Source organism: Anser brachyrhynchus (assembly GCF_964034855.1).
Source record: "Anser brachyrhynchus genome assembly, chromosome: 4".
In the NCBI taxonomy this organism is placed as follows: domain Eukaryota; kingdom Metazoa; phylum Chordata; class Aves; order Anseriformes; family Anatidae; genus Anser; species Anser brachyrhynchus.
Window position 1 is genome coordinate 77215930 of NC_137698.1, and position 143271 is coordinate 77359200.

General features: G+C 47.5%; 3 protein-coding genes and 1 long non-coding RNA gene across 6 annotated transcripts in view; 1 reads left to right on the plus strand and 3 right to left on the minus strand.

Annotated features, from left to right (window-relative positions):
- Window positions 1-15317: 15317 nt before the first annotated feature.
- ADAM33 (ADAM metallopeptidase domain 33) lies at window positions 15318-45782 on the minus strand. 3 transcript variants are annotated; one of them, XM_080592088.1, is made up of 24 exons: window positions 45434-45782; window positions 38354-38436; window positions 32398-32474; window positions 30156-30231; window positions 29445-29521; window positions 29071-29257; window positions 28672-28737; window positions 28486-28557; window positions 27834-28000; window positions 27637-27721; window positions 26914-27056; window positions 25584-25761; window positions 25292-25381; window positions 24738-24933; window positions 23562-23670; window positions 22853-23057; window positions 21890-21967; window positions 20892-21000; window positions 20319-20469; window positions 19573-19663; window positions 18566-18811; window positions 18065-18228; window positions 17506-17523; window positions 15318-16458 (listed from the first exon to the last, which is right to left on the minus strand). In XM_080592088.1, exons 3-24 carry the CDS (start codon window positions 32439-32441, stop codon window positions 16407-16409), a joined length of 2604 nt encoding a protein of 867 aa, XP_080448214.1. In that variant the 5' UTR covers window positions 32442-32474; window positions 38354-38436; window positions 45434-45782; the 3' UTR covers window positions 15318-16406. The 3 variants fall into 3 exon arrangements, with proteins under 3 accessions (XP_080448214.1, XP_080448212.1, XP_080448213.1); XM_080592086.1 differs by lacking the exon at window positions 45434-45782 and adding an exon at window positions 40992-43287; XM_080592087.1 differs by lacking the exons at window positions 17506-17523; window positions 45434-45782 and adding an exon at window positions 40992-43291.
- A 1770-nt stretch (window positions 45783-47552) lies between these two features.
- Window positions 47553-119958, minus strand: ALMS1 (ALMS1 centrosome and basal body associated protein). The gene is made up of 19 exons (XM_080592084.1): window positions 119838-119958; window positions 107960-108094; window positions 105416-105611; window positions 94307-94424; window positions 90755-92981; window positions 86499-86655; window positions 83304-84869; window positions 82488-82618; window positions 74546-75653; window positions 72688-72813; window positions 70746-70916; window positions 65876-67071; window positions 62370-62484; window positions 61078-61332; window positions 59632-59870; window positions 58328-58511; window positions 58057-58120; window positions 53863-53962; window positions 47553-48444 (listed from the first exon to the last, which is right to left on the minus strand). Exons 1-19 carry the CDS (start codon window positions 119919-119921, stop codon window positions 48400-48402), a joined length of 8217 nt encoding a protein of 2738 aa, XP_080448210.1. The 5' UTR covers window positions 119922-119958; the 3' UTR covers window positions 47553-48399.
- Window positions 119959-137044: 17086 nt separating this feature from the next.
- On the minus strand, window positions 137045-142761 carry LOC308195150. The gene is made up of 2 exons (XR_013951290.1): window positions 139465-142761; window positions 137045-139370 (listed from the first exon to the last, which is right to left on the minus strand). It is a non-coding gene; the product is annotated as an uncharacterized lncRNA (long non-coding RNA).
- Window positions 142762-143151: 390 nt separating this feature from the next.
- Window positions 143152-143271, plus strand: part of EGR4 (early growth response 4) — a 3317-nt gene continuing 3197 nt past the window's right edge. Inside the window, exon 1 of the mRNA XM_080592099.1 lies at window positions 143152-143271. This exon is cut by the window's right edge and continues 921 nt beyond it. The gene's annotated coding sequence lies outside the window, so the exon portion shown is untranslated.

Genomic DNA, 143271 nt, shown 5'->3' on the forward strand with positions numbered 1-143271 from the left:
CAGTTTGTTTTCTAGAGAAAGCTTTCCTACTTCATCTTTCCTTATTCTCATGCTGGGAATTAATGAAATATCCAGGAAAACTCCTGTGTTTTAAATATGAGTCTTATGCCTTCCACTTTCCAAAAAAAAAAACTTTTCAACAAGTTAAATCAAGAATTCAACTCAAGACAAACTGAGGAGCACATCTTGTCTTGTTTCTAAATTTCTTGGCAAGAAATCAAGTCCTTCTATATAAAGTTTAAGTCTACTTAAGTCTATCAGTATTATTCGGGGGGGGGGGAGGGGAGAGTGTTTGGAAGCCAGAATTTTGTTAACCAGCCCATGCTACTGGGAAATCATTCCTCTGCACAGCTAGAGCAGCGCACTGACACGGGGAAAACATCCTACGTTAGATATTAGAAAATGAACCTCATGCGTGCACCAGATATCTGGTTAATGTGCATCATTTCACCTCTTTTCTTGAATTTTTCAACTCCTCAATCAGAGATGCCATTCACCTTTCAGCTAAATATTTCATTCAGCAGCAATTGATTCTTTTTTTGGATAAATATCTGTCACTGCCTCCTATCAGCAGTAATTAAAGTCATATGATGCAGCCCTCGGCATCACAGGTGACGAGCAGTTCGTGGCTGTTGTTGATGGGTAACAAATTCTTTTGGGGAAGGAGCTGACAGTCACAGTGCTGACAGAAACCTTCGCTGGCTCCTGGGTCCTTCCCGGACAGGGAGGCCACCGGGCCCCTCCATCAGCAGGAGGCATCACTGCTGGAGCTGGCAAGGCAGCCTGGCTTAGTAAGTCACCCTCACCCTCAGGGCAGTCTTTCCCCATCCCTAAACTCCTTCATTCAGCACTGAGCTTGTAAAATCTCCATTTTTTTCTTGTTCAAAGGTCCTCTGGCCTTCCTGCTCCACCTTGCTGACCTCACTCAGTGACCACCTCGTGCATCCCCACCCAACCCAACCCACCTTCTCATGCCCGTGTTCCTTAACCCACAGCTCTGTTTCTGTATTCGTCAGGTATTTTTCCTGCCCTGACCAGTAAAGGAGCTCATTTCCCTTAGATATTCATGCAGAGAGAAGTTGGCTGGGACACCCAGCCATTTCAACTCAGAGCAGCCCACCTCTTTTCCAACAAGTCCCAAACCACAATGTCCCAGGGATGCCCTAGTGCCCAAAGCAAAATTAGGCCCCAAAAGTTCCCCCAACTTCTAGTGAAAGGAAAACATGAATGCAGCTCAGAAATGCTGATAACTTGCTCCATCCCTGTTTCTGAGACCAAGATGCCTTCCTCTCTCCTCTCGCTGCTGCCAAGCTCCTCCAGCACTCAGGACTGGATAGACTTTACCCTTCCCCATAAAATACTCCTGTTTGAAGTGTAGACCTGCCTTAGTATGCCCTCAGTTCTGAAGGTGATGTGGCACAGGGTGCCCAGAGAGGTTGTGGAGTCTCCTTCCCTGGAGATATTCAAAAGCTGTCTGGACACAGCTCTGGGTAATCCTGGTGATCCTGTGACCTTCCCAGGTCACCCCACAAACCAGGATGTGTTCAGCTTAGCCATGGTACAGCCAAGAAAGGAGCTGAAGGAGACTCTAAATGTCCAGAGCTGCCTTCTCTTCACTGTGCACCATATATCCACATGCCAGCACACGCACCAGATGCCCTTCCACCCCCAGGCACACACGCACAAGCCTCGCACCACAAACCACACATGCACTCCTGCCCTCTGCCCACTGCCACAGACCTCAGACCTGCCTCCAGAGCTAAATCGTAAGTCAGAGCACCAAGCAGCAGACGTGATGGGTCTCATTTTCATTCCAATTTAGTTCAGCGTCCTCAAGAAGCAAAGCCACGCACAGGCAGTGATAGCGGATTTCATACAAAGCAATCAGAATGCAATAATATTCTCCCCAGTAAACGTCCTGGCAAAAGCCTGGGAGATGTTGACATTATTTGCATCTTTATTGTTCCTGAGCAGTAGAGCAATGATGTTGCCGTGTTTTGACTAAATAGACGAAGAGAGATGTTTTGTTGCTTCCTTGAGTGTGGAAAGATTAAGCCCAATTACACATTCGCTCCATCTCCCCCCGTTCACACATACAGATTCCTCCTTTGCCGAAATTGCAGAACCGCCCTGCGAGTTATTTAAGGCAGGCATCAATGGAGAACAAGTGTCATCTGCCTGAAACGGAGGGGATGCCACCCATCAAGCTGGGTTATAATGACTTCTTACAGATGGGTTGAGCATGGTGGTGGTGCACGGGAGGTTCACAGCTTCCCAGGAGGCCCCACGTTCCCAGTCCCAGCCCCAGACTGGTCCAGCACACCAGCATTTGTGCCCCGAGCCTGCAGGCAGCCTGGGTATAAAGGGAGCTTGTGTGCCTCATGGCATCCCTTTTTGCACTCTTTGAGAAGAGAGGACACCCTCCAGCTGTTCAGGAGCATGGAAAACATGTCCCTTTTATTGAAATATATTAGGGATTCACAAAGACAAATGGCTGGAAACTGCAGGTGTGATTTATTTTTTCTTGTCTTTTTTTCAAGTGCCTCAAAAAGGCCAGGACTTTGGTAAAATCCTTTAAATCAAATGCATCCCACATGTCCATAAATGGGTTTACCTTCTCCTCATCCCTCAGGCAGCAGCTTGGCCTCTCTCCCTTCTTCTGCCATGGTGGTACCTGAGGGAGGTAGGAACTAAAAGGAAACTCGAAAATATTTCCCAGGATACTTCCTCCAGAACTTGGTCCTCTCTAAGCTGCATCCCACCCCTTTTCATATATCCTGCAGAATGAGAAGAAACTTCATTTTTTCAGGGTGAGAGCCAGCTTTATCTGCTGTGGGCAGAAGAAAAATGCACCAGGAGGCTGAATGTCCCTTAGCAAGGAGGCACAGGGGCAAGAAGCAGCTTTAGTTCCCTCCCATATCAACCTCTTCATAATGAAAAATAACTGTAGGGTGATGTTTATGGGATGGCCTTGCCCTTGGTCCTCTGAGGGTCTCCATCCATCGAGCAGCGTGTTCCCATGTCGGGAGGAGCCGGCACCAGGCACAAAGCTGGCGTGGAGCCTGGAAGTGCCGTGGTGATGGCTTGAGACAGCCCAGCTGGGATGAGGGCGAATAAATCCTCCCACGGCGGAAGGGTGAGCCTGGGAGAGGGATGCACTGCCCTGTGATAACTCACCCTGCCGGGCTGAAAGATTTAAAGAACGGATGGGTGATGAAAAATCCATTTTTTTTGAGCTAGGAGCAAATGGGAATTGCAGCAGAGATAGCCCCAGTGTGGTGGCTTTGGCCACGGGATGCAGAATCTCTGGGGTTAATGATACCTGGAAGTCTTCCTCCTCCAATTCGGTCCCTGAAGAATTATCGCTGCCTTCTGTGGGCAGGAGATCAGCCCCAAGCAATGAGCACCGCATTGTCTGCTCCCACCACCACCTCCTCCTCCTCCTCCAAGGATCCGGGAAGGCTTTCAAACAGCACATTTTTGTCATTAGCCACCAAAAAAACAGGGAGGTTAGCTGCTTCTCGCCCCGGGTTGCCACTGCTTGAGGGCTGCACACGGAGGCAGCAGGCACAAAGCCGCGGGCGACGGCAGCTGCTTTCAAGTGCAGCCAAAGCTCAGTAGAAAATGGGGAATGAGACCCACTGATTAGACTGACAGTTAACTCAAAGCCTGTCTGCGGCCCCGCTTTGCCAGGATGTTTTTGTGCCTCTTCTTGAGCGAAGCTCATGGCCAGGGTAAGAGTTTATATCAGACCTGGGCACAATTCAACCTGATTTTGAAGACGACAAGCCCAGCAGCCCGTGTTGGGGTGCATTTCCCCCTGTTACCTCCGTTCTCCCACTTTTCCAGCCCTCTTCCACCTCAGCAGGACGTCCCACCTCTGCTGAACCACTTCACTCCACACAAGAGTCTATTGTTAAATATCTGTCCCTTTTGACCCAGGGCTAACACAGCTTTTGCTGATCCTTAGCACCTGTAAAGACTGAGAGGTGCCAGTACCTTCATGAAGCAAGAAAAATAACTTCATCCCCATCACCATTCCCTCAGCAGAGAAACTGAGTCATGGGCAGGGAAAAGGACGTTCCTAAATTCACCCAGAAAGGGCAGGGGTAGTGCTGGCAGATCATTATTTAACCTAAAGACACTTGGGACCTTAAGACGTATATCTCTTCATTTAATATGAGGGCTTGCAATAGTTTCCCAGCTCCAGACACTTGGTTTGAGAAATGCATTTGGATTCACACCTCCTGAGCTTGGATCCTCTCCTTTTGGAGGCATTTCTTATCAGTAACAACAGCAAGGAGACCAGGGACATCTGCCTCGAGGTCCCAGCCATCTCCAAACCTGTAACCTTAGCTGCTGTGACAACCCCCATGGGATGCAGCATGGATATCTGCCCAACCATCCTCCTGCTGGCAGGGGTTCAGCCCCAAATGTCCCCTGCTTTAGGCTACTGGTTTCACAGCCATTGCTGTACCTACAGCCCAGACAAACCTGCCGTGCCCATTTAAAAGGTCTCAGAGCTCCTTGACCCACTTGGGAAAAAGGAACTATTCACACATGGTTTTGGGTGAAAACACCTTAAAAGAAAGCCCTCTCCATGCATTATATATCATCTCCATCTGGAATGTGGCACATGCACATCAGTGCCCACCAGACCCATCTGTATCTCAGTAGGATCCAACAGGTGCATTAGCAAATTCACATCCCTCTTCTTTCCATTCAAAGTCAGGGCTTTTACAAACGATTTTCTTCTAATTGGCTTTCAATACAATGTCATCCAAAACCCATTGGGTACCTTGGGAAAAGGAGCCTGAAAATCTGAGCTCTTGCTGAATTTGCACATTGCCCTGGGGGACTGACCCTGCTCATGTCTCGAACAGCTGGTTAACACCAGAAAGATGAAAAAATCCTTCCCTGCCAAAACAGGGTTTAAATGGCAGTGTTTCTGCTCATCCCCATGGCATCAGGGATGGTGACTGTGGGGCGGGGGGGGCATGAAAAGCTCTACGATTAAGTGATTGAGCTGAAGAAATACGTTTTTTGGACCTATCTGAAAGGTATACTTTTCAATTTCTCTCTGGTAAATCATTTGAACAAAATAAGTCCATTTTGTTTACCTGGGAACTTTTTTCCGTTTAAAATAAATACTTCTGTGTTTTAAGTCGAAGTGAAGCAAGTGAAATATTGTTTCAAAGGGAGATGTTAAACTGTTTGGAGAGAAGAAAAAAAAAATAGTTAAATAGAAGCTTTTCTTTTCAAAATGGTCTGTTCTGGTTATTCGGACCCAAACAATGAACCAAGATTGATATGAAACCTCAGCATGTTGCAGGTGACCTGAAAGTATACCTTTCAGTGTAAAAAGTTCCATGTGAAAATGTTTCCCTGGCTCCAGCAAAGATTGTTTCAGGAGCAGAATCAGGATTCAAAGCTTGGGCCACACAGTTTAATCCACTCCCCCCAAACCCAGCCAAATCCTCTTTGAGCACGACCAGGGTGGAGGAGAAGGGGGGGCAGAGGCATCTGCAAGGGAAACACAAGAGCAGCCTTAGAAGGCTCTGGCATCCACTTAACTTGAAAATGAGAAAGAAAGCAATGAAAGACCAGGACAATTAGATCCTGAGTTGCACAGACCTTTCCAAAAATGAAAGACAGCAAGGGGAATTAATGGGCATAAATGCAACCCAGTAATTAATTGATAAATGGCATTAGAGAGTTTTCTAAAGAGGAAGAGTCCAACGTGACTTATCTTCCCGGAGGCAGAAGACAATTTCGCCCTCCTTTCACCTTGTAGATAAGGACAGAGAGCAGGAATCTTTGCTTTCAGAGGCTTCAGAGGAATCTGGAAGTTGAAGACAAAAGAGAAAGGAAGGAGCCCCATGTGATGGGAGGGAGGAACACGGCGGGCTGTTGTTATTGACTGAGCTCCCGAAGCCGGAGAAGAGGGGTATGCAACTATTCACCACCAAATAATTCCCCTTGCAAGGGTGGGGGACCACTTCTGTTGGCTCACCCAAGGCCAAGTTCTGCTGCGGGATCTCCGTCTCCTTGCCTTGCTGTCCCCACATCACCTGTAAGGTCACATCTGTGCTTCACCCCAGCCACGATGCCCAGCCAGCCCCCTCCCAGCTAACCCGAAGCACCCAGTTATCCCGAGACACCCTGCAAGCAGCTACGCCACTGCCGTTCCCCAGAAATGCACCAACGGTATTTTCAAGGCTGAATAAGCCTGAAAATTGAAACTCCTCCCCTGCTAGACACATTATTAACAATATATTGAATCCCTAGGCAGGATTAGCTGATGGATGGAAACACACAGATCTCAGTACCTGAGTGTAGGTGTCTGTGCTCCTACAGTCAAGGCAATGGAGACCAAAGACCCTCTCCAGTTGCCTGAACGTAGGCATCTTGAGATGCTGAAGGGTGTGGAAGACATCTGCAGAGCCTCCTGGAGCAGCACACAGAAGACACATCAGTGATGCCGTACGTGTAAAACCCAGATGAGCGGTCCCAGGAGAGACCAGGAGGCCAACAGGGACCAGACAAGGGCCACGTTACCCTGAGCTGGTGTTGGAACCAGGGTCCAGCTTCGTGATTTGCACAGAGTCCCTTGATTCTCACACAGCAGTGGCTCTGCCCTGGTTCATAAACCACCCACCCAGACTGGTCCTGGAGCACATCCATGTGCTGCCCGGTACCACTCCAGGTACGGGGATCTCAGCAGAGCACCAGGGAGAGGACCCAAAGACCAGGAATTTCAGAGTGACCGTGACAAACCCTGTCATTTTCCCTGACCTCTTAGGAGGTAGACACAAGCATGAGAGGAGCTGTGAGCCTGCAGGGTCCGTTCTGCTGGAGCTGCCTGGTTGCCCCTGCCCCTAACTGGGGCCTTCCCCTGCTCCTCCTGCGGCTGTATTTGTGCAGGGTTCCCCTCTGAAACCATTCAGAATTCACCTCTGAACCATGCACGAGGCTTTTCTCTGCTTGGAAAGAAAGGTGTCACAGTGCATGCTCAGGTCTTGTTCCTATGTGGACAACAGGGATCAGCTACGACGTATTTCTGCTCCTGGGGACGCAGACCTTGGCTCCCCCAACCCAGGAACCATCTCTGATCCCACTGGTGATGGTGATGGATTAAGGCCTACAACTGGGAAGCCCTGAAGTATTTATCTGACACCCTAACCCTTCCCGGAGCAGTTCTTCATCTCTCAGTCCCGCTGGGAGGCAGGCAGAGAGAGCAGCACAGCAGCTATTCGCTCCTGTCGGGAAAATAGGTGCAATCTCCGGCCAAGGTGCCGAGCCAATTCAGCGAAAACCTGCACAATCGCCCTGAGCCGAATCAATAGCCCCCCGGCTTCATCGCTGGAACAGGTCACCAGCTTATCAAGGGAGAGCCAAAATAATTCACGGGGTGCTTGCGGTTTCTCCGTCCTTGCAGACGTGTCATTGAGATCCCATTAAAACAAAGCCTGCCATTAAAGGTGCACGGACGCGCGCGCGGGGAGCGAAGGAAGGCAGAGGAAAGAAGGAGGGAGCTGGGTGTCCTTTGGGGTCATGCAATCTAGCAGAGAAGCCATTAATGCCACGAGATGACAGCAAGGCAAAACAAGGCAGCACGTTAAGCGCCCGGCGCTGCCGAGCCCATCAGCTGCCCCCCTCGTTCTGATGCTGTGTCGGCGCAGCGTATAATCATCGAAATTGGTATTCTGCTGCAAATCATCCCTCTCCTGCTTTCACGCCGGGCTGAGTTTTTCTGGTCATTAGGGATCAAGGAGAAAGGACAGAGTCCACCTAGCATCAGTGCTTGCACAAAGCCTGCTCGGCCCTCCTCTTTGCAAGCGGGGCCCTAGATGCAAGAACTCCCCTTGTAGCTGTAAGGAGGGGAAGGGTGATCTTATTTTGGAGGTGGATGGGGCACAGCTAGCAGTGGGCTAGATCTTCAAGGTATTGGGGTTCGGTCAAAGCAGATCTGTGATGGTAAAAATGTGAATCACCACCAGCAGAGCTGGAACAGCCCCATTTTAGCATGTGGCACTGAGGTTAGAGCTGACCTAGAGGGGCTGACTAAGTGCAGTCAGCCCCTGAATTTTCCTGGTAATAAAAAAGTTTCTGAGCCCTTCGGAGCTCAGTGGAGGTCCTTTCCAACCAGCCCCTCTGGGATTTTTGGGAGTGGATGAGATTCTTCTTCTGCAAACCCAGAGAGGGCCTTGTCCCACCCTGAGGTCAGCAGCCCCCCAGGATCCCCATCAGGGGCAGCTTTCACCCTGGGGTGGTTTTCAGCAACCCCGGGGCCATTCCTGGGCTCTCAGGGGGAGGCCAACATCGCAGTCACTGCCTGGAACCCCTCCAAGGAGCTCTCTGCACGTTATCAAGGTCCAGGTGGCAGTGTCTGGACTGAATGTGATGCTGCTGAGACCACTCCACGGCCAAGGGGCCAGCAGGTCACAAAGCTCTTCTTACCCCAGCTTTTGTCTGAATGATGGTGGAGACGCAGCACAGGGCTGGTGGGCGCCCAAAAGGGCAGTAACGCCACATTTAGTTGCGTTCTCCCATCCTCAAGGCCAACCACAGGATATTCCCAGTGCACTGCAGGACATCGGAAAGGGACAGCATCATCTGGATGCTGGGGATGGCCTGGTGTCAGCTCTGCAAGCCCCACGGAGGGTCCTGACCTCCTGCTGAAAATACAGCAGGGCTCGATTTGGCTATGTTCAGGGGCCTGTTCTCTAACAAGACACATGAGAAAAGCTATTTCCCATACCAGAAAACAATGTGTTTTCTGAAGTTTAATGGAGAATTTTCTCCAGCCAATTGTTTTGTGTGTTTTTTTGTTGTTTTTTTTTTTTTTTTAAACTGTTGTGCATGTCACTCAATGCCAAGTATTTCAAAGTGTGTCATCGCTGATTTCCTTTTGTCATTAGCTGCCAGGTTTGGGGGGTGGTTCAGAGCTGAGCCAGATGAAGATCGGAGGCAAAGCTGACTTGATTAAGACTGTGTTTTGAAACCTTTCTGCATCTTGTTTAAATTGATTTTCTTCTGCTTCTTCTCTAAAGGAGAAGAAATAAAAATAATAATAAAAAAAATAAAAAAGAGCTCCATCAAAGAGAACTGAGTTATTTTCACTGCTGGTATAAAACCGAAAAACATGCAAAGACCAAGCTGCATGACTGCTGCTAATGAAGTGCCCAACTGCAGAGCTCCACAGAGGCAGGCCACGGGAACGGACACTAAAACCTCGACTCGGTCCTGAGATGCTTGCCAGACAAAAGCCTCACGCGCAAAACCCTCCTAGGAAAACCTCTGCTGAGAAGACAGCACGGTGAAAAAATCATGCCAAGAATGGTTTGAAACTGAAAGAACGACTAAAGTCGGTCTTGCAGTCATGGAAAGGGCAGGCAGGGGGACCAAGCCCAACAAAATGAAGAAGGAAAATGGTTGAAAAAACCTAGCTGTTGCTTTTATGCCAAGGGGAAAATCAAGCTGTTTATCCAAGCCATGGCTCAGTTTGGATTCACTAAGCACAGCCAGCAGAGCAGCTCGTCAGGCTGGACCCTGTCCCTTGGGCACCTCTAGGATTATTTGGTGTTTGGGTGCTGCTTTAGCCCAGCAGAAGCCAGGTGCCTCGTGTTGCAGTTTCCCTGGATAACGCCTGTACCTGGGGTCCTGCATGGGTTCCTGGCGCACAGCCACAGCTTAGGTCCTGCCCCAACGCTCACATTTTGGGGTTGAAGGCTTTAGGATAGCAGGAGCAGTTTTAATGGGATCACCATGGGGGAGCAGCTGCCGGGTGCTGGAGACCCTCTGTGCCATCCATGGGGCTACACGGCCACAGCACTTGCAGCAGGACGACTGGTGTTAGCAGGATTTTGCTGTGAAACCAGAGGGTAAATTCACACCTTTCTAGAAAATCAGTCTGAAGGCTGCATGGAGTCGATCCAGTTGGGAATGGGAAGGTGGCTGCTCTTAAATGAAAGGGGTCTTGCAAGGGTGGGAGCACTTTCTTGTTCCTCATACAGCAGTGATTGCAGGAATAGCTGGCTTTTCACGGAGAAAGTGGGTGTTGGTGCCTAACTCCTCATCTAGACATTTAAAGGTACCTCTAGGGCAGTCCTTTTGCATCAGTGTTATCCAAGACGTCCTAAAGCCTTCTGTCTTTACTCCTTCTCTACCAACCACAGCCAGAAGCAGGGTGAGCAAGAAAGGAGCATCCTTGGTTGCGGTGAGCTGCAGAGATGGTTCCTTTCCAGCTCAGTCCCAAAAGCTGTGTCTGTACCAGTGAAATGAATTCTGGATTGAACTCACACTGCTGAATTGTTGGTGCCTTCTGGCACAAATTTGGCCTCATCATGGTCCCATAAAATTCATGCATGGGTCATCCCATCAGCCCAGCAGAGAGTTTGCTGATGGCCACTTGGTTTTGCAGGTAGGGGAATTTAACGACACGATGAAGACTGCTGTGTCCTTTAATGACACGACGAAGACACTGGCCTCGGGACCTTGGGGAATGAAAGAAGCAGCAGAAATAGCAATAAGGCGCCCTCTGTCCCCGGACAAGTGTCCCACCAGCTCTCCCTGTTCACCACCCAGTGCTCTGTGGCTGTGGGATGGCCACAAGCCCACCCGTCCTCCTGGGCACCGTCAGCATGATTCAGCCCCTGGTCGGTCATTGCTGTCTTCTGCAAGCATCTCATAGCATGTCATCTCTGGTCACGTTGTGAAGCGGGCTGTGAAAGCACCCTGAGGTGCATTTCTCAAGGCAGCAATGTGGGGAGCTTTCGTTAACCAGCTCCTTTGTTTATGGACCTCATCTGGTGGCAGGAGCAGGACACCCGGCTCTCGTGCGGTGGGTTTGAGGCCACGTGGTGTTGTTTTCCCCTCCAATTCCACAACTTCCAAATTCCTGATTTTATTTCTTTGAAACACTTTGGTCACCTCAGCTGAGCATCTGGGACTAAAGAAAGCTCCTTGAACACATTTTCTGGTATCCAGGTACAGCACCCCCTCGCTCACCTAAATTCTTCAAACCCCAGGGGACGGCAGGAGCAGTTTCTTTGCATCCAGATGCCACATCACTGGGAAGCCACAGGACAGGGTTCCTCCTCAGCTCCAAACGCTGCCTAAACATGCACCGATTTCTTCATTTATTTCCCTGAGAAATGATTTAAAACAGAAAGGAAAGTTGGCACGGGGGAGCCGCATCCTGCTTTGACGCTGCTGACACAGAAGTGCTCCATCTCCGAGCTGGCTTTGTACTTCTTAGTGCCGGGACTTGAAAGACGCTTCTTTAAAAAAATCCTTGGAAATTAGAGTGATACGGCATCAGCTTTAGGCAACACTTCAGTGACAGCACTCAACAGGACCCCAGCCTTCAGCGTGTGTGTGTGTAACGTTATAAATTTATTTCCCCCTGCATATATAGAAATGTTGACGCAGGGAATTAAAATCAAGCTGTGCTTCGTACTTTCATTTTTAATGGGACCATTCTTGGCTCCAAGGAGAGATCTATCAGCCCCGCGAACGGCAGGAGCGGGCGGGGAGAGCGATCGCCTTCTGCCAAAGACAAAAAAAGTAAAAGGAAAGAAAAGGTGCTGGAAAATGATGAATGGTTCAACGTCCTTGGCTGCAGGAGCCTCTTCATTAACCGCCTCACTGCCTTTTTTCTTCACTTTTTCCTTTTTTTTTTTTTTTTAGGGGGGGTGGGGGGGATGTTTTTCCCAAATCAAGGGAAAACAAAAGGCTCTTGCAGCTCTGTGAGTTGCCTGCTGGTGGCTGCCTGGTCCCAGCTCGGTCCCTGTCCCCCCTCATCTCTCCCCTCCAGGACGCAGCATTGCATGAGAAAAACAAAAGGAAACTGTTTTCACGTTGGCGATGTCACTGTGCTGTGCCCCAGGGGATGGGGACAGGGACGGGGCACACCCAGAGGTACCTACGAGCGTGGTGCATGCTGAAATTCAGGCTCCGGGGAGCCAAGGACACTTCTTGTCCCGCGGTGGCTTCTCAGTGCACTCCAGAAAAGTCGCCCAGTTTCTGCAGCTCGCTGGAAACCTTTCAGCCACGGGGACTCTCTGCTGCTCCCCTGTTGCTTTGACCTTCTCCCATGTCCACCTGCATCCCTTGGAGAGCCCAAGAAGGCCAGAAGCCCCTGGAGCTGCTGTGGGTCCAGATCTGGTCTCCTCTTTGTGTGGGTCCCATACCACAGGGCAAACGGGGAAGCCAAGGCGTGGGTGGGACAGCAGAAGGCGGCTGCTTTCCACCAAACCAAGGGGAATTGAGGCATGGGGAGATGCCAAGACTTGCTCCAGGGCAAGGAGCCCGTGTCAGCTTCACCACAAGCACGGTGGGTGACAGCGAGCCCCGAAGTGGGCAGGGGGGCACAGTGCTGAGTCCCTCTGCGACCTGAGCTCGGTTCGGCTCTGCAGGGAAAGCAGCACGTCCCACTGAGCCTGCAGCTATCCTGCAGTGAGGCATCCACGGAGCCATGGTGCCCACCTCCCAGCAAGCCACAACCATCCCGCCTCAAAGACGGGACCTAAAGCAGCCCTGGTGTCCTGGCCGGGTCTGCCTGGAGTTGTCACAGGGGATAAGAAGCCAGCTGTAGCCCCCTGAGCTGTTTTCCTACAATGTCACATCTCCTCGGTCACCCCCGGGAGCAGAACGGGGCCAGAGGAGCCCCATCGGCTCAGCAGGACCTGTCCCCAGGCTCAGGCTGCGCCTGTCGTGCCACCTGGATCTTTAGTTCGAAGGAGGACACGGCGTTAGATGGAAGCCTGGGAGATGTTTAAACACCCCCACGCACACTCCTACACCCCCTAATCAGCCCCGCTAGGAGTGAAAGCATCCAGAAAGCCCAGAGGCCCCTACTAATTTCGTAGCAGGCTGGATCACGAGCTCTCGGTTTCACTGTTTGCAAAGTGCTTGACGTGCAGGGACCCCAGGAGCCTTGACGAGAATGTTAATGGAGAGGAGATGCAGCAGGAGAAGAGCAGCAGTGCAGAGAAGGATGGAGACACCCCTGGGGATGGCCCACCCAAGGTATTTCAGATCAGCTTCTCCCCCATTTCATTTGCACAGGACCTGGAGCATCTCAGTGCAGGAGGAAGAGGGAGAGCCAAAAATCAGATGGAAACTGGGGAAAACATTTGCATCACCGGGAAGAAGATGCAGAAGGATACTCCCCAGGCTCTCCGTCACTGGCAGGCTGAAGAATGTAAGGGCGGCTATACCAGGTCAGAGCAAAGAGCTCCCTGGAGGTGGTGGGTTTCAGCACACGTTTCCAAAACCACAGCCCCAGGTTCTTCCAGACCGGCGGGGAAAGAGTGAGGCTCAGCCTCCCAGCAAGGGCAGCGGTTTGTGGACACCCCCAAGAGATATCCAGGCCAATGCAGGATGGATTGGCAGGCCACCAAAAGATGCTAAAGCAGGTTGTTCTCTGCGGTGCTGGGCTCCACCTCGAAGTGCACACAGGGACAGACATCACATATTAGTTGGATAATCCAGCAGCAAACCTGGGATGAGCCTCCAGCCCCCCAAGGTGATACAGGTCTGATCCCCTGCCCCAGACTGAGCCCTCCAGAGCTTAGAGAGGCCAAAAGACATTTATGGAGCAGATGGGACCGTGGTGCTGGTCTCATCGCCTCGGTTTTCAATGAAATGGCTGAGCCAGGACCACCGTTGCGGGACCCTTCCCCTTCCCAGGCAGATGAAGAGCTTCATCAGGAAGTGGCACAGAGAAGGGCTGTGGTTTTTCAGCTCTCGTTTTGCTGTCGCTTTCTGAATGTACCCAAACTTGTAGCGAAAATTAAGGGGAAAGCCCCCATTTGGATGGACTTCGGGCTCAGCAAGCCACCAGAGGCCCAGCACATGCTTTCAATGGGATCGCAGAGGATGGCTGGGGAGGGAAGATGCAAGGAGAAAAGCTGCTCTCCAGGCTCTGGTCCCTGGAACATCCCGCAGAGCCCCAGGGGAAGGCTGAGCACGGATTTCTGGTCATCTGCTGCCATCTGGTGTCGGCTCAGCACCCCAAACCCCCCCTGCAGGAGCGACTCCCACCAGGACTCAAGCCACAAAGTGCCCACCCCGAAGTAAGGTGGGTTTTGACAGCAGCATTGGCATCCCTCACTTCGCATTAAGCTAAATGCCCGAGTCTTCAGGAAATGTTTTCCAGCCCCTCCCCAAACCTTCTCCAAGTGTTTAACCCTCTGCTGACACCTACACCAGGCAGGAGGACAGGCAGAGACGAGGGTCTCCCCTCTCCAGCACTTCTGTAGGGTCTCCTGCCAGTCTGACCATGCCAGAAGTGCTTGGGATTTCACAGAAAAGAACGGGACCCTGGGCATGTTTAGGGACCTGGTCATTTAACCTCTGGAGGAGGGCTGAGAATGACCCCAAGAGGTCCCTTTCAGACTAAACAACCCTGTGATGTTGTGACTTGTTATCGGTTACGGGAGCTGCTGGAGCCTACAGCCTGCCTGGGTATCTACCCACCAAGAAAGATGTGGAGGTACTGGAGATGCCTCAGGGCAGAGCCATGAGCAAGAGCAAATACTTCAAAAATAAAAATAAAAATAAAAATAATAAAAATAATAAAAACAATAAAATAAAATAAAATAAAATAAAATAAAATAAAATAAAATAAAATAAAATAAAATAAAATAAAATAAAATAAAATAATAAAAACAATAAAATAAAATAAAATAAAATAAAATAAATAAAATGAAATAAAATAATGAAATAAAATAAAATAATTTAAAAATAAAATAAAACAATAAAATATAAATAAAATAATAAAATATAAATAAAATAAATTTAAATAAAATAAAAATAATATAAAATAAATAAATAATGAAATAAGATAAAATAATTTTAAAATAAAACAATAAAATAAAAATAAAATAAAATAACATAAATAAATAAAATAAATTTAAATAAAATAAAATAAAATAAAATAAAATAAAATAATAAAAAACACAAACATGAGCATGGACAGCTTAGGTTAAAGTGGACTTAACCACAGCCTGCAATTAGCAGCCCGTTTTGTAGTATTGGGGTTAATGAAACACCAGAAGGGTTTCCTGAGGGTTGCCCCTGAGCCTACACCCCAAGTAACCTTGACATTGGTCAGACACATCTCAGAAAGCCTTGTCCTGGGTCTGACGGGATCTAAGCCCGGGTAGCTGATGTGTCACACACGGCTGGACCCCCTGATCCCGGGTTTAAGGACGGACAGAGGGGCTCCAGGGGTGCCCGTTTGTGCCGGCTGGGGGCAGACCCCGAGCTCGGGGAAGGTCTGAGGCAGAAACCAGGCGGAGGAGCCGGGGCGCTGTACAAAGGCATCGTTCTCGTTTCACACCCTGACAGCCGCGCGTCAAGTCACGGGGAAGCGGCACGGAGCAGTCCTGTGCGGGTCAACAGCACCTTTCGTATGAGGATTGTAAAGCCCTGTCGAGACACCAGTTTGCTAAACCTCACAACACCCCTGTGAGGTAGGTACATTACCCCCCCATTTTACCGACGGGGGGAACTGAGGCACAGAGAAATGCAACGGCTCGGCCGAGGCCTTTGGGCAAGCCTTTGGGCAAGCGACATGGGCAGGAGGCCTTCCTGCTCTCGTTCCTGGCTCGTGGCTCCATCCCCGTGGGGACAGCAGTGATAGCAGCTCACAAAGCCACTTCTGGGCCTGCAACGTTTTTGAAGGGCTCCTGAGCCCCTCGAAAGCACCATGGTAGCCAGCTGCCACCAGCGCCGCAGGCACGAAAACCATTTCTCCTTCCAGGTACGGCCCCGGGATCGTCACTGGGTTTTCTTGGAGGGGGCCTGGAGGAGCCGGAGAACGTGGAGCCTTCGTGGCCATGCCCCAGCACTGTATGGCACGGTCCGAACTGGAAACCATTCTTCTCTGAAGGCAAAAGTCTCCCCGGAGACAATGCCCAGCATTGAACTCTGGTGGCAGCGGGTGGCAGGGGATGTCACCAGGCCCAGAGGAGAAGGAGGAGGTAGCTAGGAAGATATTACACAGCTTTTGCTGCCACCGTCGTCAGCATCTTGCTTCGGTGTTGGATGGACCTCAGGGCACCCCGACCAGCCCATGTGCAATGTCAGGAAGAATTAAAGCTGGGGGGGAACCTGGCAAGGAGGCGATCCCCAGAGCTGTGGTGGAGGTCCCACCAGCCCACCGCAACCCTTAGTTGTATCACGGTGCCAATTTTCCCCTCTCCTCCCCCTGCCACCACAGTTTGTGTGCTGAGTACTTGTTCTGTCTTATAAAAATAGTCCTCTGGTATCAAAAAAAAAACAAACAAAAAAAAAACAAATGAAACAAGAGAGGAATAAAAGTCCCCTGTCACCAGCAGCAGTGCAAATCAGGAGAGCCAGCTCAGGGAGGATGGGCTTAAGGTGTCCTTGGTTTGTCACTTCTTCGAGTGGAAGGAGGTGGATTGGACTTTGATGGCTGGGACAGGCCTAGAGCAAGAAAAAAAAGGGAAAGGAGACGACTCATTAGGGTGCAGAGAGACCACACATCCGCCACCCCCATCACAGCCAGCCTTCCTCAGCTCAGGAACGCAGAGCTGCTGCTGTCTGCGAGATCAGAGGGACCTGCAACTGCCACGGTCACCCCACATCCTCCCTCACAAATATCATCCCAGCCTGGGTCACTGGGTGCTCTCTTTTGGTGTATACTTAAAACACTGACAGGAGACAGAGTCCACCAAAGCACGTGGTGGCACCAGGCGGTAACCAGTGGTGAGAACTGGGCGCCCACCTGTGTGGGAGAGATATCCTCCAGGGGCTGCTGCTCTCCCATTCCTGAGAACAACCGGAGTGGTTTGTTCACTACCAGAGACGGCCCCGAACCAGCCATCCCAGTATGAACCCTCATCAACTCATTAAATTTGTCGCCTCACCCAACCAGGAAGGAGAGTGTTTCCCTCCCTTACATATTGGTGGTGACCAGTACTGAATCAGGACCAGGACGTGGGTACATCCAGCTCCCCAGCACATCTGGTCCTCACAGTCAACACTTTCTGACACCATTTAAGAATAGTACGGCCGGGGACTGCTCCCAGTGGGCAGCAAGGCCAGAGCCACCTTATCTGGGGAGGGAGCCAGGTCTGGTTGCAGGGATGTGCCAAATTTTTCTTGTTTCAGACCAGAGAATGGGCAGAAGGGACAAATTGCAGGGACTGAGTTACACCAAGAAATTTTGGGGCATACTCAGCCTCCTTGTGGTGGCAACTACAAAGGCATAGGAATCTAAAATAGCTTAAGAAAGGCAGAGCTGTAATTAGACCATCTGGGGATGAGGGTTAGCTTCAGTTCAGCGTGGTGCCTTCCCTCCATGGTTGGATAAGGCCCACGAGCCTGGCTAGCAGGAGGGGATGCAAAAACATCCACTGACCCATTTTCCTGAGAATTTAGCATGAGCTGAAAGAATTTCTTTAGCTATGATACTGTAAAGGACCGAGACTGAATCTCCCAGCTCCAAACTGGGAGGTGTCTGTGACTCACCTTTGAGGTGGCATCGGCCTGTAGGGAAGAAAGTTGAAAGAGAGCATCACTGTCCGTCCCTGTACTCCCCTGTCTCCCAGCAGCAAACCAGCAGCCCCCTCTGTGCTTGAGGACGAGGAGCCACACGCACTCATATATCACAGAATGGGTTGGGTTGGAAGGGACCTTAAAGATCATCTAATTCCAACCCCCCTGACATGGGCAGGGACATCTCAGGTTGCTCAAAGCCCCATTCAGCCTGGCCTTGAACACTTCCAGGGATGGGGCACCCACTAAAGGCTGGCATCTCCCTTAATTAATCCAAACCCTACAAAAACCCAACGGCGTAAGGACCCAAAATCCCAACCTTGGTCACCATTGGCCGCCATTGACCAGACCCTGCAGGTTCGGGCCAGGCATAGAGCCGCACACCCTAGGTCATACTACAGATGAGGGCACAAGGAGAAGCCCATAGCACACCATGCTGACATTTGGGGTGTCCCACGGGACCCCTGCTGTGGCTGCCTGCAGGACCCCAGCTGTGGAGGGAGGTAGCTCAGCTCCTCTTCTCTCAACTTACTTGAACGGCCTCGTAGGGTGGCTCGTGGTGCTTGTACCCGATGCCTTGAAGTTGGTAGGAGGGACCATGACCAGCAGGGTCTGTCCGTGTGCAGGAGGCAGCTCTTTGGCCAGAAGAGGACTTCCAGGCAGCGGCCGACGAGGCGGCTGGTGCTTTGGGCCGACCTGGGATCACAGAGAAGACCCTTAGAGGAGCCTACACTGGCATCCTACAACCCTCCAAAGCACAAGGGGAGAGACAAGATCCTTAGAGGAGCTTCCAGTGGCATCCTACAACCCGCTCTGTCTTGCTGTAGAGCTGAGAGGCTTCAAGGCATACAACAACCGTACCCAAACTACCCTAAAATATTCCCATCATCTGCTGAGCTTTCTTCACCATTGCAACAGATTCGTTTCTTAGGGTGGCATGACAGCTCCTTAATAGTTCCCAACCCGACAGAGCCCCAGGCAGCCAAAAATGAGGAATTTCTATGAATACAACAGGAAACTCAGCCACACTCACCAGCGGGGTCCTCACGGGGCTGCAGGGAAGAGGTTTCTTCGGAGGAGGCAGTTTAGCTTGGGAGACGACCGTTTTGGTGGGGATCATGGGCGATTTGCTGGCTGGCAGAGGTGGCCTGGCAGGCTTGGGGTCCCTCGGGCGCGGGGGGATGGAGTGAGGCGGGGGACGAAGCGGGTGGACGATGTTGACGGGCTGGGGGCCGGGATGGTGAGCGCTGGGTTTGGGAGGGAACGTAGCACGCGATGCCTGCGGGGATGAGAAAAGGTCATGGAGGAAACCCTCAGGTGCATTTTTCTGGGTGCTGAAAAGCAGATGCTCCCGCAAGGTCTGGGTGCTAGGGAGTCACAGCACTCCCTGTCTATACCCTATACAAATATATTACCTATATATACCCTATTTGCCCTATACCCTATATAAATACCCTTGACAAGAATAGAGTTTTTATTCCACTCTCTGGCACAAACCTTTCACCATCCCACACAAAAGCTGAGCACATTTGCTCCTCGCTAACCACAAGAGAGCACGCAGGGAGAAGAAAGGTACTCAGGAGACCTGGAGCGGGGCCAGATCTGGGGAATTAATCTCAGGTTTCTACCAGAACGAATTAGAGATGAGAGATATCAACCATTCTGCCCTGCTTTCACGTCCTGTGGCCAGGCTCAAAACCACCACCACTCTTTCTTTGTAAATTCTGCCTCAGGCTTACCCACCCCGAGGACACTAGAGATGCAAAAGCCACCAGCAGGACTGCAGAGCCCCTGCCAGGCTTTGCCATGGGGATAGGGCAAATTCCCTGCAGAGACTCCTAGCAGTCACCAAAGGTTTTTTAGGTAAGCAGAGCTCAAAAGACTCACTTTTAGCAGGGATGCTTACTACTGCCCTAGGGCTCACCCCAAAATAACATGCAAAACCAGCATGGAGCTGGCCCTGTTACTAGAGGGAGATGTGGTCAGCCACAAGTAACAGGACCGGGGAGGAAAAGAAATGGAAGTTGAGTCATTACTTACTTTGTTAGTGTAGCTGGAGGTGGAAATGTCCCGCAAGGTGAAAGCAGCTTTGGAGTGGCCACTGGTTGCCTTCCGACCAAAGGCTTTGTTCCTGCCCGGGATCAAAAAAGTAAATCACAGAGGGCAAAATAAAGCAACCATCCTTGCAACAGCTGCCTCCCAAAATGCTGCACGTCAGCGAGGTCCTGTCTCCACAAACAGACAGGGAAATATCCTGCAGGTCTGGGCGAGCAGGGACAAAAGTCAGTCCTGAAATAATGAGGGGATGGTGGCATTTCTGAAGTCACTAGCAATATAAAAGAAGGTGCTCGTCTGGCTCTGGGTTTTTTATCTCAAATGCTTGCAGGAACTCTAGGGTAGGGGGGTGTGCCTAGGCTGGGAGAGGAAATAATGAATATTTAAATTCTGTGCTCATTTAGAGCCCTTCCAGCTCTTGCAGCCTGCTAGGAGCAGATGGCACGGAGGCTGCTCGGTACCAGGCCACCTTCATCATCGCTATCTAGGGTCACACTGTCCAAGGGATCATTCCTGCCTCTGCTCAGGAGAGATCTGAAAGCCTCGGGTTGTCCCCAGGAGGAGCTCTTTGTATTGCAAAGCAGGTTTCATACCACTCTGAAGCAGGTCCTGTGCTCCCCCTGCTCCCCCACAACTGTTCCTACCAGGCTGGCTGCTGCCAGGGGCAAGAAAATAAGGTTTCAGGGCCCCACTGGGTCCTCAAGAGAGAGATGTTAGGACGTATCACCCACCGGTACGTCTCCTGGCCCCTCCTCCTCATCTCCTTGATCCATTTATTCAGGAGCGAGTTCTCCCGCCGGTACCAGAAGTAGATGCCCATCACCAGGGCCGGGAGGATGAGCAGGAAGATGAGCAGAAGAGTTATTAAGATGGCTTCATGATCTGTTAGGGAAAGCACAAGGATGAGAACGGGGCTGGGACGGCTGGCAGCCTCCAGGTTTGCTTTGGCTGGGGCTAAATCCAGAGCATGGCTCTGCTCGATGCAAACACTGAACCCTTCTGCCCACTCCCAGCCACCCAGGCTCGAGACACCATTGCTGCATCACCACACCTCCAGAAAATGGAGCAGTACATCTGCTGGCCTCTGATAAAACTGGAAGGCCACCAAGCAGCCACGGAGCCTGCCTGAACAATCCCAAGGCAGCACACATTTGGGAACTGAGCCGTCGCCAGCTTCATCGCCCCGTCTCCCCGTCGTGTGGCATCGCCCCAGCCCCAGCAGCACCACGAGGTGCCAGGACCAGATGATTTGAAGGTCTCTTCCAACCTTAATGGCTCTGTGATTTTATATCTCTAGGACTCACTGTCGTGCTGCACGGGGCCGCTGTCCACGCTGCCGCCCAAGCCTGGCTTCTCGCAGTAGGGGGGAGCCCAGCCGGCGTTGCAGTGGCAGTTCTTGTTGCTGTTGCAGACCTGCAGGGAGAGAAGGAGGGCTGGAGACCACCAGGGACACATGGAAATGATGGTCCAACGGGGGTGAGATCAGATGGCAGGAGTCTGGGCTGAAGGAGCTTAGCCCCTGTTAATATTCCCCCCTGGGACATCACTTGGATCGTGGCTATGTTGGACTCAAATCTGCGATTGCAATGTACGGAGATGTTTTCTTGCTGGCATGTTTTTATCCCTGCTCTTTGCAGAAACCTTGCAGACAGGCATCTTACAGCTTCAGTTTTCGCACCAATGGCCTTAATACTTTGTGTTAGGGCTAGAAGTTTGCTAAACATCTTCCCCTTGGGGTATGTCCCACTAACCCACAGCGTTTCTGAAGCCGAGACTCCAAGCCTTAACAATGCTGAGCGCTGGGTGTCGTACCTATCACCTTTTTCTGCATAACCCAGCAGCGCTGTTTGTTGTCTCCTTATCTGACAAAGCCATGGCCTAGGGAGTCCTCATCTGCAGGGATCAAATCTTTGTAGCCTTTAAGCATTGGACAATAGTGGCTTTTGCTATTCGCTGAACCACTTCCCTGCATTTCTGCAGTCCCAGTTGTGTTTCTGTCCATTGCTTTGTTCTCAGAGGGAACAGGCACCTGCTCTGAGCTCTGAACGCTCTCCAGTTCAAGCCGGACCCTGATCCAAATTTTGCAGATGGTCGTTACATCAAGAATGCTCTTCTCCCTCTAACTTGGACACAGATAAGCAAAGACCTCAGCTCAGTCTCACCTGCAGCTAGCGTGAATGTGAGCATTACGAAAAGCAGATGCCCCGCTGTGTTGCAAGGCTCATCCCTGGGGGACATAGCTTGGTTTTGCTTAAGGATCTGAGCTCATCTCGGCAGCCTGCTGTAGGTCTTAGAAACTCACCCCATGGCCATTGCATTGGGAAACACACTTCTCCAGCTCAAAAAGGGAGGCATTTTGGCACCGGCGGTCTTTGCAAACCTAAAAGAGAGACGAGAAGAAAAGGTTAGGAAGGGCCTGAGAGACAGGACAGCGATGTTTGGCTTCACAGATAGGATTCTGGAAGGGCACTGAACGTTGGAAAAAGCAAGTTGGATAAGTCACATTGTCCCAGGGCAATGCATTTCTCCCTGGTTTTCAGCACAGCCCAGAAATCCTCTGCCCTCTTCTGTCCCGTACTGCTCAGTGGGGACCATCCACCTGCCACCCACCTCCCTCCCCTGACACCCACCTTCTGGAGAAGGCATTTCCCATCCACCCCAAAAAGCAGGTTTTCAAAAACGTCCATCTTTTCTCATGAAAACATCAACATTTTGGCTTCCAACCCAACCTGGGAAGAAAATTTCGCTAGGAAAATGCCAAACAGCAGAGGCTGTATCTGCCCGGCCAGCCCGGTCTGGCACGCATCCCTGCTCCCAGCCCATCCCCAGCTGAACTGACCCTCTGAGAAGCACTTGGAGATGCAGGGGCTGTGAAGGAGACACGCTCAGTTAGCAGCATCTGTTTGTATCTATCCAAATAGATACCTCCATTCCTAACAGCTTTCCTGGGGGAAAATGTATGTTCATAGGAGGAAGCCTCTGCCATCAAGTCCTGGGGCAGGCAGCCCCTGCTGTGGTTGCTCTACTTTTCATTAATGGGTAAATTAAGATGGAAACCAAACTGAGGAGGGCTTGGTTGCCTATGCACAAGCATCAGGCAATGCCTACAAATGCCACAGCTAAGATGTCATCAGGGAAATATCTGGAAATGTGGGGGAAATCAGGTACAGTGGCCTGGCTACCACGTGGAGAGCATCCACAATGGGACAAGAGCCAAGGAGCTGATCCCCTTTAGGAGACCCCAGCCCTAGGAAGAGGTACTCACCATCCCATCCCCACATTTCGTCCCCGTCATCACCAGCCCGGGGTCAGAGAGGTCTTCCTCGTCGTCCTTCGTGGTGTACACGTAGGTGCCCCGGCACTTCACCTCCCGCCCGTTGAAGCGGATGGTGGTGTCGATGGAGACGGTGTTGGTCCCCTGGGGCTTCTTCGCCGAGCTCTGGCACTGGATCTTGCCGCACATGGCATCCCTAGGAGCAGGGCACAGCCGAGATGAAGGCAGGAGGAGTGGGGACCGGCTGCCCTATCCTTGCTGCCCCATTGCCCTCCTGCCTGCTAGCTCACCTCCCTCCGAATTCATGGTCATGGGAGAGGCTCAGCAGGCTCAGAAAGGGCTTAGATAAATCATGGACAGCAGAGATGGCGGGGAGAGAGATGGACAGAGAGGTGCTGGAGGGAACAGGCAGTTCCCCTCTAAGATCACTGCTCTAACAGGGGATACTGGAGCGCACACACTCCTTAAATGAACTCTCCTGCAGATGCTGCCCTTGGTTTTGCCCTCAGGCTGGGCAGGAAGGTGGCACACGGTGTGACGACCTCCCAGCAGAGATGGGGACCAAGCCCAGCAAGGACCTGGTGGCTTCTGAGGCCCAAACCAGAGACATTGGAGGTGATGTTGGAGGTGGGGATGCAGCCCTGCCAGCCCCACTTCGGGGTGGGCGATGGGACCTGCGGGTGATGGATGGGGCACCCACCTCTTGTCACACTTGACGTAGCGCCCTTGGCTGTCCTTGCCGCAGTTGCCATAGGTGTTGCCAGCCATGTTCACGTCCTGGAAACAGGCGTCCGGGGCTGGCCAGGCACCTGTGGTAGGGGGAAGGTCTTGTAGGCAACAGGATGGGGAAAGCAGCCAACAGGGAGAAACCCCAGGACTGGGACCAGCTGGATGTTTGCGGAGAAAACGCACTGGGGAATTCTCCTAGAGAGACTGCTGGGGGTGCTGGGTGAGGGACAGCACAGGAGGGATGAACCCCCCTTTGTGCTGGGGTCCTGCAGAGGATGGTGGCCCTGGGGGGGTATTTTGTCCCCTCTGTTCCTGCTGCAGCTCTCCTGGCCCTGGGGGTGGCAGCGCCACTGTGCAAACGGGGACAGGGAGCTGGGAGCTGCCTGGGCTGGGAGTTGGGGGGTGTGGGTGTAAATGGGGTGTCTGGGGTGGGCACCGCAGTGTGCACAGGGTCAGGGTGCAGTTGTATGTGGCATGGGGCCATATGCAGCATGGGGACCGTGCACAGGGTATGTCTATATGAGCTATAAGCAGCCTGAGGGCTGTATGCAGCCTGTGGCCACATGGAGCGAGCGAAATCCCAAAGCATCTGGCCACGAGCAGTGTGGAGGCGATGCACATCCTGCCAGACACAGCACCTATGGGCCATAGGGTCTGTAGTGGGGGCCATACACAACATATAGGCTAAAACTAAAGCACAGGGGGCCATACACAGCACCACACGCAGCACTGAAGCTGGAGGCAGTCCTGAAGCTCTAGCATGGGCTGCAGTGCACCGTGGAGGTGACTTTGCAGCGTACGGAGATGTGCAGCATGGGGACCAAACCCAGGATGAGGGCTGTATGAAATGTATGGGCTGAATGCAGTGTGGGGACCACCCGCAATGGCCTGATGGGCTGTGCACAGCGCAGGAGCAGGCACCTACGAGTGTGCATGCACAGCACCCCCAACCCCACATGTCTGCCCCGTGGATGCTGCCCCCAACCCTAATGGAGACAGCAAACACCCTCTGCTCGCTACACTCCGGCCCCACAGGAGGGCAGGGGGCTCGGGCACCCCTCGTACAGATACAACGCTGACCCCCAGCGGGGCTCCTGCTCCATCAAGGGGCCATGAGGATGCCCGTGGAGGTAGGACTGGGGCTCACCTGGCCCCCAGAGCTGGACACACTGCTGGTGGTGGGTCATGCACATGCCGTTGTTGCAGTACGCCTCGCCGTAGGCGCAGGACGAGCCGTCCAGCAGGTACACGTTGGCCGGGCAGTAGGGTGAGGCACCCGTGCAGTATTCGGGGAGGTCACAGGATCCCGCTGCTTCCCTGCAGGTCGTCCCAGCCACCTTCAGCTGCCGCGGGAGGAGAGAGAAACATCAGCACCCACAAGAAGTAAATAGGACTAACTGGGACAGACGCTGCCTCCTGGCACAGCGTGGGGCCAGAAACCATCTGTAATGTCCCCTCTGGGACTGTGAGGGGCTATCAAGATACAAAGACAGATTTTGTGGCTGGAACCCAGCCACAAAGCAGCCATCAGAGACTCCCCTGAGGACAGGAGTTTATGCACATTTAGGCACAACCCTCCCCGTTTGGCACCAGGAGGGTTGATCCTGGGGACACGCAGAGCATGGGTCCCACGGGGGCCACATCTCACTGCGTGGTCCGGCGAGGGGGGGGATCAAGGGGGTGATGAAACGAGGGGGTTACCCTGCAGTTCTGGCAGCAGTCACCGTGGGCACACTGGGCCCCCATCTTCAGCGTGCAGTTGTGCGCGTTGCAGCAGGGGTTGGTGCACTCCTGCGCGGGGAGACGGAGACAGCATCACCACGGGCAGCGAGTCCACCCCTTCCCTCCCCCATCGCTGCTCTCAGCCCCTTCTCCACCCCTCACAGCACCACCCCAGGGACGCAGCCCCTTTGGGACCAGCAAACCCAACCCCCTTGGGAAGACCCCTCTCCGTGCCACGCGGAGAAAAGCGGTGCGGCACCCGTCCCCGTACCTCCACCTCCCCGCAGTCGCAGTCCTCTCCGTCCTCCAGAAAGCCGTTGCCACACTTGCGGCCCACCACCAGGTCCTTGGTGTCGGGCAGGTTGAAGAGACACATGCCGCCTCCCTTCTGGAAGTAGTTCTCCAGCTGCCTCTTGCTGCAGGAGCTGAAGACGCGCGGGAAGGGGTGGCTGCGCAGGGGACAGATGGGGAGGGGTGGGAACCGGGGCGGTCGGGGCCAGGAGAAGGTGGAAAACCACAGTCAGAGCTGGGAAATAAGGACACGGGCGAACTGGCACAAACCCTTCCAGGAGCAGCAGCAGCAGCACCACCGCCAGCCAGGTGCACCAACACCTCCATCTCCCACCCCAACCCGCACCGCTGAGCGCCCCAAAAGCAGAGCACCGGACACTGACAGCCCAGGACCCAAATATTTGGACAGCCGGACCCAAATATTTTCCGGAGTGGGTTGGACTGGGCAAGCAGAGCTGCTCGATGCTGCCCCTGGAGCAATGGATCTCCAGCAAGAAACCTCCTAGAGATAGGAGGCCCTGGGTCCTCTGCACGGGGCACACCGCGGACCCCCTGACCCTAACCACAAGGTGGGTCTCTGCGTGCAGTGCCCATGTGCCCAGGAAAAAATAAATTTAAAAAAAAAGAGAAAAAAAAAAAGGAATGAAAAGGAATCATTCGCAAGGCCTGAGCAGCAAAAATAAATAGAATAAAACCAGAAGCTACTACTTGTATGGTCAGTTCTCTAACACCCAGCTGGCCCTTCCCTTAAGGAGCTGGACAGGAACCGGTGGTTTCCTACAGAAGCTCTGAGAACAGCTCTTCCAGAATTTTGCACGTGTTTTGAGGGTGGTTTTTTTTGGGTGATGCCCTGAGAAGGAGGAAGCAGAGGAGCACAGCTCCAGCTCTCTCTTTCGGTGCTGTTTTCATTTCCTCATATTGCTGAAAAACAATTTCTTTCCTATGAGCATATCTCATTTCTGACATGAACCGTGGCCTTTTCTGAAGAGATTCTGAAGTCTGGGGAAAATCTCTAGAGCTGCAGGAAAAAAACAATAAGTCCCTGCAAGTTACGGTAGGGCGAGCAAGTAAATATACCCATAAACTGGTACATGAACATGCAAATAGGGACAGGCAAAGATGTACTTCCTGCACGTGTGGGGGAAAAAATATTTCAGAAAAAAAAAAAAAAGAAGTAAAAAACGTGAAAGGGAGATGCGGTCAGGTTGCCCATCTGCAAATATCATCCGCAGCTTGCTGGGGGGCTCGTGGCTGTGTCCTGTCCCCGTCCCTGTCCCCGTGTCCCTGTCCCCATCCCTGCCACCTCTTACCCGGTGGCCGCTGCCATGACGCAGCCGCCCTGCTCCGGGGTGGCCTCCACGCAGCAGTCCTGGCTGTCGTGGCTCATGCCGAAGTTGTGGCCGATCTCGTGGGCCATGGTGGCGGCGGCTCCGATGGGGTGCTCCGAGTGGTCCTGCGCGGGGACAGGGGCTGTGTCGGTTTGTAGGGGTGGCCCGCAAGGTCCCTGCGAGGGACCACGGCAGCCCTGGGCCTGCAGCTGGGTGCCACGCAAGGAGGGTCCATGGAAGAGGTGGGGTTTGGTCTCCTGAAAGCCCCCCGAGGGAAAGATTTTGGGCTGGAGCCGACTGCTGAAAAGCTGGGGCCTTGGAGGGCATGTCCCAAAAGACAGAAACCTCATGCACCACGCTGCCGGCCTTAACCGGGGACCACAGGCTCACCAGGGCCACCGTCACCCCACAGGGAGAGGCATGAGAGGTCTATGGGGTGGGAGATGACCCTGCAAAACCAGAACAAGCAGGGGGTACTCGAGGTGAGGAGCCAAAGCAACACAGGAGAACCCAAGGCTGCTGCCCACTGCAGTTGGGGCAGGAGGGCTTGGCCAACATCTGAGAGGGGGGAACGGGCCACCAGCATCGTCGGTAGCCCTCAGGCTGCATCCCAGGACCAACCCCGCTCCTCCAACCCCAAAAAGATGGGGTGGGGATGGGGTCCCCAAGGCAGGAGGAGCAGGAGGTCACCCCGTGCCCCCTTACCATGCTGACGCCCCCGGAGTTGTCCGCGCTGCACATCCCCTCCAGCGGGGCCATGCCGATGGTCGTCCCCCTGAACGTCTTCCCGCTGCTCGGACGCCCACCGGAAAGGAGAGCGGAAGGGTAATTAGTTCCTCCAGGCAGAGCAATTAGCAATTAGCCCTTTCGGAGGGCTCGGGCCGGGCTGGGAGGGCGCTCACGTCAGCAGCTGGGCGTTGTCATGCTTCTTGCGTGCCCTCAGCGCCTTCTTCCACTGCAGGAAGGACCAGAGCGTGGCGTTGGCGTCGCTGGTCACGGCGCACTGGTCCCGCTCCGTCCACACCTCCAGGCCGATCAGGGCCACCTTGATGTTCAGCGACCTGTAAAACTGCAGGGGGACGGGGCTGCAGGGGACCAACTCTCACCACGTGTCTCCCATCGCCGTCACCTCCCTGCTTTCCATCCGCTGGGCGACTCGGGGACACGCTTGTCCCAAACCCAGCTGCAAACACGAGCTCCGCCAGCAACAGCGTGGGCACAGGAGCAAGTTGGGGTGGCACGATCCCACCCACCAGCTGCCAAAATTGACCAGCTTGGAGAACCACGGCACCAATCCTGCCCCAGCTCAAGGATGCCAGCTGAGATCCTGACTCTGAGGCTGCAGCGGGGCGACCCTCCCTCAGCTGCCACCATCACGGCATGTCCCACCATGGGGACAATGCATTTTCCACCGTGTGCTCACGACTGCCACCTAAATTCCCAGCACCAGTGACACGGGGACAGTCCCTGAGGGTCTCCGACAGGCTGGCCCTGAGCCCAGGTGCTTCCCACGCGCTGGGAACAGCAGAGGTGGTGACAAGGGACCGGCGTTACCTTGTCCACGTAGTTTGCGATCTCCACGATTCGCTGCTTGGTGAGGCCCAGGTTGAGGTTCTGGTTCCTGAACTGCGAAGAGGTGGGGATGGAGGAAGGTCAGCAGAGCAAGAGCAGGGAACAGAGAGGGTTCCTGGCTTTTCCCCCCCCTGCAGGGGACCACGTTTTGGCCCCCGTGGCACTCACCAGCGTGTTGTCAGCAACGATGAAGAGCTCCATGTACTTCATGGTCCTCCAGGCATCTCTCTTCGCCTGTAAATCAGACAGCAAGGCTTGGAGGAGCAAAGGGGTGGGCAGCCCGGGGGCCTCGTGCGCTCCCCAGACACCGCAGAGCCGCCCAGGACGGACAGCTGGGAGGGGAAACTGAGGCCAATTTGGGCTGTTACAGCGCAACTTCCCCGTGTCCCCCCATATCCCATCCCACCCAACGCAACACCAGCCCCAACCCACGTCCTAGACTCCCTCTGGGGTTCTCCTCCCCAGGCTGAGACCCCGTGAGCCGCCCGCCCGGGGGGGCAGCAGCAGACATTTAGGGAGGGCGCAGGCAGCCCCAGCGGTGCACGAAGGACCCGGGGCTGGCTTTACCCGGCGCTCCGCCGGCCTGAAGAGCCGGGCGATGGCACCCACGGTGCTCCCGAAGTCGTCGCCGTGGGCGCAGGTGCCCCCCGCGATGGGCAGGTGCTCCGCTCGGAGGATGACGTGCTGGCCCGGCTCGGGGGTCCCCAGGGGGTGCAGGTAGTAGCTGTCGTTGCTGCTCACCACGATCAGGCCCCTGGATATGGAGAGCAGCAGAATGGGGGGGGTGATGGAAAATCAGCCCCGCAGAGCACCGAGCTGGGCTCGCGGGAGCATCCGTGATGCTCGGAGGGGTCATCAGAGCGGGGTCTCCGCGGAGAAGGAGGTGGCAGCACATCCATCGCCCCTCTGGCAGCCCCAAAACCCCGCTGCAGGCTCCGTACCGTATTCCCGAGCAGGTACTGAGGACGACCCAGGAGCTCCTGTAGCCCCGCACGTGCCCGTGGTAGTAGCAGTGGTCCTGGGAGAGAGGCAATGGAGACCTCAGTTAGAAACCACCACGCAGAGCCGACCGGCCATAAATCCCACGTATTCATCCCAAAACAAGCTGCCTGCTTTGAATTTCACAAGTGGGCCAGCAGCATCCTTGTGGACATGGGGATGGATGGAGCCAGGATGCCGACAGCTCTGTTTCCAGCCTGGGACATGGACGGTCCCCCCACGTGGGGGACACATCGCTGGAAGGGGACACTGGGGACAGCGGGCGCTGCCCGTGCCTGTGTTCCAAGAGCTCCAGGAGCCGTGTGCTGTCCCAATCCTCCTGCACCGGGGATGCTGCCAGCCAGAACACTGTGCCCCATCCCCATAGGGATTTGGCTTCAGCCCAAGCAGTTTCCCAGAGCAGGCTGGACACGTGGATGTCCCTGAACACTGCCATGAGGACAGGGGACCTGCACGGGGAGGGGACAGGAACATTTTGGGTGGCTTTGCTGCTGCTTGAGCTCTCTGCGTGACTTGAAAGAGGCACAGAGGGTGCAGGTCCGGAGCACTTGGGGATGCTCGGGGCTCTTCATGGGGAAGCTGAGGCTCTGGGACACCCCAAAACCATCGTCCCCCTTCTTCCGAGATGAGTGACACCCATCCCTGGCACCCACCGTGTGGTTGGGAGCCACCGTCACCGGCCGCCCGTCCGTGGTGTAGTGTGTCTCGGTGTAACCCGGTGCCAGCAGCCTGCGGGGAGAGAGGAGTGATGAGGAAACCCGCGATGCTCCGGGGATGTGCCGGCCCTTTTGGGGCCCACAGCCAGCAAGGACACAGCCTGGCACAGGGGGACCAAAGGGACGGGGAGGTCCCACCGCTGCCCAGCCCCAGGAGATGTGCAGGGGGACGAATCACAGCCTCTGGCCCCTTTCTGAAGTCCCCAGGTTCAGCAAGGATGGGGCTGCCCATCCTGCTCGGGGTCCTGGGCATGGAGGGAGCCCGGCTGCCCACCCCCACTGTCAGGGGGCTTGCCACCCTGAGGATGAGCAGCTGGGGGGGGGTGACAGCTTCCCCACAAGGACCAAGCCCCTCGTGGGACTTCAACAGAGCCCCTTGGCCCTGCTAAGTCTCCCTTCGCCCCCCACCCCAGTGGAAAAGCAGCATCCAAAGTCCCCACCAAGCCAAAGTCCCCAAGGGGCCTGGAAAAGATGGGGTCAGCCCGAAACTTGGGGTCCAGCCCCAGAGCATGTCAGGTTTGGGGTCTCCAACACAGCCTCGGGCACATCACTCATGGCACGACGAGGGTGCTGCTCCCGACACGCCACCGCGCCAGCACCTCGCCAAAACCAAAAATGCTGGTGAAAAAAAAACCTCAGGCTGCTGCCGCAGGGCCCTGCCTTCGCCCCGCTCCCCGCGGCCGCCAACCGTCTCTCACCCCGGCCCCGCGCTGACAAATTGCTTCCTGCCGCCAGGCGAGAAGAGCCAGAGCTCAGCCCGCGTCCCACGCGCCTGCGCACGGGAAGACCGATGGCAGAGAAGCAAAACCCGGCCCAGACGCCGGGGTGATGGGCACCCTGCCGCTCGCAGGAGGACCACGAGGGGCTGGGTTCACCTGCTGACCCTTTGGGGCTGGGTTTCCTGGTCCCTTCCCCGTGGTTTTGCTCTTGCAGGAGGAGAAAACGCAGCCAGCAGCCAGCCCCAGAGCAGCATCGGGCCCCCCCCTTCCCTGTCTCTTGGATTCTTTTTTGTATCCGCTCTGGTTCCAAAAATGCTGCTGCGGGCACGCTCCTGGCACCCACGTCCCCGCGAGCAGGCGCCTGGCACCAGTAGCTCCAGTCTAGCAGGGGAACCAGACGGGAACTCGGACTGGGTCCTGGAACGGGTGCGACGGGGACAGGGACGGGGACAGGGACGGGTCAGCTGAGGACGCTGGAGATGCGAAAGCCTCCGTGAGGTGTCTGGGGACAGGGGGAGCCGGGAGGGTTGAGCAGACACCCAGCAGGAGCACAGCAAGTCCCAGCATGGGTCTTATCCCCCAGGATGTCCTCTGCAAGGTGGGAGCCCTGGGGAAGGGAAGGCAGGGAGATGCGGCTCCTCCTCCTGCTCAAGGGAAGGTCTTGTTGAAAGAGATCGCGAGGGATGGGTTTGGAGGCCGACCACCTCTCCCAGCACCGCAGGAAAAAAGATTTGGGGACTAGCAAAGCCTGGCTGGCCCACGGGCTGGCAGGGCTGAGGCAGCCCAGTTGGTTGGCAGAAGACAGCAAACTTGGTGCCACCTCCATCTGATGGGACTCAGCTCTCCCTGCTCTCTTCCAGAGCTAGAATTAGGGTCGTGAAAATAAATAAAAGCATTTCTGGGCCCACTGCAGCAGCTAGGAACCAGGCTAGGCGTTGCAAGCTAGTTTGCAACCCCAGCTGGCAAAAAGCAGAAGCAGAAGCCGGACACCTCACAGCCACCGAGCACCAGGAGAGACCCGAAAACACAACAGCACAAACGACACGAGGTCCCCAGGGACCGCCCTGAGGTTCTCCGTGCTTGGCTGATCCGAGGCAGGAGCAGCAGAAGAGCAGCAGGGCTTCCCAAACGCCCTCGATGCCAGCAGCCACCGAGCTACCACCAAAGCCCCCGCAGCCCCCCCCAGGCAGGGCTGTAGGACCGTCTCCATCCTTCGCCCACCCTGCGCCCTGCACCGTGCCACTGCCCAGCCCATTTCTGCCATGACACGGGTGTGAGTCACAGGAAAAAAGCATTTCAGCCCCAACCCAGCATCCTGCAGCGCCGCGTTGGCCGTGGCCGGCAGGAAACCACCGTGACCTGTCCCTTCCCATGAAGCAGAAAAGCCACGGGTAATCCCAAACCGGGTGGTCCCATGGCAGGGATGCCCACCACCCCTTCCCCACAGCCCCGGCACTTACTCGTTCCTCTCCAGCACCAGGACGAGCTCTCTGCCCTCGGCCATCACGGCCACCTCTGCCCGCGCCGGCGCCGGCTCCTGCAGGGAAAGCGAAGGAGGGACGGGGTTAGGAAGGGGTTAGGTGCTGCCAGGAGGGTGTGCACCTGCCTGTGTTATTGTAGGACCTACTGCAAAATGGAGCAGGGAGCAGCAGGACTGGGGTGGGCATCAGCGGGGACGCAGGGATGAGAGGTCCTCGAGCTGGGACCCAGGGGTGCTGGCAGCTGCACCGCCGCGGTGCCAAGGAGATGAATAGGAACAGCCCGGGGAACGGGGACCCGCGGCCCTACAGACACCCGGGGGCGGCGGGAGGAAGCGTCTGACTCAGCTTCCCCAGGATGCCGGAGGTTTTACTCAATCCCTCACTTTGAAAACGGGAACTGGTTTCATCACCGTGCGCACGGACCCACGCCAGCGGGGCTGGTTCGCACGTGCCGGGACGCGCTGCAGCCCAGCTCTGCGCCCCTGTCCCCAAATCCCTGCTCCAGCTCCAGGGAGGTGAAAATCATCCCTGGTGCCACTTGGCAGAGCTCGAAGTCTCTGTGTCCTGTTTTTTTTGGGTGGCCGTGGGGCTGGGATGTCACACCACCGGGGGGGTGGCAGCGGGTGACACCGGTTGCGGGTGGCACTTGGTTATGGGGAAACCGGAGAGAGGGCAAAGCTGCGGCGCAGGTGAAGGATGGCATCAAGATGCGCCTCCCCAAATCACAGACATCCCCTAAAAGCATCCAAACCCAGCACCCCCAGGGTCTGTCCCCGACCCCTGGGTCCCTCCCGACCCGTGCGGGTCCCTCCCGACCCATGCCAGTCCCTCCCGCTCCCCAAGCAGGGCCGCTGCTGAGGTTTTCCCAGCTCGGGAGACAAATGGGCGAGGACGGAGCCGTCCCGGCAGTGCCTGGGCTGCTCGCAGCATCACGGGTTTGTCACCAGGAATGCGAAGGGGTGGGGGTGAAGTTGGGTGATTCCCAAACTGGGATGAACCGGAGCCCAAAAGCTCCTGCTGGCCTGTCCCTAAATCCAGCGGTGCATCGCTCCTCATGCACCCCATTCCCCAGGCACCAGGGGGACACCTCCAGCCCTGCAGCCCTGGGGATGCTCTTAGGGGACAGCACCGAGCATTTCGGGGTGCAGGGATGTGGTTTTTTTCCCTGCAGGCCCACCCCAAGCTGAGCACCCCGAATAAGCAGCTCGCATCGGGTGCTCCTGTCCCCAAACAGGGCTGAGCCCGTGTCACCAAACTGAGCGAGGACGACGAGGGGCTGGTCGCCCCATCCCATCCCACGGCAGCACGGGGACGCGTAGACGGATCCACGACGGCCAAGCCCCAACCCCGACGCCTCGCACGGTGTCTTCCCAGCTCCAAAAAAGGAGACCAGACGCAGGGCTTCCAGGAAAAAAAAAAAGGCACAAAACCAGCGAGGAGCGGCGAGGCCAGGCCTGGTGGGCGAGGGGCCCTGTGCGGCGCGGGAGGAGGAGGAGGAGGAGGAGGAGGAGGAGGAAGCCGGGGCCGAAGGCTCCTCTCTCCGCTCCGCCGCTGGTGGGAACGGGCTGTATTTTTAGAACATGATCTTATACAAACATCGCTCCCTGGCCAAACATGGTCTGTACATTTTTCTTGCAATTTCCCTGCTTTCCCCCCCGCCTCCCCGGCCCTCCCGTATTTCAAGCTCCCACCCCGATCCCTCTCCCCGCACCCATCTCTTCCTCCTCCTCCTCCTCCTCCTCCTCCTCCCCAGGCCCTGCTCCTTCCTCCCCGGTTTGAATTCCCCAGCAATTACTCCCAGCATCGACTTCGGGGCCCTGCTGGCAAAATGCTCGCTCCCAGACAGTCTTAAAGGGACACGAGGGCGAGCAGGCTCGCACCGATGCTCGCAGCCCCCCGTACACGCTTTGTTGCACCACTGAAGGCTGGAAAATAAATTGCTCCTAACGGGGTCGGTGCTCGGACCCTACACGGGGCTGCATCCCAAGGTCTTCCCCTCCCCGTGCCTCAGTTTCCCCCGGGGTTGGGGATTACGTGGGGAGGCAGCAGGAGCTGAATCTGGGGGGGCCCAAAACCCTGCAGAAATAAAACGGCAGGATGGAAAGGATGGAAGAGGAGCGAGCGCGCAACTCCCATGGCAGGCAGGAGCCAGATAGCCCAGCTCTGAGGCCAGGAATGGTTATGATGTTAATTGCATTAATTAAGCGTTGATAACTTTGCCCTGAGCATAAGTGACAGAAGTTGGGTCCCTGAGACCTGCTGGCTGTGGCTGGCAAGGGGCAGGATCAGCGCCGCCCTGGGCTCCAGCACCATCCTGGCTCCAGCACCATCCTGGCTCCAGTACCGTCCCAATCTCCATCACCATCCCAGCTCCATCCTGACCCAAACGCCGCTGCCTTTCTCCACTAGCCCCAAAGGACGCCCCGGACCCTCCAGGGGCTGCAGGAGCCGTGGCAGCCGTGGCCCCTCTCCAGCACATCGCAGCAAAGCCGGTCCCAGCGGGGGCTGCGCAGAGCAGCCGGGATGAATCTGCCCTGGCGAGGAGCCCGCGGGGCAGAGCTCGGCTCCGGTTTTCCTTTCCAATCTGCTGATCAGAACAAACCGCAGTCGTGTTTGGAGAGGGGCTGAGGCCAAGCAGATTGCATTGTTGTTCAAGGGGAAAGAAGATCTTTGTCTCCCCGGGGCTCCTGGACGCGTCCTCGGCCGGGCGCCCTCCTCCAGCGCTGCTGGAAACATCAGACCTCAGCCCGGCCGCCAGCTCGGGCAGGTCCCACGAGCCCCGAGGTCCCATGCAAGCCTGGACGTAAGGAGGGGGGAAGGAAGATGGGTTTCCCACCCCGCCACAGGGGATGGACGCTCCCGGCTGCTCCACAGAGGATGCGGTGATGGCTTTTGCAGCTGAGCTCCCAGCTGGAGCATCGTGGCCCAGCCAGGCCCTCCCCGGGCTCAGGAGGGGCTGGAGCCGAGCAGCAGAGTTTGGGTTCCAGGAGCTTCCCATCATCCAAACCTGTGTGGGAGCACAGGGACCGCACCGCCTTGTCCTCAGCTAAATGCACACCAGCATCGAGATCTGAGAACCCCAGGACGAGCCTCGGGCTCCGGCCGCTCACTGGAAAAGCACCCTGGGGTCAAACAGTTCTGGGGAACCAGGAGAATCCAGGCCCTGGATGCAGAGGCAGGATTTTGGTCGTTTCAAAGCAAATTTGGCTCAGAAGCCACGTCCTGGCTCGGTCTGTGCCCTGCCACACGCTGGGAAAGGGAAGGGCTTCCCTGCAGGAAGCAGATTGCAGGAGCTGTGCCGCAGGGCCGGGTGACAGCACCTGCAGCGGGGCAGGGTTCGGGTTCGGGTGCTCCCTGCTCCTCCCTTCCTGCTCCTGCCCGGCCCTGGCAATGCTTCCTGGGGACGGTCCTGAGCCGCTGGGATGCTGAACAGCGTGGAAAAGGGGACAGACAGATCCCACCCGCAGGACAGGGGGACGCTGGCTGCTCCAGGGACCCAGCGGTGGGTGGGAGGATGCTCCATAACACGTCCTTCTGCAGGTCTTCCTATCCAGGGTGCCAGGAGAGAGATGGAGGAAGGTCAGAGGGGTCTGCCTGGATGCAGCTCAGCCCTCGTGGTTTCACCCCCAGCTCGGCTACAGCAGCAAAAACCTGCTGATGGGGGTGACCCCGAGATCTCAATGAGGCTTGGGACGCCAGGACACCCCGCTCCTGCAGGCAGCTAAATCCACACGTGGCAAAAAGCAACAGCAGAGGGGAAGAAATCAGGCAGGGAGCGACCCAGGCAGCGCAACATGCCGTCCTGCTGGCCAGTGAGACAGTGGGGACAGGGGACAGCTGGTGGCAGAGGAGCAGGATCCCACCCCAAGCCGGCGACGAGGGAGCTGTTTGCAATCAGGGTCCCCACGACCTCCTCCCTGGCCTCTCCGAAATCGCTTCCATGTGTGCCGGGAGCCGCGAGCCCGCGGGGATTTCAGCCCCAACAATAGGAGGCTGGGTCCAGCGCCGTGCCAGCCCGCACACGATGGGGCCACCAGGGCCACCGGCAGCTCCCCGCTCGCCACCGGTTCCTCCGGGAGGAGCATCGATGCCACAAGGAGACACCACGGTGTCCGAAGGGCGCTTCCCGGGATGGCATGGGGACGTGGCACAGGTCACCCTGCTAATCCTGCCCACTCCAAGCTGTCATTTCCCACTTGAGCAGCGGATGCGGTTAATGGCAGAGCAACAGAGGGACCGAGCCCGGCGTCCCAACACCTTGGGGACAACTTTGAAGGGTGTGCACAGCCCGGGTGCGCTCACACCTCCGGGCTTTCCCACCCACATCCACCCAACGCAACTCATCCCAGCCCACGATCCTGGCCATAAAATCCCTCCTCGCTCCTGCACGCTACCCTCAGCATCTCCTCCTCCTCCTCTTCCTCCCCGCGGCCTCAGGCCAGGCAGGAGCGTGCCGCGGACAAACAGCCCCTTTGTGCGCCAGGAAGCCGTGGCCGCGATCATTTCCAGCGTCTTTGCTGGAGGGCAGGAGACACGGGGTGGGGAACGGAGGGGGCTGGATTAAATTTATCCTATAAATAAGCACTCGGCAACAGGCTGGGGGGCAAAGGGTTGGATGGGAGTGAACCCTTCGCGACGCTTCGGGTCTCGATGTGGAAGCAGGAGCCCGCTCGCCCTTTGTCTGCTTCCCGCAGTTCTCCCCCCCCCTCTCCTCGCCGCCCCTCCGAACAGCAGCCTCCTTGTTTCGGCCGTCTGGAGCCGGCGGAGGCACAGCGGATGCCAGGAAGCTCCAGGACCTGCCCAGCCACCCCTTTGCCTTTCGGTGGCCGTACCAACCCCGACGGCCACCGGGACGCGCCTGCACCCTGCTGCCCGATGCGATTTTGGGCAGCGGGGATGCTAGGAAGGGTATAAATAAACTGCCCGCCTCCCGGGTGCCCTCCGTCCAGCCTAAATATAACCCCACGGCTGGGGCTGCCGTGGAGCGGGGAGGGAGGGGACGTTTCCGCAGGGTGACCGCAAGGTCCCCGAGGCGCCGGGGCCGGGCACACCGCAGGCTATTTCAGCTCCAGGAGAAAGACGATTCCGGGCAGCTGCTGCCGGTGCTGCCGAATCCCCACAGAGAAGGCATTGGCCCGGAGGTCTCACGTGGAGGCATCTCAGGTGGCTTCACCGCCGCGCCCCCAGGCCACTTCCCGGCACCGAACCTCGTCAGCAACGAGGCCACGTGGCCCCAAACCACGGCGGTTTCCTGCAGTGACCCCCGCGGGTGCTCGCTGTGCTGGGAAGGGATTAAATCCTTCCTGACGCGGAGCAGGGCCCCGTACGGCCAGCTGCTGGGTGAGGATCACCACAAGCACCTCCTAACAGGGATTTAGGCATGGTGGGGACAGAGGAGATGGCACGGAGGCCAGCAGTGAGCCCTAGGAAGAGATGTCCTCTCCTCCACACAGCTCTCGGCCATCAAAGGCACCAGAGCCGTGCCATTTTCAGGGCCAGGCCCGGAGGCCGCGGGCCCAGCCCGGAGCCCCGGCGGCTCCCCCTGCCCCTCAGGCAGCACTGCTGGGCCGGGCGGGTGCCGGAGCCCTGGCACAGGCTGCCCAGAGCTTGGGGGGCTCCTCCCGGGGGAGCTTCAGCAGCCGCCGGGACGTGGGGCTGGGCACCCTGCTGGGGCAGGGGGGGACCCTTGGGGACAGGGTTCCTGCCTGCCCCCACACCCTGGGATCCATCCTCCCCGTATTTAAGACCACACTTAACTAATTCACCATTAATCCCTCCGATTTCCCTGCCCGTCACCAGAAGAACCCCCAGGAGAACCACCATGCCCCTGGGCCCTATCAACTCGGTGTCCCCACACCACGAAGCCCCAGCCCCACAGGACCCGATCCTGCTCCGACAGCACGGTGCTGGGGACAGGAGCCGTCTCGGTCCTCACCTGCTCGTCCAGGCTGACAGCTCGCCGGGTGCGGCCCCCCAGGAGCCAGTGTGGGGTCACCCGCTCCCCATGGGACGCCGGGCCTGGGGGAGAGAAGAGCTGGTGAGCGCGTGAATGGAGCGAGGGATCCCACGGCAAGTCCCCACATCGGGAGCTTCTCAGCAGCCGTACAAAGAGAAGAGGGGCTGCGGGGACAGCCAGGGACGCCTCTTTGGGGTTTCTGGGGCTTGGGCATCGGCACAAGGCTGCAGCATCACCCCGTCCCCACGCCAGCACCCGCACCGATGCCCCAGCCTGGCTCCTGGAGCATCCCCGCTCTCCCAGCCCCAAACCCGTGCCTCCCCCCCGGCTCCCAAAATCCCACAAATGGATTTTTCTTTTTTAACATCCCCTTGTGCTTTTACTCCACTGATCCGGATGAGGAGATTTGGTTCGGTCACCCAGAAATTGAGCCATTGTCTTCTGCTCAATCCCACAGCTGCTGAAGGAGCTGCAGCAGAGCACGGGTTTGCCCGAACCACCCCAGCTCCCCTGGGCAGAGCAGCACGAGCCATTCCTTGGCTCGACTGGAGCCAGGCAGGCTTTCTAAGATTTATTTTTTTCATAAACAATGTGGCTGTATTTGATTGCAGCAGAACGAGCAGCTACTGATGGCTTAAGCCTGGAAAACAACAAGGGAGAAAAAAAAAATTGCTGCTGCTGAAGACACTGCTGAGAGGGGATGAGGTCTAGCAAAAATGTCAAGCACCAGGCCACCTTGCCAAGCCAAATGTTGTCAGTGAAAGCTTGGATCTTGTAACCTTCCCCAGCCAAGGGCAAAGTTATTTACTAAGGGAGTGGAATAACAGGGCCCGTGGCTTTATAATTTTCTACGCTTGTTTTGGTTCCCCCTGCAACTATCTGGGGAGATTTGGATTGAAGAAAGATGATGTTATTGGAGAAAAAAAATAGAAAGAGGGGGAAAAGAAAAGATGAAGTTGTAGGTTGGGAACTGCAGAGCGAGCACTTAAAGCTGCCCAGCCTGGCTGGACTTGCCTGGAGATATCACACGGTGGCATTTAATCGGCTCTCATTATGTATATAGCATTTAATCAGATTCCAGGAATAACTACAGATAAGGTGGTGGCACATTCCCAGCTCCCTTCTCCTCACCTCCTCCAAAAAGGATAACGGGGCCTCCAACCCCGTGGCCGTGCAAATGGGGAAACTGAGGCACGGTGCGAGTCTGCTGCTTCCCCGTTACGATGAAAGAGGAAAAAATAAACAACCACTTTTCCTCGGGGCGAAGAGGAGGGAGCCCCCGGCGATGGGGCCGGGAGGCCAAATTCAGGTTTTTTTGGCTGCTTGGGAAAATATCTGAAAAAAGTCCCGACGCCGGCAAGGGGCTGCGGCAGGGCCCGTCCTGCTCCCACGCTGTCGGGGGAGCATCCGTGCGGCGAGGGGCGGCCGTGCTGCGGGGTTTGGGGCTGGGCCACGTCGTAAAGCCCCTCGGTTATTAACTTCAGCCGCTCGCTGTTTTGACTAGGGATTTTGCCGGGAATAGCAGAGCCCCAGAGCCTGAGATAGGGCCTTAAAACTCTAAATTCAAAGAAAGCCAAACGAAGAACAGAGGGGGGGAGTTCCCACCCCCTGCTATTTTTTTTTTTTTTTCCTGGAAAACACGCTCATTCCCGGCCCTTTTGGGAACACCACGTCGGGAGCATGGGTGCTCGGGATGCTTTCGGTGCACAGCCTGGGCTGCAGCCGAACAGTGCCGTCCGCTGCTCGGAGCGGGGATTTGCCCAAAGTTTACCAAAACAGGGATTTCTGGCTCCCACCGCCCGCCCCGCTCCTCTCCCGGCAGCACGGCTCGCTCGGAGCTGCTGGAAAACTTGTTTGCTGCAGGACTACAGAATCCAGCAAAGCTCGACCGAGAAAAATAATCGTAAAAATCGGGTGTTGAGGAAAGCCCCTGCTTCCTGGGGGGGCGGGTGGAAGAAAACAGGGATGGAGAATGGAGGCAACAGGAGGCTGAACCCAAACCGGCAAAGACAGGCTTTCAGCAAGCACCCGTTTAAAAAATGATAGAAAGCTTCGGGGGAAAATAACGGATTTGCTCACAACAGCGGAAAAGGCCGAGTTTTACCCCAAAACACGCCTCAGCGGCACAAGCCGGGTTCTGCTTCAAGTCACAGCCATCCGGAGCTGGGAGAATTGCGGGGACCCAAGGGGTCCCCAGTTTGGGACGGGGAGGAGGGGGTGTCCCGGGGGGGCTGTGTTGTCGTCTCCCCTCCTCTCGCGGGGGCCGCGGCTGCTCGCAGCCCTCCGCTCCCAACCAGACCATATAGAGGCATCGGCACGGCCCGGGCGGCGCTGGGAGGGGGCCGGGGGGACCCGCAGAAAGGGGGTCTCCAGGGGGGGGACCCCCACATACGCACAAAAGCAAGGCTACGGGGTCAAGGGGAGGAATCGCAGCCCACAGCCACCCCCGTGGGCTGCCCCGTGGCAGCCCCAACCGTGCCACCCCATGCACGCCCACCGCCGCCGGACCCCATGCAAAGTGGGGTACCCCCATCCTCACCCCGCTAACCCCCAAATTGGGGTGCGCTGCTCCCTCCCCACCACCACCACCACCCCCCCCCCGTCCCCATCCCCTTACCTCGTGGCCCAGCAGCACCCCCCTGCCCGGGGAAAAGCAGCAGCCCCAGGAGGAAGACGTGGTCCCCCCAAAGGATGGCGAAGCCCCGGCGCCTAGGGGGCTTGCGGGGGGCCAGCCTCGCCATGCCCGCGCTGCCGGGGGCTGTCACTGCCTCTGCTCTCCGCCGCTGGCCCTGCCTTCCCTCTTATGCTCTCGGGTCCCCTCCCCTCCGTCCTGCTTCCCCCTGCCAGCCCCATTCACTCTCCCCGGCCTGTCCCGCTCGGCTGTGGCCGGAGCCCCCTTTCCCAGACACCCGGCTGCATCCTGGGGCCGAGCGGCGAGATGGGGGCGGCTGCAGGGAGGGGGCTGGCATTGTTCGCCTTTATTTATTGCTGTGGTTCTTGGCCGAGCCGGGCTGACTAATGAAAACCAGACGGGCGGCGAAGGCTGATCCCAAACTCTATCCCCCCCCCCGCTGCACGGGACGTCCCACCGGAGCCACGGCGGCAGCCCCCCAGTGCTCCCCCAGGAGAAGCCTCGAGGAAGGGGGGAAAACCAAAGCAAAGAACCCCGAGCAGGCCGGCGGTGCCTCCACCCGTGGCGAGGTGGAGGGGAGGCCCCTCGATACGCTTCTGGCCGTTGGTTTTGCTTCTTGCACCGAGAGGGGATGCCGGCACCGGGACCGGGTGCTGCTCGCTTCCCTTCCTGCCCCGAAACCGCAACGCTCCTCCGTCACCCCCACCCATTTCAGTTCCTCCCCTGGGGAACCAGGCCAAGGATTCATTAGAGTTAACACCCTAATAATAATGCTGATTAAGCCTAATAAACTTTGCTAAAGCGCTAACTCCCTGTGCAAAACAGGGAGAGCTGCAAGGCACGCTCACCCGAAATACTGCGGGGCCCCTGGGCTTGATTGCCAGAGGTGACAGCGCAGGGGAGGAGGGGACAGGGAACAGGGACAGGGAACTTTTCTGGGGTTTCCCAGCACAAACAGCAAGTCGAGATAGCGCAGCCCCGTCCGAGCCCTCCTGGCACTCCAGCCCCTGCTGAGGTCCTGTCCACAGGCGCCCAGCAGATGCAGGCAGCTGGACACTGCCCGGGAGCCTGCCCCGGCTCAGCAGCACCTCCCCAGCTCCCCAAAAGCCCAATGCCAGCATTTTTCAGGTGGGTGCCCTTTGGCAACGCCTCGCTCTGTCCACCCGCTGCCCCAGGCAGCTCCTGCCCTGCCTGGGTTGAGCTCTGCGAAGCACCAGGGAAGGCTCCCTGGAGGCTGAACACCTCCTGCTGCAGCTCGCCCTGGTGCTGTGCAGATCCCAGCCCCTCTGAGGGAGGATGGGAGGGATGGCAAGCGCAGCAGAAAACAAAAACACGCCGAAAAATAAACCTGTGCAAGTGCCCTGAGAACCAGAGGCACTGCCCTGCCATCTCCCATGCCCGCAGCTCGCTGGCAGCCCGGCAGAGCAGCTGTACATCAGCAGCCTGGCAGGCGACCAGGAGATTTTCCAAGGCTTTCAGCCACCAGAAAGGCATCAGGGGCGCAGGCTGGAGGGCAGAGGCAGCGTGGAGCTGTAGATGTCTTTCTAAGAAAGGGCAGCCGGTGGCCAGGGCTGGCGGAGGGGACGGAGCTGGGACCACAGGCCGAAGGAAGCACTCGGCGTGAGGCTGGAGCATGGCAGACGAGGCCCCGGTTGCTGCTGGCAGATACGACGGGCATTGGCACGTCCAGAGTGACTCGCTGCTGAGGCATCTGCCCCCAAAATGCTGTGAGGGATGTGACTTCACCATTACCACACGTTGGCATTTCTCCTCATTCCGCCGTTCACCCAGCAGAAGCACCTCCGCTTGCCACCAGGCCGAGAGCCTCGGCCCATGGCCCTGCGCAGGCCTTGGGATCACAGGGGCTGGTGGCCACCCCCAAGGGCTTGTAAAGAGATTTTTTTGTGCAGAACCGGCCTCCTTCCCCCTGCCTCCAGCCCCGACCACTCGATATCTGCTGCCAAAAGCCTGCAGAAGCAGGGGCACCCGCCCAGGCCGCAGCTGGGTCACGCAGCCCAGCAGCTGAGGCCGAGGGGGGGAATTTTGGTATCCCAGCCCCAGCCAAGAGCAGCACGTGTTGTGTGGGGGCAGGGGACCCCTCACAGCCGTGGCATTGGAGGCAGACAACAGCCCTCGCTATCTATTTTCAGCACGTTCCTGCCCTCCTTGGCTCTCATTATTTATAGGGTTCAGAGGAGGCAGCCAGCCCGGCGAGGTGCATGGGCACGGAGCTGCTCAGGAACACCCCAGGCACCCTGCTTCGGTGTTCCCCCGCTGCTCGGTCAGCACAAATGCCTCGCTGTTAGCCTGACTCGGATCCTTCTGCACAGGGCCAGGACAGCTGCACTGTAGCACAGCAGCTCTACATAAAGTGGCTCTACACGATGCCCTGATAGATAGGCCAAAAAAAAAAAAAAAAAAGGGTTCCATGTACCCAATTGTACCCAATAATGTCCCATTAATAAGACTGTAGGGGCTCCCTATACCCAATTTCACATAGCGTCCTGTTAATAAGACTGTAGGATACACAGAAACTTGCCTCCTCGTGCGCAGGCATGCAGGCCACGAAGCATACCTGGCATGCTGTGTCCTCCAGCTCCATCCCGCGGGGCTCAGAGCCTCGGAGACTTCCCAGGGGAAAGGCTGGGACATATCGAATCGAACCTGGGCACAGGACCCAGCACAGACCTTAGCAAACTAGCCGGAGTCTCTCTCTTCTTTAATGTTTGCATCAAGTTTGAAGTAGCTTCTGCTGTAGCTAGACCACGACAGGGTTGCAGCAGATGCGCACACGCATGAAGTCAGTCTGTGTAAGAAGAAAACCCTCTTCCCTAACAAGAGCCCTCACAACTGTCCTCATCACCGTGGAATTTGAGTGCCTTCCAGAAGGGTATTAATCAACGGGGCTTTCATTTGTCATGCGGAGGTCATTCACCGTCCCACAGGGTCTAATTTGGCCCAGAGAATTCAGTTTATCTGCTGATGCAGGGAGAAAAATATTAATAAAAGCTTGACTTTCAAGCTTTGCTTGTGTGAAAGCATCGCGTCTATCCCATTTGCAGCAGCTCAGCTGAATTCGTTCCTCAAGCCTGGGCCGAGCACACCCCAGGACTTCGCGGTAGGGTCTGGGCTGTCTGCAAGCACAGCCATCCAGCTGGCGAGCCAGTAAATGCTGCATGAAGGAAGCAATTATATTAAAGTCTCCTTTACGGGATTATAGTTTGATCTGGACTATTGTACAGCCAGCCAGGAAGCACTATTCCTTCTTAATTAGAATCTCATTTCAGGAAAAGTGAATTATAAAGCCAGACGCTTTAACAGGCAGGCGGAAGCAGTTAGCTTACCTGCTTGCACGGGGCAAACCTCTCTTCGGCGTCTTCCTCTTCCAGGTCCTCCCGTTGCATTGTCCTGCAGCCCGTGGCACAACCACTACTGAATTTACCCCCGGCTGCAGGCAGCAGAAGCCCCTCTGGGAAGCCAGGAGCCTCCCTCCAGGAGCTGGGCACTCCAGACCCGGCCATAGCCAGGCAGGCGAACGGTAACACAACCACGTTCGGTGCAGGACTTCCCGAAGTCGTCACACACTTCAACTTTCCTTTGCCATGGGAACCGATCGTAAGGGTGATGTAAATCCTTCCGTTTATCAGTGAGGAGAGAGAACGTGTCCCTAAGAGAATCAGCTCAAGTTCCTCACCCATTCCCTTGAAGCTGCCTGACGGGGCAGACATCTAACCTGAAAGTGGTTCTCCGCAGGAAGGACTCCAAAGCACCCACCAAAAAACAGAGGATTTAACATAGATATAAATATAAATATAAATAACTGTAATATATATATATAAATATAAATAACTAATATATATATATAAATATTGTAAGGATGGTATTTAGAGCACAAAAGGTAGAACTAGTGGAAATGATCACACAAGAGGAAATGGAAAGCATTTCAGAAGCACGAATGGGCCTCTTACTTGAAAAAGGCACCTTTCAAAGCACAAGGTTGCTTTCTACAGCCCTCACTCCACTGCTTCCTTGCCCCAACCACCTCAAGTTCAGCTTGCTGAGAGTACATCAACAGGCAGTGCAAAGCCAAACGCCAGCCATTATATTAACTCGGTGACAAACAAGGTAGAATTGGATGATAACTGAATTAGATCAAAGTTGCTTTCGGTTTCTGGATTTAGCTCAAAAGACTGCTTTTTCTTCCATCTTTGAGACGGCAGCTCTGACAGCAGGCCTTTCGGTGAGACTCAGACATGTGTTTGGCACCTACACAATAACCATTGTGTGGGGTGGGCACGGCAAACACTGATCAAAGAACATTTCTGGTTAACTAAGAACAAAAGCTTGCACCTCTAGCATCCTAAAAAAAATTAATAAAAAAATACAGTTCCACCCTCTTTAAACTCCACCAGATTTGCAGAACTTACCCTAAAAGTCTCTGTCTGGTTGTGGATTAAGACGAGATGAATCAGGGCAAGACGAGCATAATTTCCTGAGTTTCTGGAAAGAAGCTGTCCCATTTTCGAACCCATGACTCCAAACGTCAACAGTCTCTTTCCAGAGAACTGTAAACACTAGATGCTTTTCACCCAGCGTGAGCTTTATCTGACCCGAGGACAAGGAATTGTAAAGTGGAATGGATGTGAGTCATCTTCGCTAGCATCCGTCATGAAGAAACCATGAGAAGGATGGATGACCACACCGTTCAAGGACGTGACCGGGCAGGAGACCTGCCGCTGCTCCTGTAAACCTGGCCACTGACCTCATTTTTGTAAGTTCTGAGAAACTGCAGCTCCTCCCGGTGTCATCTGGAATGCCAGGTGCTTACCCCAGGGGGGAGGAAGAGACATTCAGTGCTCCTCTAAAACACCTTCCTCCCCACACTGCATGCAAAGTGCACGTTTGCTTTACAGCATTTCGGAAAGAGCCACAAACTTCAGAGTTCAGAAACTCTTTGTGCAGCCCAAGACCAGCGTAAGACATCCAAGAACAATTTTCAGACCACGCTTTCTGATACACTGAAGTATGCCTGGACAGAACATTTTAACAGAAGCAACCGCATCTCCCCGAGCAATAGAAAAATGCTCCGACATTATTACCAAATGAGGAATTACAGCTATTTCTTGCTAAAGCTCTCATGCTGCAACTCTAATGACTCACAGAACGGCAGCGACTGCTCAGAGTATTTTGGCAGTTACTGAACACCTTTAAGCAAGGTTAAAAAAAAATAAAATTGCAGCAGCTCTTTGTTTTGGAAGGTTTTACAGCATGTAGCTCTCTACTTAGGTGGATGGGTGCTCCAACTGCTTGCAATAGACTACCTCCACCTCTCTTTGGTTTGCAATGTACTCGATTATTGACCTCTATGCTTCTGTGAGGGAGCAATGAACAGGCATAGTAGGGCCATTAAAAAGCTACCATCAGCTGTGTTATCTGAATGCAGGAAGACTTCCAAGTATATCCTGAAGCATCAGTACGGCCCTTAAGCTTTCTCGGGAGTGTTTTTTTCTTCTCATCAGCTGAAAGTTTAAAAGCATTTTTCAGAGGCCAAGTGGCTTTAAATGAGCTTTCAGTGAGGCAACATCTTGTCATGACTAACACAACTGAATTTCTTGTAGCAGGGGAAAAAGCCTATTCATATGTATATCAGGGAATCGCATGACAAACCTCAGTACTGGCAAGTTTGAGCATCTTCTGCTTCAACAAAGCTGCCTTCTAGCCCCAGAAGAGCAACCTGAAAGCAAAGCAGCCTGCACCCAAACTGATTCCAAAGGCAATGCAGTGGAAGCAGCAAATAGGTAAAAGCAAATTTGGAGAAGTGGAAGGTTGTAAGGATGTAAGCCGTTCTCACAGCTGGTCTATCACAGCCGCATGATACTGTATTGTTTTTAATCTGCAGTTTTCAACTTCAGATTTCTGAGACCAGACCAGGCAGATGTGGCCTTCTGACACATTGGATTATGTTTTTGATTTTTTTTGCATTCTATTCTGATAAGCAGAGCACACCCAGATACATTCTCAGAGTATTTCCTTTCATAAAATAAAAATTTATAAATCAAATAAACGCATGTAACAGCTGCTTTTACGGCATGTGCCAACACTAGCACATGCCACAGCTTGAAAAATATTATTCTAAATCTTTGTCTATGTCTTTGCAGTATAGTATAGTTCTACTGACCTTCCAGGAAATTATTTCCTATCATTATAAGATTTGATTCATTACATCCTGATGTGAACTCCAGGGATTACTGGCAGAGCCAGATCACAGCCACCACTGTGACCGCTCAGCGAAGGGGTGAACCAAGAAGTTCTGTGACATTCCTAGTGAACACGACCGGTCAAAAAAGTCTCCGTTGTGCCTCACCCTCTGGAGGAATTTATTGTTACAGTTGTTCCTCGAACTAAATTGCTGTGAAGATTTTAAGTACAGAACGCTGTATGAAAAAAGAAAGCCACCGTTTGCACACTTAGGTTTCCTCAGGTGTCTTTTCCTGTGTATACACCATATCTACTCTGTGGTGAGCCAATGAAACTGAGACTTCAGGCTTCTATCACCAAGAACAATCTTTATTTTTCATCTTTTACCACTGTGTTGCTCATTAAGTGCATAACCAACCATCCTGTGAATGTAAAAGCATCTGATGAAGTGAAGGGGACTCTCCCCGGCAAACCTTAAAAACTCTCAAAATAGTAAAAAATAAAAATAAAAAAAATAATAAAAATTCTTTGATTAGACTCTCCTGTTAACACAGAATGACAGCAAACCAATCAAAAAGTAAATGTAGTCATGACACCTTCAATCTCTGGTACTAATGATGTCCAGCTTAAACAGCTGTCACAGTTGCACTAAGCTGTTCACTGAGTCCTGTGGTGGGTAGAGTCCATGGTGATGACAGCACAGTTTCTTTCCATCTTGTCCGTAAGGACAGTGAAGATATATTTCATGATTGCTACAAATTCACCTGATGTTATTTCATTTTTTTTTCCAGTACAAAACAATTACAAACAGGTTTTCTACAATGAAATAGAAAATTAAAAAAAATAATAAAAATCTCCGTTAAAAACTATTTAAAATGTATATAATACTCCTATTTCAATGATGTAGTTATAAATATATTATGGACCAAAAAATATTTTGGAAGTCCATAACAGCACTACAAGCAACAGCCACTTACTTAAAAACCTGTCGTTCACTTCAAACCACTGATCCTTTAATATCTTAAAAAATATGGCAAGATTCTATTTGTACAAAAAGACATCATTGAATGCCACGAAACATACATTGCATGATATTTACTGCATTATCTATTTCACTTCACAGTCTCCCTTACAGAGGAAGATGCTGCAGAGTTTACTAAGCACAACACGCTTTCATTTGAAGAGGAGATCCTTATCAGTTCCAAGGTACCTTCCTCCCTAAGACACGGTTGGTGATTTTCTGAAAGATAAAAACAAAGCGGTAGAGACCAGTATTATCCCTCTAAAAATTAAAAACACCAAGCATGAGTACAGCTTATATATGTGACTCTAAGAAATGACCGTTCACACGTTTTAGGACAGCTACAGCAGCCTCGCTGTTTCACACTCGTCATTACAAAAAACACCAGGACATCCCTGTGCTGGCTGCTGTGGAAATGAGCAGAAACAAGTATGAAGAGTCAGAGCACATCTTGACATTAGCTGATAGATAGTTTCCACAGTCTCTCTTCAGCTTTTGAAGGCAAACCTCTGGGCTTCACGCGAGCCTCTTGTTCCCTAGCTCACAGTGTTTATGAAAGGACACAGAAAAGAGGAGAACTAGAGAATTACAGGGAAGAGCGACAAGGATAGTGGAAGACACAGAAATTGCATTTTCTACAATAAACCACTGAAGAAATTAGGACTCTACACCGTGGCGGGAGGGATGAGCCGTATCTGAAGAGGAAGCAATGAGCAAGTGAACATCTACATGATTCTGAGAAAGCCTGAAGTAGGCGAAAAGGTGGTGTTAGTTACAAGCCTAAAAAAAAAAAAAAACACAAGTAGGCAAGTTCATGAAAGAAAAAAACATCAGTATATGAAGGATGCCTCGAAGTCCCTTGGACACAAATCACACAAGACTGTTAAAGCACCTCAGAGGAGCACTACTGGTGCTGGCTCCATTACACTGCTCTTCCCCAGGCACCTGCTAGCACGACCCACTCTTCCAACGGGCAATTCAGGTACTGAAACATCGCTCTGCTAGCTCAGACAGCACATGCTGGTGTTCTGAAGCATGGCACACATTCGCGTGGCTTTACACAAGCGTGAGATGAAGAGCTCATGTCTTACAAACAGGGAATGATAAGGGCATTCCCTGACGTGACCTTTTGCGTTACACAGAGGTATGCAACATGCAGCTCAGATCTTTATACACATATATATAGAGAGTACACAGCATGTGTATGAATTATATACACATGATATACAGTGTATAGACTATTCACACTAACGCAGTATGCATTCTGCATACATCTCTATATATACATACAAAACGCAAAGCTGCTGACACGAATCTCAGTGTGGAATGTCCCCAGGAACTTCGTGAAGCCTCAGGACTCGAAAGCCTTACCCACACAACCTCTGAGCCTGCCCTTCAGCTCACAGGCCAGCTTGCAACTTAATAAGCAAACGCAGCGAGCGATGAGATGCTATCTCCCCTCTTTGCTCCACTTCCTGGAAGTGGCTACAAAACAGACTAAGAAGAAAACCATGATGCTGTCAAGAGAGAAAATGTAGCCAGGGGGATGAAAAACAAACATAAGAGAATCTTGTAAGGCAGCAGCAAAGTGCAATTCGGTTTTACACCTCTAGAAATGAGCGCTGTTTCCTTTGAGGTAGCGACACCTTGTGGCCCCTGTCTTGCATAGGCTCTAAAAGAAGTGTCGCATCCACACGCAAAAAACTTCAGTACTCCTGAAAGCTAATGCTTAATAAATAAATAAATAAATAAATAAATAGCTACAGGGAAGTATGTAGCTCAATAACTTTGCTATCCCCTTTATGGAGGTTTCTCTCATGCTTCATGTTTACAAAAATGACACACTACGTGCAGCGAACAGAAGAGCATCAGTAACAGAACAAATTTGTACCTGCTGAACTCAAAAAAAATTCAATTTCACGTGAGTAGGGTTGGAAGAGTTCCTTATGATTTATGCTGCCATCAGATCAGAAATCTGTCTCAAACGTAGTCTTCAAAATTAAAGGGCTTGCACCATTCCGTTATCTAACTAGTGTAATTTTATGCTCGGTTTGAAAGTAAAAATAGAGAAGGGACAGAATATCAGCCCAGACCCATGTGTATGTTGTGATAAAAATAACTTTTCAAATAGCAAAGTTAAGAACTTAACAATTCCAAAAGTTCAGGCGGCCTGCACAGCCCTCTCAGCCACGGCAGCATATGAACAACTCAGAACAAGCACTGCCAGCCCTTGCTTCTCGGGTGTCCTGTGTGAGTATTTTTACTTGTGCTTTACAAAAGGAAAAGTGGATTTTGGTTAAGATGTGTTTGTTAATTTGGGACCCTGTTTTGAGCCCCATAAACTCCGTTTCACCCCGCCCCCCATAACCTGTGCACTAATTTAAGTTCATCATCATCATCTGCTCCCTACAGCTAACGAGAAGAGAGATGCTGCCTCCAGGGAGCAGTGTGCCCCGCATAATAGTTGTTCACACTGGAAACACACAGCTGTGTTTTCTCCTTGGGATGCATTTTTAAGAAGCTGGCGTGCATTTTTCCTTCTGAAGACCTGACAAATTATATCAACATGCACTTATACCTAACATACCCCTAAATACTGCTGCAAGGGTTTCATTCACAAGTGATACTGGCAAACACTTGTCCATGGTCATGTATATAAGGACGAGTGTGTGTGCACGTTTAATTCACTGCTTCCCTACGCAGACATTAAACACCCTTAACCAGTGAGCCTTCAATGCACAGCAGAACCAGCCTGCACGTGGTACTGGCAGCTAACCACATCCTCAGAGCCATCTGCACTACAGTCAGTGAGGTATACACCTAGTTTTGCTTCTTACATTCAAGAAAGTGTCCCAGAGCCATATTACATCATGGTTGATATGTAATACACTTAGGGTGTAAGTACTCTTTGTTATGATAACAAATAATAATGGTGCTAGGAGAGGAGAGTGCTCAAATTCTCATTTACTGAGCAAAAACTAGAGCAGCAGGTAAGACATCCCCCTCCTTCCCAGCTGTTTCACTGGTGCTCCTCTTCCAGCTATTAATATTTAGTGCTAACCTACTGAGCCGCACCCTCACCTGGGGTGGCTGTGGCACGAGTACATCCTTCCCCCACCAAGATGTCCAGTGCTAGCCTGTCAAAATCCAAAGAGAGGACAACAAAGATTCATTAGGGACAAGTCATGCCCCTGAACACTGACCTGGAGTCAGAGAATATAGGTACCATGCCCAGCTCCGCCACTGACCGAAACGCAGCCTTGAGTAGGGCACTTGAGGGTCTAACCCCTCTCCCTTCCCAAGCTTTGTCTCTAGATGCATGTCAAACTATTTGGGATAGAACAACACCTCATACAAACCTAGCAGGTGGCAACAGGACTCCTCCAGGAGACTGCAATTAACATAAAAGTCAGGTTTATTCTAGAGCACTGATCTGCTGCATCATCAGCAGTTCACAAACTTGTCACTGTAAGAGATACTCAGGCCAGTTTGGATACCGTGAAGGATGATTTAAATGATAAAACCCTAGATTACGTATGTTTTTAGTCTAGCTTTTGCACCAGCATAACAAAACAGTTTTCTCCTCCTAATATTCTGTGTCATCTTTGGAGCCATTCCACAAAATCTGTAGCTCTTTTTTTCCCTGACACACAATCGGATCTGCTTTAGAAACTGATGCTCTCAGCAACACATTAACAAAATTCTAAACAAACTATTCACTGTATTTACAGCTACTCACTACAGCTATTCTGCATCATCAAGGAAGACAAAAGATTACAGTATTTACTGCAATGAATCACCATCCTCTTGCAATCAAAACAACACTTGTACACAAAACTTTCAATATGATTCCCTCTTCTTCCAGCTGATTACACTGCTTCAAGTGAGTTACTGCCAACATTCATCAACTCGAAGACCTTACTGTACTGGCATCTGAGATTCTCAGACTAGTAGCAAAATATGTTGTGAATATACAGTGCAAAAGCATAACAGCAAATTCAAGTAATTCTAGTCATAAGTACCCACAACCAGATTAGGAAGGTATTCTGGATAATACACCGCATTACAAGCCCCTGCTTTTAAAATCCAATTACTGCTGTTTCTAACAAATAACTGTTATTCCAGCTCTGGTAGAACAACTCAGCCAGAAAAGAGTTGCAGTGCTAAAAACTGAAGTGTAAGCTTAAGATCCAGAAGAAAAAAAATCAGTTTTCATTTTTAATGCATGTCCTTAAACCAGTGAGGCCTCTAATGAATTTTATTGCCTATTTCCTGAGTTCTGCAGAAGGCTGCATTTATTGGTACATGGGTTAGACAGCAAGAAGGTGAGTCAGGTTAGAACCTGAGTGTTGATAATAGACTGCTGTTTCCCATCTTTTAGCTTTTACTGTCTTAAGAGAAAGCGTTTGGATGGCTGAAACAGCTCAAAAAGGGATACAGTGGTCAGCCTGAGAGATGTGCACCACAGAAGGGACTGATTGGCCTCCTCTGTTTTATCACATCACTCATTGTATATAAATTGATATGCTTTGTTACACAGAAATACAAGATAATAAGATGTGTGCATATAGGAGGAGAGATAGACAGAAGACTCTTTTCCTTGTTACTCATTGTGATTAACCCAGGAGAGTCTCTAGCACGCAGCTCTTCAATCTTTCTGTCATTAATAAAACCTAAGCTTGACACACATAAAGCACTTGTTAAAAAACTTGGACAGCCAGGGAGGAAGAGCGCTAGCAGCATTGCTGGCTAGGACAGAAGCAGCTCCCTGCATGGATCTCTCCACTTCATGGCAGAACGGGTCAGGATTCAGCAGAGCCCTAGAGCGACCCAGCCAAAAGGGCCTCACAGATTCCTTCTCCTCCTCCACACAAAAATCCTGGAGTCCTCACCTCATCTTTGATCTGTTGCTGGTTGTACGGTGAGACCGCAGCACAGGAACTGTTCATAAAGTGCTGGTCAGTGTTTGTGGTTCAAAACTAGTCACACTCACGCTTGGGGATACCAGTTTATTCCACAGTTTGCCAGACAGAGCTGATCCTAGGCTGATCAGTGCCAGTGCATACTATCAGCCGAATAGGCATTTAATTGTGAAATCCACAGCCCTCAAATTTAATTACCACCAGGACTGCCAATTCTCCACTGGAGAAAAGTTAGAAACGACAACTCCAGGCTTTTTTTTAAACATGGCTATAAAGTTATCTGTGAATATTGTAAGTTAAAGCCATCTGCAGCAAGAGTACACAAGAGCTACAACAGCAGCCTTCAATTCTAGGAGCTTATTTATGGAGTATCTCCTTTGGATATGCTCCACAGCCCACCTTGTTCTGCTCTCAAGACTCTGCACATGGCCTTTTTTGTATGCTGCTTACATGGGACTATGCTTCCTTGTTGTTTTTTTTTCCTCCCCCACACAATATGTAGGTACTGGAAGGATTTCCAGGTTAGATGTTTGTGGGGTTTTTTGTTCCACATTTTTATAAGCTTGACTTCTTTGACCCTGATTATTCTAATCACCTAGCATCTGCAAAATAATACCACAGAATTAGCACTCAGTATTACTATAAAGCTTGTGACCTCACGGGAAAAAAAAAAATCTAACACGTTCCAATATAAGCACTTGACCAGAACACCTACCGTTTTGTAAAGCTGTGCTTTCAGGCGGTACGAGTTGTATTCCAATTTCCGCTTCTCTTCCTCTCGCTTCTTCTGCACTTCTGGCAGCTGCTCGTAGATCCTTAATGTAAATACAAAAAGTCAAAAATAGTGACTTGGCAGGAAGGAATTTATCGATGTAAAAAAAATTCTCCTTTTTATCTTCACATTCTGTTAAAGGCTACTGGCCAACCACAATTGTATTTGGGGTTTTACTAGTGTCGCACATGGAAAATTTGGAATACGCAGCAGTTGCAATACCAGAAGTTCCCACAGTCCATAATGCCCTTCTATTACAAGCAGCACCTCCTAAAAGCAATATTTGTAGCACTGAAACGACCATACAGCTGCTCTTATTACCCAGATGCAAAAGGTGGAGCTTCGACATCACCCGTGCAGAACGGCTTTGTTGCTTTGAAGGTGTGCTGCTTTGGAGTAACACGTTTACCCATTAACAGCAATATCCTTACGACAAGCATAACTTGAATTAAGCTGTTCAGGAATCTTTTCTGCCCAAATGCTGCCTTGCCTTGATCAATGCTTTGTCTTCTCCCCTGCTGAACTACTCCCATAGCAGAGCCAAACAGCAAGCGATGCTCTGAAATAAAAACGAAGGTGCCTAATGCTCACCCCAGTGTCAGCGCACTGTTCTAGGCTGTTTTATATGGTGCCACCTAAAGAAGGGACCTAATTGCTAAGATGGCAGAACAGTGCTGACACTGCCTCCCCCAAATCTTCCTTTAAGATCATAGGGCTTTACTCAGTTCATGACAGTGGTTGCCAGGAACCATGCAGCTTCAAAAAGATTACAGTCTATGGGACATGAAAATGAACCTTGTTCAAAATTCCAGTCCCATTATATTTAAAGCAAGACAGATACTATACCTCCTTCCTTAATGTACTGACTTGATAATCAGCAATAGGAGGAGGAAAGGAAAAAAAAATGTTACAATACCGCAAAGGTACAGTTTTAAGAGACTGCTTCATTCTTACGTCAACATGATAACAACTTTCCATAATTACTGTTCACTTTGAATATTTTAAATGCATCTATGCCTTCAACTCCTATTATCTGAAAGTGCTTCAACCCATTCCATTTTGAACACTGCAAATCAATACAGCCCACCAGCCGGGAGGGAGGAGAGGCGTCTTTCACAGTTGTCTTGGTCCTAACTCCAGCAGGAAAATAAGTTATTCTTCAAAACAGCAAAAGAAGTGATGGAGGCAAACGAGTCAACCTGCATTGATTTGCTATTTAGTCAGTAAGACTCAGGTGTTACTTCCATGTTTCAAAGGACAGAAGGACTAGAAATTAGCAGGAAAACAAACTAAAATGAAAGTGAAAGATGACTATGTAGGCAGAATCAACAAAGCAAGGAATCATATGTAAAATTTTGATAAGTATTGACTTTTATGTCCTAATTCCCCAGTATCAGCTATGGAGAGCCACACTCGTTTGTACAAGCATTACACAAGCGTGGGTATCAATCCATCACAGTTGAACTGATGAGCTTATGTTCTCTGAAGGCAAGGAAATACAAATCCAACACCAGGAAATTCTTTAACAGGCCACTTAATATTGCATCTATAGAGACAACTGTTATTAGATTTAAAAAATAATAAAGAAAATAAAGGAACTGTTTCCATGACCTACCTCTTTGCGTATATTCCTATTCTCCTACTCTGTCTGCAGCTGCTCTTAAGGTCATCTTTCTAAAAATGTCACTACCCACAATGCTGCTACAGAAAAGAGGAAGTAAACCATATTTGGATGCTTATTTTCCATCTCTGATGCTTTGCTGATAGGCAGCAGAGGGTGCTAGGTCTATAGAAGTGCTACTGAAGCGGGGGTGTTGGGGTTTTGTTTTACTACCATCTCACCATTCACTAATGGCTTTACCATTCTAGGGCTCCCCTCAATGAAAGATCAAGGTTTACCACACACTGATTCGTCCCACCATAAAGATATTTAGAGCAAGAAATGGACAAATCAGAACTGTAGGTAAACTCACTGAAAATGGTTTTCATTAGCTCTAGCTAATTTACCACAAGAAATTCCACTTATACCCTCGCAGAGAAAAAGCAAAAGCTTCTGTACTCATTATAGGTGTGGATTTCAGAAGAATGGTAGAGAATAAATGACTTCTCAGATCCAGCTGAGAGTTGGAGTATGACAGCAGTAAGAACAAAAAAATGTCACCGAGTGCGACTGCCTGAATCAGTCTCCATAGAAATCCTGCTGACTTCGGTATTATGAAACCAGAGTTTCTGAAAAATACTTGAGTTCAGATATGCTGATTACACAGCCCAAGTGACCTGAATCCAAATCCTTCCATTTCCACTAAAACATGGAGGTACATTCCTGGGGGAGGCTGGCATATTTACCACTTCTGTCGCCTTTTAACTAATGCCCTAAAAATACTGTTAAATGCCAAAGGCTATTGAAATAACACACCCTTTTTGTCCCCTAGCACATATATCACAGGGTTTATTTTATATATTGTGTATTCCAGTGGATAGTTTGCAGAATCACTATGTGATTTAGGCTGGAAAAGACTCCTGGAGGTCACCTAGTCCAACCTCTTGCTAACGCAGGACTAACTTCAAGGCTAGACCAGGTTGCTCAGGCCTCATCCTGGTAAACTTCGGACTGCTTCCAGTGATGGAGATCGTACCATCTCTATGGGTCCCAGGTCCAGCATTTCACGACCCTCTTTGTGAGAAACTCATTTCCTTGTCTCTCCCCTTAACCGTAACACATCACCACCGCCACGTGTCCCATCACCATACACCTTCAAAAGAAGCCTTTCTTCTGCCTTCTCTCAACTCCCCTTTTCTGGCAGGGGAACACCACTGCCACATCCCCACCTCCAGCCTTCTCCTCCCCAGCCTCCACAGCTTCTCTTCACACACCACATGTTCCAGCCCTGTCTGTTTTGCTGGCGTCCACCAGAGTCAGGCCACTTGGTTAATAACGCCCAGAACAGGTCACAGGATCCAGCTGCGGTCCCATGAGCACGAAGCAAAGGAAATATCTGCTTTTCCTCACCTGTATGAAACCCACCGTGTGGCTAGCCTTCATCACTGCAGGAGCACAATGCTGATTGCTATCAATTTGCTGTTCACCAAGCATCAGGCCACAAAGCCTTTTTCTAAGGGGCCACTGCATGAGCAGCCTGTCTTCAGGGGCTGCCAACGCCCTGATGGGGTGGTTGTGTCCCCAGGAGACATTTGATAGCTCTTGTTGATGATCTTGGCCCTTTCCAGCCTGCAGAGGTCTCCAGAACCTCCAAAGCTACTCTCAGGCATACCAACTGTTCCTCCCAAAAACTGTCTGTTCCTCCCAAAAAACTGCTGAGGTGTGTTCCACCCCATTGCTACTGATGAAGATGCAATGAAACAGTTCTGGCCCTAAATACTGTCCATAACACAAATCTTTCCCTTCATGTAGCACCTGCATTTGGTGCAACAAAGCACTTACACGATCAGAGAGAGCTTCGTGAGTTACAAATTTATGTTTAAGTATTTCTGCTGTTTCTCAGGTGGTACCTTTCAACCACCTCCTCTTGTATCTCTATCATTTCAGAATCCAGATGCAATAAAACACCATTTTTTATTAAACCCTTGCATATTCTCTCTGTGGCACAGGTATTACAGATGTTTAATACAACATTAGTGTGTTGTGCGTTTAGCTATAAGTTACTTGATTCAAACATAAGACAAAATCTATCACAAGGTGTTTTTTTTTTTCCAAGAGTAAAATCCTCACTATTCCTTTGTGGATAATTATTTCTTCCACACAGCTACCTCCATTTGGTGAAATGGTACCTCACTTCCTGCCCCAATTACCTAGTTTGCTAATGTTTAAAACTATACAGACACTCCATTAGCCTGCACCCTGCATTTCATCTCCTTTTGGGATCCAATATTTGGACAGTTTGCTGTAGTGTTTGGACTGCATATACTGCGGCAGAATACTCAATTTACAAGAAAAGTTTTTTCCAAAATGGTGTCATTTCCAGGATTTTATGAATAGGTGCTTTCTCATTCTGATAAAGTCCCTACATCTTGCACAGGAAAAGCCCAATTCTTTTCTTACAGATACAATTAATCCATCTTTCCTACTCATTTACTCAGGGCACTTAGCTATCTGAAACAAAAGTTTCTTAGCCTTACCGTTTAGATCTTTGAACCATTTCACTCTTCGGAATTGTTCTTCTCTTTTCTTTAACCAGGTAACCTAAATAGAAAGTTTTAGGATAAGAGCACAGTGAACAAGTCTGCTTATCACGAAGCATTCTGTTGCATCAATCTTACTCCTTTTTTGGATTTTTACAGATAATATAAAAAATTGTAATACTTTTATTAAAAATACACACAACCTTAAGAACAACGGGTAAATTAATTCATTCCTATAGAACACAAGGAGCAGAACCACAGAAGGTACCTCTGTCAGACAGCATGTGACTTGCATTCCTGTAGCCTTTCCTTTTCTCCGGAGGATTAAATAGCTCTTCGCGTTCAGACTGCAGCACGCTCTGTATCCTCCTTTCCTCCATTACAAGCTTCAGGTGCTTCACCCGCTCGCCAGAGCGGGAGATGAAATCAGGGCGATGCACTGCAAGAGCCTCCTAAGATGGGACGACAAAACAAAATCTAAAGTGGTCAGACAGACTCCCTACAGCTGGAAGAGAATAATCGAAATATCTAATTCATTACCAAAGCATGGGAAAAAAATCCCAAAGCAATATTTGGTATAATGTACAAAATCACGTATCCCTAGTGCTTAGTAGATCCTCAGAGACCTTGTTTAACACACAATTTGTCAACAACAAGAAAACTAACTAGCTGGAAGGAAATAAAATACCCAAAAAAATGAGCAAAAAGGACACAAACCTCGTCTCAAAAAAGCATAGCAAAGTTCACACAAAGTTGAGCCTGTAGAAGATGCCATAACTTATTATGGTCTCCCTTGCTATAAATCAATGGGCACATCAACATTAGCACTTCGGTTTTGATCAAAACTGGAATTTTCTTTTTTGTTCTCATTTTATTTTTTTAATATCTCCTGATATCCCTGTTTGCCACGCTTCAGTTTCCATCACAGAGAAGTCTCTAAGCACAGGAACAGATGCAACTGAACTTAAAGAAACTTCAGAAGTGCACCTGCATTAGCACTTGCCACTTTAGCTTTCACTTTTTATGGATGATCTTCTTCAAAAGTATTTCTGTATGCTGTTATCTGTATTTTCCCAGACATTTAGAGTGATCACATTCAATTTCATCCGGAGTGGACATTATATATGCATGTGCATGAATATCAGCACTTCCAGTGTTTGCACTGTATGAATCAAAGCCCGCTTTAATCACACGCTATGTACATCACACCATTACTTCTGCATGGAAGCAAGTATGACTTGGCATTACTTCAGCTACATTCCCTCTAGTTCCTGAAGCCAAATGATTTAAGCCCTAAAATATTAGCTCAGTTCAAATAGATTATCATATTGCGCAAAGTCAGTTTACAATAACAAGCAAACATGACCGATGACTTCATTGTGTTTTGGTTATTTTTTTGTTTTGCCTTTTTAAGGAAGAACGGTCTAACTTGTTGATTTCCAGCAATCATAAAGATGAGTTTACAAAAAAAAAAAAGAACAAAGTGTTTCCACAAGATTCAGCATTACTCCTGACAAAATCCTGTAGAGATCCCGGCAGCCTTACAGCAACAGCACAACAGCGTGCCTTTACCTGTAGCGTAAGCTTCACGAGCGGCCGAAAGGACCTGGTCTCAGCATCTCTTTCTGGCACTGCTTGCTGAGTCACGTTGCTGTGCTGTTGCTCTTGCCAGTTCTTCTCTCGAAGAGGCTCCCTCCAGGGCTTAGTGTTGGTCAGTGGTTCAAACCAAGACGGACCAGGACAAGAATTGGAAAAGTTTTCTTTCCTAGATTCAGATTTCAAATCCTCCGCTTGGACAAACCATGAAATTCCTGTGGAGAAGACCACAGAAGACAGTAAAGATAAAGATACACAATGCCCTTTTTCCATCCCCATCTACGGCCCTTCATGCCCAAGACCTCATTAGCTAAATACAATCTGGGGCCTAACACTGCAATAAATACTCACTTCAGTTATTACACCAATTTCAGTGGGACTCTGTACCAGACACCTTTGGTTGTTTCTGAAGAAATTTTTTGCCAAGTGTCAGTAAAGCAGCAAGCCTCTATCAAACAGCACTTTTGGAAAGGCACAAAATGGCTTCATTTGTAAGTTTCTTTCTTTGTAGAAGGAATATGCCCATGGCAGGGGGTTGGAATTAAATGATTTTTAAGGCCCCTTCCTACCCAAACCATCCTATGAATAGTTACTTATCAGCAATTACACATTTTAAGGAGCCTCTGTATGCGCTAAACCTGATGGCTTTTTATAGACTTTTTTGAAGAACAAATGTTTTACATCTTCCAAATGTTAAATATGTATACAAGAATTAGATTACTCACAGTTTACATACATAATGGGATTTGAATACATCAGCTAGTATTCTGAGCAGATATTCTAAATAAAAATGGTATGAGAGAGAGTGATTTGTCCCTACAACAACAACGATGATGACTAAGGAAAATATTTTTAAACATTTAATCGTGACACTGTGAAGACTGTCAGTAAATTTTAAAAAAATAATCAAGAAACTACTCCATCAGCCCAAAAATGCAACTCCAGCTGAAAGAGGGAAACAAGTCTAGCTCTTCTGGTACCAAATTCTTCCCTTAAATACTCTGGGAAAAAAAATAATAAAAAAAATTGTTCTTTGAAGCCTTAGTATATGAAGCAGTAAGTAAAACTTAACAGGGTCAAGTTACTCAGAACTTAGCAGAACCTTTTATACCTTGAAAATGAAACCACTTATCTACAAGATTCCTACCTTATCCCCTGCCTTATTCATTGCCTCCTATTTGCTACCTTTACTGGAAAGGCAGCATCTAATGGCTTGATTGAAAATGCATCATAGAGCATTAGAAATCTCATTTGCCATAGTGAGTATTTTTGTTTAAAATTTACTGATTAAAAACAACGTAAGAACTGACTAGACTAGTGTCAGAGACTACCGTGTTCCAGTTAATCCTCCTCATACGTTTTGCTGGTCGCTGTTGAGATGCACAGCTTTTCTGCTCTGCAGAAAGTGTATTTTGGACTGACCTTGTGGTAAATGCAGTCTGCTCCTTTTTGTCCTTTTCTCCATGAAAAAATTGCCTGGCCGTCCCTTCTGCTTACCCTTGCTTCCTGCTGCCTGATGATCTGTGACCATACCAGCTGACTCTCCAAAAATACCATCGACACGATGCCAGGGTTTCCGTGGCCGTTGATTTGGCTGGCTGGGCCTTGGTGTAGGAAAAGTCACACCAACATCTCGGGTGTTTTTCTTAGTTGCACTGTTCACAATCTCCAAGTCTCCTGTAGACCAAAACAATGCAGTAACATCTTATTCTAGAGCATCTGGAAGTACTTCAACATCAGCACCTACGACACGCATAGCTCAGGGGGTGACCCTCAATTTTTAATTTGGAGTTGAAGGGTCACTTATTTTACCCCATCTTCAAGAGGCAACATCTTTTATAATACCACTTCAAATTCAAAGCAAAACCACTGTTACTTGGGATTGTTACTATATGATAATTAAATAAAATTAAAGATGTGTACATCCAGTCCCCCAGGCAAAGCAGGGATATTTTTTATTTGCATATTATTTATACATTTGTATAAATACATAACATATATTGTGTGTATGTTATATATATATAAATAATATACAAATATAATATACAAATATATACGTGTATTGATTATATATTTGTATTAAAAGGGTGTGGGAGTAAACTTGAACCACCACTGCACATGAAAAAAGCAGTAATAAATAAATTATGTGTCTGATGACTGAAACAAAACCACTATTCAATTTTATGGTAGGAACTTGGCATTTAAATTAAAGTAATGGAGGAACTGGAAACTGCCACCGGAAAAAACTGAATGCAGAACTGCACCAGTCCAGGATGAGCTTGTGTTTTAAATAGAACATAACATCCAAAATATTACCAAGAGGAATGTGAAACACTGCAGTCACAGGCCTTCTGAAATAGTATGTGCCTACAAAATACATTCTGTGAGTAACAGATGTCTTACAGAGAAAACAAAATATAAAAAAAATAGTCAGTCCACCTTTACGACTGAAATGAATCAGAAGTTTAGGTTAATAAAACTTACTAGTGAGTGAGAAAGTTGGCTACTACTCAAGCAAGACAAGAAAGGAAATGAAATGGGTCATTTTAATTAGACCAGAACATTCTTCTCTAAAAGCACATGAAGTGAATTTGAAGAATGCTGCACATACGTACCCATAACCAGGATTGTACAACAGACCCTGGAAAATGTTTTCAAAGAGATAAAAAGCAGAAGCAAAACACAAAAGACAAACTTGGAAGCCAGCAGCTCACCTGCTTGGACACCTTTGTTTAACATCCGTGTTCGTCGCTTGTTACTAAGAGCTGAGCTTGGCCCCCAAGAACTGCTGCTTGAAGAAGTTGAATCCAACGAAACACGGATTGCCTTCTGGAGGGGGAGAAAAAACAACAGAAATTCCTAAAAACCTAAGTGAAATGAAAAGGAAGAGGGATTTAAACAGCAAGTCATCCCTATTCGCAGTACCTTGACTCTAATGTTATTTAGATGTTTAAGAGGCTGCTCAGTGTCTCCTATTGCTGTGCCACACAACAGTCAGCCTTGGTTTTATAGCCTCATGCAGCAATGCACTTTGAGCACCCTGTTCTCGTAAGCAGAGTGCACGGTTTCTGTAAGATCAAATTCTGCACGGTGCTGAGCATCCTCCTGTTCATCTGTCCGAAGCTCAAGGGGCAGCATAGCCTGTCGAGACAACTCGTCCAAAGCCCCTCTGCAGCACCAAGACCATTTGTTGGCTGTGCTTTCAGGAAAGATTGCAAAGCGCAAGGTATTTCTGTTTTGGGAAGAGGGAGAAAATACATCTGAACCGAATCCTATATTCCTACCCTCTCAAACCAAAAGCCTTTAGAGGTGGCTGGTGTTGCTGGAGGGACAAACTGTCTTGAAAGAAAAACACGTTGCTCTTTCAAGTAAATTCACAGCGAACTCCAGATCCGCAACGCTGGCACGAAAGAGCAAAATCTTCTCAAAGCGTGAGAAGTTCTCTCACCCTTGCGATCCTCACTACAAAAAGTTCTCCAGGTGGAGAAAATTCAACTCAGAATCAAGAAACATGAGGCCCATGGTGAGAGCACAGCTTAGGCGAAAGAAGGCTTTCACATCAACAGTCACACAAACAGGAGCTCCAGCCACAAAGAGAGTAAGCAGCATGACTGCCATAGAATTTAAATTATTTTAATATGTTATAACTTAACAGACATTTAAAATGGAATATATTCTAAGGGTAATGCATCTAGTCCATAAGCTGTTTGGTTATAGAACGCACAAAAACAGTAGTGCTTTATTAACAGCAATTCAGTGGCAGTGCTTCCCTGGGCTTCAAAGCCAACAGCGCAGCACAGACCAGCCTCTGCGACTCTGCTCAATTTCATTTTTTAATTATGAAGCAGATTTTGTTTTGGTTTTTGCTTGATCATAGCAATTAGTGTTCTATTAGTAACTCATAACGCTAGCCACAATGGAAATGAACAAAGGCTTTTTATTACCTTTTTATTGATCCTCTGCTACCACCACTTCAATGCAAAACAATTTCATTTCAGCATTTAAAGCAGGCAATTTTTATTCTCGTGCACGCCGGGAAGAGCTGTTTTTTAGTTTCATAAAACTATTACAGCTCTGACACAGTGCGCTAGGCAGCTGTAGTAGGTCTGTATCTTCTTTCAGAGAACAGAAGCAAATTTGAATATGGGCTGCTCAGCAAAAGGGAAGATGGGATGAAGCAGGGAAAAAAACAAGATAACCCATTTACATGCACATGCAGAAATAAATACAAGCAGCGATTCGGTACTGAATATCGACATGCATATCCCTATTTGGACCAGAATACTCAGCGCAGTGCCTTCAAAGCCCTTCAGCAGTTAAATAGCACAACCTTTAGTTTTGTACCTGCTACCAGATGGCAGCTTTAAGAGTGCTTTAGAAATAACAAACTGGAATAGATGAAAACCTTCTGGGATGGGTTCAGCGTCTATAAATAAAAAAAGCTGCAATCAAGTTTTCTGGAAGCAGAGCTGACAATAGGCTCTCAAAAAAAAACACTGAGCTACAAAGCGCAGCACTTGTCTGCAAGATTTGTACAGTAGTCTCCTTAGGAGTAGAGCTCCTGCTATAAATAAACAACAGTTTCTGAACCACAGATATTTGCAACTAAAAAAAAAAAAAAGATCTTGATTTCTGTTCTGCCAAATATCACGGAAATTACCAACATTTGGGTTTTACCATGAAGTTAACATTCTGCCATTAATTTTCTCTCATCCTTACTTGAGGCAGGTCAATCATCTCTTTGTACGTTGGTTATATATTCACACACACAGAGCACATCATGAGATAAAAGTTACCACTTTCTAAGAGCCATATGGATTCAATGCAACACCAAGCACTGAGAACAGTGAGTCTTTATTCTCATGTAAGTATTACTGGATTCTGTTATCTATCTCTTAGGTGGTTTTCAAAGTCAAGTAGACTACAGGTTGTTTTTGAGGTCTAAATAGACGTTGAAGGATTAGCCTTACAAACAGAATATGGAATAAAATCATCATGCCTCATCCCTGGCAGTGCCCAAGGCCAGGCTTGATGGGGCTTTGAGCAAGCTGGTCTGGTGGAAGGGGTCCCCGTCTATGGCAGGGGGGCTGGAATTAGATGATCTTTATGGTCCCTCCCAACCCAACCTATTCTCTGATTCTACGAACTTCCCAACGCTACAACCATGGCACAGCATGTTGGATCCTAATTTGATATTTAGACAGTCAGTGTGCTGATTAACGGTGTTAATGTTACAAAGTTTGACTGTTTTATTTAATAATATTAATAAAAATATTTTAAAACAATTCTTAGCCTTGGAAGTCTTTCTTCCCAGACTTGCATTCAGTAACTTGACAGACAAATTTAGTTGGTTGTATTAAGAAAAACTAACTTGTTTCTCTAAAATCCATTATTAACAATAACACTATCACTTTCTTCCACCAAAAAAGAAGAAATATTTCCTACTTGTTCCTGTACTTTTCAGCATTAATGTACATTACAGAACCCCAGAACTCTTATTTCTTTCTATAATCATCAAATCCGTACCATGGCCGCCTTTCAGGAAATTAATTTTCATTTCTCCTGCAGGAGGCCACGTACAAATTCAGCTGAAGTCATCAGAACGATTCTCTCAGCTTCATAACAGCTTTACTCCAGAGTTTTTGTCTAGAACTCTCAGGCCAAATGCTTTCTTTTAATATGCCTAAACTGCCAAATACAGAAACTTACAACCAGCCAACACTCAGATGTTGATTAAACTCCAACATTTAAAATAGACAAACAATAATAAAATTCATATAAATCCTTTGATCCTTTTTATTAAACAGTATTTATTGTTGCCCAGATATACTTAGGTAGCAATATTCAGTCAAAAGCTGCAACCTGAACTTTCTACCAGGACTGCAAAAAGCACAGAACCTGCACGTAACTAGAAATAAGACAGAGCAGCATCTTGTTTCCCAAGACTACCTCCCAGGCAAATAAAGGAAGAGGAAAAAAGACACAGAAGAACAGAAAGAAAGGAAGCAGGATTGATCTTTTAAGGTATTCTGAGCTCCTCCTTACTCCTGGAGAGGCAAAAGAGACTGTGTCTTGCTTTTGAGCTATCAAAGATAGAAGCCTACCACTGTGTGTTTTAAGTGATTCTCCAAGTAACAACAGAGACTTTATTGCTGTACAGTAGTTTAAGAGTGCCTGTAAAAATCAGCTAAAATTATTTTTGGTCTAACTGATCACATACCTGGGTCTCTTTCCGTTTCCTGTGTTTCTCAGCAGTAACCTTGGGATATTCTACGCCCACTGCTTTGCTGCTTCCCTTGTCCCACTTTTCAGAGCGACTCTTCTGCTGGTTGATGGTGCAATAAAGCTGGGAAAGTCTTGGTGACACCCGCACTCTTTCATGCCCAAAAGCCCTGATGAGCCTGGCGGTGTCGATGGTGGAGATGGAACTGCTCACCTCTGTCTGAGTAACAGTTTCCAGCTCTGTTTGGGTTACCCCATCTGATTCAGAGATGGTAGAACTTATTGTGGTGCAATGATCTTTACTAAGCCTGCTCTCTGAGGAAGTGTCACTAGGAGTTTCCAAGTACTGCTGGTGCTCCAAAATTTTATTCATGTGGCAGATCATTTTCTCTTCTGACCTACTTTTCCTGAGCTCAACAAAGCTATTTTCATCATGGTTGATAAATGGCCTTTCTTCAACACATGCTGCATGAGGCTCCGAGGTACTTTCAGACGTGCTCTTTTCTGGCAGCCTTACTTTCTTCTGCTCTCTTATCTTGTATTTTCTTTCAAAAGCATTCTTTCCTGATTTTGCTGGTATTAGCGTATGCTTAATGGGATTCTGAAGGACCCTGGCCAATCGATCGAGGCGCTCAACGAGGGAGAGCTCACCGTTACCCCTAAAATCATGGTGCTGGTATCTCTTCTGGCGCTCCAGAAACTTAACCCAGAGGTCATCCAAGCTACCGGTGGAGTGGGTTCTCTGTCTCAGCGGCAGGTCTTTCTCCACATTCTCACGAAGACAAGTTGTTTGGCTACAGGTTAAAGGATAACTTCTAGCTGCCTTTTGTTCTGCGTCTCTTCTGCCGCGCTGAAGCAGCTCCTTTCCAGACATTTCACTCTCCGGAGACATACCAACGTTTAGATCCTCGTTCTTGCTGTAATCTGCTTCTGCAGCGAGCGGGAAGAACTCATTTTCACCATCGCTCTTATGACGGGCAGAGAAAACACGTTTATGGCGATGTGCGTTCTTCCGGTTCTGGAAGACAGCACTTGAGGCAGGTCTAGCACGTCCAACACCAGAACCGTCCTCCGAGAGCTCGCTGTTCGACTGGAAGGAGCTCTCACGCATGGACATGGGATGATGAAGGTAGAACTGGGCAGACTTGAAGACCGAGTGAGTGGTTTTCACAGACTTTAAACGATCCGCGTGTTCTGCAACAGAAGAAAATCCTTTTGTTGTTGTTGTTCATTTACAAGGAAGCAAATAAAAACCAGCAAATCTGAAACAGGGTGATTTTCATCTCAACTCTCCCATTCCCAAAACGCAGCTCACTTAGGAATGAAGTTTTAGCATTATTAAAAGTACGTAAGTAGTATTTTCTATCATTTGCAACCCGGAACCCAAGAGAATACTGGATTCAACTGAATCTGAAGGAGGAATCTAGATATGCTGCATGTAATTACAGAGATCAAAATTTGGACAAATTTATATCATTGGAAAACTTACATTTATGGAAACTCATGACAGGAAGCCACAGCTCATTTTGCCTTTCAGACAAACGCCCAGGGAGTACAAATGTCCCCCTAGGGCTATGCCTGAATATTACCTCTTAACTCAGAAAAGCACTATATACAAGACAACCAATACCCCCTCCTGTATAGCTCCTGGAAACATTTCTGATAGTATACCAAGACCTAGCTCTGCTTTTTATTCAAGCTCAAATAACACATTTTAGCTCAAAGCAGCAGTGAAATCCCCCAAGAATATGCTACAACTTGAAATTACAGAGCACTATATGCAGGAATACAACTATTAACTCATTTGTAATAGACACACATTAAGTATGCATGCAGCACATACTAGCAGAAAAATACTCCAAAGACAACTTTAAAGCCATTTTAATAAACTGGAAAAACCATAAAAAATAAAAAGTAAAAATGTTTCGTATTATGTTCTTTGTACAACGGACTGAGTTATACAATCATATAGTCAAGGATCCATAAAGGAAGAAAGCAGGAACTACAGATCCTAGTGCCAGAAGGATTTCTCAAGTCCTCAAATACTCAAATTAGTTTTCCCTGGCTTTTCAACATTCTCCCCCAAAATGTTTTGTTGTTTTAAGCTATCTTCTCATTTCTCTCCTTCTGCAATTGTAACAAAGAACTGATTTTTTTTTGTTTCTTTTTTTTTTTTTTTAAAGAAAAATTTGCTGCTGTTTCAGCAAAAGGGGTATTAAGTCCCACAGCCAAGCCGCTCCCCACCCAAAGGAGGAAAAGCCTACCTGCCTCATCATGAATCACAGGCTAGGGTTTTATAAAACCTCAGTTCCACATGGGAAATAGTGATGCAAGACAAGCACAGAAAGAGTTACGATAAAATTATGTCATTTTATCCTGTTAACACAGGCTTCATAAATTTTACTTTTATTCAGTCACTTGTTTCCTTGCATATCTTCCCTTCCCTGTCTCATCACAGAAACATTTCAGTGTCATGTTAAGATCAGGAACAGCACACCCAGTCTTACTAGCTCTGAAATGAGAGGAATTTGTGTTTGCATACAAGGTCAATGTTTATGTACCTATGTAGGAACATTCCTCCACATCCTCCTGACTAATGAGATCAGGCTTGGGAATACTATGCAGAATTTTTGTTACTTCTGTATTTTACAAAAAAAAGGTTACCGACAAAACGGAAGGAATGCAAACAGACAAAAAATAAAGCTGTTTATATAGAGAAACTTTTTTAAAAAAAATAAATAACTTGCAGAATTTTAAGCTCTAGACAAGCTCTGTGGGTAGAGGTAATCTTTTATTAGGCCTGCTAAAAATACAGTTGAAAGAGTCAGAAGATTTTAAACATGCAAGTTCTCTTTCAGAAAGCTTGCTTATTAAGCTTTCAACTGTACTGTTTTAACAAAAGATTATTTCTACTTAGTTCTTTTCCTGCCTGTGTCTTTAGGCCATCATTCCTACAGAAAAATACCTTTAGTTAATTTTATATTAACAGCTGTGCTCCCGTTTCATTTTTACCCAGGCTATTCAGACAGACAGCATAAATGGTTCTCTGCTCCAGTGCAGCATTTTGTTTCTTATTGCAGGTTCTTGTTTGGAAAGCTACTTCTATACATGCAGTCTTTCTTCAATTCTAACACTGTGACCCAAGATTCATCTTCTATTTTGAGTTACCCCCAGCAAAAAAAAAAAAAAAGCTTTTTTTTTTTATAAAAAAAGTTATTCCTCTTTTCTGTATCCTTGCATTTTAAAAGTGTTCAGAGAATTATTTCTTCCGTTCAAATAAATAGGTTAAGAGAATGTTGTCTTCGTTGCACTAATTCAACTATTGATCCTATGCAGGTTTATCAAAAAAGCAAATACAAAATAATGACATTAAGCGTCTTACAGAAATATTTTAAATTATCTTCTGGAAATATCAATAACGTAATCTCCATTCTGAAGAAAAAAGCTTCACTTCAAAAGAAAATCCCTTCTAAATGGAAGAACTGAAGTCATCAGCAGGAATCGCTATCGATACATCAGCGCAGCTCTACGGGGTGACCTTATCCCAGGCATACTGAGCTCTCTGCTTAAAACAACAAAAATAATCATACTGAAGTATGATTGTTCTATTTAATGGAATGCATTCCAAAAACATATTCCATTAAGCACCTTCATATGGTGAGTTTACATGGTATTAGGAAAAATAAATGGGCTCCCTAGAATACTGTACGGGACTCTGCCTATAAGAGCAGGAACCCTGTCATTCGGCATCCATTATGCGGTTCACATGGTTCTGGTCCCACCCAATATTAGTATCCATAGTTACATTACCTTCTTGCAATTTGCTCATTCTGTTTGACTTAGCACATGTACTCTGTGATAAACACCTGCCCTGATGAATTCAGAGCTGTATCTAGGAGAGATGGCAACCACACCACCATTTTCTGTTTAGAGTTACTTCTGCCCAGGAACAAGATGCAATTCCCGAACTGAACAAAAATCCTCATCCTTCCTCATACGTGAGGAAGTTTATCAGACACTCAAAATGGCAGCATGAGGTTTTGTACAAAAGGAGTGTCCATCAGGACTAATTTTAGCTACTATCATGAGATACAGTGCAAAACCGTTAGTTAGCTCAGTGTCGTTTCGTTTTGTTGGCATTCCAACAATGCAAGATTGCCTTAAAGTCGGCTGCTGTAGTATAAACCCTGACCTTCATCCCTCAGGAACTCCTCCATTAACCTTCTTGGATGGTGAGGAAGAAGGACATCAGTCAAATCAAATAGAAACTCAGTTAAATACCAGCATTACAGAGATACTTCACATGACATCACAAGATATCAGTGTATCTGTGGGAAGCAACAAAGCTCCTGCCCAATATACTGAGCCATCCCATGTGCTTTTACTTCTGTTATTTTCTACATTTGCATCCTTCCCATACTTAAGAGAAAGCTTTGCACTTCACAAACTTAACAGAGTGCCTTAAAAAAGAAAAATAATCTTAAAAAAGGCCCTAATAAGAACTGTAGCTACTGGAATCCTAGCAAATAGAAATGTCCATGTTTCGCAGTATTAGGTTAAAGGCTGGACCAGAGGAGCTTAGATGTCTTTTCCAACCTAAATGATTCTACGATTCTAAGTATTTGGGCAGTCAGGGAGAAGCAGAGAGATGGAGAACAGAAAGAAGAGTCAGATTTAGCATCTTCAGGCAGAGTATAAGCAGTAGCATAAGACCAAACACCATGGATCCTAAAACCTAGTTCTTTTGATGTGATTTCATTCACATGTGTTAAAATACATGTATGTGTGTATATATATATATATATATGTATATATACACACACACTTTTTTTTTTTTAAAAAAAAAAGAACACCACCATGATAACTACCTGGCGCAGCCTCTAGGGGTATCATTTGTTCCTCAGCCCAGGCTAGCTTGGGCTTCGCCCTCTTACTGTACATTCCTTCTTTATGCTTGATAGCTGTACTGTCTGGAGGATTATCATCTCTGAAACCAAGCACATTTTCTGGAAACCTTGAGGGATGAGCATCATTTGATCCTGCAGAAAGAAAGGGCAGTAATTATGAGGAAAAGGTGGAAACACGAAGAATAGATACAGAAATTTCACAACAAAGATGTCTGAAAGAAAGCCTATTATCCAAGTATCAGTACCAGTACATTCAGAAACCAGCAATCATGATCCCTAGAGAGCAGATCTAATGACTAATAGGCAGCAGGCACTGCAGGATTGTTTTCCACAAACTTTGGTGACAACGTTCTTCCGTGAGACGCAGATAAACTTACCTTTTCTACTAATGAGCAGAAAAGAACACAAGAAAATTAGCATTAGACAAGTCTGCTAGGAAGCCAGACACAGGACTTCGGACTCCCTCCGATTCAAATTAAATTCCACACGTTTTCACTGACTGATGTAAATGCCTATTTTCTGAGCTCAGAATAGCCATGGAGAACAGCTAGAAGACAAGACTAGGTCTGTATAACCTCTAAACAGGAATTCAAGACAACAGCAGCATAGTTCTTGGTATTGTATCTCTGTGTCCTAATGTTAGAAACCTAAAACGGCCCCTAACTGATTTATTGTCCTTGTCAACACCACCTGGCTACATTCAGCAGACTTACCCAGTTTCCTTCAGCTACAACTCGGGAGCTAAGAATCCCAGCAGCCCGTTTAAAAACTACCGTTTGGTTGGGTTGTTGTTGTTGTTAGTTTGTTGGGGGGGGATTGTTTGTTTGTTTATTTGTTTTTAACTCCGCTCTGCATTTTCTAGAACCTTGCACTGTCTCGTATGCATGCTGAATTTTTGTATCTAGCATATTTTTAGAAAACAAGACTTGCCTCGCATTTGTTTCTCTCATTCTGACCATACTACAAGAGGCAGACTGGAAGGAGGTAATGAGCAGGGACACAAATAATTGCAAGCACAGCTTGGGGCTACAGTGACTAACCTGTGCACTTACTGTCGCCGCTGTACCAACCTACTCCCCTGGGGCACATCTGATAGGAACTGGACATCTTTATAATATTAATTTTGTCTACAAATAACTTTGGATGTCAAAAAGCTCTGGCTGAAAACAACACGAAAGTAAGACCTACAAAGCTTAAGTGATGTGTTCTTTACACATAGAAGAGAACTTAAAAAAAACAAACAAAACAAGATGATGATTAATCCTAGATCATCCTTTTCTCTGCTAAAAAAGAAATGTTTTTACTGAGAGATAGGCGGATGGGGTGGTAAGAGGTTAGTTTGTATTTTAAACCACAGTTACAAATTGCAATATTTATAGGAATTTTCTATACTGGAATCCTCGAAAATGGAGGAAAGACATTCAATACTGAAAAAGCTACTATCAGAAATGCTTGCGGTATTTCCTGGTATTTCAGAATGCACACATAGCAAATAAAAAAAAAAGAGAGAGAGAGAGAAAATACAGAAAGAAAGGAACTATAAGGAAGGAGAACTGGCAGAGATGTGAAAGAGCCCAAACTAAATAGTAACTCCCAGAGAAAAGTAAAGAATTATCAAGTTCCAAGACATTCAGCCTTGTTTCTTTGCCCTGCTAACAGAATGAGAACATCCTTTTCATCAGAGACTTTGAAACCATAACCTTAAGTCAGGACTCACATATCTTTGTGTTATAAAGTGGCATGAATGTGAACAAAGACATTTTTCTATTAAAATCAGCACACTTCCTCTAAACTAGAAGAGTTCTGAGCTAAACTGAGATAATTCTGCATGCAAAATAGATATATTTTGACGCATAAACTACAACCATGATCTCACATTGGAACATCTAAGCCAAATAAGTACCTGAGTGAGAGCTCTTAATGCTAGTTTCTGATCCAACTGGAGAAATTTTGGATCCTGCTCTGAGATAAGGAACATAATACATCCCAGTACTTCCAGAAGGTTTATACGGCAGCAGTAACGGCTGATCTGCAGGGATGGAAAGCACAGCAATTAACAGAAGTCAGGATTTAATCCTTTAATGCAGCTGAAGATAAAAGTAACAGATCAGGATGCAAGGAGACAGAAGGTGGTCATTGCAGTAAATCTCGAGAAACAGCATATTCTTTAGGAAAATAAATTGCAATTATTAAGTATCTAATGAATACCTACCCATGGGTTAGAAGACTGACTGTCAATTAAATAGAAAAGATAGCTTACTTGCCAATGGTTTTCCTCAAAGATCAATATTAAATTATTAAATTTGTGACTAGGGTGACAAACGCTGGCTTAAAAAATAAAAATACAACTCATATATCCACAGAGCCTCCATTGACCCACGGTTAATGAAATCATTTACAATGAGCATCGATATCTGTCTCTTGAGTCAATAAACACAGTGTGCTGTTAGAACACACACAAATGTCTGGACCAAAACGTTAGCTGACTTCTAATAGAGAAGAGAACAGCTGATCAAATAGCTGGCATATTTTGCACTCTGATGTAATGAAGTAATCTGTTCTCAACTACACCATTTTAAACACCTTGACAATAGAGATACAAAGTCCAGAGCACAGGAAAATAGTACAAAACCTACAGTTTTTGTAGTACAAAACATCAGTGTGGGAAACCACACTGCAACATCCATATTCCTCCGTCAAGCTTTAAAAAGCCCCAGATACCCTCTTTTATTCTATGTATTTCATTCTAAAATAGTGATGGGCACATTTTTCTTAGTTTTCATCCAACCACTAATCTTTTTTAAGCTGTAAGCAGTGAACCAAATCAAGTTACCTAGAAACAAAACCCGATTTTTTTCTTGAACCAAGCCTGTCTCCAACAAATGTGGTTCCAGATACACTTGAACTGAACCACAACTGTCTTGATACAGCTCCCTACCAACAAGACTGTAAATCCCAAGTGTAAGGGTTCGTTTCATATGAACTGTAAATATCAATATTAGAATTATCTCGAGAATGTTACTTCCACAAAAAAGCTGCGGTTTTGTTTTTACTACCCATAAATACCTCAAACTTGAACAGATGGAAGACTACACATAAGACACTGATTTGCTCACCACCCTGCCTCGGGAAAGAGGAAATTTTGTTAAGAGCTGAAGTTGTATTTTGGGGAAATTCACGTATTTTCTGGAGAGACGACTGATGGGTAGTATTTTCACTGTCTTGTGAATTAACATAAATTTCTGCTGAAAAGGTTGTTTTTTCAGGACTTTCTGTCGTTATCTGGGTGGTGGCATCAGAGGTACTTTTCCCAGTTTCTGCAGGAACTATGGAGTTGCAGATATTCTTCAGATCACACCCCCCTGAACCCACGGCCTGCAGGCTCTCACTGCCTTGCGGAGGCAGCTCTTGGGCTGCTGTGCTTGGAACAGAGGAAAGCACCAGGCAGTGATCTGCTGAAGACACTGGCAGGGGGAAAGATGAACCCCTCTGATCTTCTGGAATAAGGGCAGCAGTTGGTAATTTAGAAACAGCTTCTAATAAAGTTTCTGGAGTTTTTAAAGGCACTGGTAGGGTATTAACTTCAGGTTTATCCCCCAGTCTCATCTCATTTGCAGTATTCAAGTCCCTGTGCAGCTCTGAGTTATTACATTTTGGGGAAAGAGTTATGTGGACACAAGACAGCACTTTCTTAATTGGCGATGAAGGAGACACAGACATGGTGGTGAAAACCTCATCTGGAGATGAATGGCGAGACGCACCGATTTGCTCTCCGGAAGCCTCTTTCTGAATGAGAGGCACTGCATCAGAAGGATGTTGCTCTTCTTCCAACAGCTTAACTTGGCCCTTCAGCAAATCAGTTTGTATGGCTGGATGGGAATCCTCTAAGCTCTCACACAACTGGATGTGGCCAGGCGGGCTGCTCTCCTCCTGCTGATCAGAGTTTACAGAACAGGGTTCAGAAAGCCCATTCGTACCTTGACTGAATCTTGCAGCAGAGTCTAGCCCCAGGATTCTGGCACTGTGCCTGCCCGATTCAGTCACATCTTGAGACAGAATGTCAGGATTTTTTGCACTAAGGGTCTGTCTCTCATCAGCACGGATGCTTACAGAATCCTGATCTGACAAACAGTCTGTTTCTTGATAAGCTCCAGCTCTGTCACTGCCAGCAGAGACACGATGAAACCTGGCTCTGTCAGCAGTAAATGCCATCTCATCAGACCGTGAGCCAGCGAGAACTGGACTTGAAGGAGGACACGCCTTAGATCTTTCCCAATGTTGCTTGCCATGTCTCTGTTCCTCAGCGCTAGCAGAACCAACCTCCAAAGGCATTAACCCATCGAGACCATCTCCACTAAGACTGCCACTGAGTGCCATGGAAGTCAGAGGCGACGGAAAACGTTTTCGGGATGAAAAGGTGATAGAGGTAATTTGCTTCGACATCTCTTCGGAACACTTCGGAAAAGACAGCTTTTTCTGAGCTGGTAAATGGACTTCTGTTTGCACATCAGAAGCAGCTGCAGACCTCACCACACATCTGTCCCGTTCCTTCTGCAATGGTGAGTGAAGTCCAATGATGCCAGCAGAATGACTACTTGCAACTGGCTGATGTTGGCTGCAGACAGGCGTTTGAACAGCACACGGAGATTTAAAGGGTGTATCCTTCAGAAGGCAATGATCAGGAGGATTAGCTCTGTATAAAGGCACGACTTGTTGTAAGCTCGACTCTAAAAGCTCCTTAGTCCTGGAGGCTTGTGTTTGGCTGTCAGCATGAAATCTTTTGTCACTCAAAGCTTTGAAGTAGTCCATGTCCTGTTCCTGATTACAGCCATAGCCAGAAGCAGCTTCCAAACCGCAACTCCGTGCACCCTGAAAAACACAGAAGAATTGATATAGGTTATGTGGACGGCTTTCTGTCCTCACCAACATCAGGATTTCAGAATTCAGAGAAAGAGCAGTGCTATCAGTAATCAAGAGTCTGTAATTACAAATGAGCACACGCTTTCTCTGGAACTCATCTTTTTATGCAACTAATTAAAAATTTGTTTTATTTTAAGTGCTAGCAAATTAGCTAACAGTTTTATTCTTGTTTATCAGTGAGTGGAGTGATGTTGAGAAGTATTTGCAACTTAATTATCCTAACTAATAGAGCTAGAACCTTTTAGTTTTGTAAGCTATAAAGTTGTATTACAGATGTCGGCTCTGACGCTTGTTATGACATCAAAACTTTCTACCTTTTTATGAACTTTTTTCGTACACAGTTGAACACTTACCATAAACCTACTTCAAAATGTACTAGGAAAAACGACTACCCTTGGAATGCATATTTGTTCATTAAGTTCAAAGTGATTTAGACACACACATACACCACTATAGCTTTGTAATTTCAGTGTTATTTTAATCGTTAAAAAGATAACCAGTTAGATACACAATCACAGAAACACTTAGGTCAGAAGAGACCACCGGAGGTCTCCAGTCTGATCTGCTCAAAGCAGGGTAAATTCAACATCCCGACAGCTTGCTGAGGGACTTGTCTCATCAAATTTCATAGACCTCCAAGGACGGAGATTTTACACACAAGCTTAACTACCTGTGATCTTTTAAGTTTCTGATGAAAGGTGTCCCTTAATAGCTCCATGGAGAAACAAAACACAATGCAGAACCCCCCACGTTACCTTCCAATTACAAGTGCTCAAGCCTTAACCAAGTGCATGATGTTAAATGCTGGCAACCTCCACGAAATCAGTTATAGCAGGCAACTAAAAATATTTTCGTTTGGAGCAGAGTCCAAACAAACTCCATGCAAGCAAAGCACTGTGTTGTGACATTTTAAGGTTACAGGGATGCTCTGGAATCTGACATTTTGCTACGGCATAACTATCACAATATAAAGTAGAACTTTTATATTAAATGTTTTCCCTTGCACTTGAGTCGTTTGATTCTAGCGTTCACGAAGCAGAACTAAAGTCAAAGAAACTCAATCACAAGGCAAGAAGAAACGTTCTTTAAAAAGAGAGATGTTCTTTAAAAAGCATGAGAAAATATTTAATTAGAAAAGCTTTAATTTTCCATAATTGATATTTTTGTTTTCCTTTAAAAAAAGCATGCCAACTTCCCAGACAAGACCTACAATAAATCTTTTTATGGTCACCACCCACTGCTGACAGTAATTAAAATATGACTGAAAACAATCAGACCTTTCATTTACTCTTTAAGGCAAATTATAGCTTGTAAAAACTTCCCAATTTTCAGGCGCAGATCATTTTCATTCTCCCATCAAAACAGACACATTTGCCACAAATACTTTTTTTCCCCCCCTCTTTTTGAAAGCTGCTGAAACTGCTGGATACTGCAAGCAGCATAAGGAAATCCTAGCAGTAGGTAAGACACTAATCCAGCCAAAACCAAGGATGTCCACTGTCAGTTGTCCTTGTTCATAAATTTTGGGCTAAATTACGTTTACGTCTTTGTCTGACCATGAAAATTGTCCCACATCCATATCACACCCCTCTATCACAGCCACTACGTTTAGGACCCTACTATTTGGTTACCCACATTCAGGCATCTCTGTCATGTATTTTACACAGCAGTATAAAATTCTGAGTCTTAAGTTATTTGCTTACGGCCATTTAAGAAACTGAAACTAATAACTTTAACTTTCTTCTTGGTTTTCTTGCCCAATTTTACTAACCGTTTGCAGCCTATTCTCCTGCCTTCATTGCTCCATATTCTCCTGTACCTCAAGGTCCACTGCCACCAGCCAAACAGCTCCACCATCAACAATCAACAGCAAACTGCTGCAGTAAGTAAATAAAATTAAAGCAACACAGGCTATAGCCCAACAGCAGAATCAGTCAAAAAACCCGCACCCTACCCTTTACATACTCTCCTCCTCAGATGGTGTTGCCTTTCAGCACCTGTTAATGAGGCAGAAAACCTACACAGCAGTTAATGGGACAATTCCCAGGGCGTGCTCCTCAGTTACAGCCCCTGCTTTCTACGGAGCCTGTGCTGCCTTCTGGCATCTCAAAATGAAATCTGAGTTCTCTACACCTTTTGCAGACAAGCCATTAAATATACCATACAGAGAGAGAATGCATAAAGGGTTCAACAAGTGGCTCTCGGTACTTGCCAAACAACACAAATAAACGTGTCTAAATATATCAGTGAAGTTTGAAAACGCTTTAAATCTCATTACAAAGCACAGACACTAGCAAGGAACATTCATCATCTGCAGGGGCTTACAGAGATAAACCAGATGGACAAATAAAATGTGATCCTCTCTCTGCGGCAGAGACCTGTGTTTTTAAGGCTTTTCTCATTACAGCAGAAGCTCCCAAATGCTGGCAGCTCATCTTTGCAGCAACTTACCTGACTGGTGTAAGAAGGCAGTTTGGAAGAAAAGAAATGCAAATACCTCATGATCACACTACAAGCAAGTGAATAAAACACCACACTCCCAGATGCACGTGGAAAACCTGTTCATCTAAGAGCACAAAGATAAATGCTTGCAAGTATAACTGAGAAAAACTTATGTTACCATTCACAGTATTATTTTTTTTTCCTGTCAGTGTTGATCAAAACCTGCAACAGACTTTGCCCTGAAGCAAACTAAGGCAACTGCTCCCCTGATCTGCTAACTGCTCAGCTGCAGGGAGGGCACCTTCAGTAAGGGCAGTAACAAAACAAAGGAAACGCTGGTTTTTACAAGTAGCTGTTGCAATTCCAGAGTGACTTTTTATCCACAGAGATTCTTCTCACTTAATTAGGTTTGAACTAAACCTGGTATCATACTCTTATTCCCTCTCCTGACGCAAAATACCAACCCACGTTTCACACGCCATGCTAGACAGCAGCTCCCTCTTCCATTATTCCAGCCCATCTCTTTCTGACAGATCGGTTTAGCGTCAGGGGCAATCGTGGTTAGCTGGGAACAGCAAGACAAGACAAACAGTTTCATCAGCATCCAAAATTGACATCAAAATCCCTGGAGTGCAGTAGCGCATCTGAAAGGCTAGGATTACTCTTCTTAGGATTACTCTTCCAAGGCTAGGATTACTCTTCCAAAGCAGTACTTTTCTGTGGCCTTACCTATTCCAAGGAAGTGCATTAGTTTATTTGAGTCCCTGCATTTCCTGTGGCTGGGAGGGACAATAAGAGGGTGTAGAAGTGTGTAAGGACACGGGGCACTTCTGTGCCAGGGCAGGGCTGCTCCTGAGCCCATCTCTTCTCTGAGCCATGTACCAGTTCAACCGCCTGAATGCAGCAACTCCTACTGAAAGCAAGCACAGCAGTTGCTATAAACTCATCTTCCCAAGCCTTTCACATGTTTTATTGTGCTTGTTATGTGTCATCTTTCCAAAAAAGATCTGTACGGCATATGATCCACAAGAGAATGCAGTGCAAATTTATAGCTACAACTCAGTGAACTTCCTGAAAAAGCAAGTAAGAACAAGGAGTGGAAAAATACAGTATATAGTGGAAGAATACAGAATGCAAAGGGAGAATACTCGTAGGTAAATCAAGTGATAACTACTTCGCATCCCCACGAATATAGGTGGAGTAATAAGATCCTAAATTTAGATGGAAAGAAACCATGGGGTTAGTATGTTGAAATTCTCTTACATCCAACATCATTTCGAAACCCCTCAGCCCAAACGAGGGGGCACAGAAAGAAATGCACATACGCAAAAGGCACAGGAAGAAGGTTAAATTTGAAAGACAATACACCTGGAGCAGAACAGCACCTACAAGTCTTCAGATTTTCCCATCTGGCTACAGATATAGAAATTACCCAAAGTGACACTTAGGATAAGTGTCACGAGGTTTACCTCCACACAACGTAAAATTTAACATTTCCTAGGCACCTTCATATAACATTCAGTTAATAAATCCACAGACTGGGGCTCCTGTGATACTCTCCTAAAGAAGCCCAGTGCCTTGCACCTTCCCTTTCCTTGAAGAGCCAGTTAAGACCCTTAGAAAGAGTCGACTGGAAATGGAGTCAGTATGAAGTTTAAGAAATAAGCTGTATAAGTCCCATGTTTGCCATCTATCCCTAAACAGCCCTGCCAAGATTTAATGTTTATAAGCACATGAGTAAACTATTTCTCACCTTGTGTATAATGGAAGAGCTATAAAATGGACAGGAGGACGCCACCAATTAAGTGCACAGAAAACAGATGCACAGGGCAGGGTTTGTCAGTTTTACAGAAGAGAAAGCAAAGAAAACAATTCAGATTCTGAGTTACAGTCATGAGCGTTGCTTGCTATTAGAAATGCATCTTCAAAATTAAATGTCATTTTTATATAGAATGCTCCTTTCCGGGGGCAGTATTCAGCTGAGCACTTCAATACATGTTTGAAGCCTGTTCGTTTGCGTATGTCCCAATCACCTCCTTAAAACACCCGGCTTAACTAGAACTTGAGAAACCCTTACGCTTTTTCTTTTTTAGAGCATCTGTTATTTAACACATCACAAATGACAAACAGCAATCGATCAGACGCTATCCCAAACGTAGAACAGAACAATACTCAGATGATCCCTGAGAAGAACTCTCCCAAATTGTCCCTGCTCTTTACTTGCATTTTCTTTTTAGTAGACAAGCTTCACATCTTTCCTGCTAGAAATAATAAAATATCACGGCGGTACATTTCTTGAGTTTTCACCTATAAAAAATGAGAGGCAGCATATAAACTTTCTAAAAAAGAATATTTGTCATAAGCCTGCATCAGAAGCACTAAATAAAAATGACGATCTGATGAAAGAATTGTTTGCGTGAGTGCTAGGAACAGTTTGCCATTCATAATCTTTAAAGTTTAGGAGAAGGAAAATATCTTTTCATAATCATTTTTCTGTTCTTTTTGAGTCAACACATCGCCAGCTTCGCTCTGTAAATTCAGGAGGTATTTTACAGAACGGTTTCCATTAAACTTATAGTAGATTATTTTGTCAGCAATAAAACTGGCTGCATTTTTTTCAGTGAAATAGTTTTATTTTCAACAATCTGGATTTTTCAGTGACATTGTTTTCCTTGGAGGGAAACAAACATTTATCTCAAGTATAACAAAAAAAGAAAAAAAAAAGCATCTACCTTCATTCTGCAAATTCAAAACTACTTTCGATCTCCAATTAAACCTATTGTAGAGTAAAAATGCTTCCAAGATCAAAGCAGAAGGTGTTGTAGTTAAGCCAAAAGTAATTTCTTGGAGTCTTGACTTACAAAACAATGGTATTTTTTTTCTTATTCTACACTGGGACAAAACAATTCATAGCCAACACTCATAAAGGTAGAATTATTTGGTTCCAAACTGTAACAAGTCAGTATTAGGGACAAAGCTGTGACCTAGCAAGAATTAAAAGCTCAAGAAAATAGCTCCAGAGCCTCTAGTTTTTGATAAGCAGACTGAAGCAGACATTTGTGGGTTTATTTACTTATTTTTATTTTTAAGTGGGAAGAGTCTCTTGTCTGAAATTCCAAAAGTACATAAAATTGTTAAATTTATTTTCCTTTTTCTTTTTCCAGGCTCAAAGATTACATCAATACCTGAATAACTGAAGTTTGGCCTGATGCTTTTTAGAAGCTGATGTCTCTATTACCAACACTGCTCTTGACAAAGAAACTATAAACGCAAATATGGGCTACACATGAATCATACTCTCCCCCCTACCCTAAACTACTGCTTTTCCTGGCATGCAGTCAGTCTGCAGAAAAAAAAGAAAAGAAAAAAAAAGACTAACTAAAGCTAAAGACATTTGTCCCATCCTTGGAAGTGTTCAAGGCCAGGCTGGATGGGGCTTTGAGCAACCTGGTCTGGTGGGAGGTGTCCCTGCCCATGGCAGGAGGTTGGAACCGGGTGATCTTTACGGTCCCTTCCAACCCAAACCATTCTGTGATTCTATGGTTGTCTGGAACACCAGATTAAGGACAGGTAATGACTGCATTTTCACATGCAACGTTTCTATATTCTCAGAAACTGCCCCAATTATCTTCAGTTCTGCCTAATTATCTGGTCTCTCTTCCAGTAACTCAGTACATTCTATCCTTCACTGCATGAAAAGATCATCCATCCCCTACTCATCTTACACAAACACCTCCACGTTTTTCCAGTTTATTCTTTTGTTTAAAATACCCTCTAAGAACAGTGGCCTATCTTGGGACACACAGACAGCCACTAAAAGCTTGACGTGAGACAGCATTATCTCATGTCCAGTCATCTTGTACAACATCCTTCCTCCACAAAAGGAGGAGTTTACAAGGCACTGTCAACAAGTGTAAATGTTCTGTGAAAAGCAGAACTCATTAAACCTAATGGGATCACGAGCAGTGTGCATTTCTCCCATCACATAATAGCTGACCGTGTCTCTCTGCTTCATACCTTACAATCATAGAACGGTTTGGGTTGGAAAGGACCTTAAAGATCATCACACCTTCCTTCAGAGCATCTTCAGTTATGTATTAGTACCACCCCTAAGATATCCAACTATCAGCTGGGAAAAAGAAAAAACAGGAAAAAAAACAGGATGTGCTACAGCTGGTCCAGACTAAGCCATGCCCAAAGAAGAAACAAGCTTATCCACTAACTTCATCTGCACCCCTCTCCCTGTCTATCCACCGGTCTTCAAAAACATCAGAAATATAATTCATCACTGTATGCTGGAAGGGATGACAAAATTTCAGAGCAGCTGTTTCTCTTTCATACCTTGGCTAGTCCAGATTTCTTGGCACTCAGAAGCAGCTCTGCCTTTATCTCCTTTATTCTTTGTCGGTCCTCTTCATTCAGGTCTGACACAGATTCCTGAGATCGGCTGGCCAGCTTTAGCTTCACCCATGCTACACACAAGGGACATAATAAAGAAAGCTGATTACTTTTCTTTTTTGCTCATCATACATAGCAACAGTTTTATAATTTAAAGTCATAACTACGCTATGCATTTCTAACTACCCCAACAAAGGTAACAAAGATTAGTATCAAATACAGTGGTTTGAATATACGAAACACACTCCTGGACAGACTGACCAGGAATACGAGTCAAAATGGACCTTTTGAGCATTCGTTTGGAAAAATGGATCCAGAACCAACTGCCTGGTTCTGACATCTTTACAGCCTCAGGCTCAAGCCAACACTCTTACACAATCCCTTCCCAAGTACTTAAACTAGCACATTTCTAATAGCTATGTGGACAAAACCACAGTAACAATTTAGGCAAAAGAAGTATCCAAACTGGTAAAGTACAATTCTATCCTATTCTATCATCCTACATAAGGAGACAAAGACATTGAACATTAAGCCTTGTCCCATTAAAGCTTATCATAAGCAACATAACGTGGTATGTGATATCAGCAACATAATGTCATATGTGGCATGAACCTTTAAAACCAGTGGAAAAGGTCCTCCTGTGCCCATACCCCTTCATTTCAAAAGCACTTCAAAGCAATCCCATAAACATATACCTAAATTAAAGGTTTGCCATTCTGATATAACACTTGCTAAAACACAACTGAGCTATTTCATTACCTCGTGCTTTCCTCTCCTCTTCATCCGCACCACTCAGAATTTGTGTCGCATGGATTGCGGGTGATCCACTTCTCAGCAGGCTTTTGACACGGGCTGCCAGCGAGTCTCCACTGCTACTGCCATCGCTCTCTTGCATTCCTCCTGCCTTGCTTCCAGCTACACTCGCTTTCGACAACATGCTCTGGAAGCCTCCTGGGACATCAGTGACTCTGCCTAGAGGCTCTGAAGGAGGATCCCTCAGCAGGCTTTTGACACGGGCAGCAAGTGAATCTCCACTGCTACTGCCATCGCTCTCTTGCATGCCTCCTGCCTTGTTTCCAGCTACACTCACTTTTGACAACATGCTCTGGAAGCCTCCTGCGATATCAGTGATGTTGTCTAGAGGCACTGAAGATGGATTCCTCAGAAGGTTTTTGACGCGGGCAGCAAGGGAATCTCCACTGCTACTGCCATCACTCTCTTGCATACCTCCCACCTTGCTTCCAGCTACACTAGCTTTAGACAACAAGCTCTGGAAGCTTCCTGGAACATTGGCAGCACTGCCGTGAGGCTCAGATGAAGAAGGATTCCCCAACCCTGAAATTCTTTCAGTGCTGAGTTCACTACTTGCATTGCTTTGTGCAACAGCCACGAAACCAGGTTGATTTCTGTCTGTAGTTACACTGCTGCAGCCTTCTGGCTCCGACCTTCCTACAGATTTCCCCATCCTAAACTCTTTGGTCATCTCCTTTATCATCTCTTCACTGCTACGCAAATTGACATCAGAAGAACTTTCCCATCTTAAATTGCCTTTGTGAGAATCCAGAGGCTTTATTACCGATCCCTCTTCTTGCATACTTCTTTGGGTCATAGTCTCATCCTGTGACAGTATCTTCTGAAACCAAAGGACGCTGTCTTTCTCCAACCCAGAATCTTTGGGGCCATCCTCCTTTTTAATCAGCACTGGGGAAGACTCACCAGTTTCTCTAGAAGAGGCAGCAGAAAAGACAGGGTCACACCAGCTGCCAGCTATAACCTCTGCCTCTGCCAAAAGCTTACATATTTCTTGCAATGCACCAGATCCAATCTGAGAATCACTTTCCTGAGCCTTATTTCTCTCACTACCCACACTCGAAGTTTGTGATCCTCTCTCAACTTCTATTTCACCTTTAACTCCAGCCAAGGAACTGGCAGTCCATCTCTGTGAGCTGCTACTCACATCTCTCAACTCATTTTTAACTAGCAGATCCTGAGCATGTTTTGCAATCAGCATGGGACTCTCTCTATCAGAATGGCAGTCAGGTGAAACAGTCTGCAGGTGCTGGTTTGGTTCAGCTACTCTGGAGACAGCTGAATGTTCTGCCTCCTGTTGTGTGGAAAGCGGAGCACTTATCTCCACTTGGCGGCATGACACGCTGCACGGACTCACGGGTTTGTCTCCAGAAGATCTTGAGAAGTTGGGAGAGAGTTCACTAGGTGACAGAACATCGGAGCCAACAGCTGAATTCATTGGTATAGAAATGCTGACAGTGGAAGTGCCAGAGTTGAAACTTGTTTGTGTAACTTCAACTGCTGCCAGCAGTTCACCTACAAAGAAAGAAAAAATTCTTTAAGTTTGGGACTCTGGGAAACAGCCAAATCAGTAAAGACTACTTTTTTCTTATACTAGAGGGACTAATTCTTCCTTTCTTGTAGAGGAAGAAAATAATTACAAATCCTGGAAGACGTTCAGGAAAAGTGTTTTTAGAATGAGACTTGGCCTACCGCTTCCATGAGAATTCTCTACTGGAAGAAATCTGTTAAACCATTTTGGATAAATATCAAAGAAACTACAGAAATTGACTTAAACAATTTGCATTTAAATAAATGGTTATTGTACTTTTTAAATAATTGTTCTTAGATAAGTGACATAGTGGTGACACTACATCCAAATGAATACTTGGATTATAAAAGTATCCCTGCAAGAAATGAGTCCTATGGGACAGTATTTCCAAAATACAACAGATAAGCTTGTTTCCCACTAGTGGTTGGAAAAGTCCAAAAGCAGACAGGATGCACATTTGGTATTACATTTAGCATTTAGATATGTAATGTCTAATTGCTTTACAGAAATGAACTTAAATGCAAATGGTGTTCTTAAATCCATGCTGGCAGGTACACACAACTGTGAAAAGCCAGCTCCCAAGTATGCCTACCAACAGGAATTTTACAATCATAGAACATCCCGATTTGGAAGGGACCCACAAGGATCATCGAGTCCATTTTGTTTGTTTCAAACACAATTTTGTTTCATGCCCCAACCACCGACATTTTCAAGTACACTTAGCCCAGACAACATTGCCCCTGTACCTACTGCCAAGTGTTTCAGTTGCCAAGTCTCCCATAATGTTTACAGAAGGAAAAAAGAGAAAACAAGCAAGCCCAACAGGCTTAAGAAAAAGATGCATTTAACCTCTTCTTGTCAGAAATGCAGGTCAGCACAAGACACTTGAAAGTCTCAGATATTCAAAGGGTTAGACAGGTACTTGTGAAGAGGCTGCAGATCCGCACTTCCCCACTGAGTACAAGATGCAAATACCAAAAGAGAATGTGCTAAGGAAAATACAAACTTTAACATTTAAATGAGGTACTACATGGGCATGGTGCTGAAGGACTTCTTAACCCTAACTGAACACATTGTTCTTCATATAGAAATGAGTCGACACTTATTAAGGTCGTTATCCATACATTTTTTATGTTGAGATAGACTGATTCATGAACTGATCAGGTCAGCTTTAAAGTGTGTACGACTTTTTGTCACACTGAACAAGCCAAGGAAGCCTCGGGAAGAAAAATAAACCAAGACTTACTACTCTCACAGAAATAAGAAGTTTTGTAACACTTCTTTAACCTTTAGATACAAAGCATTTGCTTCATAAGAAATCCTATGAAAAGAGAAATAAAGATACACGGACACCACACTGCCAAGAAGATGCCACATAGCCAGAATTTCTTGGTGAAAAGGTATGCTTCCAACGGTTTTAATGCTTATTTTTCCAGTTCAAATATCTCACATTTGAGATCAAATCATACGAAGATCAAATTGTATGAATGATGAAGAGCATCACAGGAGAAGAAACATACTTGACACTGCCAGGCCACGAATAACCTCACGGGTATCTCTGAAGTTCTGTTCTCTAAGGTTTGCACATCACAAGGCCTTCCCCTCCCACATACCTTGGGGCTGCTGGGTCCTCGCCAGCGTGTCAGTGGAGTCCTTCAGTGTTCTGAGCTCTGAAGGGGAAAATTCAACTTCCCTGATGGGTCCTCGGGGTACAAACAGAGTCAGTATAGTTCCAGGTGACTGATCAATGCCAAGGTTGCGAAGGTATATCTGACAAAAGAAATAAGGGACACACGAGGCACTCTTACAGAATGCTAATGGATTCTGAAGTTGCACATTTTCCCTCCATCATCTCAGGGCACAGTAGAGCAGATCAGTTGGAAGAGGCTCACAGAGATCAAGTCCAACTGCCTGACCACTGCAGGGCTACCCAAAAGTTAAACCACATTAACGAGGGCAGCATCCAAATGCCTCTTGAACACTGACAGGCGCTGGGCATCAACCACCCCTCCAGGAAGCCTGTGCCAGTGTCTGACCACCCTCACAGTAAAGAATTTTTACCGAATATCCAGTCTGACCCTCCCCAGAGCAACTCCCATGCGTCCTGCTATTGGTTTCCAGCATCTCCTTATGGGCTTCCCCTCCTCAGGGAGTTGCAGAGAGTAACAAGGTCGCCTCTCAACCTCCTTTGCTCCTCAGCCTCTCCCCACAGGACACGCATCCCAGACCTTTTACTAGCTTTGCTGCCCTCCTCTGGACACTTTCAAGGACCTTAACATCCTTTTTACGTTGTGCAGCCCAGAGCTGCATGCAACATTCGAGGTGAGGCTGCACCAACGCTGAATACAGCGGGAGAATCACCTCTTTTGACTGCCTGGCTACGCAGTGTTTGATGCACCCCAACGCGTGCTTTCCCCTCAGGTCCCTTCCTGCTGAGCTGCTCCCCAACCGTTTGTATCCCACCTACATCCAGCACTGTTCCACCCCAGGTGCAGCACCCAGCGCTCACCTTCGCTGAATTTCGTGCCACCGATGAGTGCCCAGTGCTCTATCTAGATCCCTCTACAAGCCCTCAAATCCTTCCTGAGAGTCACCAGCACCTCCCAGTTTAGTAACATCAGCAAACTTGCTAAGGGCACATTCAGCTCTTGCATCCAGATCATTGACACAAACGTTGAACAGAACTGGTCCTAAAATTAGTGGTGTTCCCTGGGGAACACCACAAGGGGCCGGCCAGCAGCCAGATGTAGCTCCATTCACCACAACCCTCCGAGCTCTACCCTCAAGCCTTTTCCTCGCCCAGCGTAGCGTGAACCACTTCATCTCACACTTGGACTATTTGTCCAGAAGGATGCCGTGAGAGATAGTATCCCTGGCCTAAATAAAATCCAGAAAAATGACATCCACAAGGTGGGTGACCTTAGTGCAGAAGGGGATCAAATTAGACAAGACTTCCCCTTCACGAGCCCACGCTGACTACAGCCAGTAACAGCTTTGTTCTTTAAACACCCTTCAGTAGCACCCAGGACAATCTTCTCCATAACTGCTGTAGGAACTAAGGTTAAACTAAGGTCTGTAGTTTCCTGGGTCTTCTCTCATGCCCTTTTTGTAGATGTGTATAGCATTGGCCAGCTTCCAGTCAGCCAGGACCTCCCTGGACTCCCATGACCTTTGGTAAATTGCTGAGAGGGGTCCAGCTGTAACATCCTCTAATTCCTTCAGCAATTTGGCATGAATCCTGTCAGGCCCTATGCGCTTATGAATGTTGAGTTGATAAAACCAGTGCCTTACAATTCAGTGACCAACGACGGAGAGTCACTGATCCCCCGTCACGGTCCTCCAACTCATTGGACTGGGCAGCATGAGATCTGTTATTACTGCTAAACAGTGAGGCAAAAAAGGCATTAAATGCTTCCACCTTTTCCTCATCCTTACTTGCCAGGTGCCCATCTGCATCAAGTATTAGTCCAGTGTCTTCCTCAGACCTCCTCTTGCTCTTGACATACTTTAAAAAGCCTTTTTTTTGGTGTGATTACACCTTTTTCTTCCCAAATGGGTTCAGCACAGAAAGCTTAACATGATCAGACTTTGAAATTCAGGCTAGGCAGCAGGAAAGTTCCTCGCTCTTAAGGAAAAGTTCATTATGGGCCAGTCTTCAAGGCAAAGAGTTGTGAACCCTTTTGCCAGAGCTGGTTCAAAACAGTCATGAAATAGTTCTGGTGATGCTGCTACAGGGAATAAACCCACACTGGACTAGGGACAATATTAAGTTCTTTGTACAACCAAGACTTAGTTTTACTAGTGCAGCTAAAGCAATAAATCACTCCATAGTAAAGACAGCATAAAATGTATGTCTTTTTTCCTTTTCCATATGGGAAAGTACAGAACAAATGCACACAAGCACTATCTGTAATTGGATGCTGCATATGTATATATATTCATATAACGTATTAAATAAAAAAATGCTATCCAAGTAAAATTTCTTCATTATCATTAGGCGTTAAAAGCAGTTTACAGAAGCAAAACTAAAATCCTACTTAAAAATCTAAAAAATGTGTGATACATATAGAGAGAAAAACATAACTAGGATGAAACCAACTCTCCGTGCAACACCCAGAGATTGTCAGTTCAGACACACACAGCATCATCCCCTGTATTAATATATTTTGAAAGCTGGAACAGTCTCTCAGAAGTAAGAGCCTATCAAAAGCCACCTACGGTCTCCTGAGAAAATTTCTTTCCTTTTACCAGAGTATCTATGTCTATAGATACTATATACAGCTTAAAAAAAAAAAAAAAGAAGTTAGTTTTATTTCATCACTTATAGGGGGAAGTTATTTTCAACTTATACTACAGCCTAAATTTGCCAACCATATGAAATAAACGAATTTATAGAACTTGGCCAACTCTATCCCCTATGATACTATTATAAACCTACATTTTAATAACTTACGTGCGACCTGATCCCCTTTACCTTGTCAGTGATTTATGACAACAGAATCCTCAAAACTACAGCTGGAGAACATGCCTCATTATACTGATGAGTCTATGATTCTTTATATTCATTTAAAAAAATGGAGATAACAGACAACCTCTATATCTCATGAATTCCATTTAAAATATTCTCCCTGCAACATTTATATTTGTTTCAACATGTGTTTTCAGAGACATCTCAGAGAGGAGAGCTTCTAAAACATAGTTCCAAGGACCTAACGATTACAGGAATCATCTTGTGAGGGGAACAGCCACATACTCAGAAGATAATTACATGTTTATGATTAACACAAATCTGCATTTAATTTTCTCTAACACTCAGTGGCTATTAGTATAGTTAACATGGCTGCCACAATCTGCCCTTCATTCTCTCCAGCGATCCTAAAACGGAGAAGGGAGGAATGAAATCTGCATTAGCCAGATAGGATACAGTAAAGAAAAGGTATGCAGAGCCTTCGAACATCGTTCATGAGCAATATAAAGAATCAGGAATTTATGTCTTAGATACCTGAACAAAGTGAACAAGAAAGAAGAGTATTTGCCAAGAAGTTCTGTGTCGGTTTTGCTATTATTGCAGATCCGTGGGTGTGTGAAGTTCAGCTCTCTCTCCTGCAGCCTAACGTTTCCTTAGTCAGCACTTGAGTCTCAACCTCACGTTTGGATAATTATATCCCGATCATTTGAAAGAAGCTGGAAGATCAGAAATGACTTACCAATGCTCTGCAAAAAGAGCTGTAAGCAACTTATTTACAAGTCTTCGTATCAAACATTTCACTTACCACTAATGCTATGTCCTGTTCTTTTTCTTGTGCCCTTTATGCTCCAGCACAATCAGCCACTGATCTTTACATGCCTCTTGGGTATTGTTACTGTGATACTATCACCTGTACCCGGGGGAGCCTCTGCCATACCCAACCCTTACTTTTCCCATGATAAATATTACCTGAAAGTTATTTCATCCACCTCTGTAGTTAAGACAAACTGAACCACTATCATGGATCAAGGTCACCAGTAGAACAGACCAGTCAGTATAAAACCATTTGTATGTAGACCCTACCAAAGCATTGGGAAAAACAATGGGACAACTCTAACGTCAGAGTTATTAGAATCACAAAAATGAAGTGTCCTTTAAGACTTATTAGGCATACACAAAATAAATCACCTAGTATTTCTACAATAACTATTGCATGACGGGTTCCCAACACAACTAGATGTCAGAAACTAACTATAAGCACGACAGCCTCTTGACTCAGACAACCAATCTTATAATACCTTCTGCACTTTTGTCCTACCTGCTCTAAAGTAGCTGAATATACTCATATCCCTTTATAATCCCTTGTAAAAAGTTACAAAATTTTATAAGAACATAACTTACTGGGATCCTTTCTTCAATATTAAACTCTTCTTTTTCCGGAGTTCCCAAACAAGCTGTTCCAAAGGGGATGAAGTTATCGTCTTCTGCACTGGTGAAGAAGTGTCCGGAAACTGCTGAAGAGCACCCTGCTGAGCCTGAGCCCCCCTGGCTACTTTCCCCAGAACTAGCAGGAAGATTCAAACTGTCTTGGGAAATATCCCCTAAATTGTCCGTGCTGACATGACCAGTAGGAATATCTACGTTATGGGGCAGTTGTTGATTTTCAAGACCATCACAATTCGTCTGGTCATCAGCTGGAGAGTTTCTATCCTCTCTAAGGAGCTGAGCAACTCTTTCACAGGAAACGAAACCATTTGGGTCTGAACTTTGTCCTGTACTGTCACTTTCAGCATCTTTATCAGTAGGTCCAGAAACCATCTCAGTTGTAAACTTGTGTATCATGGAGCCTCCTAGTCTATTTTCAGACACTCTTAGAACACTACTTTTTTCTTCTAAAGGTTGCATCGCCTCCGTTGATGTTGCTGGCTGAACAACGTCAGTCAGGGGGGTGTTTCTACCAGCGACATTTACTGAGTTGTCAGACTGAGATCTAGTAAGAGGGTGAACATGCTCCAAGTTTTTATTATAACAGTGCAAACTTTCCAGGGAATGTGTCTCCCCAGAAGAAGCAGCAAGATAACCTTTAGGGTTTCTACTACTATTCTGTGTTGACAAAATATTGTTCAAAGAACTGGTAATTGCACTGTAGGCTTTCTTTCTCAGAGAAATTCCACTCGGGTGAGATGAAGCCAGTGCATCAGATATCTTGTCTGACTGGCTCATATTCCAAGTCCCCACCTTCTCCATGAAGCTAAGTGATGGGAGCGACTGAATTCTTCCAGTGTGAGGATATTTCAGTTTCAAGGACTCAAAGTGTTTGTCATTTCCTTTCTGAGCACATTGCAGAGAATGTTCCTTCTCAACAGATGTAGGTGTACTGGTAGACAAGTTCCCAGAATTTTCTTCATTTAAGCACAAAGGAGAGGCCTGAATATCCGACTTGATCACTCGAGCACTGGGTTCTGCCTCAGTTTTGTTTACAAGTATCCCTGGAGTCGACTGATAGCTTGGACGAGCAAGGTGTCCAAAGAATGAGCCATCACCTATGAGGAAATTAAATGAAGGGGAAATGTCTCTAAGTTTATGTCCCCTTTCTATGGAAAAATCTGAAATAGTTAATTCACCCCTGCGCACTCCAGGTTCTGCTTCCACTAGGGCATTCTCACCACGTGAAGAAGGAGCTTCCGTGTCCGTCCCGACGAGCTGTTTAGGTGTACAATCACTAGTGCCTGTCACAACAGGGACAAGCTCCTCTTTCTCAAGTCTCACTGCAGGAGATGATTGTTTCTGCTGATGATCTAGGAAAGCTCCCTGGGGCTCATTAGTAACAGCCACAAATTTCACGCTTCCGAAGTCATTTAAATCTGCTCCATTCTCCTCAGACTCCCTGAGTATTTCAGAAGTCTTTGCAGAAAATGTATCCTGCCCATCTGAAGTTTTACAACTGTCTTTCCTCAAATCATCAGGCAACTTATTAGAGAAATCAAGCCCAGAAACATTCTTGTCTTTTTCCAACTTCTCTAGGTGTCTCAGGCATCCTTCTGACTCTGCCTCAGCCATTGTTACTTTCTCCACCTGCATCTCTCTTTCACATTTTTCTGAATTCTTAGTCAGTGTTATTTTACAAGAGGAGTTTTCAGATGAGAACTCATCGTGCCTCAATAACCCTTTTTCCTTCTCTGCAAGCTCAAAACCAGGAGCTTTCACATTGTTGTCACAAGAGAAATGTTCATCTTTTGCAGAAGTACTACAGGTCTGCTTTGCAAGAGAAGCTTCCATTTTGTTCAGTCTACTTTCCTGGATTAGCATCATTTTAGAAGTGGAGCTTGCTAAACTGTCACCTGTTTGGGGGATCAGTGTCTTTCCATTAGCGTCGTTTTTACAGTCTTCATTTGCCTCCTTGTTCACAAGTAGATGTCCAGAAAAACAAGAGGCTTGCTGAGACAAACCACCACTAAAACTGGCATCACAAGGTTCCCCGTGTCTGAATGGAAGCGGATGCTGAGACAAACTAAAGCAGTCACTGGGTGCATCGGAGGGTACTTCAGCATCTGCCAAACACACAGCTTCTTCTACATGCAAAGGCTTTGAATGCTCCTCTGAAGCACCAGAAACATCAGGGACTCCTCTATAAGAGACAAGAAAAGTAAGTACATTTCTCATGACACTATTTATTTCAACATTTTCTGCTTAAGTGTAAGAGGCCAAAGTATGACTTCATCCAAACAAGTAACTGGGATTTAGCAACATGCACATAAATACATCCCCTAAACAGAGCAAAATGCAAAGAAATGTAAAGAAAGTCCAAATAATATTGAAAAGCCCTCCTGCCCTATAAAGTCAAGGTTTGAAAGTTATTTTTTCTACTTGGTATGTTGGTATTTTTAGTCAGTTCGGGACTGAAAGGTTTTGCTTGTTTTTATTGTACTAACAGGACACTTTAGTTAAATGTAAAATAAGACAGAAGTCTAAAGAAAATAGAGGATTTGCTTACATTTTTTAAAAAATGCAAATGTATAAATGTATATAAATTGTATAACATAGAGGAAATACAAGAATCATCCACTTTAGTTTTTTTATATTAATTATTTAAAGGATATAAAATATAGTGTTTTTTAACATAAAAATTATCATTAAACCTCAACTAATATTACTAAATGCAAGTAGATCATCACCTCTGGTGGAACTGAGTTCTGATCCACGAAGTAAAGTCACCGTACGTTATATTAGGAAACAAACCTGTCCTGTCACACACCAGATACGTAGGGGGAAACAAACATCAATGACACTGTAAATATGTGTATTTACATGCACACTCTTTTCCTGTCTTTAATAAAGGGCAGAAAATTTCCTGACTTCTTTGCACAGGAGTTATTTGTCACACTTTCGTATGAAGGCTTTGACAAAGACTTTAAAGAAATACTTATTGCAGTAACATATTCATATTTTTATATAAAAGTAAGTATTTTAAATGACAAGTGTTACTCTAGTAAATAAAAGCATAGAGTCATACAGAATGGTTTGAGTTGGAAGAGACCTTAAAGACCATCTCGTTCCAACCCTTCTGCCATGGGCAGGGAGACCTTCCACTAGATCAGGTTACTTAAAGCCCCATCCAGCCTGGCCTTAAACACTCACATAAAAAATGAAAAACACATAAAACACATAAAAAATGAAAAGTTCATATAAGACCTGTTGAGGTTTTCCCTTGTTCAAACCTTTTTGAAGGCAAAATAATGAGAAGAACTCTACTAAAGCCTTCTCTCTACTTAAAATAAATACATAAAACACAATAAATAAATAAATAAACAAACAAGCAAACAACGACACATCTTTGTCCTTTGTTTCTGTGACCACAAAATGATAATTATTTAATTATGAAAGACAGGACAATTTATGGTCGCTCAGGAAAAAAGTTGTGTTCTGTCACAACACCGGGTAACTTTATCCTACCTTAAAGGAATAAAATCCATTTCTGATTGCTGGAGAAGCGTCTCATCTGAAAACCTCCGGCCTTGTGTTGAATACGTCAGCAGGGGAAGACAGGGAGAGAATTGACTGTCCTGAATATCTTTTAAAAACAACAACAACACAGCAATCAAAGTTTGCAAGGTAATCCCTATTTAACTGCCCTGCCAACTAACACAGCCTTCAAACTCAAAAACGTGCTAACTGCAGTCAAAATGATGTAACCCCATCATTTACTCTACTGAAGCATATTCCCTTATGTTTAAGGGAAAAATTTTAATTTAGCTTTTTTTTTTTTTTTGGTATCAAACTCAAAGGTTTCCTCTCACCGATCTCAAAATGCTACATGACACTGACATCTCTAACTTACCTTCTTAAGCTTAAATTTCCTTTTGTGCACATCCCTATCCTTTTCACTCATTAGCCAGCATCTCCCCTAGTGATTTCCTTGCAGCCTGTACACAGGACAGGCTTCTACCCAGACCACCATTTATTCCTTTAAAAGCGGAGAAGCTCCAGTAATGTCTTCTCCAGTTGCCATTTTTTCATAATTTCTGTTTGCAGCAAAGGCCATGTATACATTTTTCTTTCTTTAGGGTTTAAAGACGCAAGTAATAGTAAAATTTAGTTATCACAATTATACTAGCACCACTGTCTACTGCCATAGCAGTAAGTTTTAGGTTCTATCACGTATTTCTGTGCTGTTTGAGGTACTTGGCATTTCCAACCTTTTTAATTCACTGCTTACAAAAACAAAAGGAAATGTTTCATAACACAAGAATACAAATAACTGTAAGCTTGCATTTGATAAATGTAAATGACAACATACACGTTTTGATAGAAGCAAAACAATTACTTCCACTTCAATGATAAGTAAACAGATTTTTTTAAGCAAAAAAGCAATTTGTCATCAACAGTCTGACTTTCAGAATCAGAGTTCACATTGACTTTAATTACGTTCATTAGTTTCCAACCATCGCAGACCAGCTATACTCTGGATCACTTACAGAAGCGTAATCACATCAGATAAGATGACCATTACACACAAAGAATAAAACTTTAACATTACATCAGCTTTATCCCAAGGCTTTCCACAGCCTGTATTACATCACCTGATGAGTGCTATCTGACCAGAAGATGACCTTTGAGTCATTTTTAATTTAATACTTACAATTAATGTTTTTAATTACTTTAGAACATTACATAATAAGAGCATAATTAAAGGAGTAGAAATAATTTTATGTCGCACAGCAAAGCTGGATCAAAATATGGATGCCCCGTACTCCCACCCCATCAGCAGCCATAATAATAACAATAATAACAGTAATAGATTGCTAGTTTCAGAAATTCCCTTTTATCTCAGCAGCTGTCTCAACCACATGGCAAGCCTAACGTCTCCTAGAAGAAGCCAAATTTGTACCTTAGCATCAGTTGTACAGATGGCACAAACATGCTACAGCAACTTAAGTGAGGAGTCTTTGTTTTTCTAGCACCCAGTACCTCTTCAAAGCTCAACTCTCTCCTCTACTTGATTAAATAAATGTATTGCACTAATCACCATTCCACTGTACTTTCATCTTAATTATTTGCAATACCAAACAGGAATGAAAAGATAAGCTGCCTGCTTTTTTGGACGTTTATAGGAACAGGAGCATAGGCATCCTAAAGGTGGGGGCATGGTATGACTTGCTACTTCTGAGCAACTGGACAAGAGAAAGCATTTGGAAGAGGCTCCAACGCAGACTGGTAAGCACCTGTACCAAACAGGATGAAAAAATGTTTTACGCTTCCATGCCCATTATAAAAGTAGGCAGAACAGCAAAAAGGAGAAAACAACACTGTCAACATCAGCATAGAGAGAGCAAGATCCAGCTAAGGAACAAGGCCAAGGATGTCTTTTTACTACAAATAGTGCCTCGGGGCTTCAACCAAGACTGTGGCCAAATGTACTGGGCTGTTTTGTATTTACGTGGTTTGAAATCACAATTTGAATCATGACTTAAAATCACGGAACAGGAGACTGATTCATTTCACTGTAATCTCTAACATTATTTGCAGCTTACTTTTAAGAAAACAAAGAGGTTTGTTTCCAGTGGCTGATCCTGGTTTAGAACCAAATACATTCTGCACATTAGATTTCTTATTCCCAGTCACTAACTGGAAACAGACAATATTTACGATGTATTTAATCAACCATTTATTATGTTTAGTATATATTTATTCAAATAATTGTTTTTAATTTTTTATTATACTTGAAAATACTGAGACAGTAGACTGACCACAGATATCTTGCACACAGAATTGTATTAAAAATGCAAAACCATTTATTTTAAGAAACATTAAGCAAGTTGGAATCCAAACTACCTTAGCTGTATTAGATGCATTTTTTCCTCCCAAATCTTGTTTTGCATTTAAAATATTAGTGAACAAAGGAAATAGTAACTGTAGTTATTGAATTAGACTTGTCATCTCCCATCATGATACACTTCATGTTCTCAGAGCTGGCATCTTATTTTTAGTCATACAATAGAAGAGGAAAATAAGCTTTTCTCAATTTTCAGCTTAACTTCTTCACTTTGAATGAAAATGTATTTTCAAGCTAAACTGCAAATCAGAAGTGATTAAAGAAAAAGCTCCCTGCACAATAAAGCCTGGGTGTGCTGTCTTTGTAAATGAAGAGACAAAAAAGACTATGAGGGAGGGAACCAAAAAATAATTGAAAAAAAGCTGTCAAATGCTGTCAAAAATAGATCCTGCCAAACAACTTTTAATGCATCTACACATGTATTGATAAAATAAATGTGCATATAGACATACACACACACCATTAAGTCACAATATTTGGCTGATAAATCAATGCTTTGAAGATATATTATATCAACACAAATTTAAGTACCACTCAATATTTGTGCTGAGAAATTCAACCTCGCACTCAAACTGATGAAAAATTATTTACCATTCTCCAAGCAGAGTTATAAACAGGAAATCCTCCCTACACGGGTATGCATCCAGTCAGTCCCTTCAATGGCCGTTCTCGTCCCGGTCCTATCCCAAACCCTGGCCCCCAGAAATCCCCACCTTCTTAGAGAAGAGGCACACAGATGAGGCAGATGTTTGCCGAGCAATAAATATCTCGCAGCAGAGACCACCACTACAGGGCGGCCTGGTCACCTGGCATCGCAGCACGGCAAATGATATCACAGAATCACAGAATTGTAGGGGTTGGAAGGGACCTCCAGAGACCATCGGGTCAAACCCCCTGCCAAAGTAGTTCCCTACAGCAGGCTGCCCAGGTAGGCGTCCAGACGGGCCTTGAATATCTCCAGAGAAGGAGACCCCACAACCTCCCTGGGCAGCCTGTCCCAGGGCTCCGTCACCCTCACCGTGAAGAAGTTCTTTCGCAGGTTGGTGCGGAATTTCCTGGGCTCCATTTTGTGGCCATTGCCCCTTGCCCTATCCCCACAAACCACTGAGAAGAGGTTGGCCAAATCCCTCTGTCTCCCACACCTCAGGTATTTATACACATTGATGAGATCCCCTCTCAGTCTTCTCTTCTCCAGGCTGAACAGACCCAGGTCTCTCAGCCTTTCCTCATAGGGAAGATGCTCCAGGCCCCGTATCATCTTTGTGGCCCTCTGCTGGGCTCTTTCCAGGAGATCCCTGTCTTTTTTGTACCAGAGAGCCCAGAAATATAGATAGATAGATAGATACAGATCTTTATATAGATAAATAGATATAGATCTTGTTATAGAAATAGATCTTTGTATGACCAAAGTCCAGCCATACGTTTCAGGGGACAAAGCACCCTAGCAAATCTAACAGAGTCGAGGGCTACCTTAGAGGATGACTTGGGGTCACGATCAACAAGCCAGGACAGGAGCCCAGAGCATTACTGAACCCAGAATGGCAAGCATGTTTTCTAGATATACAAGGAGAAAAATTGTTGCTAAGTAGTAACAAGGACTGCTCTCGCCTACCTTCTGCTGAAGCTACTGTTGAAATAGCATTTGCAGGTCCTGATAACCGTAACTCAGAAGATACCCCTAAAATAAGAAGATACCACGGGAGGATCAGAGAAAACAGCCAAGTGATCGGAGAAGCACGCCTCACCACAAAAGGCTGTCAGAGCTAGATCTCGTTAGTGTAATAAAAGAGAAGATTACCGGTGACTCAATCACATTTGTATGTATGCATGCAAGACCAGAAATCTGGTAGTTAAGAGGATTTCAGTTCATATATATAAAAAAAAAAATATATATATATATATATATAAAAAAAACAACAATCCAACATAAAACACGGAAGCTATGCAAACCCAGATGATAAGATACTCCGGAGAGCATCGACAAGATCCAACATCGCTGGCGTTCTAGAAGATGTACAAAGTAGTTTAAATAGATCATTAATAGCTTCAACATCTATTTTTTGCTTCAATTCTCTCTTCTCTCCTTCCTCAGCCTCTTATACATCATCCTGAACAAGAGCCTGAAAGTTCTCCACCTCCACCCAAAGCAATGAAAGCAAATCTCAGCAAGGTACAGCCCCAGTCTCCCCACCCCAGCCCAGGAATGCATTTCCCCCTCCTCTTTTTGCACAGGCACCAGAACTTCACTCAGAGGAAGGGTGCTGGTGCTCAGTGCCTGGAGGCAGCACACGAACAACAAAGCCATGCAGGGTGAGAAGAAGGGGAAGAGAAAAGAGGGGGAAGGAGCAGTTGCGATTCAGCACAGTTGCATCCTTGGTGGAAACCCTGTCCTCCAGCTTGCCCCCTGCAGCAACCTGCAGAAACACCCTTATGGAGTGCAATAAATTAATTTTAACTGAGGCTATAAAACTAAAAATATTTTATACAACATAACTCCATCCATGTCAAATGTTCTTTCCCTTCCAGCTCTTTTCTTTTTCTTTTTTTTTTTTAAACCTTTTCTAATCTTTCAGCGCACGAACTCTATTTTTTTCAGTAACTTATTCTAGAGGGAGAAGGATCATTGCTATCATATTTTGGTTGCTTACAATGATCTAGGGGCTCATTACACTCCAGCATAACCTAGGTTTTGCAGGCAGAGAAGCAGGTGCTCGATGCTTAAAGCAGCAAGTGACGTCAGTACAACACACTTCGAGGATCTTGTGTCAAAACAGTAATTCTTCCTGCTGTCGCTCTGAAGGTCAAAAGCTTCCTCACAGTTGAATTCACTGAACAAGCAAAGCTGGGCATGCTACATTATCTTACAGCCTGCTGACAATTCTGAATGCCAGAGTCAAACTGCCATTTGTGGAAGATAAAAAAGGAAGGCAAAACAAAAACAAAACCTTCTTGGCTTTGTCAATCTGTTCCACAATGTAGCAGGAGCAGTTTCAATGCAACTGTCATTGTGATTTTTCTTTCCACCACCAAAAGGTGATTCAAACACCTTCCGAAGAGAGAAAGGAATAAATTAGTATTATAGCTTACGTTGCTCCCTTCCCTCTCAGATCAGGAAATTTAAGCTTATATAAGGAAATGCTGTGGTTACTGGAACACACTCTAGAAAGCAGTAAATAAGATGCCAGAAGTATAGGGAATTCTTAGATCTTTAAGTATCATGTTAGAAAGCCTTATGCTTTCTATTTCATCTTGCATTTAAAAAAACAAACTTTGACAAATAACAGGAAATTTTTCATGATAAAAAGGTTTCTAGTTCTGCAAACTAATGTGGACAAAAAGCTATACAACATACTAAATACACTAACCCTACAATGAGGATGTAGTCAAAGATAAAGCATACCTAACCTATCGTGTCCTTCCACTTCCTAATATCTGACAAACCTGAATTTCCCACATGGCAAAACAAAAAAAAGGGTGTTATTCAGTATTACCTAACTTTAGCCAGACACTGTATGTGTACATTGCAGTGAGATGTTACCTGTAGACCCAAACATGAGAAAGCTAGGAGTGTGTTTTGCTTCATAAAGGAGAACATTTATTCCAAAACATCTCAAAAGTCACTCCAAATCCACAGCAGCCAGCAACTAATTCAGCCATACCAGCTTTTCTGCCTGTGCTGTTATGCCAGAACAGGACCTCATTTCATCTTGCTAACATGATGCTTAGAAAAAGAAGAAGAAAAGCTTATAGCAAAATGGTTTAGCATTCAGTATAGTTAATATATTGCTTTTGGTCTATGTCTTGGCAAAAGTCTAAGTCCAAGACTTACAATAAGCTACCTGAAGTTTCTAAGAAGGAAAAAGATGTGCTTGGTCATTACTTCTATGCGTCTCTATCACACACAGGATTTTTCCTGTTCTTTCAACAGATGTACTACTTCTACCAAAGCTAACTTTGTCCCAGGTTTTGCATTTGCAGGTAGATGTCATCTTCTGTCCTGGTTTTCTTCACAGAAATCTATGTATATTCACCACTGAATTCAAAAAACCCTTAGGAGCCACAAATGTTTATCAGGCTATTCCCAAGGCACTTTCAACTCCATCCCCTTGAGCCAGTTTTTTAACTTCAGAACAAACAACCACAAAGAGCAACACGCACACAAGCAGGTACAGGAACAGCAAATTGCAAGCTGAACTTGCCGTTAACTGGAAGCAACAGAGGCTTATTTTTAAAATATCACAAGCAATCATGCTATTTGCCTATAATTACCTTGTTTGTTTATGAAAAGAACAAAAAAGATGGTGTAGTGAAACCAGCCTTAGAAGCCGCTTTATTCAGCAATTTCAGCTACATCCTGGAAAAGTGAGTCACAAATATAATAACATAACAGGTGGGTAACACTTGATTTTGCAGAGTGATCCTCTAAGGGGTATCAGTACAAAAAGAAACACTTCAAGCTTAGTAACAGCATTGTTAAGAAATGCGTTTCCAAGAAGCGTATGCAAGGATATGCATAAAAGAAGTCCAGGTGGGTGCCATGGAAGTAAAGAAAAAAAGAAAAATAAGTGCTATCAGCATGCAAGAAGTTAACATATTGTAACTTACTGTTACATCATCTAGACCAACAAAGGTTTGCACAGGGAAAATTAAAAGCACAATATTTGATTGGAAATGAGACAAAGCTAACGCTGAAAGTCAGAAGTTAAACTTACAGCACATGATCAAATGTGATGTAAGAACCAGCATTTAAGAGCAGAACTCTACACCTAAATGCAACAAGAGCATTGCAACCGATGGACAACAAGCATGGGTGGGGGACTGCTGAACAGTGGCTGAACACTGTAACTGGGATGAGTAAGGAAACAGAAATGCAATAAACGAAAATAATGCAATAATTAAGTAAGGTAAGCAAGGAAACCATTCTAGCCTGGGTAACGAAACCAAGTATTGATAACACTCTTGGCTAGTTGTGTCTTCCATAGACAGCACAGAAAAGGAAAATAAACCACTTACACAATATTAAAGGTTGGACTAGATGATCTTAGAGGTCTTTTCCAACCTGAATGCTTCGGCGATTCTATATGGGTACAGTTAACTATATACTACCTAGCTCTACCTTTACTTTTTGGTTTTATTAAGTGTGCATATGCAAAAAAAGGAAAAGATAGAATAGTTCCAAGTGGAAAGGACCTACAAAGGTCGAGTCCAACGGTCAGACTTCTTCAGGGCTGACCTAAAAATTAAAACATATCATTGAGTCATTTGGTTAACACTCTTAAACACACACAGGCACAGGCAACCACCACGTCACTGGGACACCTGTTCCAGCATCTAACTACCCTCTCAGTTAAGATGTTTTACCAAACGTTCAGTCTGACCCTCTCCTGGTGCAGCTCTGTGCCATTCCCATGCGTTCTGTCACTATATACCAGTGAGAAAAGATGAGCGCCTCCCTAATTCCCTTCCTCAGGGAGTTGCAGAGAACAAAGAGGTCACCCCTCAACCTCCTTTACTCCAGGCTTAACAAACCCAGTGTCCTCAGCCTCTCCCCACAGGACATGCCTCCCAGGCCTTTCACCAGCTTTGCTGCCCTCCTCTGGACACTTTCAAGGACCTTAACATCCTTTTTATGTTGTGGAGCCCAGAGCTGCACGCAACATTCAAGGCGAGGCTGCATCAACACTGAGCACAGCAGAGGATCACCTCTTTTGACCGCCTGGCTATGCCGTGTTTGATGCACCCCAACACACGCTCTTGGCTGCCAGGCACCCTGCTGGACGTGCTGAGCCCACTGCCGCCAGCACCCCCAGATCCCTTTCTGCAGAGCTGCTCTCCAGCCACTAGTCTCCCAATCTGTACTTACGTCCAGCATCACTCCACCTCAGGCACAGAATTCAACTGTTCTTGTTAAATTTCATGCCATGGTTGATGGCCCAAGGTATAATATACTTTATAAATTGATTGCCACAGCTCAAAGTCAAAAAAAAATGAGCAAATACAAGCAAATAAAAGCAATAAAGAAAAATGGATCCAATCAAGGTTGGCTCCGCTTCCAAGAGAAATTAGTTTCTCTTGTTGGGGGACAGATGTGTGTGCTATTATTAATGGGGATCATTTGAAAAAAAAGTCTTTGTTTCCACCATTTTGAGGATAATTATAAACTACTTCAATAAATCAGTAGTATAGTAGTATCACTTGCATCTTAAGATGCAGAGAATAATGTTGTGGTACTAACAGAAGTTTTCTGTTTCAAAGATGTACTGCTGCCAGTGAACTAAAAAGCATACAACCGGAATGAATTAGAATATTCTGACTCCACATGGATGAAAATCAATGTAAAACGGAATGAATAAAGGCAAAAATTAAATTTTGGAACCTCTCAAATCAATCTAACTAAACCGTGGCAATTAGATGTGAAGGGAAGCAACAGAAACGCTTATCTTTTCTAAAACAGAGGCGTTAAAACTGAAAAATATTTCTGACAGCAATATAAATTGTACCTAAAGGCATGTGTTAGCAATTAGGACCACTACTAGAATATTAAACACTATAAATTATGGTCTATTGCTACAAAAATATCATTTATCTAAACACTCAATGCAGAAAGAAAATAAGTAAATGAACCACCCCATGGTGGTGGAACTAGATGGCCTTTAAGGTCCCTTCCAACCCAAACTATTCTATGATTCCATGAATAAATCTGTGTCTAGGCTGGTGCAAGTTCTAGGCATGGAAACAATACAACCATGTCATCAGATTAGATTAGAAAAAAAACAGAGAAACAGAAAATCTGGATACTTTATGTCAAAAATAAAGATGACTGCCAAATAATAGATGCACGGTCCCACTAGCATTACCAAATGTAATCCATCAGTCACTCAGGATACCTCATGTGAGAGCTCATGGCGTATTAGCAGAGCTAAAAATGCGTTGTGAAAAATGGAGTTATAACAAACGGGTCTGTCCTACAGGAATACAGCCAGAAGAACGCTGTACTTGAATGCAGCAAAAACTACTTCGAATACAGGACGAATCAGCAGTTAATGATTCTCTCACTTAGGATGCTAGAAACAGCTGCATGCATATTCTTTCCCAGTATCCAGCTTGGTGGGGATAACCGAACTCCATGTGTTCTTCATTTACATATCAAGGATGAAATATATGCAGTGTCCAGCCACATCATGCATTAGCTAATCAGAACTATATGGTCTGGAAGATTGCTACACCAGCATTAGTATGGCTGGAAAACAAACTTATTGAACTACAACAAACAGAACAAGAAGCTGAAGTATGAGGAAACACCAAGCCAGAAAGCCTCAAATTATGTCAGAAAACTGACAGCTGTTATAATCAGTTGATGCAAAAACTAAGTATTTACCATCAGCGTATTACTCTGGATGGTCACAGACATTAGCTTTAACACCCTTCAGGTTTTTTCTATTTGAAACTGCATTCTTAATGACAATGCTTGTAATAAAGCAATAAACTGCACGCAGCTTTCGTATCTTCGCTATGATTAACAATACTGAGGAGAATACACCACCTGAAAAAGCACTGCAAGGCCCAAATGACCAATTTAAGACAGATAGTGATTCTTTCCCTTAATGTGTTACAACCCAATAGAGGTATTGTCTGAAGACAGAAATTTAAGGACTTGTAACAAAAACCTTAATGCTGATATGAATGAAGTAAGAATTTGGTTGTGAACACACATGCAAGCACCAGAACAGAAGGCTGTTTAACAGAAGACCCTGTGCCCTGAAAATAGGATGATAACAAGGTTGCAGCATTTCATATACATGGTGCCTTCTCTTGTTAGCCCAAGAGGACAGCAGGATACAGCAGAGCACCACCCCATAACCAGAACTTGATAGTTTTGATAGCTGGTCTGTAACACAGAGGCTAGTGCATCCTAGCTAGACCACCAGGTGAAAAAAAAAAATAAGTTGGTGGTTCTGAGTGCAACAGTGCGAGTGGGTGGACATCAGCTGACTCAGACGTTTTGAAAATTACCATCACCTTCCCCTTCCAGGTAGTCTTTGTTATACTAACTTCCTACATGAGCAAATCCCTTTATCTGGATAGTTTGGGTTGCAGTAGTACAGTACTTCTAGCTAAAATTCTTCAGTTTTTCCTCTTATCTGCAAATGAATACAAATACCAATTAATTAAAGAGCAGCAGCATTTATACAGTACCTCTATAAAGGGCCACTGAAAACTTTTTTAAACTGTATTTGGAGATTGCTTTGTAACAAAAAAAAGCAGAGAAAGGTGGAAGCAGTACACAGTAGCTTGAATATATGAGACGGGTACAAATATGTACACACCAAAGTTTTTGATGCTATCAATTACATCTAGTTTACTGTTTTGAAGTTAACTAAGATTTATGACTAAAACTAACACAGGTTTTAAAGAGAATATCTGATCACCTAAAAAGAACCCCCAAAATTTCTAACTTGAATACAGCTTACTGTTAATTCTCCAGGAAAACAAGACTACAGTTTTACCTGAGAACAAAGATAATCAGTTCACCTATTAAAAGACCCAGGGAAGGCACACAAGCTCTCTATCTCATTTTGAAGATGGGCTTTGACAACAAAATTACACAGAACATATTTTGTGAACACCAGTTCTCACAAGAAGTAGTCAAATCCAAGCTGAGGACTGGTTTGAAAGGAAAAGTAAAATCCTAATCATTTAGCAGATTAAAGATGCCGTGTTGAACATACCCAGCAGTAAGCCACGTGATGTATCTCCAGGATACTGCCTTCTGGATGTTTCTGCTGAAGACAACACTCCTTCCTCCAGCGTAGGGAACTCCGTCAGGTCATTTCTATCACAAGTCAGGCCAAGCTTCGTCTCCGAGGCAGCAGTTAATCGGCTGGCATCCACTTCTGGTGGAAGCTGATACCACGACTCAATTTCCTAAGAACAAGTGGGGAGATTAAACTGTGCATCAAGAAAATTCTAAGACATTTTTTCCAAGGAATTAAAGCCTAGGTTTTGAAATAGTGAAGCCATTGATTCTAGATTGTATTTTCTATACAAATACTCAGTTGTCATTGTTAACGAATCACGATGCACTAATGAACTGCCGAAGTCCACTGTCAGTTCTCACCATGGTCTGAGTTCTCAGTATTCACTACCTGTTCACCAGCCTTCCATCACTTCTCAGAAACTGAGCTCCATCTCCAAATCCTACAAATATAGAAGACTTTTTTCCAAACCAGAATGAAATCTCTCACTTAGAAATGACAACCCCAATGAAGACAAATGCTTCTGCAGGATGCTGGGCCAATACAGTACCTGACACTGTATAGTAAAGGTGGTTCGCATTCTGTAACTGGGGATTAACAAGCAGAGCACTTACCAATTCAACTTTGAAAAGATTCTAGTTATAAAAGTTCTGAGTTCACACAGATAGTGCCTGAGACTTCTAGCCAACCCTTCGTTTTGTTTTTTAACAGAAAAAGACATACAGTTCACGTGCAACTGGAAAGGTGCATCGTCAATTCAAGTAATTCATTAAAGAATTTGCATTGGGATTACTGGGGAAGTAATTAAATGGATAATTTTTAATTATAGAAAAGGTACAGACCTGTCTGGTGTAAAGACTTAAGAATACCAATCACTTAAGGCAACCCATTATCTTGAGCATATATAACGTAATTACATATACATTAATATGAGCAAGAAAGTGTCCTGGTAAATTGGCAGAAGTACACAGAGCACACAGAGTTGTTAAGGCTGGAAAAGCCCTCTGAGCTCATCTGGTCCAACCACCCCCCTACCACCACTGTCACCCACCGAACCACGTCCCCAAGCACCACGTCCAACCCTCCCTTGAACACCCCCAGGACGGTGACACCACCACCTCCCTGTCACCCCGTCCCTACACCTGACCGCTCTTTCTGAGAAGAAATGTCTCCTCATTTCCCACCTGAACCTCCCCTGGCACAACTTGAGGCCATTCCCTCTGGTCCATCACTGGTTACCTGTGAGAAGAGGCCGACCCCCAGCTCCCCACACCTTCCTTTCAGGCAGTTGCAGAGAGCAATGAGGTCTGCCCTGAGCCTCCTCTTCCCCAGACCAAACACCCCCAGTTCCCTCAGCCTCTCCTCACAGGACTTGTGTCCCAGGCCCTTCACCAGCTTCGTAGCCCTTCTCTGGACACGCTCCAGGGCCTCGATGTCCTTCTTGCACTGAGGGGCCCAAAACTGAACACAGCACTCAAGGTGCACCCTCACCAGAGCTGAGTACTGGGCTATGATCGCCTCCCTGCTCCTGCTGGCTACGCTATTCCTGATGCAAGCCAGGATGCTGCTGGCCTTCTTGGCACAAAAATTTGGGCGTTTCTGCATTGGCCGGGAATCGAACCCGGGCCTCCCGCGTGGCAGGCGAGAATTCTACCACTGAACCACCAATGCCAGATGCTCTGCATTTTGCTGTTACAAACCGACCACCTCGCTAAAACTCAGTTGTTACTGAAGTAGCATCCTTGCATAATAGCTGCAGGTTCTTCTGCCTTTTGAAACGCTGCTAAGGTATTAAAAGCTGCTTTTCACATCAGGATTTTACTACAGGAGCTATCATCTTCGCTCAAGATTCTTTATAGTCCATTTGAGAACTCTGAGTTGATGAGAAATTTTGTTTCCAAAAAACTGTGATCTTATGCAGTTCTTGGAGTACTGAAATATTTAGCAGCGTATCCATTAGATAGAACTACTGCATCGCAATGCAAGTACAATTTTCCTTAATCAAATCAAGAACATGTCACTAAAACTAGGGACTAGAAGTAGTCACACTTTACGTGAACTGAAGCATGGCTCTCTGCTAACAGGCAAATCCAGTATTTTGAGGCGGACTGATCTGACAACTTAGAAGGAGTAGCAGGATCGGGATTATAGTGAATTGCAAACTGGATACACATCACTGCTGCGATGCAGAAAACATTATACTGGAAAATTTGTGTAAGTTAATAACCAGAAAACAGAGGTCACCCCCCTCTCCTCAGCACAGGTATGTTCTCAGCTGAACTACTGGTGACTCGGTTTTGAACACTGTATATGTAGAAAAGGTTTGTAACACCTGGATCACGGCTAGACAACTTGACAGATTTTACAACAGTCCTGTAGTTCTGCAGTTCCAACATACAGAAATACCGAACTTTACGGGGGGTAGGCCTGAATTATACAGGTAAAGCCCTTTGTGTTATTTTAAGTCACATAATTAACCTTCAACTGCAACAAAAAAAAAAAGCACAAGGCAAGTACCTGGTTAATGGCAGTTCTCTGACGTATCGCTTCTCCTAGGGAGATGCCGCTGGTAGCCGATGCCTGGGTCTCGCTGCTGCTCTGGCTTAGCGATTCCTCCTTCCAACGACGATGCGGTGGAGTTGTTGCAATAGGCTGAAAGAAACAACGTGCATTTTTAAAGCAGAAAATTTCTGGGTATTTCAACATGCATACATACCTAAGTAAACTGACAATTAAATATACAAAATAGCCAGGACATCTGTAATGCTGGAAGTTAGGCATCCACCCCAGTGGATTTGGCCAGCGAACAAAATTCCATGCAGAGTCCCAACAGAGCGTAATTTTTTGCACATTAGCCCCTTGTTTTTGAGGGCCAGAGACTTACTTCTCATTCCCATCCTACGTACATGCAGCTCTGAGTAAATCACAAAACACTAAACTCAACTGTCTAGATCAAAATCATTCTGACATTTGTCCTGTCTCTTTTATTAACAGCAGACTTCTTTTTATAGTCTTTTGTTATTTTTATATTATTTTTGTTAAAAACAGAAGGCTTTTAATTTATATCAGTGTTACCAACTCAATTTAAGTTGTTTTAACTCAATTTTTAAAGGCAATTTATGTAAATACCTTAAAGCAACTACAAGATGATCTCTATATTACAGTTTAGCACTACCTGACTCTGAGGACATGAACTGAAGTTAAATTGGACTTCTGCCTAGAAAAGCAGCTGTGACATGTTTCCCTCGACGTAGCAGAGGAATCTATTCTGCAGTCAGAAACAAATTTCTCTCCCAGAGCATCCCATGCCTGCCACCCCAGCGACTCTAACAGCCTTCCTCAGCCAGGCCCAAGCACAATCGTATACAAGTGTGAAGACAGACACGTTTGCAACTCCCAGATTCAGCCAAAAGAAAAGTGTTCCAAGGAAAGCAGATTATTAGCTTAAAAATAAATAAATAAATAAAATCTGGAGACTAGCACTGGTGAATATCGGGTAAGGTTATTAATGCAGCAATCTGACGTGAAGTCCCAACCAGAAGGGCTTGCAGCTCTCCTACCCCTTTAATACACCTCCCTGCCCTCATACTCTTCCTCACGCCAACTCTGGTTCCAATTTAACTTACTAATAACAAATATTTTACAAATTTTTTAAAGCTCAGCCACCCTTGGAGGTGTATTTAGTGAAGAACGCTGCAGCCAGAGCGAGCTGGGCAGGAGGATGATGAGGGCCCATCACCCGGGCAGGGGATGAAGGGCTGAAGTAGGCAGGCACACGCTGAGAAAAGGACAGGGCTGCCGAGAAGCAAAGGATTTCCTGGAAGCCCTCCCTCTACACACCTAACTGGAGTACTGTTGGATCTAAACCTTCAGTTGCAAAGCCCTTCGGTGACTTTTTCTTTCGTTATGTATTTCTGACAAAGTGGTCTAACATTCATTCGCCAATTCCCATTCAGCAGCACAGATCTACAGCAGCACAGATCTACATTTGACCGAGTACCTTCTGCAGCCTGAAAAGCAAGCCAGAGTTTTCACGGAATATGAATGTCTTTACGGGAAGAGATCAGATGCAAACATAGCAAAAAAAATACTGAAAATTCAGTATTTAAGACTGCTTTCTTTAGCCAGGGATAATACCGACTAAATCACCTAAATTTACACCTGAATTCTGTTTAATTCTTCTTACGCACAAAAAGCCGGCAAGGAAATGAGTAAAAGTTTTTAAAACTTTTCTTTTTTATGTGACTGCTTGAACTTAAAAAAGGTGAGACAACTTTTTACTACAGAATCTCAGCTGAAGATGATTTCTCACGCAAAGCACACCAACACTTTCGGTCCATCCACAAAAAATAAACCAGGCTGGGTTGTCACCTACAGGCGTTTGGGCCTTCCCTCTAAATCCCAATTACCAGGCATCCAAACTTCCAGGGAACGGCACATTTCCACCCCTACCAAGTCTGGGAAGGCACAGAGCTGAACCTCTCCTGCCTCTAAAGTGTTTGCTCCGGGGACCTTTTAATTTTTTTAATTATTTTTTTTTATTTTTATTTTTCCTTTAAAATACATCGCTTGCTCAAATGCACGCGTTTAAACTAAAGAACATCTCTGGGGCAACGCCTCTGCATCTTTTCCAGATGCAGCTACACAAACCTCAACTCCATGCAGCAATCTCACAATTTTTAGCTTTTGGAAGGAGGACAGTTGCCAAAATTCGGCACCATTCTTCCACGCAGCAGCACCACCAAACCCAAAAACATGCAGCTTTCCTTTGCCCGGAGCAGCCGTGGGTGTGCAGCGTGGCACTGACAGCCCACAGCCACGTGGAGCACCCCTTGCTTCTGGGTAGGTCAGCACCCCAAAATTACCTGGAACAGCAAGAAAATTTTTGTCTGCGTTTAAACAAGCTTTAGCACTCAACGGAGAGATGTTGATTCTTGTTGACGAGGACTTGCCTTCCACGTCACTGCACCTTTAATGAAGATCTAAGCGAAAAAAGAAGCTTCTCTTGAAAGCGTCGCTGCAATGCTGATGAAGCTCCCCACCCTCAGAGACAACAGCTCTAAAATTAGAGATGACAGGAGCTCCGTGATCCACACGGACGGAACCAAGCCTCAGCCCGGCAGAAACCACTAGGTGAAGCAGTGGTCATAGTCTTTTGTGCAGCCTTACCCACGCCGAGCAGGGCAGCACTTTTAGCCCCGAGGAGCTTGCCCTGCTGTCCTGGGGACACAGGCAGGGAGGAGCAGCTCTCCTACGCTTCTCCAAATTAATTCCCTGCACAAAAAGAAGAAAGGCTTTGCCTGGGCTTTGTGTCAAGACTAAAGGTAATAATTGTAGCCTGTATGCATATATTCAATCGCTGCATATATTCAATCGCTGTTGCATTCCCCTAGTTTTTATTGTTCGCTCTACACAAGTCATTAAAAGAAGTGGCACTGAAGTGTACGTGACAACAGCTCCGAATGCTAAATATTCCAGGAGCTATTTGGTAAATTAATTAAGGCCTGCTATTGAAAATTTGATTCTGCATCCTCAACAAAGGGCGACTTTATTAATCTAGCTGGAAATTAATAGCGTTAGGTAGGGGCCCCATACTGCGCTTAGAAAACTAATTCCCCCCAAAATAGGTACTGATTTTATTTAGCTGTGCTCCGCGTGGCTAATTGAGTGAGGGCTCCAGAGGACAGCAGAACGCACGAGCAATGACCGCATTCGAGATGCACACAACGAACAAAAGACTAAACGCCTGAACTGTGCCTGTTATTCTTCACGCTCCTCTTTAAAGTAACCTTCTTTAGCCTATGGTGAGCAAACCCTCTCCAAATCCTTTCGTTGTTTGTATACCTGCCAGCCACTTACATTAAAATCCTCTCTCTGTGCTCCAGCAGTTGCACTGCAGACTTCCCACAAACATGCCACAGGAACCACTTCACACGAGGAGAATCCTTCACCTCCCGAAGCCCACTGATTAACTTGCTTACAAAGATTTTTAAAAAAAAAATTGTTTTTTTTAAAGTTGTCTGACAACCTAAAGAAAACATGACAATTTCATTAAATCTTACAGACAGAATCTGAATTTAACCCTTCTTCTTTATACTTTCAGCGCACACAGAGTGATGTATTTTGGTCACCGTGCCACAAGACAAATAACACTCAAAATATGTGAAAGCACTAACGAGTTATGATGCATTTAGGACAAACAGCAATATTCTAGAAGATCCCATGCACGATTACACCCAGAACTACTTAGGTTCAAACACTCACCCAGGAGAGCAAGGAGCCACAGCAGCACCGCTATTGCTAAAAGTACCTACATACACAGTGCAAAGACCCAAAGCTGTATCACAAATATTGATTCTTGGCGCTAATTAGAATGCATGTGATAAACATTTATCCTGCTTTTACCAGGCACGGAGACCTTAACGTATACAACACCACCACAAATCAATGCCAGAGCTGAGCCCGGAGTAGCGTGGTATGACCACAACGCTGCACACATCTCCTGTGATGCTCTGCGCCTTCCTCTGTCCTTGCCTGCCTCTTACCAGAGAGTCCAAAAGAGAAGCACTTACTGTATCACAAGCCCAGGAGGTTAAAGCATGAAATGAGAAGGTGAAATAAGACAAAACTTTTTGTATCGCAATTAAATAACGATGCCCCTTGATAACATGCTGTATTACAACGGGAACTGCTGTCACTGTCACGGTGACACCATAGGATCAACATGAAAAGCACTCTGCACAGTGGCTACAGGGAAGGGATATTTGCAGTCCATTTCTGTGAAACATGAGTATTTTGCATTATGCACCTCCCTGATCCAAACAAGCAAAGTACGTTTTTTGTTTAGCCAAAAAGAAATTAAAAAATGACAAAAAAAAATCCAGAAACACTCGCTGTTGGTCCCCCACTCTACCAGTGCCCAGTTCTCATTTCCAGCTGTTTGACACCACTTCTTATCAAAACGCCCATAAATCATTGATCTTTCTGCAAAACTACCAGGGGCTGGGACGGAAGAGGATTTGAATGTGAGGAAAAAAATGAAGCAGGACCACTGGGAAAGGAATATAAATAGTCAGGAGTTCTCCACTGAAACACGCTCTTCAGAAAACATCAATAGCATGACACCTAAGGTACCCCATGTGAAACAAACAGTTATTGTCAGTAACTGATGGATGTGTCCTGGAAGGCAAAACCCTGGAAAATCAGCCACCCAACAAGTCAAAAGCTCTACAAATCAAGGAGCAATCCTACTGTCCTAGCCTCAGGCTGCCCACCTGGCAGATGCTCACTGAAGCCATTTATCAGTTTTATCCATACATTTATCCATTCCACCGCTGCTATTTAAATAGTTCAGCTGCGTATCTCCAAAAGAATCACATCCATCAAGAGCTATTGGGGTCTCACAAACCGTTAGTTACTCTGACACAAACAAGTCAGAGTTTTTCTGGGAAGATTTCATGAATTCGCACCTTTAAAACTTCCCTCAAAAAAAGAAAAAGCAGTTTTTACACAACTGCATACATCCACAGCCAAACATTTCCAAATTTTACGCTCTAAAACCAGAGAGAATCACAAGCCAATCATGCTCGAGGTACCGAAGCACCAGGACCCCCAAGGAAAGCTTCCTCAACCCAAGTACTTCTCACGCTGCGGGATTTTTTTTTCCTGGTACCTCCCGACCCGATTTGTCTTCGCCCAGCAAACGCCCCAGCTCAGGGCTGGAGACCCACAGGCTTACCAGCGGGAGGTTCTCGTTCCTGCGTGCGTAAAGCTGTGCCACGTGTTTAGCATCGCTCTTTAGAGCCTGACGTGACATTAGCAGAGCTCCGCGAGGGAAATAATCTCTCCTTTTCAAAGCCAGCCAAGTCACTCGGACCTCGTGCGTTAGCAGCTGGAGGGAAGCAAAGGGAACGTGCAAACGGCACTTTCTGTTTCATTATTTTGGTTTTAATCCTCATAGCAAAGAGCAATATTAAAGGAACGGTACAATGGAACAGATCTGCCAGATATTAGCACTGTGTGTACCAGGGCACATAACGAAGCAGTTGCAAGCGAAAAAAAAAAAAAATAAGTCGGGATTGAGTAAATTAGTATAATCATCTCGGAGGGCTTCCACATCGCTAAATTCAAATGAAGAAAATGTAACCAGGTTTTTCTTCCTGCAATCCAAAAGTTAGCTTGTGCTGCTAAACACATAATGAGAAGGAAAGACGAAAATAAAGCTTACCAACCCCAGCCACCCCCACGCCCCACAGTGCCATTGACTTGCATGGCAGGAACAGCTCCTGCTTGGCATGCTTAACTGACGCCACGCTTTGTGGAAAGAAACGGGAAGGTTCCTCTGTTTTGGACCACTGGAAGTTTGAATATCCAGACTCGTGCCTGCTTACTTTATTCTGACCCACTGATCACCAAAAATACCCCAGTAGAAATATCCTACAACAGACCACAGCACAACAAAGATCTGAAGAGGCGTAGGAAACAGAACGCCCTAGATGAGCAATTTGAAGAAACGGATCTTCCCCAAACATCAGAAACACACTGTAACTTCTTCAAAATACTTTATTTCATCTCATTACTGCCTCCTAAAAATCAACGATACATGGCCAGGTTAATTCAGGATTAATCTGTGTGTCAGTTTCCTTACCCAGCTGAACATGCAGCTGCAAAGTCGTCAACCCAGCAAGAGCGGGCAGCAAGGTTCGGGAGCAGCTCTTCCAGCATCAGCAAGTGTCTGCACCAAATTAAGGTGAACATACAACAGTGCTAGAGACAGAAACCACTCTGAACTTGCCCTTGTTACATTTCAAACTGTTAAATTCAGGACCTCCCTTCAGTTTTTCAGGAACATTCCTCATTTTGACGCCATCTTCCAGAGCACTTGCCACTTTCCCCAGCATAGCTTTAGCTACTTATTTTCAAGGACTTGCCATCCACTGATCGTGCAATTAATTCATCAATGAAAATACTGAATAGGAATGAGCCAGGAAAAACATCAAGAACTGCAGTTGAAATGCCTTCCAAATGTGGTGCGTACTTCCTTAGCTTACCCCAAGATCGCAAACCCCACTGACAAGACACAGTCATAACACCATCACTTCTAGATCACTCACCCTTTCAAAGACTAATTCAACGGGTTTGAAATTGTTTCTCGACAAAAGTCACACTTGGACATTTTCTTAACTCATTTCCATTAGTTACAAACAGTTTGTTCTGAATTCTTGCCTTTTTGTGCTTTTATCACCTGCTGCTCGTGGTGAAACAAGCAAACAACACACAAACACAATTAATGAATAATTGGACAAGCAACATTTCATATTTCAGACAAACATGAATTCGACCATCTGTATACACAACTGTTTTTTGATTCAGATGCAGAAAAATCCCCACCCTCGAAACCCCAGGCACGTGTGCTGAATAACTGCACCCAGAGCATCTACGACTGAAATCCTTTCGCTGGAGGTTTCTTCACTGCTGCAAAACTTGCGCTGTGTACTAAGAGATCCTTGTTCACATTCATCCATTAGTTTACGTTCACGTTTTATTTGGGAAGAGCCATAAAGGCTCTAAGTTGTCACAGATCATACCTGATTCTAGCTTTCCACAGCTTTTTCCCTCGCCTGGGGAGCCTCAGGGAGGGAGGTGTGAGCACAGCACCAGACCCAGCCATGCCCGAGGATTAAAAAAATCAGTTTTGCTAGGACACGAAGAACACAGGGCACGCTGTGTCACGCCTGCCCTGCTCCTTCCACGGTGTAGTTATCAGCTGGTAACGGACAGTCAAAGAAAAGCAAAGCAGCTGCCATGCAAAAGCACTTCAAGGGCTGCACGCAGAGGCAGAACTCCGTGAATGCTACAGGAACACGGCTATTCCAGCGTAACCCAACAATTTGTCGTGGCTTTACAGTCCGTATCAAACCTGCTTCGTGTGTCAGAATACTAAGCATAAAGCAGTCTCGCTCCTCATTCAAATGCAGAATAGGTTTTTACATCAGAGTTGTTCTTGGCCAGAAGCCCGGTACCACAAGCTGTATGAAAATTGCCAGCGTTTCCGCGCAGCTACTGAAATCAACAGCAAGATTCCCACCGTCTGCAAATGAGCCAGTACTAGAGGTTCATCTGTGAGCATACCTGTAAGTAATGCGGATTTCGAGAACAGGATTCGAAGAATGTAACAATGATTTGGTGTTGTCAGGTGTGATAAGGTACAGCCAAAACAGTTTGCGTTAGTTTCCTTGATAAGGACTGGTATGCCAGCAGTGCTTCTCAGGCCCATGCCATTCCCTTCTGGCCTGAAGGCAACGTCAACCAGCACACATCTCCAACGCAAGGCAAAACTCACAACACAGTGAGCTGTCAGGGTGTGCCAAATGTGTTCCAGGGAGATAATCTGTGTATTTACACAATAGGCACTGACATTGCAACGGCTGCTAGCACAACACTGTGAATCTTTTAAAAATAATAGTTCACAGGCAAGGTTATAACATCTTTATGGATTGTCCCAAAAGGACAGGGGCAACATTAGTCAATTTCTGCCTATTTTTTGCCCAGTTTCCTACAAAAGTAAGGCTTCCAAGGCTGACAGCACGTGCTCTGTTCCCTGTTACACCTCAACCATGCACACTGTAAGGCACTCAAAGCTGATTGCTGTAAAGCACCTTGACGCCTGAAGCAGCAGCTTTGTGTCATCAAAGCATAGCTGAGGTTGCAAGGGACCTCTGGACATCACTGGGTCCATCCTCCTGCTGAAAGCAGCACGGACTTCAAGGCCAGATCTGGACACAGTCAAGTGAACCCAGCCTCCTCTGCCCCTCCTCACGCACCACATGCTCCAGCCCCAACTGTCCTGGAGGCCTCCAGGGAACTCGGGTGGCTCTGTTCACCTCTCCTGCGGTGGCAAAAAAGGTGACAGGACCTGGTGTGGCCAAGAAGAGGGAACACACAGGTGCCTCCAGCTGCTACTTACGCTTTACTTACTCTTTAACAGAGCCCAGCAAGCGGCAGGCCTGCATCACTGCTGAGAGCACACCGCCAGCCCCTGTTCACCTTGCTGTCCACCAGGTCCTCAGGTTCCTCTTTGAAGGATCTCCAGTATGGGGATTTTCCTTCTCAGCGAGAAAGACTCCTCATTTTTCATTCCTAAAAAACTCATGAGATTCCTCTTGGACTATTCCCCCAGCTCAGCCAGGTCCCCAGAATGGCATCCACGTCCTCCAGCACATCATGCACTCCTCCAACTTGCTGTCATCCACAAGCTCGATGTGAGTGTGCTCACCCCATCCACCTAGGTCATCAGTGGTGACATTACACAGCACCAGGCCAGGGACTGGCCCGAGGAACACCACCAGTTGGGGTCTGAAGAGCTAGCCAAGCTAACCGGTTAGTTGTTCCCCAGGTTCCCCCTTCCTGCCCTTCTTGCGAGAGGGTAGCATCACCCTTTTTGCAGATATCGCAGACATCTCCCAGTCATCGCAGCTCTTCAGAGACGACAGAGGCCAGTTTGTGCCATCAGCACCCACCCATCCCCATGGGCTTAGAGCCGGCTGGTTCCCCCAAGGGGTCACTGTCATGAGCCGCCCCTGCCCCAAGCACTGCCTCTCGCCCACAAGCCCTTTGACCAGGCACTGAAGCTAAAGAAGATTTACGTGAAACTAGGATGTTATCCCACTTCTTTGGCACTGAACATGGACCGCCCTATTAATTCAGAACTAATTAATTTTGGATTTACAGTTGCAAGAACACACCGAGTTCCTGACATCTGTTAACACCACTACAGCCTCTTCAGCAATCTAACAGCGAATAATTAGAATGAACTTTCCTCCAAGCATCAAGCTCTTCTACATTTTGTCTTTATTTGAATTAAATAGAGTTTAAGCATCTACCCAAGATTTCAGAACTGCTTGTTTCTCGTACAGTAGTTAATCCATCTTAGCGCCATTCCTGTGAAAAAAAAATCCCTTAATTGCTTACTATCCAAATTTTAACTCCGACGTGAACACTTAACAGTGTTCCTGAACGCTTTTCAGTAATGAGGTCAACAACTTCTTTATACTCACTGCTTTGCATCAGTAAAAATGCCACGCATATCTCTGAGTTTTAGATTTTTGTGTAGATGATGCTTTCAAGAGCTGTAACCTGTATTCCATCATCTGTCATCTGAGCTTTAAGAAAATGCTCGTTCCTTTATCGCTTCCATACTAAATTACCATTGAAGTAAAAGGCACCATGTCAGATGTACCCTAATATGATGTTTCTACTTCAGTTAAAAAAGCAAAAAATAAGTATTTCTGACAATCAATGATGGACTTTACAGACCGCAGGCACTAACACACAGTGCGTAAGAGCAAGAACCACAACCTCGATCCTACTGGATCTCAGTTGCAATACGTATGTTTAACTAAACTGAGGATAAAAACTTTGCTTAAATCATCCTCACAATCAAAAACAAACTAAAACCAAACTGTTTTCACTGTTAAAACAATAGCATAAACAGTAAAGAGTAGCGCTATGTTGGTGACAGAATTTTCTCTCATTCTTACAGTCCAATGCCAGCAGTTCCGTAACATCTTTAAATTAGCATAAACTGGCACTTCAGCAGGAAGATACAGTCCCAGTTTCTCTTCAGCAAGCAAAAACTTGGGGTAAGAGTTGTCTACATGTTTCTTAAGGCAGTTTTGAATGCAGTTAACAGCCCACTGCCTAACTGCATTGATTTTTGTCTATCAGAACAGACAGCACTGACAAGAAGCAACCAGAACACAGCAGCACATTACTTCTTTTGGTGTAGACTTCCTGATTTGTATGCCACTCACGAAATCACAGCCCTAGGAATTACACCTTACAATCATGGGTCTTCAACATTAGTCTCTCTTTGTCACTTGACAGTATAGATAAAATAATCTCTTGCAACAAAAACGTGCAATAAAGGTGTAAGAGCAACCGTGCTGGGACAACCAGAAGATCCGGCTGCCCTCCTGCCTACCTGCACCTGCATCCCCTGGACCCAAAACAGAGGTAGCGTTCTGGTAACAGGCTTGGCTCGGCTCCATCTGGTATTCCCAGGCCTGAGCTCTGGTTGTCAGAGCAGCAATCAAACCTCAGAGCTAAACACACGCAGAGAAGGAAGCACTGGCCACCGTGAAACAACAAAACATGAAACCCAAAACGGATCAAACCGAACTGAGCTATGATGAATACCATGAAGACAAAATAAGAAGCAGGAGGCAAGTTCACTGGTCTGTACCATCACATACAACCGAGTACCACAAATTTAACTATGAGACTTGTCCGTCTGTAAATCAGCATGCAGATGAACTTCATTGCTAATAAAATATATACAAAAACACACCATCGCACAAAAAACTTCTCTTCGGTTGTTTCCTGAAAACACACGGTGAAGGTCCTTCACCAAAAGGCTTTCAGACACCAAATTAAGACCACACCATCTGAACCCCTGTGTTCACGTGTTTGTTGGCGCTGGACTTGCTTTGGATGTGCCACACTTACTCATAGGACCGCCTCCACTCTTTATTTTAGTTTCTATTAGTTTTTGTGATAGGATGGGAAGCTGTACCAATCCGTGGTTCTTCCCAAGGCACGCTGACGGTTGGACCAGGTGATCTTGGAGGTCTTTTCCAACCTTAACGATTCGGTCTGCAAAAATCGCTCTGACACCTACCACGGGTTGTCACTTGGTGGTGGCACCTCGGGGGTCCTTCAGAGCTCCAGGGTGAAGCTCTGGAGCGATCACCGTGAGATCCTTGCAGCTTTACGTTTGTGTTGAGCTTTTATACCTTTCCTAGTACACGTATCGGGACGTGACACCCACGAACATCTCCAGCCCCAAGCACCCAGCGTCAGCTGCCCCAGCACCCAGCACAAAGCTGCCTCCCAACAGCCTGGGAAGCCGGGGACACGTGCAGGTGCCGCAAGCCCTTTCTGCTTCTGCAAAGCACCGAGCAGACAGCGGGACGGGGAACCGCAGGCGCCACAAACGTGCAACACCACAGGCAGCTTCCCAAAGCTCCCACGAGGTGCAAGTTTAGGAAGATGCCGCTGGAGACGGTGGGACACGGCGGATCTCCAAAGCTCCCCCCTCGCACCCAGTGCTGCGGCACAAACACAGCAAAGTCCCCGAGCCCCCCTCCTCCAAGGGCAGCAGGGGAGAAGGATCAGGCCCCCCACAGCCCTCTAAGCCCAGGGGGAGGAGGAGAGGTGCCCTGCGGGGGCCGTGTCCCCCACCCCCTCTGCGGGGCACGGCGAGCAGCCAGCCGCCCCCAGACCACCCCCGTCCCTCGCGGAGCACCACAAACACCACCGAAACCAGCCCAAATCCCCCCCCAGACCCCTTCTTCCCCTTCCCCACACCCCCCTACAGCCCGGTGCGGGTACTCACGGGGACCCTCTGCTCCTCCTCCTCCTCATCTTCCTCCTCCTCCTGCTGCCTCCGCTCTTCCTCCCGGCGCGGCCCCGCCGCCATGGCCGCCCCCCCCCCCTTAGCCCCGTCGCTAGGGACTCGCCCCCCCCTCCCCTCCCCGCGCATGCGCGGCCGGCGGCGGTGACCGTTGGGAGGGCGCCATGGCGGTGCCCGGATGGGGGGGGGGGGAAATGGGGGGAGTTGTGTCATGGCCGCCGTCGGGCCTGGGTGTCACTGAGCACCATCCCCTGTCGCTCCTGCCCTCCCTTGGGGTGGCACGGAGGAAAGCAGAGCCTCACGTTTCACCTAACGCAGCCACAGTGCTGTCGCTGCCGGTGCCCAGCGTGATACGTGATGTTTCTGCTGCTTTAGTAAAGGAGGAATGTCCCCACAAAAGCAGGGTGCTGTGCTTGCTCGGCTTACCCTTCCTCTAAAGCATCAGGAGCAGCAAAAGCTGCGGGTCACTGAGGTGACACAGCGCTGACAAAACTTCCTTCAGCGCCATGGAGGAGTCTGGGGGTCGCTGGCTGAAGCTTGGCAACCCTGCGTGCCACAGGCGATCCACGCGCAGAGCTCGATTTAATCTTCATAAACTTACCGAGCTCCTTCTCGAAAGCAATTAAGCTTTTCTGGTGATGGGATAGGCAATACATCCAGCCGTCCGTTTGGATATAGATTCAGACTGTCCACCTCGCTGCGTATTAGACAATAAATAACTGTGCCAGTTTTTGTTCCCTGCTAAGCAGAGGGAAGCTGAGATAGGCTGAAAAAATAAAGGCGCTCCCGTGACACTTTCTGTCTCCCAAGTTATTTATTCTCCTCACAGCAGTTATCTGCCACGTATCCAGTGTTACATCTCCCAAAGGGCAGTATATGCTCGTTTTTGTCTCTGTTGATTCTGCAGCCAATTGGGCATTATTTTTCAGTACTGGATAAATCAGAGCAGTCAAATACATCAAGGAAAACATTCCTTAAAAGAATTAAAATGCTGACAAGAAAATGCAGCTTTATATCCGAACCCATCGCCTAATACAAATGAAATTAAATTTGCTGCTCTCAGCCCATCCTAGTCCTTGCTTATGCACATCCCCAAAATCATCGCCTAGTAATTTACAAGTGAAAACTAAGAAAAAAAAATCGTATAAGGGTGTGTGCCTGGGAAAACTGAATGAGGAAGATAAGAGGCAGCAACAAAAAAGTAAATACCTCTGCAGGAAGCAGACTCCGTTCTTGCTTTTACTGCGAAATACAAGGAATAGCCTGTTTGATTTCAGTGCCATTTTTCCCTAATTACAGTGGTACAGGGGGGAGCAGAATTTAGCCCGTACGTTGTAGTGCTAATAACAGTTCCAAATGTCATCTGTGAGAAAGCTTGCCATTTGCTTTTCTCAGCTGCAAATGACTGAAGGGCTTCTCTTGTCATACAATACAGAAATTCTGTCATACCCTTTATTTTTAGAAGAGCAATTCACAGGCAGAGAGGGGAGGAGGAAGGGTTTTCTGAATGTTTATCACTTACACATCATACAGGAAGCTGTTCAAATTCTTTATTAATTTTCTAACAATGTTCAGAGACTTACTCAGTCTGAGATGTAATATGCTAAAATCCTTTTCAATAAAATGTCACTTGAAATGAAAATCAGAGAGGAATTAAAAACAGGCCATCACTGTGGAAGATTATTAGAGAGCCAGGCCTGACCAGCCCTGCCTGGTTTGTCTTTCCCCAAAACTACGTAAATTCCAAGGGCTTTTAAAGGTGAAATGTATTAAAACACAGCAATTAAATAATGTGCTATTTCCAAAGCAGAATATAAAACATAGGTGTCCCTTGTAACTGCAGATACCTTGCAAAAAGAAATATTTAAAAATCAGGTCCTGACTTGTGCTAGTGATGTTAATTACAAAGCTTTTGGCATAGGGATTGTTTCTATCTCATGCAAAAGCACCCAAGCAGATGGGGACTCTACATGTGGCCTTAGTGGAAATGTTTAATAAAAACAGGTACATAGTGCTGTGAATGAATTATGACCTGTTAAATAAGAGTCTTTGTCCTTACTACAGCTGGTGATACCAGGCAACCTGAGATGATAGAGAGAAAAGTAATCTATGAATGGCTGTGATATCCTCAGCTACTGCGCCTTTTGACAGTCCTCTTGTCACACCGACAAAACAGGAAATTGTTTTTCAAGTATTTTGCCAAAGATCTAATTGAGTTTTCAGGCTGTAGAATTTGGATGCGCTGAGGTATTTGGAAATTCAGCATCACTGGGAGCCAGTCAACAGGATTCTTCAGCTGGACTAGAAAATCTCAGCTCTTTTAGTGTTTGTGAACACTTAACAGAGCTTGCCCTGCTCTGTCTTTTCCTGGTTTGTGATTTAAAAAATGCATTTGGTTTAGTCTTGGTTAAAAAAAATAAAAATAAAAACAATATAAATAAAAAAAAAAGTGAGGGAAAAGCAGGTAAGTGGTGAATGGCAACAGATAAAGTGTGTCAGTGGGCAGAAGGGTGGGCAGCAAAGAGAAAAAAGTGCTCGTGCTCAGGAAGACTTGATTAGGTAGGTGACACAATTAGTGAAAGGACAGTGGGAGTGCTCCGTTAAAAGAAAAGCTGCAATGTGTATGTATTAGTGCAAGCTAGGGAGTTCAAACTAGGGATGCAAGACATGAAACCAGGTATTAGGATAACAATAACAGTGAGTTAGAACTCACGACTAGAGCAGAGGCACCGAAGAATAAGTGCTGTTTGGGAAATAAGAAGATAAATGAATGGGAGGCTGTGCTACATGCCCGGGTTTACTAGACTGCAGATATAGCACAGGAGCTGGAACACACAGAAAAGAACTGGAGTAGGACAATGGGATTTTGAGGTTAAAAGGTTTTTCTCTTTGCTGTCTGCAGTAGTGCTAACTATCTGCCATGATTACTGAAATCCTGTTGGAGAAAGCCAGAGGGTTTATTAACCGATTCTGTCTAAGTTATATGGAGGGATAAACAGAATCTGGGCTTGGCTGCTGTCTTCCATCTCAAAAGAGCAAACTGGGATTAAACCAAGAGAGCTACTTAAGGACATGAAATGACCTGAGGAACTTGGGTGCCTGGGGTAGCTAACCATCCAAGTTAGGTGCTCTGGTAAGATGCCTGAAATTAGGTTAAACAGAGTCAAGCTCTGGGGACCTGAGCATGGAGAAAGCTTGAAACTTCTGTCAGTGATACATGACTTGTTTAAAATTTACGTCCCATGTTAGAGGGGAAACTGCATCAAAAGTCTCTGGACCTGGGTGGAAAACAACCTCGGAGTGGATACTGTGAATAATCAGGGGCTCAGAAACAGGGATCAGGAGGACTCATCACCAAGAAAGCTATATCCAAGGGATGAGAAAGCTTAGGATGCAATTACGAGCATGAAAGGGTAAGCTGGGATAAGAACAGGAGCCCCAGCACCTTCCTCCCAAAGAGCGGGTGATGCTGAGCCCTGATTTCAAGCAAAAGGAGAATCTCATAGCCAACCTTTCCCCAGTGACCCAGAGCAGGCTGGTGTGCTGTTTATTGGCATCCCCTCCGACAACAGACAGTGCAACTCCAGCAACTATCACAGCCACAGATTGAGGACTTGTGTCTTGACTCACATGTTATGCAATCCTTCTCCTCACCAGGAAGCTCGAAAGAACCTATTAAATCTGCCCACACAGCGTCTCTAATGCCTGAGCTGAAAGTGTTAGAAAATTATGATAGATTTATGGAGCCCTTCTCCAGTTTTCAGACAAATTAGGGGAAAGTTCCTTCAGAAAAATGTTCAGCTAATTATGGATTTTCCAGCTGAGATAATGTTTGGAGGTCTAACTTTTTCTTTAATTAAATCAGAGGTTTACGACTGAACGCTTACATTTCTGGTAGGAGTCTGTAGGGAGTAGCCTCTGAATTGGTAAATCAGCTGCCTGAATAAACCACTTGTCAAGCTAAAATGTTACATTCCTTGAGTTACATGCTAAGTTTAAAAAAAAAAAAAAAAAGTGAATTTAATGGAGATGAAAAACGGCAAACTGACAACGCTTGGAAACCGAAGTCTTCCTTTTACCTGCTGGGTTAGAATAGCACCTGCAGGACTTTCTGCCTGTGCCACCCCATCGGTGTGCTTCAGCTCCGGTGGCAGAGGCCCTTGGGATAGTTTGCACTCCATCACCCATTCAGACCTTGCTTTCTGCGTTGTCTAGGGCTGTCAAAAATACATCAACTTCTGCTAGTTGTCTTGGTGGCTTTCGGATGCTTCAAACCTGCTTGTGCCAGGCCTACCTGGTTCTTCAGACGAATCTCCCTGATAAACTGGCAGTAGCGTAAGGGCTCTGAGGCTGTGCTTGTGGAAGCTGAAGCATCTGTTTTGTATTTGAAATGTGGAGAAGTCTAAAAGTTTTCAATCTGTCTTCAGTAGCGCACTCCCAAGTCCTTCTACCACGAGAATGCCATCATGCCTTGGCATCCAAGGTGTCTGAATTACAGGCCAAGGGTAAACAAAACACCTAAGTTTAAGTCCCTACATGGGGGTTTCTACATATGGATTGTGTTTAAAACCCTCTACAGTCAGTGACAATGCAGGACAGGATCCCATTGCCTAAATATAGGACCTAGTTCAACCTGAGGTCCTCTCACATCCCCGTGGAGCTGGTGGGGGAAGGCCCTCACCCGCCTGCAGGAGCGATTCTGGAGATGCAGTCAGCTACTGAGACGTGGGTACCTGCTGTAGGGTCAGCTGAATCACTCCTACACCTCACAAGGCTCAACCCTTGTTCCTTATCCGCATCCAGTGCCACCTGAGAAGTGGCAGAGTACCCAGGACGTCTGTGTGGGGCCCCGTAAATCTGACACCAGCCCTGTGGGAGACCTGTGCCCGTGTGGAAATGGACACGCGATACGCCGCTGGGCATCTCAAGTAGCGCTGGGTGCCTGTGTTGGGCAAGGGGCCTGATCCTCAGATTTTTAATGACTGTAAAAGGAGCTTAGACACCCAACTCAGATGCAGACATTCCTGTGTTTGCATGCTCCTGTCTGAGGAGCCCCAGCAACACTTGGTCGACTTGCACACTCCCAAGAGGAGCCACTCACTCACCCAACACTCCCCAGACACTTTTCCTCTGAAGGCCTTCTGAAGCAGCCTGCTCCTTTCAGCTCTGACTGTAAACCCACAGACGGATTTTCTCAGCCCTCCAGATGACCGCTATTGATGAATTCTCTTCCATGCTCAGCCCTCTCATCTCCAACCCCCCTCCACTCTTCCCTCTTTTCTACCTTTGCCTCTTTTTCCCTTCTTCCCCGTTGCAGGGCTGCCCAGTTCTCTGCTCCTGCGCTCAGCTACAGGCTGTTGGGGCGGAGAGGCAGCATGGCACTCATCTCAAGCTATATTCCTACAGGATCGGCTTCTAATCGGAGCTCAGGAGTGTCAGCTTCCTTTGTAGTCTGTGGGGAAAAATCATGCTTTTTTAGGGCATGAGTCAGCTGATCTGTTTTAAACATCTATTTTAGGATGAGATGAAGCGTGCCCTCAAAGTTTCTTTTCTTCTGTGTTGACTTTAAAGGGAGCCCAGGGTGTCTTGCTCAAATAGAGATATCTGTAGTATGAAAGCCTATCTTTGGTCTGATGAATCCCAACATTAAAGAGCAAGGGTGACTTCATTCATTAGATATTCATTATTTTGAGTGGATTCACTCAGTCTCAAGTTCTGCTACCTGGCTGATGCAGTATTAGACTCTTGCACTGATAACTCCTTAAAGTTCCTTATCTTCTCAGCTCTGCTTCTCAGAAGATCTTGCCTAATACTTCCATGAGTTTATGGACAAACTATAGTGTGACTCCCTCCCTACATCTGTGCTTCCCTGACCTCCGTCTGCCTTTCATTCTTCTCCTCCATGGCCACCGATGCACGAGTTTCTTGATCTTCCACATTTGCTTTGAGTATCTCACGCTGTCTCCCGATCTCCTTTGCTCTCACTTTCATCCCTTCCCCTACTTGCCTCCTTACACCCTCATTCCTGACTACTTACTTCTGCTCACACTACAATCACGCTTTAAGCCCTACCATCTACAAAACCTCCCGCTCCGAAGCCCATTTGCCACCTCCATTCTTGTCCCATCTTCCTTTCTCTCTCCACCTCAAAGCTCATTGAGCACACAGTTGCTGCCACAGAATCGTAGAAACATTTAGGGCTGGAACGGACTTTGGGAAGTCATTTAGCAGATCCAGCTAGATCAAGTTGCTTAGGGCTTTGTCCAGGCAAGTTCTGAATACCTCCAAGGACAGAGATACCAAATTTATTTGGATTCTTCCAGTGTCCATCCTTTCAATACCTAAGATGTGCTCATTCCAGAGTCCCTCATGACTTCTGTAGGGTTAAATCTCAAAAACAATCTTTCATCCTCATCGTCCCTGAGCAGTTAGTTCCAGAAGTTACAGTGAACTTCTTCTTGAAGTCTTGTGTTTCTCTGGCATCCTCCTATTTCTCCAGTGGATGATTCGGTATGTACTTCAGAGAATTTCTCTTCTTGCTCTCAGGGTCCCTGCATAGGTCTCACAGGGCTTCATATGCTGCATATGACAGCCCTCACCTTGACTTGGGTCTCCTCCCTGGACCCCTACTCAAGCTGTCTAAGTGTCTCTGACCCTTTCCACCTGAAGGCTCGGAGATGCAGACCCGCACCCAGCCATCTCACAGCCTAAATGCTGTGCTGTCCTCTTCTCTGGGCTTCACAGCCTGACCCCCCTTACTTACTCAAGGGGTAGCTGCAAAACCAAACATTTTTTTCCAGTTGCCCTGTTTGCTGTGTCCTTCGGCTCTCTCCTCTCTGTTGCCTCCAACTCAAGCACTTGCTTCATTTTCAAGGTCCTTTCTACTTACTGCCAGGCATCCCTCATCTTTCATCGACATCAGGAAGCCAGCTTTCTTTTTCTCTCATCAGGAGCCAGCCGGCACTACCTCTGTGCAGGTGTGCAACCTCCATGCTGGTGTGCAACCTCCATGCTGGTGTGCAACCTCTGTGCAGGTGTGCAACCTCCATGCTGGTGTGCAGCCTCCCTGCTGGTGTGCAACATCTGTACTGGTGTGCAACCTCTGTGCAGGTGTGCAACCTCCCTGCTGGTGTGCAACCTCCCCGCTGGTGTGCAACCTCCCCGCTGGTGTGCATCATCCCTGCTGGTGTGCAGCCTCCATCCTGCTGTGCAACCACTCTGCCAGTGTGCAGACAAACACCTTCAAGCCCTTCCCCATGCCACTGCCCCCGTTTTGCTGCGATTCGTGCAGAAAGCTCTCTAGCAGACTAACTGGGGTGCTGAGCTGACTTCCCGTCATGCTGGCTGACATTGTATCATTGTTTTCTTGCTTTCCTCCATCTGTCTGTTTCCATCTGTTATATCTTGCCTTATCCTTAGACCGTAGCCTTTGAGAGGCAGACTGTCTTTTTGATTGCTGTGCTTGTGCAGCACATGGTACAGTGTGGCCCTGGTGTGTGAGCAGGGCTGAAAGGCAATTTAATAATAAATATACAATAAAATAACAGTAGCACACTCACAGCAATGGGCACCCAGCCTTCGACTCTCTCAAGAAAGAAAAAAAGGCCTTAAATTTGTACAAGACTTTACCTCTGTTCCCCAAATCTTCTTCCGGGGTAATGGGAAACTACCTCCTTTTTAACTCTCTGATTGTCCTTAAATTACTTATAATTATCAGCCTCCAAAATAAGACTAATAACATGGAACTGTAGTTCATTTTCAGACTTGGCTAAGAAAAGGCTGTAAGCAGACTGAGCAATTTCAATTCAAAGCAAATTAAGGATTTAAATTTAGCATGGCAACCAAAATCCTACAAATCATAGACCGTCGCCCCATGTTAAATGCACAATCATCTTCTTCTCATAGTCGGATGTTACACAGAATCCTTGTCATTTGGTTTCTGACCAGTCTAAAATCATCATTGCGGTATTAGTCATGCAATGAACGTCTGGGAACTTACAATGCTTAACATTTTGTTTCCTTCTTACTTCATGGAAGGGTTTGGGTTATTTTTTTTGAGTACTTTACTATTAAAGTACAGTATAATACTATTTTTGGATGGAAATCTTTAACATTAACAGAGTTTTTATGCTTTGCAAAAATAAGAGACCTACATGAGAAACTGTCTTATTTAAATGTTCATTCTTTGTTCTTCAATTTGATGTTGAGTAGCAGAAGCAGTAAGTGATTTTGCTCTTAAACACATTAATGAACTTGATTATTTTAGGAATCCAAACTGCTGAGCAAGTTACCTATTTTAGAATGTGAGGGCATCATAAATTAAATGTAGCAATTAAACGTGTAGCAAAAAGCAGGTAATGTAATGAGAAGTTCTGACAGATGGGATGGTTGGGTGGGGGAAATAGTAGGAAAGCAACAGGCACAGGTATGTGTTTTAGTGGATCCAGTTGTCCCAGTTGGTCCTTCCCAGGACAGTTGAGAAGGAAACAGGATTTCCTAGAACAGAAATCAGGAACATGTTATGTTATCTGTAGATGTTTTCCAAAAAGGTTCTGATTTTTTTAGTTTTAGTATATACTCCAGAGACTTTTCTAATTCTAGATACCAAACCACTCCAAGGAAATCTAATAATAAAAAGGAATATTCCTGTCTTGTTGTTTGAAAACCTCCAGCCAGAAACAAAGGCCGGTTGTGCTAGGCGCTGGCCAAGTGCAGAAGGAAATGTTTGCTGTACAGGTGCACAGATGAAAGACTTAAGAAATAATTACCAAAGCTGCATTATGGTGGGGACAGTCATCGTGTTTCAGGAGCACTGTGGTGGGGATGGTCACCTCTTTGGGAGCGTTGGCTCTTGAGAAGCCCCATGAACCACTTCTCCATCACTGTCTTACTGGAAGGAGCTGCCCCAGAACTTCCATCACGAGGGCAATTGTGAGATTTTCCTGGTCATCCTCCAAATTCTTCCCGCATCTCCTCCAGGAGGTGGGACATGCGTGTGCCGGAGTGCACAGACTTCGTGTGTCCCACCTCCTGTAAACCTTCCCTGGGGATACGCACTGATCTGTAGCGCTGGCTTTGGCCTCTGCCCTCGGGCACAGAGACTTTATGTGATGGTGCCATTAGCTCCCTAACATCCCAAGAAGGTAAGAGATAAAATTAGCCGTTGCCCCCCAGCAGTTTGCCAGTTCTAAAAAAGAACAATTACCGCTGGGGAACAATAAACATTTCCCAGTAGCAGGCTTCCTCTTCGCAGCCACTTGCTTTGCCAAAACTCCGAGCCTTGGTGCTGGAGATGACAACCAGGTCTCACCTACCCTCGGTTCTCAATCATCCGTGCCTGCTTCAGCCCACTGATGGGTTCTGGTTGGTTTTACGACGTGCTCGCATCACTGCCTGCAAATAATCCGTGCCCCCACTGGTGCAGCACTCATCGTGGTGCCCATTTAACCAGTGCTGGGGCGGCCAGCCCGGAGCTGGGGGGTGATAAAAGAAATGGGAGGTGAAACAAAATGAAAGATGATCGATTAATAAGCATAATTCCACTGATAATTCCATCTGCCAGTCTAACAGCTCGCTCATAATGTTTTTTAATAATAACTTGTGCTTACATAACATCTCCTATATGTGGCTTTCTAAGCACTCTGCAAGTATTAATTAAAGCCCAAAACAGCCGCGCGAGGCAGGTGGGAATTCACGTTGAATACCGCTATCATCACTCCTTCATTCTGCAGACAGGGGAGCTGGCAGAGCTGGCCACGGGCTCCCAGCACTGCGGGCAAAATTGCATTTGCTCTGCACAAACCAGTTTCCCAGCACGGCTTCTCCCTCTGCAGCGCGGCCAGAGCAAGGCCGGGTGCTCCGTCCCCTCCGCACCTCCCTGCAGGGGTTTATGGGAATGGATGGGATCCCCCAAGCCCCCTCTTTTCTGGGCTGAAAAAAAAAAAAAACAGATCCCTTGATCATTTCGGTGGCCCTACGCTGGACTCTTTCCAGTGCATTACTGTCTCTCTTAAAAAGCCAGGTTAAAAGCCAAGTCCTGTAAATTCTCACCTCCTCTCCTAGGGTTTCCTATGATGACTTAGAAATCATAACATGTAGTGTTATCTGGACCAATACTTTATTATTATTATCTCATTATAACTATTATTATTTTAGTTATTATTCCTGGTGTATTTGTTTGGGTCCTGGCCACAGTCCAACAAAGAAACGGGTCCCCTTGGGCTCCAAGCTGCAGAAACCCAACTCACAGGCACTTTATCTCTGCTGGAGGAAAACGGGCGGACAAGATGTACCCCGTTCTGCGAGTCTACCTGTGGATGCTACACGGCAGGCATCCAAGCTCTCATGTAGTCAACAGAGATCAGGCAATGGAGCCCAGGGAGTGATTCACCCCCTCTAAAATGCTTTTGTTTGCTCTGCTTTATACATTTTGAGAAGACCAAGGGTGTGGGAGACCACAGACATAGAGCCCGTTTATACCAGCATAGGAGGTCAGCTGTTTATTAAAAGTTAATCAATTTTTATGTGCCCTCTGCAGTCTCCACTTGCTGAACCAAACATTTACAATGCGCTCCCCCTCGGTAAGCTGTAATTTTTAGTCGCAAAGACAAAATGAAAACCCACAGTGCAGCTTTAGGAGGGGTCACACATCCATTTATCTTTCAGAGGGTCATCGGCACCTCGTTTATATCCCTGAAATCCCTGCGCAGGATTGAGTGAAGGTACAGCTCACCCCCACCTACTGACCCCCACCTTCGTGGTGAATCACTTTTTGCTACTTCAACCCTTCGGTCTTTCTTCTCCCTTGCTCCTTTCAATGCTCCTTTCAATGCAGAAACAAATGTAAACCAGCAATGGGCTCAAAGTGCATTTCATTCCCGTTCATGCCTCTTCAGCTGCTGGCATTTCACACACTTGCATTGTCGGAGCCTGTTACAAGGAAAGCACGATGTTGAGTTCTGTCTGGCAGGTCACCCCCGTGTGGGAGTTTATGAAATCTTACACTTGAGGAGTGTAAGATGTCCATCCTAATTCCTTGAGACACCTCTGAGCCCGGCTTCCTTGGAAACAAGGCTGAGATGATCGCATCCTGCCTGTGCCTGCATCTGTCTGTCTGCTCATCGTCCCGATTTTTAAGGAATAAAGTAATAACTGGCTGATAGCCATTGGGAAGCTTCAACCAAATGTTGTGAATTGCCCGACCGCAGGAGGAGTTTTACAGAGTCTGTTAATTAAAGCCTTATGAAACGCCAGGGGACCCAATTAAGAGCTACAGCTCTGTAGGACATCAGGCTTCACCGGCTCCGCTGATCACTGCCCACCTTGTTCGCTTACATGGTTCATCGCACTTTGTGGGCAAAGCTCACCACGCGTGGAGGCCTCGTATTCCCGGTGTCATACTCAAGAAAAACCTGAGTTAACCCCGAGCTATCTGACAGGCAAACCCTGGCAGCAGAGGGTGCCCCACTCGCTCTCATCTGGGCAAGAGTCCCTGCACCTTTGGAAAGACCATGCTCCAGCTCACGGCCTCCAAGCACAGAATGGGGCCAAAATGTGGCCACCCATATCCCCAGCAGCTATCCCAAATGGAGCTTGTCCCAACCAGAACAAGCACTCAGCCTCTCAGGCAGCCCGCACAGGGAAAAAGAAGAGGTTGGAGGTCTTGGCACACATGAGCCTGGTCTTGAGCCCTCTTTGGCATCTCCTGCAGAGGGCCTGGGGACCTGCCTGCAGAGCTGCCAGATCTCAGACAGCAGTGCCTGGTCGTGGTTTTAAGTTGAGAAATGCTGGGCTGAGGATGCAGGGCAACCCGTGTGAGGGCACTGATGTGTTGGACAAGTCACATTACTCTCTGAACTCGAACACCCGCTACCACCCTGTCCTGCCCATGACCTGCCCGTGTTGGCACTACCCTCCTCTTCCAGAGGCTTCCTTATTTACGAAGTTACCCTTCCCTTTCCATCCTGTTCTCAGCTTCTCTTCCACTGCATTACCCTTTCCCTATTTGGTTCTCGTTTCTCCTCGGCGTGCCCACGATATGCCAACACTAACTCCTTGATCTTTCGCAGTGACTAACGCTTCCGTTTTGCCAACCGTTGTGAATCACTCTGGCTGGTTCAGCACATATCCACGGAACTGGCACACATCATTATTCCTGGGCGCAAAGTTACATGAAGGAATTGCGTCCCCTCGGGTTGCTTTTCTAGTTGCCGTTTTTGGCTACAGGATCACCCGGAATGTGCATGCAAAAAATATGGTAGCCAGCGTGTTGTGGGTGTGTTACAGTTTTCAGTAATTTTATCAGCATGATTTCTGTATCTTTCCATCTGTGAAGCAAGATGCCCTTGGCTTATATATCTGTAATCCGCTCTGCTAAGATTTTAGAAGCTCGGAAGTGGTCTCCTTCGACAAGCCAGGAAACCCAAGTTCAAGATCTGCTGTTGCGAGACAAAGTCCGCCTTGGCTGACCACCTATCTGTAGGAGACCCTGGTGTCTCACCTCCTCAGAAAGAGAAGTCACCTGCTTTTTGGGTTCATTCGCTACTGAAAGAGAGTTGGATCATAAAGGCTGAAATGTCCCTGCCTTTGACCATGGGCAACCATCAGAAGCAGGAGGGAAGACTCCACGCAGTGCGGACAAGTAGTGAGTGCACTTGTCTTGTAATATTTTGCCAGTGACAGCCTTGTAGATATGGAAGCCAAACGTTTAACTAAAATGAAGTTTGCTTCAAGGATGCAAAGCTAAAGACACCGTTGCTGTAAGTAGCATATATGGTCCGTTGCCGGTTCCGACTGCTCTGCTCGTTACGGCAGCCCAGCTTTTCCTGTTTCCAACGCCCAACTTCAGTTGCTCAGAACTTTTGCCAAACTGCAGTTGTTTGGACAAGAATTTTCTGGGACAAATGTCTCCCTCCAGCTGAGATTTTGTGTAAAGTTTCAGATGAAACAGTTCTGTGGTTTTCAGGAATGAGGGGAAGAAAAAAATATGTTGTTTGGCCAGATTAAAAAGTGTTTTGGAGTGCCATAAAATGTGGGATGATCAGGGAGATACCTATCCCGGGAAAATCCACCCGAACGTGCTCAGGTGGAACCTTTGACAAATCTGGCTTTTCTCCTTGTGTTCAAGGAGATTTATGGCAACTTCTCAGGCATGATCTGGGAATGCTTTGCCCCGGGTGAGCTTATCTCAGCCCTCCACAGCTCCTGAAACTGAAGAGCATGTGCTCTGCTGCTGCTCCTGCAGCGCGCGGGACATGTTGGGAGTAGAGGAGCTCGGGAGGACTTTTTGGCCAGTGCCAAGGATGAAACAGGCAAGAGCTGAACCGAATAGCAGGAGCCTGTCTGCCTCTGCCCAAGGCACCATAGAGGGGTGAGGTGTGTGTCTCTCATACAGGAGGAACAACGAGGTAGAGGAGGAAAGGAGACTGGGAGAAAGGAAACAGTTTTGACATAGTCTGGTGTCATCCTGATTGCTTCTGGCATTCCCTGCTTGGGGCATCCTGTCCTCTGGTGTGCTGTGCGGGCTGCAGGCAGATGCTGCTTGTATTGCTGCAGGAAAGACCCCTGTGAATGGTAGAAAAATTGGAAGCAGTGATTACAAGCACTTAGTGTACGCATTGCATCATTTTCATTCCAAATTATCCTGATCTGACAAGTGCTAGGGATAATAACGAAGAGCTAATGAAAACGTTCTGGCAAAGAGCACCACACGGTTTCAGCCGGTGCTCGGGGCTGAAGACCTCAGCTTTCGGTCTTCTCTGGAAGAGTAACTCAACCGAAGCCAAGTTTCATGAGTCAGGACTTCAGGCGGTGTCAGTTGGTTGGCTTGAGCTCCAGGCTTGGCCCTGTGAGCCGATGGAAATCAAAATGCAATGGAAATCAAAATGCAGTGGAAGTCGAAATGCAATGGAAATCAAAATGCAATACCCGTGTTTCATGAAGCTAAACATGACAAAGGGGGAGCAAAACCTGACAATCGGAAGCAAACACTCCACGCGCGGCTCAGGCGAGAGCCTGACATTTCCAAACCGGCGCGGCATTTTGTTTAACACATCAGTGAGGCATCAAATGGGATTAATCACCGCTCTCGGTGACTGCAGAGGAAGCTGGAGCTGCTTACAGCGAGGGGTCAGAATCGCCAGCGAGGACAAGGAGAAAGGGTAGAGCCACAGCTTCTGATGTCGGACACGTTCAAAGCGTTGCCTACGGATCGCTGTGGGAAAGTCGCAGCTGTGCCAACAAAGCGCAGCCTTGTTTCATCTCCTCGGAAAACCAGGCGTGTTTCTTCCCCTGAAATGTCCACGCTTCCAGCATGATGTGGTCTTTCGACCTTTTGCTATCACCGATTGAATCTGAATTCTGAAAGGAGAGGGAAAAAACAGAAGAAAATGTCATGTGCAAGTGAAAGTAGCGAATATTAGCATGTTCCATGCCAAAGCTGGCTGAGTTTCAGAGGTAAGAGTAAATGCTTATGATCGTGTTCAGCCCCTAAGGACAGCTGGGTTATGCCTAGGACAAACTGGGAGATGAATGTTTCCTGAAGAATAAGCTTTATTTACCTCATTGGGGGAGGAGGAAAGGAGAAATCAGACCGAAGAGTCAAGAAACAAACAAAACAGATACAACATGAAATGCCTCTGAGTAGAGCCTGAGATAGAGCTGAAACAACCTGATAGAGCTGAAACCTCCCTGAAGTGCTGGCACCCTTAAAGCCAACACTGACGATCCCACTAGATGCTCCCACAGAAGCTCACCCCAGTATCTCCAGTAGCAGCTCGTGCATGACCTTGGGAGGGGATGTGCACCTCGTAGGCCCTTCCCAAACACTCCTCGGGCAGGAATGATACATCTTGCAGCGTTCCTCTGCAGCAGGCTGTTATTAAACATAACCTGTTATTAATGTTATTTTATTAACATAAATGTTAAAAATGTTTAATTCACGTGCGCCCTGCAAGGAGTGATTCTCTGGAGTCCCAGAGACCGGGTCACTCGGTGGCCATGGAGCACAGGGCCCCAGGGTGTGGGACCTCCAGCCCCACGTCCCGGCGGCTGCTGAAGCTCCCCCAGGAGGAGCCCCCCAAGCTCTGGGCAGCCTGTGCCAGGGCTCCGGCACCCGCCCGGCCCAGCAGTGCTGCCTGAGGGGCAGGGGGAGCCGCCGGGGCTCCGCGCTGGGCCCGCGGCCTCTGGGCCTGGCCCTGGGCACCGCTGAGCAGAGCCTGGCTCCGGCCTCTCCGCACCTCCCTGCGGGGCTTGGCGGACACGAGATCCCCCTGAGCAGCCCCCAGCACCTCCGTGCATGCCCCTCTGTAGGCAACCAGAGCACGGAGGGGGGGACAGAAGGAGGTTGCACTGCCAGGCCTCTTCCCAGCAGGGAGCCAAGGCACGGTCGAGGCACAAAACGAGCCCAGGCTCATTGTCAGAGACCAAAAGGTTGCAGCGGGGGTCAGGCTGCGACCTGCTAGGAGAACTCACTGGAGGTTTTTACGCCAGGATCCTGATCCACCACCTGACCATGAAGGTGGGGTCAGCGGCTCTGACTGCATCCTCCTCCCTGGATATTTCCCGGCCATACAGGAAAGGAATGTCTATTTTTTGCAGGAAGGCATTGATCTGGGGGTGTTTCCTGGGCAGAGGTTTAAAGCTGTGGCAATGACGGAGGTGATCTAGCTTTAAAAACGTCTCCGCTCAGCAGCATTGCTTTTTATTTTTATTTATCTATTACCCCACAATTCCTTGGAGCATACTCAGCTCCTTCTTCTGCTTATTTTTAGTTGCGAACTGGAGCAGCAAAGGAGAAATCAGTGCGAGCTGAGCATGCATCCATCATCGCTCGCTGTCACAACACCAGGGGTGCAGTGTCCATCCCGTGCCTTGCACCCGGCGCTGTCCCCGGCGATTGCATCCTGCTTATATTTAAAAAAATAGAGAAATAAAGCAGAGAAAAAAACAGAGGTCCACCACACCGATGGGCTGATGCTGGCTGCAGCTGGCTGTTGGCATCAGGACACCCAGACCCTGCCCAAAGCAAGGCAGGGTCCCCCCTGGAACCAAGTGGTCTTCAAGGTCCCTCCCAACCCAAACCATTCCACGATTCGGTGTTATATCCCAGATTTAATCACTGGTGATTTCCCAATTGCTGTGCTTATTTGTAGGTGTCTATAAGCTCCAGAACTGATGCTAGAGGCCGTGGCATTAGCTGAGGTGGACCTCCATGCAAACAAACCCTTCGACCCAGCTGGCATCACCAGCTTCGGGCGATGACGGGAAGAGGACGCACCAGGGAAGGCTGAGAGGAGCCATGAGACCATGAGCTGAAGGGAGCCAAGACGAGAGGAGACTGCTCACGGTGTGGCCTGCAGAGCAGTGTCCCAGGACCAGCAGGCTCCTGCGGGGGTTGCTCGGCCTTGCTCCAGTCCCTTTTCATCAGCTCCAAGGCAAAGAAAAACCCTCCTGGTCACCTCAGAGACTGAAGCGTGGAGGGCCCCTTGGAGGCCCACTCAAGACCCTTCCTCCTCCTGACTCTGTTTCAGGTGACACGAGTAAATATTCCCGGTGATGTGTGGCATTGTGGTGATTCAAGTTTATAGGAAAGTTTCAACCCCATCCCTTTCCAGCTTAGGAATTTTCCTAATTCTCCTATACGGCTTCCTCGCCGCATTACCTACTGATCTGTTCCCAGCTCCAGCCGATCCTGGTAAAAGGTATAAGGTAAAAGGGTGATGGATGCGTGGCTGGAACCCATCAGGCCAGGAGGGGATGCACCGACTCCTTCCCTTTCCTGCACCACGGTATTTTTCCACTGAGAGGGTTTTGGGGTAAAAAAAAAAAAAAAAAAGGCACTCTAGCAAATATATTTGAGAGTGATGCTTTTTCCATTCATGCCTAGGTTGAGCAGCCTGCTGCCTGCAGGTGAGAAGGGAACTTCTGCTCTTGTAGCTGAACGGGGGCACTGCAGAATAGATGCAGCTTGTATTAATTTGCACAAAACGCCACGTTTAATAGTTTTCCTAATTATATGCCAAGAGGCCAGAGCAGTCGATTCGCAGAGTTCCATGACTTTCCACGCACTTCCAACCTTTGGCAAGAATATCATCAAGTTTTATTAATATAATTAATACTAATGGCAAAAGAAAGCCTACCATCATTTCACAATCGTATTTTGGATGCGAGTCGAGATCACGCTGCTGTAACCACAAGCAACAAATCAGAACTTGATAGATGGATTTGCCTTCTCTAGCAGCTGATGGTGACAGCCTTTAAATTTACTTGGAAGGAAGAATTGATGGCACAGAAAGCCGGCTTCAAAGGCTGATGGTTTTATTTCATGGAGAAGAGAGTTAATAAATCTTTATGCTGCGCTGATTAATGATTCTGGAGTGTGTTTCTCTGGAGTCTTGGAAATATTCCTGAAAAGGATCTGGTCAAGGAAGCGGACAGCCCTCACAAACGAAGAGCTGTGGGATAAATTCCTCACCAGGCAGGCACTGGGCCAGGTGCCCCTTAAAATCAGAGGGGTTGGGAACCACGGGGGGGCTCGAGGGCACGGCTTGCAGCCGGTGCTTGGAAAAGCTTTGGCCACCATCTCTGCAACAGGCTCTCCGTGTGTCCTTGGCCATGTCACTTCACTCGCACCGGTGGGTGGACGAATGGCTCTGGTAACTTGCCCGCTGCTAGCAGCACCTCTGCAGCCAGCTCAGCCCTTCTACGTCCGTCCTTAGGGGGATTTTATTCCAATGGTTTGTTAATGAGCAGCCTTATCTGATGGCAAGGCGGCTCTGTTTCGGGTGGAAGGGTGGCGGTGGACGTCTGTGTCCTGCTCAGGGCATCTCTGCTGCCTCGCTGGCAAAGCCAGAGCCCTGTGATGCTGGTGGCACGGCAGCCTGCGATGTCCTGGGGGGGCTGAGGGCCCTGAGGGAACCCCCCGGTGCTGGTTCCTTTCAGGCATCAAGGTCCTGGTCAAAGCCCTCTGGAAACTCAGAAGTTACAAATAAAACAGCCCAATGGTTCAGTTTAAATATTGTTTTATTAAAAACATACAGTTTTTTTTTTTAGAGGTGGTTAAAAACCAGTGTGAGAGCGAGTGGAGAAAGGCTTATTTGGGGCTCAGTGAATCACTTCGTTCAGCCTGGAAGGAGGGCTTGCTTGAAGTGCCTGCAGCTTTCCAGTCAACGCACCGCAGCGGTGAGACTCTTAGAGAAAAACGTGAATTTGGAAAGAAGTTGAGGAAATCGTCCCTTCCTGCTTTGTTACAGGGAAACGTGCCCACCAGCTGCCTGGCAAAGTCACGGTGCTTGTCCTGAGCCCAGCTGATTGTCCTGCCCCTAAGCAGCACATGCAAAACCAACACTAAAAATATCGTGGCTAGGATGTGTGATGAAGGAGAGAGCAGAAACACTGCTTCTGCTTCCCTGTGAGCTCACAGTGACAGTGCTTTGCCTTTGGGATCGATTTGGGTGTGATCATTCGGTGGGCTGGGGGGCAGGAGAAGAGCTGCTTTCCTCCCAGCCTATTTTTAGGATGAAAAGCTCCGTTTTGGAGAGCTGCTCCTCCGTCCTCGCCTGCTCCTGGGCTGCAGGGAGCAGCCACAGCACCCGAATTGGAGGGATTTCACCCCAAAGCTTGTAAAAAAGCAAGGATGCAGGAGAAGCCATAAATGTTAAGGTCAGGAAGAGGCGGCATCGTCGCTGAGCGCCCGGTGAATATGGTGATGTGCAGCAACATAAAACCTGGAGGGAGATAGCCATCCGCCCCGACCTCCCGCCGGGCTCAGCTCTGAAATTCCAGCCAGCTGCTCCTCCCTCGTGCCAGGTAATAAAAAAATAAATAAATAAATAAATAAAAAAGCCCTTTTGGCAGACATCTTACAGAGCCTCACATGCTGCTCAAATCTGCTGAAGCCACCAGGGGAAAGATGCGCTTGGGCAAAAGTCCTCGGTGGTGGCATGGGTGGGAGGTGGAGGCAATCCTTGTGACTTCTCGGTGTCCCCTCCGTCACACGAGCATCCCCTCTGCCGAGCAGGGAAGGGACCGGCAGCAGGGCTGGTGGTGTGCCAGTTGCCATGGAAATGCGGAGCAATGCGTTCTAGTTTTCCTGAAAGGGGCGCCGTACCCCTCCCTGGAGGGGTGGCACAGAGCGAAGAGGAGAAATCCGGCAGCGGGGCAGCGACCCATCGGCGTGCCGCCTCCAGCAGCCGCCCCAGGATGGGTCACTGCCCCATCCCATCTCACCATCCATCCCCCCGTGAAGTCCATCACCAGCTTCAGGGCAGGCTCCTGCTCCCTTTTCTTTCTCCAAGGCCCAGCTGAGGGAAATCTGGGGTGGTTCATAAAGAAATAGCATTGTCTTCTGCTGTTTTCTTTTCTTTTGGTGGGGGTGGGTTAAGGATTCACAGAAACATCTTGCTGAATATTCAAGGCTGGTGGCTCAGCTGATGGAGCCACGGTCTCTTGTGGGCAGCCGGCAGGTTCATCGCACACACCCCAGTGTGCCTGGAGGCTCCTCAGCCCACAGGGATGCTAAGGGTTCAAAAAGTAATTAGACAACGGAAAAAAAACTATGAAGGGTTATTAAACATAGGTCTAGTGCAGAAGAAGCAGGAGACATAAATGCCTGGGATGTGGAAGAAGACACGCGGAAATTATCCCTTTCCCTACGTGTGGCATCACCCCGAGCCACATTCAGTCCATCCCTTCGGAGAAACGACTTCCAGCCTCAGCTCCGTGCTGCCCAACTCCACCTCTGGGAGGCTGCGGTGGGGAGGGAGCTCCCCAGGCCTCCCCCAGCTCCTTTCTGGCCACGGCAAGGCAAGGCAGGGCAAGAGCAGGAGGACACTTTGCCTCCTTTCCACAGCACCTTCTCCCTCAACAAGGGCTGGAAGTCCCAGGAGCATCCACCCCCTTGCTAGAGACCCTCTGGAGCATAAGGGAGAGCCCAGACCAAGGCCCCAAAGGTGAAAGCTGGGGGAGAAATGAGACGAAGCCAAGAATTTGCGCTTGATTTCCGTGCTATAGCCCCGCCGGGGGGGAGGCAGCTTGTCGTGATGATCTGCGTGTCGTGGGGGGGAGGCCAAAAAAAACCGTTGGGGTCCAGCTTGGAGGAAATGCCTGGGCGGACCAGCAGGCACCGGAGAGGAGCTCGCCAAGTGAACACTCACCCAGGCTGGAGCCAGGGCTGGTGGCTTGTGCCAGCCGGCTGCAGATGGTGGGTGGCCGGGGAGCCCCCGGGCTAGCACCGTGTCCCCTGGGGGGGCTGCACTCCTGGGCGAGCTGGGAGCAAGATAAGGGGGTGCGCACACAGCAGGGGTCAGAGGGCACTGAGCAAATTGTGTCCTGTCTTTGGGTTCCTGGCAATGCCAGAGCAAAAGCTCTGCTCCCTTTGGGGTCATCGGTGGCTGCCCCGAGGGTGCTCCCATGGGGGTGCAGGCGGGGAGGGACGCCCGGACAGCCACCGAACCCTTTCTCCTTGGGGCGATCGCCACGGCAAGGCGCACGCTTGGAGCTCACACAACAGCTTTCCAAACCGCTTCCACTCCTGGAGAGCTTCAGCAGGGGCACCTGCAAGAAGCAGAGACGGCGAGGACCTGAAAATCGGGGGTGAAATCTGTTATCTGCCCGGGTGCCTCCGCAAGGCAGGAGGGGAGCTGGCGGCGGCGCATGGATTCCCTCCTGTCCCCGTGTGACGACACGGTGCGCCACGGGAAGGCTATCCCGCGTCCTCCCGGCCAAGGACCCTCCTGGGCACCGAGGCGCTGTGCCAGCAGCTGGCCCCGGAGCCTGGCTCCACTCCCGGTCACGTTTTCTATTACCTCATGCGCTTCGCTGGAGCCCTTGCTGGCAGCATCACCTCCCCGGCCGGAGCTGATGCTCCCCTCGCTAACACGGCCACGCTCCCCGACAGGAGCTGCCTTCAGAGAGGGTCATTTAGAGACTGATTTACAAATGCAAGTGGAGTTTTATTTCTCTCAAGCTAAGCAGGAAAAAAAAAAAAGGAGAGGGTTCGTGGGACCATACCCAAACCACCACAGCCGCCCCTGGAGGATTAGCAGTGCTCCCCCAGGCAGACAAGGCTTACATAAACAACACACCGTTGTTTTCCTGGCTCAGACCACCACGATTTTAGGATCAGCTCTCCGGATGGAGAGAGGTTTCCTAGGGCTGCCCTTGCCCCGTGGCGGTGGCAGGGGACATGTGGGGCACGTCAGCCCTTGCTGTCTGGCATCCCATAAAGGTGGGACAGGGTTTTCCACCTCCAGGAGAAAAGGGACTGGGGCTGTCCGACACATCCCCGGAGAGATGCCCAGGGCAGGGGGAGGAGGAGAGCAGGGACCCCAAGGTCCTTCCCCAGGTTGGGTCCCACCAGCGAGCAGCAGATCTCATGAACAGGAGGCTGTGGTTGTGGCCAGCAGCCACAGGCAGACTGTTTGAACCCATTTGTCGCTCCGGTCTCCGTGACATCCTGGAGCCACGAGTTTCGGTTTCATCGAGCCCTGCAGGGCTAAGCGTTGCCTTTGGCCCGCCCCAAACCTGCGTTGTGGCCATGGCACTGGACTCCCCCAGCTCCTGAGAGCTGTGAAGCGATGAATAACTATGTCCTGCTCACCATTTCCACCAGTGACAATGTCCTGCACCTCTCTCCATCCCTTCTTTTGTTTCCAGCCTGCCTCGCAGCTCATCCCCTGACACTCCCTGAATCACCAGCCGGGCTTAACGCCTCTTTGCACCTCTTCTCCGGAGATCTCGGCGCATTTTACAGAGGCAGCGCTTAGCAGCCTGCCCCCGGCATGGGGAAGCACTGCTAGACACATCTGGAAGTGCTGTGCCCGAGGTGAGGCACTGAGTCACGGCCCCAGCCAGGAATAGCTCTGCGCTCTTGCCGGCGCCCCGCTTGGTGCCGCGGATGCGGTGGGTGATGCTCATGGACTGCGCTGACTTCTTCACCGGCTTCATTCTGCTCAGAAGCAGTGGGTTTGTTCCAAAACCACCTGTAATTGTTGCTCCACGTGCGTTTTGTGGTGGGGTCTGAAATGCCTGGAGAAAAACTTCCCCTCCTTGGCTAAACCACCCACGCTCGAAGCCGGTTCCCCAAAGCATGGCCGCTCTGCCGGGCTCGGCTCCGGCTCAAAGTTGCCCTTGGAAATTTGGAAATCTCCAAAATCAAAGCAGGACAAGCAGCAGCCTCCACGCTTCCTTCAGTGGAGGCTTCAGGATGCTCAGGGCACCGCGGCAGCAGTGGAAGGAGCCTCCCGAAGAGCTGCTCCTACCAACTCCACCCTCGCAACGTCCCCCTTGGATGCGCCGGCGGGGTTTGCGGTGTGGATCTGCCCTCTCCCAGCCTGAACCCACGCCGATCGCACCGGTGTGGCCAGGAGCCAAGAACCAGGAGGACGGGGACACGGTGAGGGAGCTGGCCGCAGCGTTTGCCTTCTCGTTTTGGCAGCTCGCCCCCATCGCAGGAGAAGCCGGCGCAGCCAGGATCTGCCTCGCGGCTCCAAACGCAGAATGCCAGCAGAAATGGGAAAGCATTGCAAAAATCCGCCTTGGGAAGGAGGAAAAGGGGGAGGGGGGGGGGGAATCGCAAGCCCGGCACCTTTCACGCTTCTAGAAGGAACAAGAGCAACAAAAGGCATTCACAGGGAAAAAATAGCATAAGGCGAATAAGAGCCTGGGGAGATGTAAATCTGGAATAACAGCAGCCCACGTTGGGAGGGGAGCCAGAGCCCGAGCGCTCGCGGAGTGCGGTGCTGCGGTGCGAGGGCCGGATCCTGAGCGTCCCCCGGCCCTGGGGATGGTGACCCGAGCCCGGAGGGAGGCGAGGGGTGTGTGTACGTGTGTGTGTGTGTGTGTGTGTGTGTGTGTGCGCTTGCACATGTGTGTGTGCGCACGGGTGTGGTGGTGAGAAAGGTGTGGGGGGGGGGGGCGACGGGGGGGGGGGATGCGCGTGCACACGGAGAGAGTCCAGGCACAAATACACACAAAAACACACACGCAGAAATAAAACGCACGCGCAAACACGGGCACACGACTGAAATACACGCGCAAACAGATGCACAGCCAGGTGCAGCCGTGCACCCAGCCGTGCACCCAGCCGTGCGCCCCAAGGCCGGCGGCACCGCGGGGCCTGCAGCGATTTGTTAAAAATATCGCGATTATTAGGGGGAAAAAAAAAAAAAAAAGGGAGAGAAGGAGGAAGGAAAAAGGGGGAAAAAAAAAAAAAAAGATAAAAAAAAATAAGCTGGAGAAAAGGCGGAGGGAGGGGTGGGGGGAGGGAGGGGGCAGCAGCGTCACGGGAGAGATTTCCTTATTGGGGCTCCCTAGCCTACATCCTGAGTCCATGTTTGGGCATTTACGTCACGGCAGCCTCGCTGGGGACTCCAGAAATGGCTGCGGCGGAAGGGTCGGAGCGGCCCCGCGGCAGCTA

Bases quoted from the DNA above. Each gene is read 5' to 3' on its own strand.
- ADAM33 (XM_080592086.1), bottom strand. From the start codon at position 41,115: ATGGCGAGGCTGGCCCCCCGCAAGCCCCCTAGGCGCCGGGGCTTCGCC. The intron at 29,258-29,444 runs GTACGGAGCCTG...CTCCATATCCAG, and splicing joins AGTACCTGCTCGGGAATACG to GGGCCTGATCGTGGTGAGCA. The intron at 28,001-28,485 runs GTAACGCCGGTC...GTCCCCCTGCAG, and splicing joins TCGCAAACTACGTGGACAAG to TTTTACAGGTCGCTGAACAT.
- ALMS1 (XM_080592084.1), bottom strand. From the start codon at position 119,921: ATGGCGGCGGGGCCGCGCCGGGAGGAAGAGCGGAGGCAGCAGGAGGAG. The intron at 105,612-107,959 runs GTACTTGCCTTG...ACTTGTTCTTAG, and splicing joins AGAGAACTGCCATTAACCAG to GAAATTGAGTCGTGGTATCA. The intron at 48,445-53,862 runs GTAGGTGTTCTG...TTTATCTTTCAG, and splicing joins AAGCACAGCTTTACAAAACG to AAAATCACCAACCGTGTCTT.